The following is a 144,179-nucleotide window of genomic DNA, read 5'->3' as shown; positions in this document are numbered from 1 at the left end:
TCAAAGGGCAACTGGCTTCAGTACTCAATCAGCGCATCCTCCAAAGGTGGGAAGCAAGTAAACTGGCCCGTTTTGAATTTGGAGAAGGTGCGGGCAAACTACTAGCTTGGAAGTCTAGAACCGACCGGACGCGTAATAACATAGGGTCCATAACAACAAGTTCTGGTTCTGTTTCTTCGGATCTAGAAATAAGATCAGCCTTTAAAGACTTTTTTCAAACCATCTACCAAGAGGACAACAACATCTCTCTCAAAAATATAAGGGAGTGGCTGAATTGTATCTCCTTGCCTTCACTTTCCTTAGAACAAAGTGCTTTATTAGATCAGGCTGTTACGGAAGAAGAGGTGGTGACTGCTATACGTAACAGCAAAGGGGGTAAGGCGGCGGGGCCTGATGGTCGGCCTGCCGAGATATACAAACACCTTGCGGGCGTTATTGCCCCTTTCCTTGTTGTTTTATTTAATGAAATATTGCAGGAGGGAGTCTTACCACCCATATCTTGGAATAACGCATCTATCACCCTCATCCTGAAACCAGGCAAGGCCTCCACTGACTGCGGATCTTACCGCCCCATTTCAATTCTCAACGCCGATTATAAGATCTTCGCGTCCCTCTTAGCCAAGAGGTTGGGTCAGGTCGTTCCCTCAGTCCTACATTCCAACCAAAAGGGTTTTGTGAAGGGTCGCCAGCTCTTTGAGCTGACGTACGACCTGATAGGAGCAATCGACATGGCAACCAGTTCCTCTATGCCACTTGCAATTCTCACGCTTGACGCCACCAAGGCCTTCGACAGGGTCAATTGGTTGTACCTGTCGGGGGCCTTGGAAAAATTTGGCATGGGCCGGGCTTTCCGCAGAGCGGTGGAACTCCTTTATCATAACCCATCAGCTTTGGTCTTGGTTAATGGCGGCCTGTCAGACCCATTTACTATTACAAGGGGCACTCGGCAGGGTTGCCCTCTATCCCTCCTGCTTTTCGATCTCTATATCGAGCCGTTTGCTCAAAAAATTCGGGAGGACAATAACATCATACCTTTCATATATAGAGACTGGGGAAAAAAAGTGGCCCTGTATCCAGACGACATTATGATCATGACGTCAGATATTAGTACCGCATTCCCGGCAGCCATAAACTTGGAATTCGGTAAAATATCAGGGTACGAGGTCAATGCCTCCAATACCGAAGTTATGGCATGGAACAGCGAAGCAACAGGGTTTTCTGAGCAATTAGGCGATAACATGAGATATCTAGGCTTAATAATTGTTAAATAACAAAGAGAAATGCCAATACTGATAACATTTATTCAATGATTGAACTCATCATCCACATCAAGAAAGATAATTCGAGATAGGGTATTGCTACTTAGTCGCAATTTTATTTTATACAAATTAAACAATCTTTACAAAATGTATCTTTTCATAAAAAAGAGAGAAGCTTTGAAAGAATTTAGAAAACTACAGGACACATCAAGCTACATTCAATAGAAACTTCAAACATCCCAAGACCTCAATCATATCACAATCAAAAAGCATTCACCACATTCATACCTCAATCAAACATACCACAAACTACTGTTACAGTAAAAAGAAAATACAAACTGGATCTGCACAAATTATACGATAATTTAGTACAATTCTTAGAAAACAGTACATTCCAAAAGATTGTTGGATTTTGTCTCATTCATTAAAGATTAATACATCAATGGGTAATGTACAAAAGATGGTAAAGGGTCTGGGAGTAGTAATAACTCCTAGATGCTCAAGCAGACCAGTGGAGGAATGGCCTACGCGTTTCAAATCCCCTTTTATTCGTGAGGGATTCTCATCAGGGCCTCAAACACTGCAAAAGTGGAGAGAAAAAACATAGAAGACAATCTTTAAAACAAAGAAAATTGAGTGGTAATAACGTGTGGAGAGAAATACAATTAAAATTAGCACGACACATCAGGAATCTAGCAACTTAGCGAAACACCTGTCATGGGTTGGCACTGGACTGGGATGGTCACTACGTTTAGAATCTAAAGAGGGAAAACAGCCTAGGGATCAAGAAAAGTTCTGACCCACTTATCTCGGTTTGGGGTTCCTCAGAGTGATAGTGATACCTATTTAACTCAGAAAATTATTGAATACTTACCGCTCGAAGCGCAACACGTCTATCCTAACGGGGTGGGAACAGGGAGGGCTTCTCTCAGATGAAAAATGCCTGAAAATCAGAAATAACAAAGTATGACTCGGGTGGAGAAAAGGGCGATTTGCATGGCAAGGATGGAGATGGGTAAAGTTATTACCACTACGCGGTAAACTGTAAACCAAGGTGGCTCAAGGTTGTAAGCTGGTCACGTACAGTGGAAGAATCAAGGAACTGCACGGGGGAATGAAATAGAAACAGGCCCTTAGAGGGCGTGGCTTGGACGCCGCGCAGGATGGACGGCTAGGTGAGGAGCTCCTCCGCGCCGGAACATCTCCTTCTGCTTTTCCTGCTATAAGGGAGACCGTACTTCCTCCAAAACACCGGAATTCGAGACCGGAGCATGCCGTCTGCATGAGGTGTGTCTTTCCGACGTTTAATCACCAGCTTTAATGACTTTTTTACATCCTTGAGTATCGAGCTGCCGGACCCGCCATTTTGAAACTCGCCTCAGTGCTGACGGTTTCCTTGCGGACTTGTTCTCCTTCTACTTCTTGCAGCTACCGGCCTCACACCATCAGTTATCCTTGGCACCTGGACTTTGGAGGTGAGCTTTTGGGCGCATTCTGATTATTTATGCCCCTCTTCCACCTCAGGTCGTTCTGACAATCTGCCATGCGTCCGCCATTTTGCGAGAATCGCGGCTGATTGCGAGCCGCGGTTTCTGTCCCGCTCTTCACAATTTATTGCCGTCTACAATGTTTTTATGCTACTTGCCATTTCCTACCCTGCTCTGATATTTATGGCCGGTACGTAGACTTGGCACATGTTATTTTTCGTGATGTGCGCTTTTCCAGTGTGACCGCGCTACTTCTGAGGCATTGCTGTTTTAATTGTCAACCCACAGCATAACATTTTTTTTCTCTTGCAAAAGCCATATTTATTACTTTTCCACCTGATGACTGTTTCCTAACCCATCGGCCCCATCATAATCCTAACAGTTTGAGGATACAGTTGTCACTGTCAAATGGGTCTCATTCCTGATGCTAGTGTATACTATTACGGCTCTCATCTCATACTAGAGTCATTTTCTGTCAGATATTTCGGGAATCTTGGTTCCCTCTTGGCAGGCACAACGGATTACACTGCTCACAGGTCTATGGATCAGGTCCTCCAGCTGTCAGCTATAATGGCGATTCTTTTCTAATCACTCCTCAACAGTAATGTGCAGAACAGTCTAAGCGGAGTACTCAGCGTCACCAGCTCACTCTTGCTCTCAGTGTCTCAGCTTTCTACTTTTCTCTACAGATTCCCTCACATATACTATCTCCGGCAGTGCTTTTTATGACTTATTCTCCCCTATGGTGAATTTGCGCAAACCCAAATTTGTATTCAAAGCCTCTGCAGTTACTCCTGTACATTCCTCCACCTTGGATACCTCCTCACGGTCAGTCGTCATGGCGACTTCCTCTTCTCAGCGTGCCTCTTCAGGCCAACCGCCAGCGAACAGATCATCACCTTCTGCATCGACCTCCAAAAGGCTTAAGCAAAACTCCCCTACACCAGATTCTCCTCCTTCGCAATCCATTGACTTAATTCTAGAAGAAATTCGTGCGTTGCGTCCATTCATTGAGGAAACAAGTAAGGATATGCAACTCTTAAAGGACAAATGGGAGGTCATGGATACTCGTATCTCCTCCATGGAACAGCAGATTCCTTTTTTTTTTTTTTATATAAAGACCTTTATTGATAGCAAAGCCATTGACACCACCAAGTTTTTGCATATTCACAGTGCACCATGTCATACATTGTAACAATCATGCTAGTAGCAAAGTAGAAAGTCCGTACACAGCCTTGTTGCCGGCATTCCGGGGGCCCGGCGGCGTGGTAATGTATCGTTAGCCTATTAGAACCATGTGCAGTGTCTCTCCACAAGCAGCATATTGGAGCAGAGTGTCAACTGGCAATCCCCTACTGCAATCGCGGCCAAAAGGTCTAGTATCGAATTAAGGTCCATAGAACTACCCCAACTAAACTCCCACCCCTCCCCCTAGAGTGTGTCTATGGGACTGCCAACCCTGTCCAGTCATGCGTATCCTAAGGTGTACCCGCTCTGTGTCCCGTGTCTCCCCTCCCCTAAGGAATGTCCCCCCCCATGCAACCCCCAGCCGCACCTCAGAGTAAGAACCTCATAGCAGCCCCCACCCAACTCGGAGCACACCCCAAACCCCTCCCCTCGGGATAGCAATGCATGTGTTCAAACCCCTACTCCCCCACCCGGTCCTGGAGTTCAGCCACTTCGGAATTATCGGAGTCGCCATCCTCCCCCTTCTGCAGGTGGTCCTTATAGAGATCCCAGAAATTCTTGGGCCTACTCTGGGTGGTAACAGGTCGCTGTATAGTTCTGTTTGGGTGCAGCAGTACTGTAGGTCCCGCATCCATCTCGTTTTGGCCGGTAGGGGCCCTCGCATCCAGCAGGTCGCCACAACCCTCCTTGCCAACAGTAACGCCATGTCTACCAGCCGGCGCAGCGAAGGGGCCAATGGCTTAGAGTAACCAAGGAGCGCAAGCGCCGGAGTGCGGGGCAACGTCCCCCCCAGAATCTGGTCAAGTTCGGCAAATACCTCCCCCCAGAATGCTTGTACCCCAGGACAAAGCCACGCCAAATGGAAGAAGTCCGCCACCAATGTTCGGCAACGCTCGCACTCCGCAGTGGGGCGAAGGCCATAGCGGTGCAGTCGTTCGGGGGTATAGTACACCCGTTGTAGGTATTTGAAATGCACCAGCCTGTGCCTGCCATTCAGGGAAATCTTGCGCGTGCTGGAGCAGCAGTAGCGCCACATATGGTCGTCTATGGGGGTTTGCAAATCGTCTTGCCAGGCCGCTCTAGCCTTAGAAGGTTGTAGGCGCTGATGCACTACTCCCAACTTGTTAACCTGTGAAATTAGCTTTGTGGATGAAGTGGATTTAATTACATAGGTCAGTTCCGGGATCTCCTCGGGTTCCTCCATGTCAGGGCCCAGTATTTCCCGGAACGCAGAGCGAAGTCTATGATATTGGAATTTCTGTAGCAAGGAAGGGCCCGACTCCATGGTAGCGAGTTGGTCCCAGGTTTTCAGTGTGCCATCAGAGAACAAGTCCTCCATCCTTACTATGCCGAGGGCCTGCAGGGCTTTAACTACTCCTTTCTCACCCAGCGGGTCCAGCCAGAGGGCCCATTCTACAGGCATCAAAGGGGAGTACAGGAGGGCGCAGCCGCGGGAACTCATCAGGGAGTTCCAGGCATGATTGGTCGCTTTAAGAGAGTCCATCCGGCCAATCGAACGATCCGTGGGCAGGCTGATAGTGGCAGGCAAAGGGAGCGGGTCCGCAAACCACCGCTCCAAAATGAGGTGCGGGGTCCGTGCGTCACCGTGAATCCACGAGTGCAGGTGCGATGCCTGCGCAACTCGGTAATAACGTTCTAGATCCGGAGCTCCCAAGCCCCCCATCTCACAGGGGAGAGTCAGGATCGTCCATCGGACTCTAGGTTGCTTGTCGCCCCAGGCCAGCCGGATCATGACTCGGGTAAGTTGTTTAAAGAATGCTTTCGACAAAACCACAGGTAAATTGAGGAAAAGGAACAGGAATCGGGGGAGCACTATCATTTTCATTATAGCGATCCTGCCCAGTAGGGAGAGCGGAAGTCTGATCCAGGCGTCGACATCATCGACCAATTTATTGTATGCCACTCCGTAATTGTCCCGAATTAGGATCTCGGGATCCGTATGCAGGCGGATGCCCAAATAGCGGACCGAGTCAGAGGACCACTGCAGCGGGTACTCCATAGCGAACGGTTGTGTCACCGGGGTGAGAGGAAAAGCAATGGACTTATCCCAGTTCACCCTCAAGCCCGATAGCGAGCCGAAGCGGACCACTTCACGAAGAACCGCTGCCAGATTAGCTTCCGGGTTCCTGACATACAGTAACGTATCATCTGCATATGTCGAAATCCCTATTTTGTAGGTGGGGAAGCTTATACCCTCCTGACTGTGGTATTCCCGTATGGCGCATGCAAGGGGCTCCGTGACCAAAGCATAGAGCAGCGGCGACAGGGGGCAGCCTTGCCGAGTGCCCCTACCAATGTAGATCGGTTCCGACACTCTGTCGCCCAGCCGTAGTCTGGCAGAGGGCCGATGGTACAGCGCCCCAATCCTCTGCAGGAATGGTTCGCCTAGGCCCAACTTTCGCAGTACCCTCACCATGAAAGGCCACTCAACCGAGTCAAACTCCTTTTCCATATCAAGGAAAATTGCCAGCGCACTGTTCTCCTGCTTGACATGTTGCATTGTGCCCAGTACCGTGCGTATGTTGTAAGTTAAATTTCTGCACGGGACAAACCCGGACTGCTCCGGGGCGACAAGCTCTGGGACCAGTAAAGCCAACCGATTGGCCAGGACCTTGGCATAAATCTTCGCATCTACGTTCAGCAGGCTGAGCGGCCTGTACGAGCCGCAATGGTCCGGCGGTTTCCCTGGCTTAGGTATTGTGATGAGCAACGCTTCACGCATGGTGGGTGGCATTTCGCCATCCTCACAGATAGCGTCGAAGAGGACAACCAAGTGCGGGAGTAGTAAGTCTTTGAAGGCTTTATAAAAGCCGACCGTGAGTCCGTCCGAACCCTGCGCGCTACCCGATCTCATGCTCGCGAGAGCCTCCAATATTTCTTCCTGGTGAAAGGGGGCCATCAAGAATTCCCTATCCGAGTTCTTGAGGAACGGCATTGCAATGTGGTCTAATTATTCTTCCATTTCGCTCTCTACTCCCTGCGTCTTGGACTGATATAGCTCTGCGTAATATCTTCTAAAGGTCCCTAGTATCTGTTCCTCGTCCGAGACCGTGTCACCCTCCGGGGTCCTCAGCTCCTCAACAACCAGAGTCCGTCGAGAGCTTCGAACCATGCGCGCTAGCAATGCGCCTGGCCTATCCCCCTCACCATACACTCGGGCAGTGGCGTACTTGCCCATATAAAGAATCTCTCTGTCCGCCAAAGCCTGAAACTCGGACAGGAGTTGGGTGAGCGCCGGGCCATCTGTATTGCTACGTGCCGACAGTTGCCTAGCCTCCAGCTCCGCTATTCTAGTCTCCAGCGCCGTGAGATCCCGCCTGATGGAGCGTATCACACTGGAGTGCTTTGACATAGCTACTCCCCTGATGTACACCTTAAAAGCCTCCCAAATTGTGGAGAAGTCGTCGACCGAGCCTATGTTAGTTGCGAAGTATTGTTCTATATCATCCGCAAGCTCCCCCCGGAAGGCGTCATCCAGCAGCGCGAAAGGGGGGAACCTCCAAGTGAAGGCCGGGATCCCCTTCCTGGCGGTTGAAAGGTGTAGGAGAATGGGGGAGTGGTCCGAGAGTGTGCGCGGGAGAACCTCGCATGCGCTGATACTACCAAGGACCGGGGGAGATGCCAGCCAGTAATCTATCCTAGTGTGCACATTGTGGTAGGCCGAATAATGCGTGAAGCTGCCCTTCGTGGGGTGCTTGTCCCTCCAAACATCCACCAGGTCTAATTTAGTCATCTCAGCCTTTATATGGGAGGCCGAAGCCACCGGGCGCCGAACGGGGCCCGCGGAACGGTCCATGGATGGGTCGAATACGAAGTTAAAATCCCCCCCCCACAACATCCAAGACTGAGCATGTGACCTGCAAAGGGCAGACAGAGTCGCATAGAATTCAGGGTGATCATAATTGGGGCCATAAACGTTTACTACAAGTAGATCAAGACCCTTACCCACACACCTAGCCAGGACGTATCTGCCCTCCGAGTCTGCGAGCACCGGGATCAACTTCAGTTGTGATGAGGGATTGGCCCAGATTAACACCCCCCGGGCATGTGTCGTGAAACCTGCAGCAACTATGTTCCCCGCCAAGCCCCTAGATTGCAACATCCTGCTGGAGCATGGCAAGTGCGTTTCCTGCAACAAGGCCAGATCAACATGATGTCTTTGGAGATAGCCAAGGACCTTCCTCAGTTTACGAAAATCGTTCAAACCCCGCACATTCCAGGCCATCAGTTTCAGCTTATTCGGGGCATTTGTAGGTAGATTTGGTGCAGCACTGGACATTGCAAGGGCTCATGTGTGTATAAGCAGCAAGGATGAGCAAGACAGGACACAGCAGTACATTTGATCTCATAATCGCCAGCCGGCGTTTCCAAACAGGTACAGTACCACATAACAGCCCACACTCAGTACGATCAAACCCCCCAAACAACCCAAGGCAACAACCCCCCCAACTGTCAAGTCCCTCGACCCCACCCCTCGAACTCCCGCCCACCCACAGCCGACCACCCCCAACCAGGTCAGACAGGTCCCAGAGATCCCCCCCATCAACCCTCAGGTAGTAGAGTATTCGTCAGTTCAATACCAACCCCTTGGAGAGTCGCACAACCAAAGGCACCGGGGCAGAGCGTGCCAAAATAGTACAACACCGCAAACTGTCCCAATGAAACGGTCTGATCAGCGCCTCCTTCTCGCCCCACTTGTAGGTCAATGCCCTTCGAGTAGCAAGTATAACAGCCCTCCCACACCCCTACCAGCCCCCCCAACGATGCAACAGTGATCCGGTCCCCCTCCCCTCAGCGACAACGACCTCCTCACCAGTAGTATGTGAGGCATATGTCCAAGCAGCTTATCCCCGCTTCACCAATCAGTACCGGCAGCACTCATGTAGACCATACACTTCTCTTCTCTCATGGTGTCTCAGCGGTACCAGGTTAAAGTGCCCCCCACTCGTTGAAGAGTTCCAAAACCTCACTGCAAGACCCTCTAGTCCTGTCCTTCCAGATTCGATGTCGAGCCGGCGTCGTCCTCCTGGCCATGCCTAGCCTCCTTCCGCTCCCGCGTCCAGGTCTTCAGGGATTTCTGAAGTTCTTTAGGGTCCGTAAGGAAATACGACCGCCCTCCTGTGTTGATGCGAAGCTTGGCAGGGTATAGCATCGCGTAGTCCAGGCCCAGAGTACGGAGTTGTTTTTTATATGGCGCGAACTGCCGCCTCTCTTCCTGCACTCTGGCCGTAAAGTCTGGGTAGAGGGAGATGTCCATACCCTCGTGCTGCAGCTTGCCCTTCTCCCTCGCCAAGCGCAAAGCTGTGTCTCTGTCGCAGTAATTAAGGAGCTTCGCGATAATGGGGCGAGGAGGCGCGCCAGGCTGCGGTTGTGGGCCCAACGTGCGATGCGCCCGTTCCACTATGAACATGGGGGAAAAAACCTCCTCTCCGAGTAGCAGCTTCAGCAGTTTCTCTACGAAGAGCTCCATCTTCCCCGTCTGCGTAGTTTCCGCCACGCCTGTGATACGTATGTTGGACCTGCGTGAGCGCGCCTCCAAGTCCTCTGTTTTATCACGGATCACATGTAAAAGTCTATCAAACTGCTTTCTGTCTTTGTCCCACTCTGTCTGGGCTTCTTCGGCTTCGGTGAGTCGTTGTTCCGCCATGTCCAGGCGCTCCGCGTGTTTGTCCACTCGCTCCGCCATGCGGTCCATTCGGTATGACAGAGCGTCTATCTTAGTGCCAACAGACGCAATGCTATCCTGGATGCCCTTTTCCATTGCGGCTAACATGTCTCGGAGCTCCGTGGATGCTGGGGCTGTCGCCGTGGCTCCCTTCGTAGATGACTCCGGTGCCGCCACTTCAGGCCCTTTCGGTCGGCGCCGTTCAAAGGAGAGCTTCCCCTGGGCAGCGTCGTTCTTCCCCATCGTTTGTCCCTGTTGCGGAGGAGCCCAGAACAAGGGGGCGTCTCGCCGGCGGCAGGCCGCGAGTGCAATACAGGGGTCTCTTAAGCAAGCGATTTACTGCCTCCAGTTATCAAGCCCGGTCCGGGGGTCCGATGCAGCCAAGATGGCGCCCGTTATGGCGGACGAATCACTTCCTATCACTTCGGCAAGACCCGCACCCGTAAGGCCCAGGGTGCAGTCAGGTCCACAACGCCAGCACCAGTCAACTTCTCATCACCGTGGCGGGAGGGCGCTGGGATAGCAGTTCACCGCAGTGGGGATCCAGACCGGCAGTCGTACCGTTGTGACGATCTCTCCACCTCATGGTACGGGAGCTCAGTGTACTCTCTGCCGTTGGCCCTCCAAGCCATTCAGTCGTGGGGCAATCGCAGACGAAGGGGGTGAGGTCGCCCCAGCCAGGGATAAATCCAAACGTAAGTCCGGTCGGAGCTCAGCCCGACCACTCCCAGCGCTGAGGCCGCACGTCCGGCGACGTAACCCGGCCTCCTCTCCAGGATAGTGTGCGGCTTCAGGCCCCGTCCTCCTCGGCCGTGTTGCGAGGGGCCGCACTCCAGATAACTCGGAGAGTCTCGCCAGCAAACGTCCCAAAAGGTCCCCAAATGAATCTAGGGGTGCCAACGGGTGTTCGAGAGCCCGCTATGGCATATAGGGCACGATTAAGGATAGATTATCAGGATTATTCCGGGGCTATGCGAGGAGCCGAAAGCTCACGCGTCCGCCATCGACGCCGGCTAGCTCCGCCCCCTGGAACAGCAGATTCCTGAGGTTCAGTCCAACTCACGACGCATTGACTCGTTAGAAAAGACTGTCCTCTCTTTACAGCGCCACACGGAGGATTTGGAAAATCGTAATGGACGGAACAACCTCGGTATTTATGGTTTGCCGGAAACTCTTGAGGGGGATGACCCTGTCACTTTCTTCTCATCCTTCCTTCCGAAATTATTGGACATGCCACCTTCCACATCCCTCAGCATTCAAAGAGCACATAGACTTGGGGCGCGCTCGTCAACCTCTACCAAACCTCGTGGTGTCATCATCCTTTTTCTGAGATTCACAGACCTGTTGTCCATTCTTTCTGCAGCCAGAACCAAAAAACATCTATCTTGGCAAGGTCAACGTGTTTATATCTCCCAGGATGTCTCTACTGCCACTGCTGCTCGACGAAAGGAATTCCTGGCTCTTCGTCCCTCTCTACGCTCTCTTGGAGCCCGATATGGCTTGTTCCACCCATGTACCTTCAGAGTCACCCATCAGAACAAGTCTTGGTCTTTTCAGGATCCTGACGAACTCCGTAATTTTCTTCTTCTGCATAACAATGACGGAATGGAATCTTTGCCTTCAAATAGTGGCTGATGCATGTTGTTATATCTCTTGATAACTGTTTCCTGTTTTTCTCTATGAATGGTCTTTCGCTGTTTTTTCCTATCTCTGTTTTCCTCCCATTATACCTGGTCCTAATTTGTTCTTAATCTTTCTAATTCCTTGTTACTCCTCTCCATTGTTTCTCCGGATTTTCTCTCTCTCTCTGTATTACTTCTGTCTTATCTCATATTGCTTAGAATATATATATTATGTTCCTGAGTTAACTGTTGTTCTTTCTTTCCTTCCCCATGCAGATATGTCTCGGTTTCCCCTTCACCATGTGTCTTCCTTTGTACTCCTGTGAGATTTCGGTACGGTTGTGCTTCTGATCCTAGTTTACCCGTCTTGCTCCGCGTCACCACTTCCCCATCTCCATTGTGTACCCCCCCCCCCTTCAGGTATGTTTCTCGCAGTCATCCTTCTGGATTTGTACTGTCTTCTATGCATTCTGTCTTTTCCTTCCTCTTGTCCTTTCTCAGATCCTTTTCCTTTTTCTCCGCTCTCCTTATTCCCTCCTTTCCTATCCCTTCTCTTTTCTTCCCTTTTGCTTATACTCTTTCTTATTCTTTCTTTTGCTACTTTAAAAGTTGTCTTCTTCCCTACTAGGCTATTGATTGCCTCATTGCTTGTACAGTATGTTTTTGCACTTTTCAATTCTGAACAGTTTAATGTGTTTTGACTTTCAAAGTTATTTCATGGAATGTGAAAGGATTTAATCATCCTATTAAGCGGCAGAGAGTACTCTCCCACCTTTCCGCTTACAATCCTGATATTGTTCTCGTTCAAGAAACCCATCTTTCAGATGTTGAATCTTTGAAACTTAAAAGATTGTGGGTTGGCAATGTTTTGTTTTCTCCAGCTCCTCATAAAAAGAATGGTGTTGCTATTTTAATCCACAAACGTCATAAATGTAAAATAATTCTTGAAGAAAAAGATGATGAGGGTCGCTGGATTTTGGTCAAATTGCTTATTAATAACATCCCACTTACTTTATTCAATGTTTATGGTCCTACGGGTTTTGATTCTTCTTTTTGGCCCGTGATTACTGCAAAATGTATTCAACATAAAGATGATTCCTTTCTATTGGGCGGGGATTGTAATCAGATCATTGACCCCTTTTTGGACCGCAAATCCTCTGTACGCTTCACCCCCCACAGACCCCATAAACAATTCCTTGATACTATCACACAAGCCCACCTTGTAGACTCCTGGAGGCGCACACATCCTGACACTATAGATTTCTCTTTTTTCTCCCCACCACATGCCTCTTTTTCTCGTTTAGATTATATTTTTCTTTCTTCCTCTTTGTCTCAAAATCTTATATCCTCGTCCATTGAACCTATTGTCATTTCTGATCATTCCCCTATTGTTACTGACTTTTATCTTCTTCCTCCAACCCCTAAATCCTCCCGTTGGCGTTTTAATTCCTCTCTACTTACAGATCCTCTTTTTTCTTCCTCTTTTCGCTCTTTCACGACTGAATTCTTCCAACTTAACTCTGACCCTGATATCTCTCCCCATGTTATTTGGGACTCTTTCAAGGCCACAGCCCGTGGATTTATTATTGACTTTGTATCCAAAAAAAAAGAAAAAGTTTCTCCAAAAACGTAAAGGTGCTCTTGCTCATATCAAATCACTTGAACACCAATTTTATACCTCTTCTCCGAACCATATCCCTTCTGAACTTCTTCAAGCTAAAATTGCATTTAACAAACTTACTACGGATTCAGCCTCCTCCTTCCTCCTTCGCGGTAGTGCTCGGTATTATGGAGGTCGTAACAAATCGGGCAAATTGCTTGCTAACTATCTAAAATCACGTAAAGAACGAACTCTCATAGACTCTATCTATTCCCCTTCCAATGTCCTTCTGCACACAGATAAAGATATTTTGGAACAGTTTCAATCCTTCTATGAATCTTTATATTCCCCTGAGAACCCCCCCACCCCAGATCTTCTCCACTCATATTTTGAAGACTTGCCTAAACCAGATACCTCCCAACTTAATTTCTCGGACATCGATACGGATTTTACCCTTTCTGAGTTATCCACTGCATTGTCTTCTCTAGCCAAGGGCAAAACCCCAGGACCTGACGGCTTTCCAGTTGAATTTTATTTACACTTCTCTGATCTTCTCTTGACCAAACTTCTTTTTCTTTTTCACTCCTTTTGCTCCGCTGGTCTGGCTCAAGGCTCTTTTCAGGATGCTACCATATGCCTCATACCTAAGGAGGGGCGGGATCCAAAATTCTGCAAGAACTATCGACCAATATCCCTAGTTAATGTGGATTATAAAATCTTTGCAAAATTATTAGCTCTTCGTCTTGATCCATTTATGCCTCACCTTATTGGAAAAGAACAATGTGGTTTTGTTAAGGTCCGCCTTACCTCGGACAACTCCAGACTCCTCCTTAATGTACTCAACAAGGCTTCCTCTCTTTCTATCCCTCTCGCGGCTATCTCGGTTGACGCGGAAAAAGCCTTTGATCGTGTTGATTGGTCCTTTCTGATGGCCTCACTGAAATGGCATGGCTTTGGCCCGAAATGTATTTCCTACATTTCATTAATATATTCTATGCCCAAAGCATCAGTCCTTGTCAATGGTCAACTTACCTCCCCTTTTACCCTTAAACGTGGTGTACGTCAGGGTTGTCCTCGCTCCCCTCTTCTCTTCATTTTAGCACTTGAACCCTTCATCTCTTCTATTCGCAATAATTCATCCATTTCTGGTTTCCCATATGATGGGCATCAACTTAAATTGTCGGCATATGCGGACGACATACTTTTATTCATTTCAGATCCAAATACTTCTGTCCCTGCATTACTCAATGAATTTGAGAGATTTTCCCAGGCTTCGGGATATAAAATAAACTCAGATAAAACGGAGATTCTTCCTATAACTAAACTCTACCTGCCACATTTCTTTGCTTCCACCGGCTTTGCTTGGAACAGTAAAAAAATAAAATATCTCGGTGTCCTTTTCTCTAATTCTATCTCCACTTCTATCCAGCTTAACATGAATACTGTCATCTCTAGAATTGACTCTCTCCTCTCTTCCTGGAATCCCTTATACCTTTCCTGGTGGGGTCGTCTCGACTCGATTAAAATGATGATTACTCCAATTTTGATCTACTTGCTCTCCATGCTTCCTATACATATTCCGAATCTCTACTTCCGTCGCATTGACTCCATTTTGTCTAAATTCCTTTGGAGACAGAAGAAAGCTCGTATATCTCTTTCAGCTCTTCGTCAGTCTAAGTCAAATGGTGGGGTTAATTTTCCAAACTTCCAGCTTTATCATAAGTCCTTCTCTCTTCGTCAAGCCTCCTGTTGGTTGGGGGCGCTAGAGGGCGCCGAGCAAGATGGCCGCACCTGCGTGAGGCTCCGCCGAGACCAGCTAATATTTGCCTATTTATCCTGTAAACCCTACCTCTTAAGCCCCGTACTTGAGTGGTGCAACCCCCGCTGACATTGGGGAATCACTGGTGCATTTTCCAGCTGGGCAGCTGCTGCGGTGGGCGTCCCCTGGTCCGGTCGATCCTTCACCGGGATCCCGCCTGCGGAACCTCGGCCCGCGCGGAGGAACCATCCCACTGTGGTCCGGGCTGCGGATCTCCCTGCTGCCGGCGAGGAGAGCCTGAAGGACCCTGTGCTCGGTGCCTGAGGTGGCGCTGCCGGGCGTGGAAGCCTCTGAGCGGAACCAGAACGACGGCCGGCCTGATCTCGGCCCTGCTGGTTGCGGTGAGTGGGGCGGGGCGCTACGCAAGCCCGGGGCTGCGGAGGTGGTGCCGGGCCGCGCTGGGCCGTGCCGCGCGAGCCGTAGCTGGTGGGGGGCGCGGGGAGACAACCTGCTGAGAGGTGGAAAGGCCCGGGCGGCTTAACGGATTGCACTGTATAGAGGCTGACTATTTGCTGCACAGTGAGGACGAGCTGGACGCTGCTGTGAAGTGGAGGGAACATTCTACGCCCGCCATTTTGTGGCCTCCTTGCAGAACCGGTGGTGGGGAAGGGGGTGCCACCTGGGGATCACTGTCTATGGTGCGAGTGTCGCCGGGAGGAACGAGCGCAGTCTAAGGCTCTAGCGCTATAGAGGCTACTTTGACTGTGGGCGCTGTTGTGCTGCCATAAGTCGCGAGAGCTGGGAGGTTGACAGCAGGACACTTTGGCGCGCTTTCGCTTGCCGGGGATAGTGGTGGAGGCGAGGGCCTTCTCCTTGGTGTGGACCGGCTGACTTCTACTCTGTCTTGGATTGGGGCCACGCGCCGGCTACACCCCGGGCCTGGGCTGCATAGATCACCACCATGGGCAGGCCGGAGAGGAATCATCCGAAGATCACGTTTGAGGCCAAAAAGACGGCGCTCATGTCTTCCCAGGTGCCGCCTGACAACGAGCAGGGGGCGGCGGCTGGGGGTACCCCGAATTTGGAATCTATGCTGATAGCTATGCAAAAGACCCTCCAATCGATCGAAGGCACCATGGAGTCTGTTAATCACCGCCTGGATCAAATGGCGATGCAATTCGACCGCCAGAATGAGCGAATGGGGGAGGTGGAGCAGAGGGTGTCCGCCACCGAAGATGGCCTTGCGACGGTCTCAACTAAGGTCTTCAACATGGAGAGGGTTCTGGCGGTCATACAGGCAAAGAATGAGGAGTTGGAAGGGAGGTCCAGAAGGAATAATGTCCGCGTCACGGGCCTGCCAGAATCCACGAATGTTGGTCGCATGGAGGATTATATGGAACGCATGCTTATAGACATCTTTGGGGCGGACCAGTTGTCTCGTGTCTTCATAGTGGAACGTGCTCATCGCTCCCTGGCAAAACGCCTGCCACCCGGGGCACCACCGCGTCCGATAGTGGCCAGGATCTTGAACTATAGGGACTGGGACACCATTCTACGCCTCGCAAGGGAGAAAGGTTCCATTGAATATCAGGGAAACAAGCTTGAGTTCTATCCTGACTTTACCATGGCGGTGCAGACAGCGCGCAAAGAATTTGCCACAGTGAAACAGCTTTTGCGTGTTGAAGAAGTTCCTTATTCTATGCTATATCCTGCTCGCCTTCGGATAGGGCCTCCGTCGGATAACAAGATCTTCTCATCTCCTAAGGCGGCTATGGACTACGCCAAACAACAGAAAAAATGCAAAAGGGCACCTGGTGGGCTTCAGGATGGCGAGGACGGACAGCAGGATGAAGTAGCCTAAATCGTTGCAAGCATTACACTGCGGGGGGTGCACAGTTGAGCAGTGCTGCATTGTGCCTATTTTGGAATTGTACGGATGGCGGCTGTGCCCGCTCCTGCAGACCTCTGGTGTTGGGCTTGTCTCGTACGGACCCAGCGACTAATGCTGAGGGACGAGAGGACTGATCTGTGATCATTTTGCCTAGTCACACCATCTAAACTGCTGTATTGAACATGCGTAATGTTGGGGCTGTGGGGGGCCTGGCTCGATGCTGTGGTTGTGGGAGGGCATGTGAGCCTACTGCGGGGATAGCCTTGGCGCTGTGCACCTCTGTTGTCACCTCTGCTGATTCATGACAGTCTCAATGGGTGTCATATAACTCTGCGCTGCTACTTGGCTGATGTTTTGCCTTTCTCTGAATTCACGAAGTTGGGGTGACGAGGGATGGGTTTTTGATCATTGAGAATGGTCTTGCTCTCGTCAGTTTACTGGCGGGAGTTGTGCGCCGCTGCGCCCCTGGATATGGGAGATCCCCACACACAGTTGATTGCATGGTTGGGGGTTGCAATGGGGGGGGGTATAGGATGGCTTTGGCAAATTGGGGCTGCTGAAGTGGGTGGGGGGTTGGGGGAAGGGTTCTTGGAGTCTGTTGGGGAAATGTTACTTATCCTGGTCGGTGGTTGGGGTTCTGAATTACCTGTGGAATGTATTGACCCTTGTTGGCATTTGCTTGAGGTACCTTGCAAGAGCGCTCGTGACCATTCTGGGTCACTGGGCGGCGACTGTTGGGTTGGCGGGTGGGTGCTGGAGGGGGCCTATTGGTTGCTGGGCTGCTTGAATGTTTGGCGATATGGATAGGGGGGTAAACTCACATGTGTCACATGGAATGTGCGGGGACTCAATCGGCCGCAAAAGACACGGCAGATGCTTGCTTTTCTGAATAGGCACGGTGCTCAAGTTGTTTTTCTTCAGGAGACTCATCTCCGGGGGAAGGCGGCTGAAATAGTGGGTAAGCACTGGGCGGGGGTCCCACTGGCCACGTCCTTTTCCTCCTATGCCCGGGGGGTGATGATTCTGGTGAAGAAAAATGTCCAGTTTGAAATACACCATGAGGAAGTTGACCGGGAGGGTAGATATATTCTTGTGCAGGGTAAATTGTGTGGTACGCTGATCACCCTTCTTAATGTATATGGTCCTAATGTCGATGATCCTGAATTTTATGTGACCCTTTGGAACAAACTTTATATGCTTCCCCCATCGGCTATCCTCTGTGGTGGTGATTTGAATGTCACGCTGGATACTGAATTGGACAAAAAGCAGGACAGGCCGTGTGTGCGTAAGAAGGCGGCTGATGCGGTGTGCGAGGGTATGCGTGGGCTACAACTATTGGATGTCTGGAGAATGAAGTACCCGAGCAGGCGAGAGGGAACATGTTACACATCTGCGCACGATACGTGGTCGAGATTAGACTACTGGCTGGTAACACGTGATGTGAGTGGATGGGTGACGGGTGTTGAACATCTGCCTCGCACTATCTCTGACCACGCGCCTGTTAAGCTGGTGCTGCAGCTGCCTACGCTTGCGCCTGCTCCTTTCACGTGGCGTTTCTCCCCTGGTGTGTTGTCTGATCAGGTACTGCGTGAGCGACTACGTCAGATCATTGAGGAGTTTTTTGTGCACAATGTGGGGTCTGTTGATAATATGAGTACTGTATGGGAGGCCTTCAAGGTGACGGTGAGGGGGGCGTGTATTGGCCTGAGATCTGGTGTGCTGACGTCTCTACGAGATTCCATGGCCAGGCTGGAAAAAGAGTTGATGGCTCTGGAGCGTCGCCTGGAGCTCAGTGCGGAGGCCGCATTATTAGCTGAGGTCAGGTCAAAAGTCACTGAATACAATGAACTGGCGGAGCAGGAGGTGACATTTTTATCCAAGCACTCCACGGCTAGATATTATGGGGAGGGGGGCAGGCCGGGGAAAGGCCTAGCGGACCGGATCAGGGAACCCTGGGCGCGTCACTGTTCGGTGCAGGAGATTGACGATCAGGGGGAGGTGGTGACTAGCTCGGACGGTGTTCTAAATTGCTTCGCAAAACACTATGCACAACTTTATGAGCACAGGGACACGGCAGACGAGGAGGAAGTGAATAGGTATTTCGAGGACATAGCTTTGGTGTGGTTGTCCAGAGGACAGCAGGAGTTTCTGATGCATCATGTCACTGAGGCTGAGTTTAGGGAGGCGATTGCTGCTTTGCCGAACGGGAAGGCGCCGGGCACGGACGGTTTGTCCTCCGAATTCTATAAAGAGAATGCAGATTTGCTGATCCCGCAGCTAGCGATGGTCTTGGAGGAGGCGATTGAATGTGGCCGGCTCCCGGCGACTATGCGAGAGGCGCTGCTGGTGGCGTTGCCTAAACCAGGGAAGCCCCTGAATAAATGCGACTCGTATCGCCCCCTATCACTCATGAACACTGACGTTAAAATCATTGCCAAAGTTTTAGCCACAAGATTGCGATTGATCCTCCCCGTCATGGTACTGCCGGATCAATCGGGGTTTGTCCCTCTCAGGTCGACTACGCATAATCTGAGGGCGCTGTTTGCTGTGCTCCATCTGCTTAAACCGGAGTTGGCTGCGGTGGCGGTCATGCTTGACACTGCCAAGGCCTTCGATTCGGTGGCATGGAAATATATGTTGGCTGTTCTGCACCAAATGGGGGTACCATTTTTCTTTACTTCGCTGATTGCGCTCCTATATACTGAGCCCACGGCGAGAGTGAGGGTTAATGGTCGTGTTTCCTCCTCGTTTCCGATACAGCGGGGGACAAGGCAGGGCTGCCCGCTCTCGCCCTTGCTTTTTGCTATCATGATGGAACCACTGGCCTGTATTTTGCGGCAGAGATATGCGGAGGCGGCGTTGAAATTCCCACTTAGATCTTTGGCAGTGTCAATGTATGCTGACGATATGGTCCTCTATGTTCGCGAACCTGCGCTCCACCTCGAGAACATACTCCGGGACTTCATTAAGTTTGGTCGCCATTCTGGACTGACCATTAATTGGGACAAATCTGTTGTGCTGGCCCTTACGGACGTTACGCACCAGATCCCGTTGGAATTCCCCCTGGAATGGGCGACTGAGTCGGTTCGATATCTCGGCGTCTGGGTGCACAGGGACTCCCAAGAAATTGTAAGGGCTAATTATGGAGTGGCCGTCTCTAAGCTGGAGGATCAGGTAGCACGCTGGACCCGTCTCCCTCTGACACTGGCAGACCGAGTGTCCTTAATAAAAATGGTGGTTCTGCCGAAATTTCTTTATCTCTTTGTCAATATACCAGTCCCACTGAAGTCGAACTTCTTTGCCAGGCTGCGGTCACTGCTGATAACTCTCACCTGGGAAGGTAAAAAGCCACGTGTGACGTGGGAGGTACTGACCAAACCGTACGAACTGGGGGGGTTTGCTGTGCCGGACATGAAGCTTTATTATCTCTGTGCGCAGGCGCATTTTGCGATTTACTGGCTGTGTGCTCCACCGTACACGCCGCACGTGGCACTTGAAGCCAGTGCTGTTTTACCGCATCCCCTGAGGGCCATGATTGTCAATGAACATTCGGTGTTCGAGAAGGGGGAGATTGACACTGTAGGGATCACGGCGACGGCCTGGGAGGAACTGGGCAGGCGGGCAGACAGGTTGCCATTGTACGCGCCGGCTATGCCGCTGCTGTATCACTCGGGCATTTCGGTGTCTAGTGAGATAGGGGGGCTACAGGTTCTGAGGGAAGCTGGACTTCAAACTATGGGGGACCTTTTCCCTGGTGCATCGTTTCTTCCCCTGCAGGCTATGACGGACCGCTCCACTAACGCCACTATGTCTACCTTTATATATGTTAGGCTTCGGGCTGCGGTGCATACTCTATATCCAACATACCCGGAGGAGCCGCTGACCCTTGGGGCTTTACAATTGCTTTACACTGCCACGGATAGGTCTAAGTTGCTATCTAGACTGTATCGAGCTGCACAGGAAGATGAGGGAGGGGGCGCGGTCCTGGCTAGAGCCAGATGGGATAGGAGTCTCCCAGAACCTTTGAGTGATGATGACTGGACTGAATGTTGTGCTTTGACAGGGGGGTACATGATAAATGGTAATTTTAGACTTCTGCATTTTAAATACATACATCAGTGGTACTACACGCCGGTTCAGCTGGTTAGGTTTGGCCTTCGTGAATCTGCCCGCTGTGTTAGATGCGGAGAGGATGACGCTGACTTTGTGCACCTGGCCTGGGGCTGTTCGCGCGTGTATGACTTCTGGAAGGCGGTGTCTGAGACGCTTACTGCCATGACATCGATTGAAGTTGCGTTGGATGTGCGCCTTTGCCTCCTGGGAATTGCTTCTGGTGTATCGGCCAAGTCTAGAAGATTTGTAGCGTTGGCGCTCCAGCTGGCCAAGAGAAGAGTGGCTATGAGTTGGGGAGGGAGGAGAGCGCCTGACGTACGACTGTGGCTGAATGACATAGCTTACTGTAGAGATCAGCTGAATTGTTACTATGAGGGGCTCCCAGAGACGGCACGACCACGGGATATATGGACTCCATTCACGCTCTATATGCTCTCCCTAGATGATTCTGATAGCGAGAGGAGTGTGAGGGCTGCCTTATCTGAAGGAGGTGCTGAACCCGAATGAGTTATGACTGAGGAAGCGTGCGCCGACTGTCCTGCACAGTATCTTTGAGCTATGGAAGTCCTTGGGGGTCCCACAAGCACCGTCATTGGACAGTGAGATCTACTGCTTGTATCGCTGCTTACAGTTGTTTTGACCCGCTGTATATAGGCCTTTCAATGATTGCCTGCCTGGGTTAATACTCACCTATCATCACGGGGGTTGATTACATTATGGACACTGTATCTTACAGGTTTGGACTACTCACGAGGACCAGGATTGGGGGGGTTGGGGGTGGATTGGGTTCTATGTTTGTTTAAGTTTGGTTCTTCAAAATGTAAAATGAGACCGAGATTCCATCAGGGCGCTACGGCCACAGTCTAATGGTGTACTTTGTACATTTTTACTATGAACACCTGTTGTGCCTTCACGAGTTGTGTATTCCTAATTTGCACCCTATTGCTAGTAACGTATCTTACTGGACTCGTCTGTTTCGGCTGGTACACTGATTGCGGCCGGCCCTATAAGTGGGTTATAGGCACACCGCTGTGTATATATATAATGTGCAATAAAGGTCTTTCAAAAAAAAAAAAAAAGCCTCCTGTTGGTTATCTCAAGATGTGACCCCTTTTGCTCCTCTGTGGTTATCAGTTGAACGGGAATTATTGCTTCCCTACTCCTTTCAAGATGTGATACGCTTTACTGCCAAGGCTCCTTGTCTTAACCCTCCATTATTTAAACACACCTCCTCTCTCTTGCGACCCTTAGTCTCCAAGGCAGATGTTTCTCGTGAATCCTTTTTATTATCTCCCATCTGGTATAACTCATCTATTCTAATACGAAATAGACCTGTTGCCTGGGCTTCGTGGAGGTTAAAGGGAATCATCTGGGTTTATCATCTTTTTGACGGTTCATCTCCTCGTTCCTTCCCCCAATTTCGAGCCCAATTCCGTTGTCCTCCATCGTTTGCAAAGAAATACTGCATTCTCATGGACACCGTTCTGGATCGATACTACTCCTTGCCATCGGATACACTACCCACCTCACTCTCCTCTTTACTCACCATCCTCTCTACTATTCCTAAAGCGTCTCTTATTTATCGATACTTCTCAACCCCTGACCCTGATCGCCCCAAATCAAAATTGGAACTCTCTTGGGAAAAGGACTTAAGTTGCACCTGGCCGACCTCCCTTTGGGACAAACTCTGGGCTAAATCCTTGAAGATCTCCCGCACTGCGTCTCTCACTCAATCCCTATTCTTCTTCTATCACAGACTCTACCTTTCTCCTCTTTCTCTTTCTCGTTTTCTCTCCTCTTCTACAGCCAACTGCTGGACCTGCAATGCTCCCAATGCTGATCTTTATCATCTCTTTTTTCTCTGTCCCTCTGTCCGTTGTTTTTGGGCACAAGTGTGGTCTCTTATCTCCCGTATTTTTAATTTATCTATTTCTTTTTCTACCTCTTTGGTTTTTTTGGGTAGCCTTTCGGATTCTTTGGACCTTCCCCCGCACTCATGTGGTCTTTTTGACCTTATGCTAGCCCTTGCACTCCAACATATTGCCTCCAATTGGAAATCTTTGAACAAACTCTCTATTATCTCCTGGTGGAATTTACTATGTCACTCTCATAGATTGGATGTTGCGTTTGCATCCTCCTGCAAACCCCCCCGCAATGTTGAACTTTACTGGTTACCTCTCACCTTACATTTAGATCAATCCGCCAAAAAGAAATATACTCCACTTTCCTCTGACAATTTTAAACCCCCTTGAGCGTTTTTGTACTCCTGCTTGTAAGCTCATGATTCAGTTTTCACTAATGAAAAGTTTTTCTTTTTCTCTTGTTATTCATATTTTGATAATGTTCTTAATTCGTGCAGTTACTAGTTACTCGTGCATTTACTGTTTATCTTTGCCATCAATTAATTTGCTTGTTTTCATATTGTAGCCTTAACTGTAGTTTACACTGTTCTAATCTCCCTTCCCCTCCCCTCCTTCCCCTCCCTAAAAAACTTAAAATGCTTTGCTTTCTTTTATTGTGCCATCAGCTGATTTCATTTTGTTTCTCCTATGAAGGCCTCTCTCATTTTATTCAGCTGTTGTCACCTTATTGTATTGCTAAATCTTTATTTCAATAAAGCTTTCAAACATAAAAAAGAAACAGGCCCTTAGAGTGAGATAAACTGGTGGATGACATCAATACTATTACGAACTAGCTGGGTGAAAAACCTATAACGGGCGGACCTATTGCAGTGGAAACAAGATATGAAGTACCTTTTAAAGGGCCAGCAGAGTGCAAACAGAGAATCGACGTCGGTGTGATAGACGGGAAAGAGCTCCGTCGCCAATGGGGGAGACAACAAAAACACGTGTCCACTGAATTACGGGACGCGGGTAATGCGGAGTATCTGCAAAATGGAGGTACATGATAAGAACCTGCTGGCGTGGGTGCTCAGAATGTGGGGGGGGGGGTTTAATCAAATAGAGAGTTAAAATGTGGAAAGTGTGTTATAAATATCACCTTTAAGAGAGATTGAGCATCGGAGTCTTCTCCGTAGCGATATGAAGAGGGGCAGCGTCAGCACAAGTCCGCTTGTTCGCGTGTGCTGGAGAAAGAAGAAAAAAACAAGTGTTGGCGCCGATAGTCGCTCATAGGGTTAGGACGCGCCTAAATCAGGGCATCATAAGGATATAAGAGGATCAAGAACCAGAGACGCCTGGCAGCGGTTCTTACCGGTAAACTTGGATCAAACAGCGTCTCACTTTGCACTGGAATCGGTCAGCGTCTAACTTCACACTAACTCCTCGCGCAGGCGCGTTGCCCTGCCGAATCGGAATCTCTTTTATAACGAGGAGGCTGCGCTGAAGCCTTGACGTGGAGGGCGGTCCTAGAAGTCCTGACTGACTTGGTGGGTAACGAAGGGTGGAGGTGGGGGGCGGGCTTTCGTCACCGGCGATATATAGCGGGAAAACCCGGAGAGAATAGTAGAAGTGAATAAAGTGATGAGCCCTAAAATAAGGGATTCCACAGAAGTGGTATTCAGAGCCCCAATGAATAGCTCGGTTGGCATCATAAACTGACGCTTAAGTCAAAAAATGTGTAGGGACGATCAGAAAGCAGGTAACTGGAGCTTTTCACGTGGATGGGATCACATGATCCCAAACAGAGATCAAAAGAGGCGCTTCCGTTATCAGTGGTCATAATTTGAATATTTCAGATAATTCGTTCAGGCCTGACACAGCCGTGTCAAACTTGACAATCAACAATGCCTCCCTTTTGGATAGTTTGAGGCTCAAGTCGCCCCCACGTGGGTCTTTTTCAATCCTGGAGATCACTGTCCATTTGAATTGATTGAGCCCATGTTGCATCCTGGTCCAGTGGTTGACCAACGGAGCATTCTCAACGTTTCTTTTCAATCTGGACTTATGTTGCGATATACGTTGGCGTACTTCTTGCTCAGTTTTGCCAATGTACAAGCGGTCGCAAGGGCATTTAATACCATAGACTACAAATTTGGATTTGCAGTTGCTAAATACCTTGTGTTTCCACGAAATACCCTTGTGTTGGAATACATTGCCCTGTATAGTGGTTTCACAACAGAGGCATGTGCCACATTTGTGATGGCCTAATATGGGGGCCAGTCCCATCATCTGGCGAAGGGATGGTTGGGTTTGCGTAGGCATCGAGGCTCTCACCAAATGGTTTGCAACACTGTTTTCTCTTTTAAAAGCAAACAATGGTGGATCTTTAAGACTTACGTCTAAATTCTTCACCAAGTGCCAATTGTGCCCAATAATGCGTTTCAACTGATTGGCATTAGGGCAAAAAGTGGTCACACAAACTTGGCGTTTTTGTTCTGGTTTCTTTTTTCGCTCTAGTAGTGTTTCATTTGTGCAGATCCAGTTTGTATTTTCTTTTTGCTGTAACAGTAGTTTGTGGTATGTTTGATTGAGGTATGAATGTGGTGAATGCTTTTTGATTGTGATATGATTGAGGTCTTGGGATGTTTGAAGTTTCTCTTGAATGTAGCTTGATGTGTCCTGTAGTTTTCTAAATTCTTTCAAAGCTTCTCTCTTTTTTATGAAAAGATAAATTTTGTAAAGATTGTTTAATTTGTATAAAATAAAATTGCGACTAAGTAGCAATACCCTATCTCGAATTATCTTTCTTGATGTGGATGATGAGTTCAATCATTGAATAAATGTTATCAGTATTGGCATTTCTCTTTGTTATTTGGTATACAGGCTCAGCCTTACTGATTAGAGCCAACCCTATCTTTGTTTTCACATAAGAATTGTTAAAGACATTAACTTGATTGCCTCTACTAACTTTGCTTTAGTTGCAAAAGAATTTAGGAAGCTAATGGGAGCTTGGGGGCATCTCCCACTGACAGTCTTGGGTCGTGCAAATCTTGTAAAAATTTCTATTTTACCAAAGTTGACTTTCATTTTCAACAGTATACCACTATATTTTGACACAACTTTAATAGCAAAGATGCAGAGTGACATCTCTTCATTTATTTGGAAGAACAAGAGTGTAAGAATAGCCTGGAAGAAGTTAAGGCGTCGCAGGGAGAAGGGTGGTCTGGCTGGTCCTGACCTTCAGATATATGCGTGGGCCTTTCAGATGACACATGCCCGAATGTTGCTTAAGACTCCATCAGACCAGGGCATAGGGATGATGTTTACAGCATTGTTACAGTGTGAAGGATTGGGGCAGGCTGGTTTTCTTTTTAAGTTTGGAGACCCAAATTTTTCAAGAAGGTCAAGCTGAAGGTGCTACAGGGCCTAGCAAGAACTTGGTTCAATCTTAGAGTTGCTACTAAACTAGGTTACTACTCGAACAGATCTCCTATATGGGATCTCCCTGCCCCCCCAGTGGAGAACCTGACCTTATGGGCCAGGCGGCGCAGGGCACGCCTAAGATCTCCGAGTTCACCTGCCTTGACCGACAGAGACACAAGACACTCTGTTAGGCGTAGAAAAGTAGATTTATTAGCTGCAGCTAAGCACAGTTATCTAAGAAGTACCACACAGGTAGATTCTCAAGAAACTGCCACTTCAATCCGTGGCGCACAGTCTATTATACAGAACAAGTTTACAATGACAACTTCCAATACACACAAAACTGACAAATAGGAATAGTTTGAAAACAAGCTATCGGATGTCTAAAACACACCTTCCTTTCAGACCCTGTGTGCTCTCCCCCCCTCAGGTTAATCAACACTAGTGCCGTAATTCAATTTGCAGGTGATAAAACATGTGTAGAATGCTTCAAAAGGAAGGGCTATGTAACAAGAGAACACACAAAGAGAATGGTGAAGGCCAGTTAAACAAGATAGAGATGAGAAGAATGGTGGGACCCAAACAGTGGAGTAAGACATGGATTAATCAGTCTAGACATGGCTTTACGTACTCGGCCAGACCCTGACCTCAGTTTCGTAAGCAAGGACAAGGTTTGTTCTTTAACAGGAAAGACACGGAGCAGCTGAAAAGGCAAAAAGACCATTTTTACCGCGTTAGCAGTGCTGCCTGAGTGAGGCAACACAAAATGGCGGCTAAGCACAAAATGGCGGCTGTATGCGAAGCGGAGCTGAAAACTACGTAACCTCAGACCCTCCTTTTGCCATACTCAGGCAACACACAAAGGGACCCATGTTAGTCTGAGTCAATATCAATGGTCATAAGGTCGTTGAGGTGTTGTTGCAGCATCATCCTAATATTATCTGTCTGCTGTGCTACTGGTTTGGAGACACAGACAGTGGCACAAAGTCAACAAATGGCTGGGCCACACTGCAAACAGAGACAACAAGAAAAGATAATTGCTAGAATCATTCCAAGGAAAGTTAGCACTTTCCATCCCCAAGTGGACAGTAGTCCCCACAACCATCCCATCACAGTCCAATCTCCAGTGTCCTGATGTATGGACTCAGAGCTGACATGTAGCTTAGAGATGGCTTGGTATACTGTAGGGGCATTGTCAGGAATATAAACGCAGCAACTAGATCCAATCAGTTTACAGACTCCTCCTCTATCTGCAAGAACTATGTCTAAAACCATTCTATTCTGTAAAGTCATAAGACTATCCGCCTGAAGTTCGGCGGTCAAATTCTTTAGTGCTCCGGCAGTTACATTGATTGTGGCATCAACCACGCGAACTAAATGTCGGATGTTTCTGCTATTGACCATCGGACCCCAAAAGGGAAGTAACCCTTTCAGAAAATCCCCTCCCTCTTGTCCTGCTGTGTCTTCGGAATCTACAACTCCTCTAACAAATCTCTTTCTATGATAATCAGCAGGAGCAGTATATGTAGGGGGGAGGAGAAAAGCTATATAACACGTTCCCGAGAAATATGTGGGAAGCCATGTATAAGCTCTGTCATGACAGATAAAATATGTACCCTGAAATGGCACTAACGGTGCGGGAGTAGAGGGAGTATAAATATACGTATGGGAGCAATTACTCTTCCCTTGTTTAGTCTTGGTATTCTGGCCATTTATTTGTAAGCACAAATGACCTCTTTGGGGTAAGACCCAAACTGGTGTAAAACTCTTTTGCTTAACCTTGTCAATGAGGCTGAGAGTATAACGAGTTATATTCCATCCATCGTATGCTCTCTTCTCATCTTTTGGAATCTTGCTAATGTCAGCAATCTTTGCCATAGTTACAATACCCTTTATCAAAGGACCGTGACTGAAATCCACTCCACCATTATAGGACCCATCAGGAGGATATCGAAGTTGATTCTGGTATGCATTAGAGAACATGGCCAGATAGGCCCAAGCAGAACCTTCATACGAAAATGGGAGGACTAGATACGGCATTCCTCTCTGTGTATTATGTGGTATGAGACCACAAACCCAACAATCAGTAACATTTACTATCAATTGATGCTGGTGTAATAATTGAATAAAAAAATTGTTAAGATATTCCATTCTTCTCATTTGCTCGTGGTCTGGGAGCGAGTAAAATTTATGCGGAGAAACAGTAGTAGAGGGAGTTAAAGGAACAGAAGTAGGAACAGGTGTTAACTGTAGGATATGTATGAGCCATCCTAGGCATGCTAATAAACTACATAAACACACTAAAACACACAATGCTACGCCACAACGACTGAATAATAATTTCTTATAATGAGCTCTTTTCATCATTTTAATATCACTCCCTTTTCCTGTACTATCCATTACTCTAAAGGCGTTGCTCACGATAATCTTCCTTAATCACTTGGCTGTGATTGTTAGCCGTCCTATGGCACTGCAAGTCCTGTTGACCTAGTCACTATTCAGGTCACAGCTCAAGACTCCTACCGTGACCCTGCAACTTGATGGATAGAAGAAAAAGGACGTTATCCTTTCAAGCAAATAAAAAAAAGCCAAAGTTAATTGTCTTTGACCAGACAAGTCAACGCTGTTTCATCATCTTGCTTCAACATTCTTCGCATGCTCAAAAAAACATTTCACTGGATCCCCACCGAAACTCGAAAAACGGTCACCCACGCACTGGTCACGAGCGGCCTGGACTACGGAAACACCCTATACGCCGGTACCACCGTAAAACTCCAGAAAAAACTCCAACGCATCCAGAACGCTTCAGCCAGGCTCATACTAGACATCCCGCGTAAAGAACACATCTCTGGTCACCTGAAAAACCTCCACTGGCTCCCCGTAAATAAGAGGATTACTTTCCGCCTCCTAACCCACGCACACAAAGCACTTTACGAACTTGGACCCGAATGCCTCAACACATGACTGTCCTTCTACACCCCCTCCCGTCAGCTACGATCCTCCAACCAAGCCCTTGCCACTGTACCTCGCATCAACAAAACCACCATGGGAGGTAGATCCTTCTCCTACCTGGCGGCTAAAACTTGGAACTCTCTTCCCACCCACCTTCGCCTTACTCATAACCACCTAGCATTCAGAAAGCAACTTAAAACTTGGATATTCGACAAGTAATTCCCCCACCCTTCCTCGAGCGCCTTGAGACCCTATGGGTATGTAGCGCGCTATACAAATCTCTTGACTTGACTTGACTTGACTTGTCTTTAGGCAACCTCCTTCTCAAATTATATTGTCTCTTTCCAGGTGTCGTTTGGTCCTTAAATAAAAGTTCAGGATCTGTTGTGTTAAGTCTTAGATTTACAGGTACAGCTTCCTGTAAGACGTCATTGTCCTCCTTCTCTGAGTTAGTCCAATCCAGGCGTGCACTGCTGAACGGTACGAATCTGGGTACCTTCTCACTTTCACTATCACCAACACCTTCTCGGACCCACTGATCAAAAGGTAAAGGCAATGGTACCCGTTTGCAATGCATGCCGTGGATCCAGTTCTTCTTTCCCAGGACCTTAACAGCTGTACGAGTTGTAAGTAACACTTGTCTCGGTGGCCCCCAACGAGGTTCCAAGTTCTTTTTCCTCTGGAAGTTCTTCAGACATACCCAGTCCCCAGGCTGGATGGAGTGTCCGGGATCTGAGGAGGCCTCCGGCAAAGCGTTTTGGACCTGTTGACGAATAACATGCAATTTAGTGGTGAGATCATGCAAGTAGTCAACCAACAGTGGATACGGAATGTCTGAGTACTTTTTGGGTCTGGGGACTCCCCAAACATTGGCTGGGCGTCCAAAAACAATCTCATATGGGCTAAGCCCCAAACGAGAATGAACAGTCATTCTAGTTGAAAGAAGTGCCAAAGGTAAGGTATCAGGCCAGGAAAGGCCTGTGCTGACCTGAATCTTTGCTAACTTAAGTTTGAGAGTGCCATTATAGCACTCGACCAGACCTGCTGAGTGAGGATGGTTTGCCGCATGGAATTTCTGTCTAATTCCTAAACCCACATACACCTTCTGCATAATTTGGCCTACAAATTCACTTCCATTATCACTCCAGACAATGCGCGGCAAACCAAACATCGGGAAAAATTCCTTCAAAAGTATTTTCGCAGTGGTCAAAGCAGTGTTGTCCTTTAGGGGGTAGGCCTCTATCCATCTTGAAAAGGCATAAACCACCACTAGGACATACTTAAGATTGTTAAAGCGTTCCATATGGATATAGTCTATTTGCAGTACCTCAAACGGGTACGTAGGGGGTGCAAAGTGACCTGCTGGAGTTGGAGTTCCCTTTCCTGGATTGTGCATCAAACAAACAATGCAATGTTTCACCACTTTTTCTTCACATTTAGGAATACCTTCATTTTGCCATACTGGAGCTAAAAGCTTACATATACCCCTTGCATTGATATGGGCTGGTCCATGAGCCATAGTAACTACAGGCAGTACATACGCATCTGGTAACAACCATCGTTGATGCTCTGACAATTTCGTCCAACATCCCATCGTATCCAACATTCCCGTACTTTCTCTCCACGTACTCAATTCTTTCTCGGTGGCCTCCTTCTGAATCGCTTTCACGCTTCTACTACACATACCACCTTCTGCGACCCATCTTGCAGGGCCCGCAACATACATGCGACTTTCAACATTCCTCGCTGTTTCCCTCGTTATCTCATCCGCAAATGCATTTCCTCGACCCACGTCATCAGTAATCTTCTTGTGTGCACTGCACTTCACAATCGCTATTTGAGTAGGCAATGCAAGTGATTCAAGAAGGTCAGTTACCAACTGACCATGCTGTATTTTAGTTCCGTGGGAGGTAAAGAATCCTCTTTCCCTCCACAAGCGGCCAAAACTATGGGCAACGCCGAACGCGTATTGACTGTCAGTATAAACAGTCACTCTTTTCCCTTTCGCTAACACACATGCTCTTGTTAATGGAGAAGTGTGGCTCACTGGTTAGAGGCGGCAGACCCGTAAGCAGAGAACGGCCCGGGACCAGGGTTCGATTCCCGACGCGGCAGGGTCGTGGACCAGGGTCAGCGGACTCGATAATTCTCGCCTCGGTGCCTACTCTAGTCAGAAACCACACTCGGCAACTCTGGGCATCAGCTTGCCTCATCTTCACAACGCCCCCCCCAGACCGCCGGGGATGCTTGGTCGCACCTTAGAGATACCCATCAGGGACCATCTCTCAGGGTGAGCCAGGACGGGTTCCCCAGCGGTCGAAGCGTGGAGATACTCCTCCGGGAGTCGATTCCTAGCGCTATATAAACCCGCAATTAAATGAAATTAAATGCAATCAACTCTGCAGCTTGCGCTGAATTCTGCGGAATGCGTGCAGCTTCTAACACTGTGTACAAAGTTGTTACTGCATAAGCAGCTGTCGTGTCACCATTAAGAAGCTTGAAACAAGACCCATCTACCAATAGGATCCCATCCGGATCCACGAGTGGTGTATCCTTCAGGTCTATTCGACCCTTCGTTTCGTCTTCGGTACGAAGAAAACAATCATGCTGATCTTGTACGTTTTTCTCATCCAAAATAGGCAACAATGTTGCTGGATTTAGAACATTACATCTTTTTATGTGTATATGGCTAGCTAAGAGTGTCAACTCATATCCAGACAAACGGGCACTCGTTAAGTGCTGAGTTTTCGTCCTGTTAAGAAGATTATCTACTGCATGCGGCACCATAACATTAAGAGTATGATCTAACACTAGTCCAGCAGACTGACGAATAGAAATTGCCGCTGCTGCTGTTGCTCGGAGGCAACTAGGTAATGCCTTAGCTACTGGATCTAATGTAGCCAAAAAATAGGCACGCGGCCTTTGTTTGTCACCAAATTTTTGTGTCAGTACTGATAATGCGCAACCTTCTCTTTCATGAACAAGAGTTATGTTATGTTATGTTATGTTAATACTGCTTATATAGCGCATGGCTACCCCAGCAATGGGGCGTCCCAGCGCTGCGGACAAACCTAGAAGCAGTGCAACACAGCAGAGAGAGTGGAGCTAGATGGAAGAGAACAGCCAAGTTTTAATCTGTTTGCGGAACAGCAGGTGATTAGAAGTGGCCCGAGCCCCAAGTGGGATCGAGTTCCACAGCTTCGGCGCCAGATGCCTAAAAGAGCGACCACCAGCTCGGCTCCTACGGATCTTAGTCGTGCGTGCCAGAGACAGGTCGGCTGAACGAAGGGCGCGCGAGGGGGCATAGAAGGTACAGAGTCCCAGCAAGGTTTGGGGGGCGGTATTATACAGGATTTTATGAATTAAACAGAGGCTTTTGAACTGGATACGTTGTTTAACGGGAAGCCAATGTAACCGATGGAGGATAGGGGAGGTGTGGCATTTTTTTGGCAGAGCGAATAGAGTGCGCGCCGCGGCATTCTGAGCTCTCTGGAGCCTGTTTATCACCGTCAAGTTAGAGCCTAGCATCAGGACATTACAGTAGTCTAGATGGGATAAGACTAGGGCCTGGATTATAGTCTGGCGGATGCAAGGCTCAAAGAATCCGAGGATAGGTTTAAGAGAGCGCAGGCGACCATAACAGGTGCCTGCCACTCTCTTGGCATGAGTTTCCATGGAGAGTGAGTTATCCAACATCACACCCAGGTTTTTAACAGTCTCTTTGGGGACAGGAGAGGGTCCCAGAGTGGGAGGCCACCAATGTGCGTCCCATTTCTCGGTATCCTTACCTACAATGAGTATCTCCGTCTTAGAAGAATTTAGCTGGAGATAGTTATGTGACAGCCAGTTCGATATAGCCAGGATATCTTCCTGGAACTTAATTTGGTCAGCCCCACTGTTCTTAGAGAAGGAGAAGATGAGTTGTGTATCGTCCGCGTATGATGTTAATTTGATGTTACGATCCCTGGCCAGCATGGCCAGGGGGCGGACGTACACATTGAACAGTGTGGGGCTGAGCGCAGAGCCCTGCGGGACTCCACAGTCCAGGGGATGTATGCTGGATGAGTACGGTGGGGCGTGCACTTGGAATGAACGGTCAGATAAAAACGACGTGAACCATCCCAAGGCACTCTCCCTGACTCCGATCTCCCACAGTCTCGCAAGCAGGATCCTGTGGGAGACCGTGTCGAAGGCCGCGCTCAAATCCAGCAGAACCAGGGCAGATGTCTCACCCTGGTCCAGCCCCTCCCTCAGATGTTCCGTAACGGCTAGCAGAGCAGATTCCGTGCTATGTTTAGCACGGAAGCCGTGCTGCGATTCGTCCAATATTCCATTCGACTCCAAGTGAGTGGTTAGAATGGAATTAACATGGGCCTCCATCACCTTGGCAAGATAGGGGAGCAAGGAGATGGGTCTAAAGCTGTCAGGTCTAGTGGGATCTAATGATGGCTTTTTTAGAAGAGGGACAACTTTAGCATGTTTCCAGGATGGGGGAATGGTCGCAGACTGAAGTGAGTTGTTAATTAACATCCGCCCTTCTCGTAAGATGGAGTCCTGGAATAGTCTGAATAGTTCTGGCTTAACAGGGTCTTCCGGGGAACCAGATTTGACTCTTTTGATCAGAGAGTCCATCTCAGTTTGCTCAATAGATGGTAAACATTGTAGTAAGAATGGCGAGTCGATGGACCCCATGAGGTTGGAATTAGCATTGGGTCCATCTGAAGTTAACGAGTTATAGATCCCTTTGACTTTGTCTATAAAGAAACAGGCCAGCTCTTCACATTGGGCATCGGACGCAATTAAATTACCTGGACCTTCTGGTATCTTGGTCAGATCTTTTACTAAGGTGAAAATGGTTTTGGAGCGATTGGTGCTGGAGTTGATCAGCTCTGTATAGTATTTGGCTTTAGATAGTTTTATAAGTTTGTGGTAGGCTTTAGTAGCTACTCTAAAGTTGATTTTAGCCAAATGATCGTACGACCTCCTCCAGAGGCGCTCCAACTGCTTACATTGTTTTTTCTGTAATGTAAGGGCCTCAGAGTACCACGGATGAGTTTGACCCCTCTTGGGCCTAGAGCACTTCATAGGAATGAAATGGTCGAGAGAATCTTTTATCCACTCCCTATAGGCTGTATCAGCCTCGTCCAGGTTGCTCGGCCAAGTGGGGCAGGAGGAATGGAGTCTAGCTTCGAACGCTGCATTGTCAAGCTTGTTCCAGGGGCGTCTCTGCAGCGGAGGTGGTGGCTTTTCCCTGCATCTAGCTGGAATCTGGATAGTAGTAAAGACCGGAGAGTGATCTGTCCAGGTAAGAGGGCCGGGAATGGAGACAGACGCTTCCTGGATGTTCGTGAACACCGGATCTAATAAATGGCCTGCCTGATGCGAAGGCCCTTCGACCAGCTGGATAAGCTGGCAGGCTTCCATATCACCCAGGAATTTCAGTATAGTGGGCGAGTCACGACATTCCAGATGAAGGTTAAGGTCCCCCAGTACACTGAAATTAGCTGGCTGTAAGGCCAGTGCAGTGATGGTTGCCACCAGCGATTCTTGAAAGGCAGTGGCTAAGCCGGGGGGGCGATAGATTAGGAGCCCCGTAAGGGTGAAGGTGTCGGAAACCCGTGCCTTAAATACCGCACTTTCACAGTTAGTTATGGTTATGGGGTTAAGGGTGCAGGAATATATATCTTTAAATATCACTGCTATACCACCACCTCTACCTTTTGGTCTATTCTGGAGGCATATGAGGTACCCCGGGGGTAGCGCCAAGGTGGAAATGGCCGTGGTGTCGTCGGTTAACCATGTTTCCGTCAGAAATAGGAAGTCAGGGGAGTGGTCTTCGAGGAACTCATGGATATCCTCATGATGTTTCACTAATGACCTGCAATTGAGACTCACTAAGCTTAACTTTGTAGGGGACTTAGCTGCTAAGATTGCAGGCACTACTAGTTGGCTAGTCCCTGAGGCCTTGAAGCCACACTGGTCGCATTGAGCGCAAAGAGAGCCAGGGGACCACAAATGGGGTGCGCATCCTGCGTGTCTTCCGATAGTAATTAGCTCCTCCCGGACATAGGGGGCCATTGGCAGGCTAGACGGCCAAGGGTCGGGGCGACTGGCGACGGACTAGCGCGGACGGGCGCAGACGGGCTCGCCTTTGGCGGAAGAATGACGCCCTTGGGGGCCGGTCTCGAGGTTAGGAACGCCCTCCACTCAAGCGGCACCAGCCGTGGTGGAACGAGGCGATGACCCGATGAAGGCGAGTAGGCTTTCCACAGAAAACAGTGAGTGTAGCAACTCAATAACGTACTTTTAAAAGCTGTGCACAATTACATGTAAATAAGAATAAAACAAACACAAACGCTGCTGCAGCGCCTCGTATCTCAGGCGCGTCCGCTGCGCGTGTGTTCGAGATGCAGCCTAAATAATCACCGGTCCCGCCTATGGCGGAAGAATGACGCCCTTGGGGGCCGGTCTCGAGGTCAGGAACGCCCTCCACTCAAGCGGCACCCGCCGTGGTGGAACGAGGCGATGACCCGATGAAGGCGAGTAGGCTTTCCACAGAAAACAGTGAGTGTAGCAACTCAATAACGTACTTTTAAAAGCTGTGCACAATTACATGTAAATAAGAATAAAACAAACACAAACGCTGCTGCAGCGCCTCGTATCTCAGGCGCAGAGTGTAAAAGGTTTACTGTAATTTGGAGTACCCAACACAGGAGCAGAACACAAGGCAGCACGTAAATCAGAAAAACTCTTTTGACATTCATCGGTCCAAGGAAGAGGCTGAGGCGTATCTTTAAGTGTGAGTGCCAACAGAGGTTTAGCAAGTAGGGAGAAATTCGGAATCCACTGTCTACAATAAGAGGTTATGCCTAAGAAAGCATGCACTTCTCTTTGTGTGGATGGTACATGCATTCGTGCAATTGCATGAATACGTTCTGTGGTCAATCGCCTTCCCTCCTTCGACAAGAGATGACCTAAGTAGGTAACGTCTTGTCGGCAATATTGTAACTTAGAAGATGATACTTTATGATGTAAATCAGACAGATGTTGTAAAAGCGACACAGTTGCAGTTTTACACACTTTTTCTGAATCTGCAGCCACTAGCAAATCATCCACATATTGGATAAGAGTAGCACCCGAAGGTAAAGAAAAGGTGTCAAGCTGTGATTTCAAAGCTTGGCTATATATTGAAGGACTTTCACAATAGCCCTGAGGTGCACGCTTAAACCGGAAGCTTCGGCCTCCGAGAGAGAAGCCAAAGAGATCCCTACTTTCTTCAGCAATAGGAATACTAAAGAAAGCATTTTTAAGATCAATAACCGAGAACCAGACCGCTGAAGCAGGAATCATAGTGAGCAAAGCAGTGATATCTGGCACAACAGGAAACTGAGGGACAACAATTTTGTTGACCTCTCGAAGATCAATTACAAAACGGTACACAGGTGGCTGAGAGGGATCATTACGTTTAAGAATAGGTAAAACAGGGCTATTGCAAACATTCCCTCTAGTCTCTTCGACCACACCCTTCTGAACCAAATCATGAACAATAGCCAACAAAGCTCTCTCACCATCATTAGATATTTTATATTGAGGAACATGTGGCATCTTAACATCGGGCTTAACGGTAATCACATACGGTGGAATTCGCAATAAACCAACATCATTCGGACCCGTAGCCCAAAGCGTAGCAGGAAGTGAATGCAGTTCAAGTGGTATCTGTTCTTTAGATACATACATTGGAGAAGTCAATTTATCACCCAAAGTGAGGTGTACTCCAGAGGGTGAACAATACAGTGTAGCATGTAAACGTTTCAATAAGTCCAAACCCAATAAATTCTCTCCACAACCCGTTGTTAAAAGAAGTGGAGCTTCCAGATCGTACGGACCAATAGAAATGGGCAAAGGACAAGAAACCGGATTAGTAACTGGGGCGCCAGAGAATCCTACAGAAACATTTGTTAAGCCAGACAAAGGTGCCCCAGGGAGTTTGGAATGCATTATGGAACTTCTCATTGCACCAGTATCCAAGAGGAATGGTTCTGTAACACCTAATGCCATTACGTTAACATAAGGTCCTTCCTGATCCACTGGAACTGATACGACTCCCTTACTTTGCCTATGGCTGTCCTAGCTAGTATGAAAATCAATGTCCTCATTGTCGAGACAATAATCATCATTGTAATATTGTATGGACTGAGAATTCCGTCTATTAAAATAATTCGTAGAATCCTGAGGCGGAGAGGGACGTCGCTCCTGAGTCGACGCACCTCGTCCCCTACCTTTGGATGTGGACCGAGAATCACCACGACCCCGTGGTGCCAATGATCCACCATAACGCTGTAATAAAATCGGACAAGCATTTTTAAAATGACCTTCTTCCTTACAATAGGCACACTGATTAGGACCCAATGGAACTCGCGGAGCTGAGTATACCGGTTTCTGCAACAACTTCTGAAACTGTGGGGGCTGTTGGAATTGGGGCTGAGCAGAACAAGGAGGATAAGCCTGTTGCAGAAGAACCTTCGTTTTTAATTCCTTAGTCTTTTTCTCCACTTTTTCCTTATCTTCCTTATCCCTATTCTCATAATATTGAGCAGTAGCCAATATCTGGGCAGTGGAGGAAACGGCCCACGAACTCTCTGATTGTTTTAATTTATGTGACAATTCTGGAAGTAAATTAAAGACAAATTTATCTACGAACAATCGCTGTCCACCTTCAGTACTCATATCTTGACCACTAGGATAGATGAGAGTCTCTTTGAAACGAGTAAAGAAATCTGAGACGCTTTCATCCGTCTTTTGCTTACACGCCGCTAACTTATCCCAATTAGCGCGCACCGCAGGCATCATAGTTTTCATCAAATCTATTATTTTTCCAGGTAATTCCGTAATTAAATCATCAGGTTTGGCACCATCTATTTGTCCTGCATCTGCAGCTGTAATAGCAGCCCAATTACCACCTAAAGCTGCATCATGATCCTGTCTACGATTCTTGGTCCAAATCGCTTGTGGGACTACATTTCCCATAAGTAAATCAATATCTGCCAAATTCATAATACAAGCGTCAACAGTCTGGGACAACTCTTTGTAATACCCAGCAGGATTCTTACGAGGGTCCGGTAAGGACTGTTTAAGTGCCAATACTTCTGACCTTTTCCAAGGATCATGTACCCATATACGCTGAAAATGAGCAGGGACACCAGGAACGTTACCTGCCTGTGGGATCACATCCCTCCATATCGGGGGAACTTCTCGCATAGGATATTTTGCCATTTTACGATGAACCGAGGGATCAGGCTCGAGAGAATTCAGAGAGAAAAAGGCGGATCGGAAAGTAACAAGTTTTTGAATAGCATGCTCTACAGCAGGACCCACAATAAGTCCCTTATCAAATTGATCCTGTATTTCGAATAGATCCTGAGGAGGTGAATCCAAGTCCACATCTCCCCATTCTTTAATCAGAGTATTGCACATAGTATTGAACGCGTATCTCTGTGTAGGCGCGTTCCATTGAAGAAAAGTGTCTAAAATATCCCGTACACTATACTGTACACTACTCACAATCCAATTACGAGCAAGAGAATCTAACTTAGTCCGTTCTTCCAAATCTGGAAACTGACTACGGGATTGTCTCCTAGACGACGCAGGAGAAAAGTAAAGAGGCCCAAGAAAAGGTGACAAAAGACCCGAAACGGTATCGACTAAACGTTATTGGGCTGTAGGGGAATCCGACACCAAAACAGGAGACAACGTATTCTGTAAAACAGAAGAAGAATCTGTAGCAAAAGAAACGACAGATGGAGAAGGCTGGGGCATAGGGGATTGGGGTACAGAAGTCGCTGGCAAAGGGGGCAGAGCTGGAATCACAGGAATAGGCAGTTGTGCGCGAACCAAAACCGCTGGATTAACAGCAGGTTGTAATGGTGGTGCGTTAGCACCTAACACATAAGGTGGAGGTAACGTCAGCAGATGGGACATAAAACAATCGTCATCGGGAGATTTACTCTTTGACACAGTAGGTAACACAGGATAACATCTATCTATTGCCATACGATGTTGTCTGTCCGACACCTCAACCACCTGATCGGCTTCGTCATTTTTAAACTGTTGGGCAGCCTGTAAAATCGTCATACTCTGCTCTTTCTCATCTTTCTTTATTTGCTTAATTTCTTTCTGTTTGGCTTCCTTACGCCAGAGGCGGAAAGAGTCAAACATTGCCGGCCGGGCTTTCCTCTTAAATAGAATTGCTTCCAAATTATCTAGTATATCGGGCTCAAAAGAACCATCTTGTGTCCACTGTAGAACACCATCGTTCTTTGTGTATCGGATCCATGTTTCGTTAAAAACAATAGGACCCAGACCATGTTTTGAGTAAAGCTCGTAAGTAGGAGTTCCAACTGGAGGAATCGGACAAGAATCCTCTAGCCGGGAATCCCTAGAACAACCTAAACAACAACATTTCCTAAACTTACTAAATCCAGGCATTTCGTAACAAACTGGACTTCCTGACAAACGTCAAGGGGTTTTAAAACAATATAATTACAGCACAAACGTACTTACCCCTTGGCTTCGGTTAGCGCGCTATTCGAATAACAAAAACAAAAACAAAGAGTAGGCGCTACCCACAAATACTTAACTAAGTGTTTTCTCACGCCAACAGATGTCCGTCTAACGTCTCGCGATACCAATCATCACCAAAGGGCCAAGGCAGGGCGACAGTCAGGGCAGCAGTCGTCAGCAGCCGTCGGGAAGGAGTAGCCGCGCTTCAAAAGACCTTCGGTCCACTTCGACATGCAGGGGTCGCTCACGTGGTTCGCGAAATCCTCCGGAATTTTCTTGCGAAGCTCCTCACGACTCTCGGGCAAAACTACTACCGCTGAAGTCGCCCACACGTTGGGCCGCCAATTGGAGAACCTGACCTTATGGGCCAGGCGGCGCAGGGCACACCTAAGATCTCTGAGTTCACCTGCCTCGACCGACAGAGACACGAGACACTCTGTTAGGCGTAGAAAAGTAGATTTATTAGCTGCAGCTAAGCACAGTTATCTAAGAAGTACCACACAGGTAGGTTTTCAAGAGACTGATACTTCAATCCGTGGCGCACAGTCTATTATACAGAACAAGTTTGCAATGACAACTCCCAATACACACAAAACCGACAAATAGGAATAGTTTGAAAACAAGCTATCGGATGTCTAAAACACACCTTCCTTTCAGACCCCGCGTGCTCTCCCCCCCCTCAGGTTAATCAACACTAGTGCCCGTAATTCAATTTGCAGGTGATAAAACATGTGTAGAATGCTTCAAAAGGAAGGGCTATGTAACAAGAGAACACACGAAGAGAATGTTGAAGGCCAGTTAAACAAGATAGAGATGAGAAGAATGGTGGGACCCAAACAGTGGAGTAAGACATGGATTAATCAGTATAGCCTTGGCTTTACGTACTCGGCCAGACCCTGACCTCAGTTTCGTAAGCAAGGACAAGGTTTGTTCTTTAACAGGAAAGACACGGAGCAGCTGAAAGGCAAAAAGACCATTTTTACCGCGTTAGCCATGCTGCCTGAGTGAGGCAACACAAAATGGCGGCTAAGCACAAAATGGCGGCTGTATGCGAAGCGGAGCTGAAAACTACGTAACCTCACCAGGTTGGGCAAACGATTCACTGGTAATTCCATTAATAGATGCTGGAATCTCAACATGGGGAGACCTGTTTGTGGAAGGGGCCATGCTTTCCTGGGAACATCTAATGAGCAATGTGGGCCCCAACCTCTCTAGATTTAAGTTTTTGCAAATATCAAGCTGGGCACAAGCACAGTCAGCTAGAGCTCTCCTTCGTTTCAGTCCGCCCCTAGAAGAAGGTAGCCAACTGGAGTCCTCTTTGCTTGATAAAACACCGGCATCCAAGGAGGTGATCCTCTGGTATAACCTAATCTTAGAAGAGATTGATGGGGAATTCAATCTCCCAGTATTATTATGGAGCTCTTTCTTGCCTTCTTTGAATGTAAATGAATTATGGCTAATCTCCTGTAAAGTTCTTTGGGACATAGTTAAACCAGCCTGGCTCCGTAGGAACCACCTTTTTACCCTTCACAGGGCCTACTACTCTCCCCAGAGACTGTCTAAATTTTCAACAGGGGAACCAGTGGCATGTGCCCGCGGCAGCCTCAGACGCTAACATGTTTTATGAGTGTTCACACTTGACATCATATTGGGATTCAATCGGCAACAAATTAACATCTTCAATTGGATCCACAGTGGCTACAGATCTACTGCTGGTAATCTTTGGTGTAGTGGATCAAGAGCGAAGTCCTGCTAACAATCTTTTGTTTTACTCCATCTTGGTGGCCCGTAGAGAAATCTGCAAGCGGTGGAAAGAGGCTTCTCCTCCGTCGTTACATGACTGGTGTTCCTCCATGTTACAAATATCTAAAATCGATCTCGCCAGGACCGGGAAACCAGATAAAAGAGCTTTTTGGCATATGCTCGATTGGTCCCATTAGTTTGAGCTGGGGTTTTTTCTTTTTTATTCCCCCAGGTCCGATGATTACGAAGCCATGATATACTCTCCCCGCTAAAACATCTCCGCTCTTTTTCTCGGCGAATTGGTGTTAAAAGTAATGTTGGTAACTGGCTAATGGTAAAATCTGAACAACAGGTAACAAGGCGTAATGATTGGCTGGGTGAACGACATAGGTGTAGGGTTTTGGCAGATCAGTACATCATTTATTCTTTCCTGTCCACAGTTCCAACAGATTACAACCATGGTGGAGATGAGGACAAAAAAGAAGAAGAAAAAAAAAAAAGAAGAAAATAAAAAATATATATGATGTCAGATTTAGAAATGTCAGCAAAATTTACAGAACATGATTATTTAGAAGGTTCATCAGATTATGAAGAAATGTATTGCTTTAATCATTATGGGCATCACTATTTGCATAAATCTGCTAATCCTAGAAATGTTTTTACTTATAATCAATGGGAACATTGTCCAACACCGCCAAAAGGCAGCTCGAAACATTTTATGAGAAATTCACATATTTGTCAGGGTTTAATAACACTGATCCAGAAACGTTTTATTTTAAAATCATGAATAAGACAGGAATGAAAAACATGTTGACAAATACTAAACTGATTTATTCTGCAAAATGTTATGAAAAAATGTCTACATTTGGTTTTGAATTTTGGAAAAACAACATTGAGACTAAAACAGTCAGGGGTACAAAAGACTGGCAGGAACAAGGTTTAGAATCATTATTCAGAGTCACAGTAATTACAAGATATATATCTTTATTTAATTTTCCCTTCATCCGTGTTCGACATCAACGCAACAAACACTAGTCTCCCTCCAATCACCAACCCGAGCCCCCAGCGATTATCAGACATGACAGCACTAGTCTGTGATTTAGATCTATGGTCACGTGACCGGAACTTTCAGTTCGAATATCTAAACGCGGCCAGACTCCCGGGGCACTGTCGTTCGGCAGAGAGACCACTAATCGGAGAACGCTACGAACATTGTCCTAGGGTTAGTTTTCCTTCTCTCACGTTAGTCAAACCGCTACACGCAGCCAGACGACCACTCTCACAATCTTTACCGCTCATTGTCTTACCAATACATATATTCCCTTACAGATTTGGCCCGTACCATCGAGAATAGGCATGTACGTGAAACGTCGTTTGCCCCATATATTTTTTTACATTCAGACATCTAAGCTTTACTATAACATTAGGGATCTAGAGGTTTACCCAGTGTGTTTACATTGTTATACAGAGGATGTGGAAAGTGAATACAGAACTCCATGCATGTACTGTTATATGGTTATATGTTTGTAAAGAGCAATCATAATTTATATTCTAATGGTGTACCCACATACTCTTTTCAGTGTCTGTTCCCTGACGAAGGGCATGCTATTAATGCCCGAAATGCATTGGATACTTCTACAGGACATTGCCTAAAATTTAAGTTGATAAAAATCCGTATGAGAATGATTGGAAATCAATAAAAGAATGTAACCACTTGAAAGGATTAAATGAGACTATGAATTAACCCAAAAGCATGTTTGGAAGTCTTTTTTTACGAGAAAGACAACGAAATTGTGTGCCCAAAAGGGATGGAACTAGTGGTCCGCTAGCTCCACAAACAATCAATGTTACAACATGGCCAGTTCCAATTATGTTCTATTGTACAGTTAGGCTGGACGTTACAAAATCTCCGTTCAGGCTACATGCCATGGCGTCTAATCAACACAACGTCATTATTTTCTATCTATAACCTTACAGATAAACAAATCTCTTTGGCACAAAAAGGAGCAGACTATATGGTGCTGAGCATTGAAAAACTAGAAAGATTACCGTTGACAATCTCCGAAAGACCTATCATTGAATGGATAATACATGGCACTATCACAATTCCGATAACAACTTTTCAGTTTCAATATTACCAAAAGCATATACCAGCGGGCCTGTATGAAAGGTTGGGTAAAGGGTACATCAAGTCAACCTGGAATTTACCTTACACACATAGATGTTATAGTGAGGGGAAAAAGAGGTATTTATTAGTGGTAACAATTGTAAAAATTCACTAAGCGTACACGTCTGTGTCAAGGCATTACCTTGCATGGAGCCTGCGAAGGTTCATCAAATTACCTTTCATGCCACCTGCACGGCACCCCTGCTACACAGATAGAGCCTTTTTTCTGTCAACTTTCCAACAGCAGTTACGTTATAATAAGTGACTGCAGCTGTTGTGGCATGGTGCCAGGAACGACCTATCTCGTGAGTGTTACATCCAGGGTCACTTGCTGTATGCAAGTATTGTATCGAAACAGCAAACCAGACAAGTGGGCAGCAATATGGCCTTCATTGAATATCTCTTCTATTCGAATTGATACTTTAAGCAGAATCAATCAATCAATCAATCATGGCATTTATATCGCGCACTACTCACCCGGAAGGGTCTCAAGGCGCGTGGGGAGGGGGGTCTGCTACTGCTCGAACAGCCAGGTCTTGAGCTGTTTCCTGAAGGCTTGGTGGTCCTGGGTCAGTCGCAGGTGGACGGGCAGGGAGTTCCATGTCTTAGCCGCTAGGTAGGAGAAGGATCTTCCTCCGGCGGTGGCTCTCTGGATGCGAGGCACGACGGCGAGAGCGAGGTTCGCTGATCGCAGCTGGTGGGTGGGCGTGTAGAAGGTCAGGCGGTCGTTGAGGTACCAAGGGCCCAGGTCGTGGAGGGATTTGTGTGCGTGGGTGAGGAGTCTGAACGTGATCCTCTTGTTGACAGGGAGCCAGTGTAGGTCTCTCAGGTGGCTCGAGATGTGGCTGCGTCGGGGGACATCCAGGATGAGTCGGGCGGAGGCATTCTGGATGCGTTGGAGTCTCTTCTGAAGCTTGGCTGTTGTTCCGGCGTAGAGGGTGTTTCCATAGTCCAGTCTGCTGGTGATGAGGGCCTGGGTGACCGTCTTCCTTGTCTCGGTGGGAATCCATTGGAAGATCTTGTGGAGCATGCGGAGTGTGTGGAAGCAAGATGAGGAGACGGCGTTGACTTGCCTGGTCATCGATAGGGAGGAGTCCAGGATGATGCCCAAGTTGCGTGCGTGGTCTGTTGGCTTGGGTGCGGTGCCTAGGGCTGGGGGCCAACAGGAGTCGTCCCATGCGGAGGGGGATGTTCCCAGGATGAGGACTTCTGTCTTGTCCGTGTTCAACTTTAGGCAGCTGCTATTCATCCATTCGGCGATGTCTTTCATCCCTTCGTGAAGGTTCGCTTTGGCGGTGTCGGGGTCTTTGGTGAGGGAGAGGATCAGCTGGGTGTCATCGGTATAGGAAATGATGTTCAGGTTGTGGTTGCGAGCGATGGCAGCTAGTGGTTTCATGTAGATGTTGAAGAGAGTGGGGCTGAGCGAAGATCCTTGCGGGACGCCGCAGATGACTTCGGTGGCCTCCGAGCGGACCGGCGGGAGGCGTACTCTTTGTGTTCTTCCGGAGAGGAATGAGGTGATCCAGTCCAGGGCCTTCCCCTGGATGCCGGTGTCGTTGAGTCGTTGGACTAGGGTGCGGTGGCAAACAGTATCGAATGCAGCGGAGAGGTCTAGGAGGATGAGTGCCGCTGTTTCACCGTTGTCGAGCAGGGCTCGGATGTCGTCAGTGGCTGCGATGAGGGCGGTCTCGGTGCTGTGATTGGCTCTGAATCCGGACTGCAATGGGTCGAGGGATCCGTTCGTCTCGAGGAAGGCGGCCAGTTGCTTGTTGACGACCTTTTCGATGACTTTGGCCGGGAAGGGAAGGAGCGAGATGGGGCGGAAGTTCTTGAGGTCGGTCGGGTCCGCTGTTGGTTTCTTCAGTAGTGCGCTGAGCTCGGCGTGCTTCCAGCTCTCAGGGAAGGTGGCTGTGTTGAAGGAGGTGTTGATGATGTCTCGGAGATGGGGTGCGATGGTGGGGGCCGCTTTGTTGAAGATGTGGTGGGGGCACGGGTCGGTCGGTGATCCGGAGTGGATGGTGTTCATCATGCTTGTCGTGTCTTCGGGGTTCACCTCGGTCCATGTCTGGAGGATGGTGGCTGGGTGCGTAGGTTCGACCGGTGGGTGCGGGGGTTGAGCGCTGAAACTGTTGTGGATGTCGGAGATCTTGCGGTGGAAGTACGAGGCGAGGGAGTCGCAGAGGTCCTGTGAGGGGGTGATGTCGTTGTTGCCGGAGCTGGGGTTGGAGAATTCCTTGACGATGTTGAAGAGCTCCTTGCTGTAATGGGCGTTCTTGTCCAGTCGTTCCTTCAGAGATTTCTTCTTTGTGGTGCGGATGAGCTGGTGATGTCTGCGGGTGGCGAGTTTGAGGGCGGTCATGTTGTCGGTGGTCTTGTTGAGGAGCCAGGTCTTCTCGAGGGTGCGGCAGGCCTTCTTGGAGTCCTTGAGTTCGTCTGTGAACCAGGGAGCCTTCTTGCTTCTGGGTCTGGTTAGTGGGTCCTTCAGTGGGGCGAGGTCGTCAGCACTTGTGGTCAGCCACTGCGTGAGGTTGCAGGCTGCTGTGTTAGGGTCCGTTGTTCTGACGGGTGGGTTCTGGCTGAGGGAGGTGGCGAGCTGGTCGGTGGTGATCTTGCTCCAGTTCCTGTGGGGAACCTGCTTAGGGTGGTGGTGGACCGTGTTCTTTGCGAAGCTGAAATGGACGCAGCTGTGGTCTGTCCAGTTGAGTACGGTGGAGTGACTGAAGGAGACATGCTTGCTGGAGGAGAAGATAGGATCGAGCGTGTGGCCGGTGTAGTGGGTGGGGGTGTTGACCAGCTGCTTGAGTCCGAGGTTGGCGAGGTTGTCCAGCAGGGTGGTGGTGTTGCGGTCGTTGTTGTTCTCCAGGTGGAAGTTGAGGTCCCCGAGGAGGATGTAATCGGTGGAGGGGAGGGCGTGTGGGCTGATGAAGTCCATGATGTCATCGCAGAACTGTGAGCGCGGTCCCGGGGGTCTGTAGATGAGGGTGCCTCTGAGGGTCGTCTTGGGGTCGGTGTGGATCTGGAAGTGGAGGTATTCCACGGCGCTGAATGTGATGCTGGAGTCAGTCGAGATGCGAATGGCACTCTTGTGTACGATGGCAATGCCTCCTCCGGTCTGGTTGATGCGGTCCCTCCTGATGATCTTGTAGCCGTCCGGGGTGGCTATGGCGATGTCGGGGGCTGAGGAGGCGTTCATCCAGGTTTCCGTGAGAAAGGCGACGTCTGGGGATGCGGTGTCGAGGAGGTTCCAGAGTTCCACGGCGTGGCGGTGGATGGAGCGGGTGTTGAGCATGATGCACTTGAGGTGGTTGTTGCTTCCAGTCTTGGCAGGTGCGGTGCAGGTTCGGTGGCAGGAGGAGTTGCAGGATCGGCAGACGAAGGGTCCATGGGTGTGTCGCGGGGATGCTTGGTAGCATCCGGGGGCTCGGGCGGTGTTGAGCGCGATGAGTGTGGCGAAGTTGTAGGTCCTGCGGGGGGGCTGGAGGGCGCGGGGGCCAGGGGGTCTGGCGCTGGGCGCGGTCCAGGCGCGGACGGGCGCAGCGGGGTTACCTTTGGCGCACCTTCGGCGCTCAAACGGCGCTCCCGCTGCGCGTGTCCGCTGCGCGGTCGCTGAGGGGGCGTCATAAATAAGGAGCCGGGAGGGAGGGTCAGGCGGGGTGGCCAATGGGCAGGGAGGGGAGGCGGGACTGGAGGCGGAGGCGGGAGCAGGAGGAGGAGACTGGAGCGGCGGTGGGAGAACGGGGGTCAAGTGACCGGGTCAGCGGTGGCGGTCAGCGGGTGAGGACGGGGCAGCAGCGGCAAGCAGAGAGCGGCAGGCTGTGGAAAAGTAAATTTTGCAATGTTATATGTGCCTACGTGTTCCCCATCTTATGCTATATGTGCATGATCGATATGCATGTATTCCCCTATGATCGATTAAAGACGCAATTACAGTCGTGTCCATCTCTAGTATGCCAGTTTCCAGTCTTCGTGAATACAACGAATATCAGTCCTATGTAAAGCTACGTTGCCACGTTTTACAGTGTGCACGTTAATTCATTGAAAAGTCCCCGTTTCTAGGCCTCAAAAGGGCCCGGACTCAGATTCAGCTCCTGTTTCCTGAACCCTCTCCGAGGAGCGATACAGCCCCCACCTGTATCCCTGACCCTTCACTTACTTCCTGCCTCGCAGTGCCCGGCTCGGCCTGGCTCTGCCTCCTAGTCTGCCAAGAGTATGTTATGATTCTAGCTATCAGTCCAGCCCTCCTTCTCTGCATTCCTAAGCTACTGAATCGCATCAATAGTTTCCGTCATGGTCTAGCCTTTATGTCTCCATGTAAGAGAAATACTGTATTAATATTCATAGAATATTCCTCACACACGCACTACATATAGAATTATGCATGCACCAGTCTTAATGTCTGTTAGCCTTTGCCCTGATAACTTTTGGATTCTATCAACATGTTCTCTAAACACTAGATACTAGATATGCTTAGGTACATGTCGCTCTGACACTCCAGACTTTTCGTCTCCTCTTCTAGCGCAGAAGTCATAGCCCCCAGCTCCTCCTGGTGACACGTCATTGCCAGTTTACGCGCACCACTAGGTTAGAGGTCCCGGCTCCTTAGGTAGCCCCCTCCATGTTTCCGCCCCATTTATGACATATTCTGTTACGTTTACATCACATGTCTATGTATACGCCCTGTACACACCTCTTGTTACACCTACTTTATGCCTTATCTTTCGCGACTGCTACAAACTCTGCCTACTGCTACGCCTACTACACTGAATGTAATGCAATTGTTTTAGTATATATATGTTCTGCACTGTTATTAAAGCGAGCTTTTTGTCCCGATCCTGCCCCCGGCAGCTGCCATCCTATTCCCGTGTAGGTTGTCCTGTTCCTGTCCTTTATGCTTTATTAAAACCTGCAAAACTCCAGCTACCTCGAATCTTGACTCTTATTTTATTGAGCTATCTGTTTATTAATGATTCCGAAAAATAGAACAGGTATTTAATTATTTATTTACCACATAATGGCGCCCGAACAGGAACTTGCCCTTTCCCCACGCGCCGGAGAAGCCACGCAGGCCCCCTGATCCTCTGCAGCCGTGACGGAACCATACCGTGCACGTGCAGATATTTCTGCTTCAAGTATCCCTCAGGCCCACGGAGGAGACGGAGGTTGCGGTCCAGCGTCCAGACGAGGCGGTGGAGGAACGCGGCGAGTCCCGACCAGAGCCCAAGCCGAGAGTCCAAGGTCCGAGGTATCCGGAGGCCCACCTGTAACTGAAGTCCGAAGTTCGTCCGTCCGTCGTCGTAGCAGTCCAGTCCAGTCCGAGGCCTTCCGTTCTTGCTGCCCGGTGAGTACCGTTGCTGGGGTAGTATCTAGACAGGGTCAATTAATTTGTCTCTGGTCCGTGGGTTTGGGTACACAGATCCAACACGAAGTGTCCACCTAGGTGGATGCGGGTCCTGACGTGTCTCTTTATGGGACCGGTAAGTTTCGTACTGTTTTAGCAGTACATCTAGTCATTCTAGTAAGTTTCTGTTCCAGTCAGTTCTGTTCTCGAGAAAATCATGTGTTCTGTTTTCAGTATTCCAGGTAGTATTTTTGTCCGAACTGTTATTTTAAATGTTATTCCATGTGTTTTCAATGTCGTGGTATGAATGAATTGTTCTTTCGAGTTATCATTGTGTTCATTGTGTATTGTATTGTGTCTAGACTCCAGCCTAGTTATGCCTTTATTTTCCAAGTTACGTCAGTTAAAAACCAGAAAATGTCTGCTCGAGGAAGCAGTTCCTGTCCCGCCTAGGGACAGTCCAGGTCATTTTATGTATCAAAAGCATGGCATAAGTGCCATATTATATCTAGATTTATGGGTGGAGTACACCAAGGAATTAGAAGAAAAGTATAGATGGCCCGTATCAGGTACGTGGGATGCCGAGTGCATCATGCGAGTAGAAGAAGTATTATGGAAAAAGAAAGCCAGACAGTCCCAGAAAGATGCCATCGAGTTATGGCGCAAAGAATCTCATAAAAGAACCGAAAAAGAAATCAGAAAGTCAGAATTAGGTAGAGAATCCTCAGAAAAAGCCCAAGAAAGGGAATTAATCGAAGTAGGTGAACGAGTTAAAGCCGAACAGTCAGACAGACAGAGAAATGCCCTCATTAAGGGTATGTATCCTCTTCTTGCCGAGGGCTTGCCGAAAGCAAACCCGGAAGCACCATGTAATTTTCCGCCGCCATTAGTTCCGATTAAGCTACGTCATAAACCGACCGCAGCTGATATTTTCCTCTCGTCCTATTTGGACGACACAGTCCCAGAATATGCGAATCCTGCTCCGCCAGCTCCAGTAAATAATGTAATTCCTGTTCCTCCAGACACCGGGGCACCTGTTACAGTACCTGTTACGGTACCCCCGGTCCAGCCTACAGTACCTGCACCCGCTACATCAGTCACTCTGCCAGCACGAAGAGTATCAGTCGACGATTCCAGTTTAGGGGCCGCGGGAGGAGGTCCCCCTGGTACCCCGCCGCCACACAAACGTATAACGGTAGTCGAGTTACATGAACGTGCGTTACAGCGTACGCCCAAACATCAGTCCGTTGCAGATATCAGACGAGCTCTCACCGAATGCCGTTATGATCCAGTCCCAGGCGATGATAATATGGTTATATATTCATTGCGCGTAAGACGGGTGACCGAGTATTTGGACACCCTACCGAATATGAAAGAAGATCTAGACAGAATATATCGTTTCATCCGTACAGGAGAAGATTCAGAAAGTATTGGTGAAATCATGTCTCTAAGGAAAGCTGAGACCCAGCTCATGCTATTAAAGTTTCTAATCAATTGTTTAATAAGGGAACAAGATTATCCGACTAAAGATCCGACCGAAATGAAAGTTCTGACAAGGTGGAGTGATAATATAGCCGAGGGAAGACACAGGACACTAAGTTGTATAGAGAGTATGTACAAGAAAATTCGTAAGGAAATAATAAGGTTACACGAGAAACGCAAAGCAGCACAAGTAAGCGAGAAGGAAAACGACTCTTCTACTGAAGAGGTAGACGACGAGAATCCCACCAGAATAGCGTATGTAGGTAAAACTAGACTTCCAGACCGACATTTACGCCTAGAACACAAGAAAGTTTTTCATCTTCCAGCACCAGAACAAGGTTCTCTAGAACAAGTATTTCAAGCTACCAATCACATCCTGAAATCACGAATCGGTTATAGTGAGCTTAGTACCATGCATGAACAAGAACAAGCCCGATCAGCAGTCCGATGGATTACTGACTCTACCACTTTTCCAGACGAAATAGTGGCACAAATGTTTCTGAAACTGCCCCCAGCCGAGCAGCGACTGGTGGGTATGTATATGATCCAGCACCTCATCACACTGTATGAGGGACAACATTCCGATCCAGGTCCGTTACATGATGTATTAAACGAGTTACTACAGTATAGATGGAAAGGTTTAGGTACAGATTTAATTAGTGTCATTCTAGAACAGCGCCACAAATATAGAACGTTTCTGAATCCGCATTTTGTTCATGTCTCACCTCCAGAAAGTAAACCATTTTACATAGATAGACAGCATCCGTTACGAGAAGTACACCCAGTTAGGACAGAGGGTGGTGAAATACAACGAGTATTTGTTTACACCCCTATCACAAAGATGGAACTCTTAGAGATGAAGAAATTAATTCCCTCTCACGACAAAGATCCAGCAGGGTTCCATCGCGAATTAAAAGACATGCTCCGTATGGGAGAATATACGTATCCAGATATCATTAAAATGCTAAAGGTCCTGTTGCCCGCAGGGGTATACGAAAAACTCAAGGAAAAAGAATGGGAGGTGGGAGAGAAAAAGATCGATTGGACAGCTCTAGAAGCTGAAGATAAAATACGAGTACCAGGTTCCGGTCTGGGGGACAAATGTAAAGAATTGCCCGAGTTATTAATTCAAGTTTTGCCAAGATTACTAGCCACGAAAAAGGAAGACTGGGATGCAATCTCAGCATGTAAACAGAAACAGGATGAAGATACTAGTGATTTTTATTCTAGATTCGAGAAATGTTTCATTATCAACAGTGGTTTGAAGACAGGTAGCGAGTCATACCCTCATCTTTTTGTTACTAAACTAGTCGAGAATTCAAGTCCACAAGTTAAAAATCGAGTTTTGAAAGTCGAAAGTACTTGGCAAGCTAGTACCCCGTCACAGATGCTTCAGATGCTCCAGTATCACCAGAATAGAATCAGGGAAGAGCAAGAACACGAGAGAAGACGTATGAAAGACACGAAAATGAAAGTATTAGTTGCACAATCTGTTCCACAAGACGGTCAGAAGAGGGGTCCGAATCAAGCCAGTCATCCTGCAGCTCCCGTTAAAGGGACATGCAATTACTGTAAACAGCCAGGTCATTTTATAAACGAGTGTGCAGTTCTGAAACACAACATAGCTACTGGTAAGACTAAAGAAAGACCACGTCCGCCTAGACAAGAACAAGTTTCACAGACTTCTCAGTCACCACAGAATGCACAACAGACAGTTCCAGCACCGCAGCCTATCGCTGCAACACAGCATGTTACACAGCAGATGTATCAGTATGCACAGTCCGAGTATCCAGATTACCAGCAGTATTCATGAAACAGCCTAGAGAGGGAGGTAGGCTTGCCTCTCATCGAGATAACTGTAGATCAAGAGGGTCCCTATGTTCACAGTCAAGTATTAGGGAAAGACAGAAAGTTTCTGATTGATACAGGGGCAAGTAGGACTACTATCAGTCATGACGAGGTTCCAGGGGCTCCGCTCTCAGGCTCAAGAAATGTTTCCCTTGGATTTTCAGGAAAGCCTATTGTTAACGAGATATCAAAGCCAGTTACTCTAGAAGTTGGTCCATTGTCCCGAACTACTGATTTGTTACTTACGAAATCATGTCCAGAAAATTTGTTAGGCATTAAAACATTGAAAGAATTAGGTGCAGTTATTTGCTGTTCCCCAGAGGGAATACGTATGTTTTTAAGGGACTTTAAAGGTCACTATGTATTACGAGATTTTGATCCAAGATTGTCCAATGTACCGCAGCATTTATGGGCGCAAGGTCCAACTGATGTAGGTTTCATGCAAATCACACCCCATCGTGTGACTCTCAAGCAAGGTATAGTCCTGCCACGAATCAGACAGTACAGATTGCCACCTGAGGCTGTAGCAGCCTTATCCAAAATTATTGACGAGCTCATTGCTCAAGGAGTGGTTGTAGAAACTGACTCCAATGTATGTAATTCTCCTATCATTCCAGTCATGAAACGTACTGATCCAAATGCACCTCCAGTATATCGATTAGTGATTGACCTTCGAGAGCTTAATAAATGTATCATACCCCAGTATCCAGTAGTCCCAGATATTTCATCCCTATTGACAGCTATTGATTCTGAAGCTACATTTTTTACTGTAATAGACCTCAAGAACGCATTTTTCAGTGTCCCCATTCATCCAGACAGCCAGTACCTTTTCGGTTTTTGTTTAAATGGAAGGAGCTATAAATTTACACGAGCTCCTCAAGGTTTCACAGAAAGTCCTAGTATTTACAGTCAAGCACTCAAGAGACAACTAGACAATATTCACATGCCAACTGACACTGCCCTGCTCCAGTATGTCGATGATCTACTGATCACAGCCCGTTCTGAACGTGATTGCGAGCGAGCGTCACTTACAGTCCTGTATTTCCTAGCCGAGATGGGGCACAAGGTGTCCCCTTCGAAGCTTCAATTCTGTGTCCAGCAAGTGATCTACTTAGGCCACTTACTGTCCAAGTGGGGTAGGCAGTTGACACCAGACCGTATCCAGTTAATAGCGAGTCTTCCACAGCCCAAGACACAGAAGGAGGTACGTGCTTTTATTGGCCTCACTTCTTATTGCAGACAATGGATTCCTCAGTATGCATTTCTAGCTAAGCCACTGATACAGTTAACGACACAGGAGGCAGCCGTATCGACTGTTCTCCCTTGGACATCTGAACATACACTTAGTTTTAATGAGTTAAAGAAAGCTTTATGCCAAGCACCTGTTCTAGCTACACCGAACTACAGTAAGCCTTTTACACTTTTTGTCACAGAACGTGATGGTACTGCATTATCTGTTCTAACACAAGATCAAGCCGGACAGTACAAGCCTTGTGCTTATTTTTCTAGCACCTTAGATCCAGTAGCCCAGGCTCTGCCTGCGTGCCTCAAGTCAGTTGCAGCCACAGCTCTAGCGATCAGACAAAGTGATTCCATAGTATTAGGACACTCCCTGACAGTACAAGTTCCACACTCCGTGGAAGTTCTTTTAAACCGAACACAGACTCAGCACTTGACAATTGCACGTTTAACAGGTTATGAACTGACACTGTTCCAGCCACATATAGAAATCAGACGCTGCAACGTTCTAAATCCTGCTACACTGTTACCGTCAGTTACTTCAAATCCTGCCACACATGACTGTGTGGAAGTCATTAACACTATGACTAAGCCAAGACAAGACCTGACAGACATTGCATTACCTGATCCCGACCTGACACTTTATGTGGACGGTTCATGTATGAGAACAAGTACAGGAGAACTAGTAGCCGCGTATGCAGTGACTACTGACACTGAAGTTATTGAAACACACCGTATTGACACCCTGTCTGCTCAAGCAGCAGAGCTAGTTGCTCTGACCCAAGCCTGCATACGTGCCAAGAACCTGAAAGTAAACATATATACAGATTCGCGTTACGCATTCGGAGTTGTACACGACTTCGGAGTGCTCTGGCAGGAGAGAGGTTTCATGACTTCTCATGGAACCAAGATTCAGCATGGTCTCCTCATTCAAGCTCTGTTAGATGCAATACATTTACCGACAGCTATCGCTATCATGAAGTGCAAGGCACATACGAAAGTTACTGACATCATTTCCCAAGGTAATGATCTAGCAGATCGAACAGCCAAGCTTACAGCTCAGATACCAGACATTCCAGTTAACAAGACACAAACATCCACTCCAGAACAGACTACTTGTATGACAGTTAAGGACCCTACACAAGATGTCATAGACATACAGTTACATGCTACTCCCGAAGAAATCAAGAAATGGTCCGAACAAGGAGGGGTCCAGACAGATCAGGGATGGTTGACGAAGGGAAAAGCCACATGGTTCCTCCCCGACTCTATGGTTCAAGTCATTATCAATACCGCACATAGTCCAGCACATCTAGGAGAAAAAGCTATGTTAGACAGTATCCAGAACCTTTGGTTCAACAAGCATTTACGAGCTGCAGCCAAGCAGAAAGTCCGTACTTGTATGATATGTTGTCAATTCAATCCAGGTAAAAGTGTCCCGGTGGAACAAGGTGGATTCCAACCTCCTGACCACCCTTTCGAAGTCCTCCAGATGGATTATATTCAGATGGAGCGATGTCGAGGTTTCAAATATGTTCTTGTAGTTGTATGCGCTTTGTCCAGGTGGACAGAAGCATATCCAGTTCCAGACTACACAGCAGCAACCACTGCCAGGCAGTTGGTTCGTGAATTTTTCCCCCGTTATGGACTCCCTAGGGTCGTGTATTCAGATAACGGCCAGCCATTCTCATCTGAACTCATGAAGCATGTTTCCCTTCTGTTAGGGTACCAGTGGAAGTTCCATTGTGTGCGCCATCCTGAAGCAGCCGGTCTCGTAGAGAGACATAATCAGACTCTGAAAATCCGTATTGCTAAGACATGTAAAGAGAAAGGTGTAGACTGGCTAGTAGCCCTGCCAGTTGCTTTATTCTATATGCGCATGGTCGCACACTCCAGATCAGGTCTGTCCCCTTATGAGGTCGTATTCGGCCGCCCCCCAAACATGTGGGGTACACCTAGACCCCGCAGTATTACAGATGTTTCCAGTAATATGTTGACAGATTACCTAGCTTCCTTGATGTCTGTCCTACACTCTTGTCGTTCACAGGTTGCCGCCGCATTTCCAGACAACACTGAAGTGAAACCGCATGAGGTCATCCCCGGGATCTCGTATTAATCCGGAATTTTGATCGTTCAAGTCCGCTGGAGCCCCGCTGGAAGCAACCTCAACTAGTCCTCCTGACCACCCGTACGGCCGTGAAGTTGGAAGGCCGCAAGGGTTGGGTCCACCTGTCGCATATCAAGAAATTTCACGGAATCCGAAAAAAGACTTTTAATGACAATTCCAAAGACTGTTCCATTTCTAAAGACTGCCTAAAACCAGACATTGATCTAAATCCTGAATTCAAGCCTCCCCTGTTAGAGGCAACTCCGCAGCAGGAGTATAAGTTAAAACTCCGGTCTAGTAAAATAAGTCAGCCAGTTTAATTGTCTAAGTCCCCCTCGGGTGAAACGGTTAGACAGGTATCTGACATGTATGAGATAGACCCCCATAGTGAGAGAGTTAGTCAAAACTCTATCCGATGTATCGTTTTTCTAAGTTTTCTATTGTTTCTAAGTTTGATGGTTACCTGCACAAGTTATGCATTGCATTTATGTTTTCCAATTTCTCATGTAAATAAGTTTCCTAATGCTACAGTAGAGCACACATTTAGTGATCTGCCTCCTCACGAGTTATCCTATCGTCTTGCTATGCGCAACAATACATTCATTAGTATGTTACACTATTCACACCAGACCAGCAATGCTACTAATTGTTGGGTGTGTGGTCGACTCCCCCCTTTCCAGACACCGAAGGGAGTTCTGCCACTCTTTCCTTATCCGTTTTCACATAATGGTTCGTGTGGAGCATGGTCCATGTTAACGTCATCCTCCAATGATATATCTCTTTTGAATAGTACATGTTTTCCAGACAAGCAAGGTCTCACCCATAGAACAGGGTTAGATCTAGAAAATGAAGTTTATAATTTAGGTAATTACTCTTCGAATTTTATGATCCTGAATGTTCAGTCTGATACTACTCCAGACTTACCTACTATTTCAGTACTACCAGTCAAAGGCGAATTATGTGTCAGAAATAATGGTTCCGCACATGTAGGACATAGTGATTGTACTACTACTGTCGAGTATAGTGACAGTGGGAAATCTATTTTTAAAGCCTCACGTCATTCTTATTTTGTTTGTGGTCAGACCGCATATGTTCGTCTGCCCCTCGATTGGGATGGAACCTGTTACATTGCCTTCCTACTGCCACCAGTTTTTCTAGCCCCATCAGATTATCACAGAAACACACATCTAGTACACGTCAGACATAGAAGGGAGATCGAGTCCCCAATTGTCGATCAAACTGAAACTGCTCTAGAACAATATCAAGATTTTAATAAAGGATTCTTCTTCTTTATAGGACCTATCCAGAATAGTAAGTTAATACGTAGATTAACCAGAACCCTTGAAGCAGTAGTGAATGAGACTACTTCCGCTCTAGGTAACTTAACTGAAGAGCAATCTGCTATGAGATTTGTCGTGCTCCAAAATCGTCTCGTTCTTGACGTCATACTGGCCGATAGAGGAGGAGCATGTAGAGTCATCGGATCTAGTTGCTGCATTTTCATTCCTAATAACGCGCCGTCTGTTTATTCAGCTATAACCAGACTTCATAAAATTGCCCATCAGTTACACCAGAATCCAGGCACCTGGACATGGTCCGGTTGGCTCTGGAGTATCATATCTGCCTGGGGATGGAAAGTATTGTCATTCCTAGGTATAGCAGTAATGGTCATATTCAGTTGCTGCCTCTGTATACAATGTGGCCCTGCGATTTGCGGCATTTGTGCTACCTCTTGTATTCCTAGTCCTAAGTCCCGTTCCAAGACAATTCGAGACGCGCAAATGATGCTGTATGAAATGATAGATGGTATCATGAATATAGATGTTTCCTGATGGAAACGTAGGGCACAAGGAGGGAATGTGGAAAAGTAAATTTTGCCATGTTATATGTGCCTACGTGTTCCCCATCTTATGCTATATGTGCATGATCGATATGCATGTATTCCCCTATGATCGATTAAAGACGCAATTACAGTCGTGTCCATCTCAAGTATGCCAGTTTCCAGTCTTCGTGAATACAACGAATATCAGTCCTATGTAAAGCTACGTTGCCACGTTTTACAGTGTGCACGTTAATCCGTTTCTAGGCCTCAAAAGGGCCCGGACTCAGATTCAGCTCCTGTTTCCTGAACCCTCTCCGAGGAGCGATACAGCCCCCACCTGTATCCCTGACCCTTCACTTACTTCCTGCCTCGCAGTGCCCGGCTCGGCCTGGCTCTGCCTCCTAGTCTGCCAAGAGTATGTTATGATTCTAGCTATCAGTCCAGCCCTCCTTCTCTGCATTCCTAAGCTACTGAATCGCATCAATAGTTTCCGTCATGGTCTAGCCTTTATGTCTCCATGTAAGAGAAATACTGTATTAATATTCATAGAATATTCCTCACACACGCACTACATATAGAATTATGCATGCACCAGTCTTAATGTCTGTTAGCCTTTGCCCTGATAACTTTTGGATTCTATCAACATGTTCTCTAAACACTAGATACTAGATATGCTTAGGTACATGTCGCTCTGACACTCCAGACTTTTCGTCTCCTCTTCTAGCGCAGAAGTCATAGCCCCCAGCTCCTCCTGGTGACACGTCATTGCCAGTTTACGCGCACCACTAGGTTAGAGGTCCCGGCTCCTTAGGTAGCCCCCTCCATGTTTCCGCCCCATTTATGACATATTCTGTTATGTTTACATCACATGTCTATGTATACGCCCTGTACACACCTCTTGTTACACCTACTTTATGCCTTATCTTTCGCGACTGCTACAAACTCCGCCTACTGCTACGCCTAATACACTGAATGTAATGCAATTGTTTTAGTATATATATGTTCTGCACTGTTATTAAAGCGAACTTTTTGTCCCGATCCTGCCCCCGGCAGCTGCCATCCTATTCCCGTGCAGGTTGTCCTGTTCCTGTCCTTTATGCTTTATTAAAACCTGCAAAACTCCAGCTACCTCGAATCCTGACTCTTATTTTATTGAGCTATCTGTTTATTAATGATTCCGAAAAATAGAACAGGTATTTAATTATTTATTTACCACAAGGCGGTACCTACGAGGTAGGCAGGCTGCAGGCAGAAGGCAGCGACGTCACTCACAGCGGTAGGCAGGCGCCAGGCAGCGGCAAGCAGGCAGACGGCAGAGCAGTGGGGAGGAGCGACCGGCTGTGGGGGCACAGGGAAGTCCATTCTTTTATAAACAACTGTGCCTTTAACCTTGTCTAGAGAAACGTATGATCTGCAAGTTGCAAGGACAGAAGCAGAGATGCATACATTATTATCGACAAATTAACCCGTGCATTTCGTAGAAATGTTAAGTAAAATCTTAAACATGTCAGATACCAGTGGCATCGCACATGTATTTAAGACAATTCTTTCGAGACTGTTACCACCCTTTGAAGCAGTCCTGAGCATCTTCTCGAATTTCGTGCACTCTGTGTTCGGCGGCCTGCCTCTCATCTTGGGACTCGTAGCAGGAATCTTATTTTTGTTCCTTCTGCTCCGATATGGCAAGTCAAGTCACAGACAAAACTCAGGCTACCATGGTAGAAACGATCCTAGCAATGCGATACCGGGACCGGATTACTAATGTCCTCGGCTTGGCTCGTCTAAGAGATCTGAATATTACCTGGTTTCTTTCATTCAGACCAATCTGGCAAGATTGCATCCTACCTGTTCTACGATGCCTGCTCTGCGGAGAAGAATGCATGTAAGACGTCTGTCTCACACTCCTATCAGCAGTACCTATTGATATCGATACTTTGCTTGGTTCGGTAACGGCTCATGCAACGTGTTGTCTCCAGCGGCTACCTATTCTGATGACTGCATTCGTTGAGACCTCACCATTACGATTAGGTGGCGGTGAGGTACTAGATGAAAGCGACGCACAGGTACAACCTTCTGTGACCATTGCTGATCTAGACACCGATGACGGCAATGCTTCTCACATATGCACTATTTCTACTTTTTCGGACATGGTCCAACTTTCACCTACTGTTTGTAGTGACCGGATAATTTCCGAGTAATGGTGACTTTGGTCTACTACCATCCTAGTATAGGGGTTAGATCCCTATTCTTAGCTTATTTGCAGGGTTTACCTATTGGCTTTGGCATGATTCTGTGCCTTCCTTGCCTCCTTTCGGGCCTAGAGGCCTAAACTAGAGGGTAGCCATCTTTCCTTTGCAGTATCTACATATTTGCAGTGTTTGCCTATTGGCTTTGGCATGATTCTGTGCCTTCTTTGCCTCTTTTCGGGCCTAGAGGCCTAAACTAGAGGGTAGCAATCTTTGTCTTGCATCTGCTGACTGAGGCGCTTGCAGGGTAAAGGTGATGTTTATAGTTCAGCCTGTTATGTGCTAGAGAGGAGCCAGTGGAAACTGGTTCTTATCGAAGGAATGTGTTTGTCTCTTAAGGTCTAGACGTAACACGCAAGTGGCCACTGCGTTTGCGCAGAGAGCCTTGGAGCTGGCACAGGAATTCGATGGGAGGTAGTTTTCTGTTGGAAATTTCCATGGGTAGAGAGCACTCTATATTATCGAAGTGCAGAGAGGCAGAGCTGTCAGACGGTCGTCGGATGGTTCTTGGAGCGGTCAGAGAGTTGTTGGATGGTTCTTGGAGCAGTGAGATGGTCTTTGAAGCTGAAGCAGTCAGTTGGTGAGATGAACTTTGGAGAGGACAAAGGCAGATGATCTTTGGAGTTGGAGCTGTTAGCTGGAACTGATAGTTTTGGTGATGGTGCAGGAGAGAGAGAGAGTCCTGATTCCACCGGAGAGAGAGAAACAGACAGTTGGACCCTTTTTAACAGGGTGAGGTATTCTTAGCTAGGTTGCACTATATATATATATATATTAATTCATTCCCTTTTTGCTTTCTAGGGGAAGTAACTCTTTCCTTTACTTTTCAGGCTATGCTTAGCATAATGCAATGTTTTCCTTTGTCTTGTTCTATTTCTAATAAACACCCCCATGATTAGCTATAATGGATCCCTTTTCTTTCAGCTATTTGCAGCGGTATGCAGTCATGTTATAATTCATCATCTTCCCTTTCAGCTATCTGCAGTTATCTGCTTCTACATCATCATTAATCACTGTTCTTTCAGCTATATGTGAATGTGTTGGTAATTGCTATTCTAGTAGTAAAGCTTCCTTCTTATTCTTATTGTGTAATAAAGGGACCCCAGTTCTTAAGAGAACGCATTTGAGTATTATTGCTATAATAAAGTTAACCTTTCTTCGAGCCAGATGCTGATGAATGGAAGGATGGGTACATTCCCTTCCACCAAGGTAGCTGTAGACGGGAGGGGGAGTTGACTGAATTGAGCTATAATGTCCAAATGTGGTGATTGGCCATTTGTGTGTATGTGTGGACTGGATCTCCTGTCCTGCATATAATAACAATAAATCATATAAGATAGATACTTCCAGTAGATATCAGATACTCAGAAAATTCCCCAAGAGAGAGAGAGAGAGAGCACGAGGTATTAATAGGACCAATGAGCTGCCTTCCGAGAAGCGTGGAGGTAGAGTAGTTCGGGCAGGAGCCGCGGGGCTACCAATGGAGATATAGAGAGAACTGCCTTCCGAGAAGCGTGGAGGTAGAGTAGTTCAGGCAGGGACCGTGGGGCACGAACTGAGGAGAGCTGTCTCCCGAGAAGCGTGGAGGTAGAGTAGTTCGGGCAGGAGCCGCGGGGCTACCAATGGAAATATAGAGAGAGCTGCCTTCCGAGAAGCGAGAAGGTAGAGTGGCTCAGTCTGGATTGTCGTGGGGTCACAAGTGGGGACACTTTAAATCAGCTGCCCCCAATGAGAGAGGGGGTAGGTCAACCCAAGCCAGAGTGCTGTAGGGTTGTACAGGTAAGATAATAGGATATAGGATGGAATTCCGTAGTTTCTTTAGGACTTAGTAGTATGGTAGTAGTGTCGTGCAGGCCTCAGCCAGACCCGCTAGTGCAAGGGGTTCGCCCTTCTGCGCACGAAGTCCTCAGACCCAAAGGAAAAAAGTTGGCACGGAAACTGGAAATGACAAACACATAGTTTATTACACCTCATGAGGTGGTGCTAAAGTTCGGACAGTACCCTTCAGCACTGTGAGAAGTAGCACAAAGGGCTACTGAACACATGGTTTATTTATACCCACACAGGGGCTCAAGAGAAGGCGGTACAAAGCGTAAGAGCACATTTTATGTCCATACAAGGTAATATCGAGAGGCACAATCGATCAGTGGGAGGAGTTAACAGTCTTGGGGTCTCGGCTAACACATTCCAATCTAGGGCTAACCATTAGCAGATGCATACCCTAACGGTCAGCGGCAAAACACAGAGATGCTATTATTAGCCTGTTGCCGGGCAGATTCAAAGGCCATGAGCAGAAAGATAGGACAACGCACATGGTCGACACGAGGCAGCGTGTGGCAGACAAAATGGCCGCCGTGAATCCAAAATGGATGCCGCTAAACGTCAAGATAAAGGCTAAAACTCAGATGTCTTTTGCTAACGCTCAACTCAATCGCCGTCATAATACAACAGACGAACCTTTTAGCATTAGCTAAAGACGTATGCCCTTTTTGGATAATCTGTGCATTCATCTCATATATCTATGCACATTATATTAGTCACTTCCTTATCCAATGATTGTTGCGCTTTTACGGCATTTCGTTTGGACGGTATGCAGGCAGTTATGCACATAGAACATAGCATTGGGCCACAGTGTATACACATACAACAAGTGAAAATTAGCGCAGCTGCAATACACAAAATAGTCAGTAGTTTCTAACCCCAAGCAGAAATTAAAGCCCAGAACCATCCAGCAAATGTCCAGGTACCATTTTTCTCATGAATATCAGATGCTATCTTGTGCAGTTTAAGAATTGCTTCATATACAGAAGGCGAATTATCGGGAATGAACACGAAACAACTACTTCCGATGACTTTACATGCTCCTCCTCTATCTGCTAACATAACATCCAAAACCATTCGGTTCTGAAGAGTTACAATTCTAGCAATTTGCAGTTCCTCAGTAATATTACCAAGTGCTACAGCAGTTTCATTAGTGACAGCTTCCACAACTCTAGGTAGTCGTCGTATTTTCCTGCTATTTAAGGCAGCACCTACAAACGGAAACAGGCCCAAATTGAAATCAACATACTGCTGGAGACTAGTGTCTGTCTGATCGATATCATCAATCCGAACTGTTCGCTTATAACGGTTCATGGAAATATTTTTAAACAGTTTAAAATCTCGGTGATAAGAAGCAGGTGCAAGGAAAACAGGGGGTAATAGGAAAGACACATAACAAATACCAGACCACCCTATAGGTAATCTATGATATGCATGACTTCCACATACTAGATATGTGTTATGTGAAGCCAGGAAAGTACTATCATTTATTCCATCTATATTCAACACAATAACACATTCACTAACTCCCACTGGAATTCGTCCAGTACTTTGTACACAAAGATTAGCTTTAGATCGTGTTACAGTAATTACAGATTCATTGCTTGTGGTAGAGTCTCTTGTATGGGTGAAAACATAAGGTGTAGAAGCATTGTCCGGTCGATATTCTTCCCACTTCCATATAGTTCCATTCGCTTGAGGATAACCATGTTCATCTTGATAACACTCTTTGTTCAAACGGAAGAGAAGTCCACCTACTGCAGGTTTTCTGTTCGAAAAGAGAAGAGTGTACCAGGCTCGACAAGAACCATTGTGCGAAAAGGGAAGTGAAATAAACGGCGTTCCACCTTTCTTTTGATGAGCTGGAAGCATACCACAAATCCAGCAGTTCGTAGTATTTGTGGCATCGTGGGTGTGGTGGAGCATTTGAACAAAAGTATTATTCAGATAAGATTCTCGATGCTTATGTTCATGATAGGGAAGAGTAAAATGCTGATGCTCTTCTGGAATCGGAGTAGTAGGAACCATAAGGAATTTCCGAGCAGGACTCACCATTTCGACAGACCAAGTGATCACTGCTATAACTGTTAAAACAACAAAAACACCTAATACTCCTAAAATTTTCTTCTTAGTAGTATTCATAGTCACAAAGTCTTTTTCAAACAAAAAAATAGAAAAAACAAAATAGTCAATGAGCTCTTTACTCTGGGCAGACGTTGGTTTCTTCACCACAGACCAAGACAGGTGTCAATACACTACGCAGGGCTGATCCCCCTCCCTTGTCATATCGGCTCTCCTTTTCCACTACCCAGAGCGGTTGCTCAACCAGTCTTGCAACAAAAAAAAACTTCAAAGCACTCTCTTTGATCTTAAATCGTAGTGTGCTGCTCCATGAGTCGTCTGGTCCGGGAAGAACTCCGCAGATCCGTCTGGTGATACAGCAGGGCCTTTCTCCGTAGCCAAGATATCCCGATGATCGGTCAAAACAGCAGGTTTCACCAAGGTTGGCAGTACCTTGCGACAGTGGGTACTATGAACCCAGTTCTTCTTGTTGGTAACTCTGACTGCCGTTCTTGTGGCGAGGAGTACTTGCTCTGGTCCACGCCACCTCGGTTCCAAGCTGCTTGACCTCTTGAATTGTTTTATCATGATGTGATCACCAGGACGGAGTTCATGGCCCTCACCTTGGGATTTATCCGGGAGCGCTTCTCGAACCTGTTGATGAATAGAAGCCAAGCTGTCTGTTAATTGTGCCAAATAGTCATTCTTTAAAACACAAAGTACATCATACACAGAACTTGGCTTCGGAACTCCCCAAATATTCATTGGCCGTCCAAATACCACCTCGTACGGGGTAAGACCCGTCCTAGAATGTGGTACCGATCTAATGGACAACAATGCCAATGGCAGCGCATCTGGCCATGTCAACTTTGTAGAGGCTTGAATTTTCGCAATTTTGAGCTTGAGAGTACCATTATACCTTTCCACCAATCCTGAAGATTGTGGATGGAACACAGCATGGAACTTCTGCTTAATTCCTAATCCCTTCAGGACATACTTGATAACTTCCCCGACAAAATGAGGTCCGTTATCATTCCATAAAAGTCTGCAAACACCAAACCTCGGGAAGAACTCCTTCAGTAGCACCTTAGCAGTAGTAATAGCCGTATTATCTTTCGTAGGGTATGCCTCAATCCATTTACTGAAGGCACAAACCACCACTAGGACATACTTTAAATTATTACACCGCTCAAGTTGAATGTAGTCCATTTGCAAGACTTCAAAAGGTGCAGTTGGTGTAACAAAACCTCCAGATGGAACTCGTGTCCCCTTTCCAGGATTGTATTTAAACAAATCAAGCAGGACTGTACTACTCTCTTAGCTGTGCTAGCAATCTCAGGATGTTCCCAGACTTGCGTAAGCATTTTCGTCATCGCAAGAGCTCCAACATGTGCTACCCCATGCGCCATCTGAACCATAGATTGCACGAAAGCTATAGGCAGCTTTCATCGATCCATTTGCTTGTTTCTCCAGCAACCTCATCATCTAACTCTCCTTCTTAAGACCATTGTTCACGCTCTTTGTCAGAAGCTGTCTTCTGTATCTCTCGCACTTCCTGCCTAGCATCGTGCCATCTTTCAGCTTGCGACAACACTACATACATAGAAGTGGTATTTCTCTGCATTGCAGTCTCACGTGCTATACGGTCTACAAAAGCATTTCCTTGTCCAATGCGACCCTTTGTCTGTTCTTCAGTCAGAAAAATACAATCATGCGTGTCTTGTGACTGCGGCTGAGTCACCGGATATGGCAACAAAGTAGCTGGGTTCAAAGTTGCACATCTCTTCAATGTAATGTGGGGGGCTAGCAATGTCAGTTCATATCCTGTAAGACGAGCGCTAGTCAAGTGCTGCGTCTTTGTCTGATTCAAAAGGGCATCAGCAGCATGTGGTACTAGCACTAACAATTTATGTGGGTCCAGGATGGCGGAGTGAGGACGCGGACCAGCAGCAGCTAATCTGGAGCTCCTCACCCCCTCCGAAACGATACCAGAGAAGAATGAATTGAGACAGAATGATTAAGCGGCGCTTGGATAACCTGTAAACTACAGCCAAAAGCAACTTACAAATTGAATTCTTCACGACGTTTACCGATGTTCTGGCTGCTAAATCTTTCTCGGACAGTCAGGCATTCGATCAGGGACACGATCCGTAGCCTGCTCCTTAGCTCTGAGGTCGGCTGGACAGGCCTTGCACCAGCAGTTCGTGCTTGGCGGCTAATCGCGATGTCGCCGAAAAACCCGGCTCGTACTACTAGAAATACCAAGACTACTGCTGTCGCTGCTACTGCCCCTTCTCTTCTTTCAACGGGTACGGCAGCGGCGTTAATGACAACTACTCTAGCAACCGGGGCGGTCGCGGCACCTCCTCCTCCCTTGTCCGAGACAGGAGCTACTGCATTGGAAGCTATGCCGGCGTCTGTGGCTTCCGCGGCTTCCGCGGCTTCCGCGGCTTCTGCGGCTTCTGCGACTTTGGGGAATGAGACACCGCTGGGCGGCACAAAAGAATACCCAATCGGCACAGCACAAGCTGCCGGGGTGCAGACTGTAGCGTTCTAATCTAGGATCCTGATCGATACTGTGACCTTATGCCCCTATACGGCTATAAATCCATTTATTCCCTATATTGGCATAACCGTTCAAATGCAATATTCAGAAACTCGTCTCTGGCCTCACACGAACAGAGCCACATTTCAGAATCGCTTACTCTGCCACTTCCTTTGCAGCCAATTAGTGCAATGACATAGCAGAAGTTACTATCTAAGATTCCTAGATTAACACTTCGAGTTCTTCAACAAGATAAAAACTCAGCAACCTGGGAAAGCCCCACTTGCTATGTTTTGATTAGTAATAGAACTCTAATGAGCACTGATAGACGATCACTTCCTGGTGACATCTTTATTGACGTCTTATGTCCAAAAACTTACGTCAAACAAGGCACCTTTCAGGTATAAATACTACCAACGTTGCCTTAAGCAAATGCTGTTTTTTGCTGAAGCTAGCTGTCTGCTGTATCGCTGATACCATCACTGTTAGCTGCTGAAGCTGCGAGCTGCCTCAATGCCATCGCTGCTGACACATCACTGAAGCTGATGATATTATTATCACTGCTACTATCGCTGTGAATGAGCGAACGATGGTGTGGTGAACTTAGGAGCTGAACAGCCGTCCCCTGCAAGAGCCCAGCAGATGCAAGCTGCCCGCGGACGCTGCCCCTCCTCCTCCTCCTCGACGCGCTGAGAGAGAGACGCTGTCTTTTCTCCTGCAGAGAAATCCAGCTCCGGCGTTTCCAAGCCACTCTTGCGAGTGACTGGGATATCGAGTTCCCTGAAGGAGATACCAGACCTCCATCATTCTATTCCAGAGGTATGGTGTTGACTAAACCCTTAGACGAGAATTCTTGAAGCAAACCTTGGCAAAACCAACTTAACTTAAAGCTACTTCCTTACTCCCCTCCCAAGTATTAGGCTTCAGTCAGGTACACTGGGGTAGGCGTAGTTAGAAGCATCAGTTGAGTATTTTAGCCTAATGTATATATGACTGTATATATGTTTTATTCATCTTAAACCATTGTATGGCTAAGAAACCATGTCAATGCTTTTACAGTATTATTTCGCAATACTTATCTTACTGTACGTACTTTTTATAATAACAAGTCTTGCAATTGTGGCAATTCATTTCTCTTGTACGAGAAGAAAGACTGTTCAATAAATGTTACCCTTTATTGACAACGCCCGTCTCTCTATTCTCTACATATTGTGAAAGTAATCTGCACCAACCTGACTGAGTAAAATAACTGTCTATTGTTCACACGACTCTAGAGATTGACTCTTATCTGAGGAGCAAAGTTGTCATGTTGCACGGTTGTTGGAAAACTGAATCCCTTCTTGTCTGTACCAGGGAAGCTGATCACTTCCTATTCAGAGAAGAAAGTTTCCAGTGACCTCTGAGCTAGTTGGTAACAAACCCAATTAAGTTTAGCATAGTCAGTAGAGGCCTGGAAGATCCGCACTTCTACGTCGATACTACTGTTTATGTTATTCCAATGCGCAGGGCCTATCGGGAAAATAGGAACTACACTACATGGCGCCCAACGTTTGGTAAGGCGATAAACTAACGCAAGACGTTAGAGTAACTCAGTCGTGCATATTTCACACAGACCCCTTTCTCCCGTAAATACTCTAATAGACGTCTGGAGTGGGTGAAAGGTTAAAATCCGCCCGGCCTTAGTAGGAAGAGATTCCTATGTAAAGCTCTGGTTTATTCAACGTTGAAGGATACAGTGTTCCAAAATATTGTGCACCTAATCTTTGTCTCCTTGGAGACCAACTCTGCAAAACCTGCATTTATACAATGTCAAATAACGGAACTGATGCCGCAGTAAATGCGACTCAGCAGAGTCCCGATGATACAGGGACTATTGACCCGGATGCTATCGACATCCCGGTCCACTTAAGAAAATCTATAACGTTAAAACTTATAGAGAACGGACTGACACCACAGGGTGGTACAGTCGTCTTCGTGATAGAGGCACACGAATATCGGCAGACAGAGGTATTCTATTCATGGATAAACTTTCCAGCGGCAAACGCTAGAACAATAGAGTTTCACTATTACAAAATAGAGAAACCACCGGATGAGTATGCTCCTTTCGAGGAGATAGAAATCCCATTAAAATACCAAGAACATTTACTTTGGTTTAAAGGCGCCCTAAAACACAATGATCATATTACCAGGCTCGGTCCACTAGGTAGACCAGGAGCAACGTGGCCGGTTCTAGCCAGCTACACACCACATCCGGACATTGAGAAAATGTCTAGAGAAGAGCTGTTAGCACAGCTAAAAACACTTATTAAAATACATAGACAATTAGTCCAATATGTAATGCGGACTGCAACAGTCCAACCAGAATCTTGACCATCTGCCTTCCTATGGGAATCGCACCACACGTGGAGGACTGTGACACTTGGGGCACAGTCTTTGCTTCCATTTATACAAAAACACATGGTGTTCCGTCTATGGCGGTAATACCAGAAGTGCTAAAACAGATTCAAAACGAATACGGTCCAGAGCCCGCTTTAACTCTTGGTATGAAATTACTGAAAGACTTCAAGCAGGTCTCGGCTATATTATTAGCCAACATAAAGGGAGAAGCAGCATCTGTGGCGATCCGCCAGAAGTTGAGGGAAACAGATATAACAGATCAGCCAATTGAGCTTGCCAGAATCATAGAGAAATGCTATGAAGAATTAGGTAGAGACAGTTTGGGTGGAAAACCAGTTAAGCCCCAACTGCTCGAAAATCCTGAAAAATTATTTATTAGAAATAATTCAAACACTCCTAAAAAGAGCTGGGATGGAAATAAACAATCCACTCCCAAAGAAAAAGTTTTCCAGTCCAGAGGAAGGTCTCCTCGACGGAGGGAAAGAACTCCGACTAGAGAACACCAGTCTCCCCAGAGGGAGCCCTCTGAAAAAAGATATAACCTTAGAAATAGGGATAATTTGAAAAAACCTGATAGATATCAAAGTATTGAAACACGTCCCTCTCGATCTTTTTCGCAGAAATCGGAAAGAAGAGGACGGTCAGACCCAGGAGAGCACACCAAGTCCAAAGACAAGGAACCTGCTCAGAGTAAAAAATCTCAATTTCCGAAAAAGAAGGTAGCCAGTATTAGAGTAATCAACCATGCCGAGAATACTGAGGACACAGTTGAAAAACGGGGAGTGGGCACAGACAATGTTAGACAGTGCAGCAGAAATCAGTACAGCCCGCAAGATCTTGATGAGTCATCTGGAGACAGTGGACACGAATGAATACATTCAGGTTGAAACTGCCGACACCAGACTTAGCGAGCCCCATAAAATATACGAAATTACATTGCGTATAGAGGGTGATAAGACTAGGAAAATAAAGGGTCTATTTTGGGATAAACTCTCAAAAGGCTATGATATTCTGTTAGCTGAAAAAGATTGGCCCCCCAGAGTTTGTCAGGGAGTGCCCTCGTGGCGAAGAAATGATTATGCCTGCCTTCTCGAATCACATTCCGATTCACAAAAAATATACATATGCAAGGAAATGGGCAGTAGCCCAGGCACCAGCATTATATAAAAATCATGTAGGATGGGATGAGGACTCACCTCCTCACAAAATCCAATTAAAAAGTGAACCAACTGCCCAAAGGCAGTATCCCATTAAGCAAGAAGCTAAAAAACAGGTCAGGGAGATCTTAGATCAACTTGAATACCAGGGGTGATTGAAACATGCACCTCTCAAATGAACAATCCTTTGTTTCCTGTCTCCAAGCCAGACAATTCATATCGTCTAGTTTTGGACTACAGACACCTTAATGCATGTTGCAAAACATTTGCAGTACAAAACTCGCATAGTGCAGCCCTAATGAATAACATAGTTAGGAAAAAATATAAAACGACTAAGCATGGGCGTAAAATCCGCTCCGCTCGCGGATTTTGCGGATTTTCGGGAAATTCGCAATCCGCGAGATTCGCGGATTTCCCGCAAAATCCGCTAAATTCGCACGCAGCGGATTTTTTTTTCTGGGTGATACAATTTTTGCGGCGCGCAGCGTTTGCCGAGTTGTTTTTCTCGATATTTTGCGAGTGCTGCGCCATTTTGGATCTTGCTGCGGGATCCCGCGAGAATTTGGCGAGCGCGATTATGTAATCGCGGCTTGCCAACTTGCACAGCGACGCGAGTACGCCGTGATCACGTATCGCGGGACTTCGCAATTGCGAGCTTGGAGATGCGGCGAGCAGCAACAATCTCGCACTCGCGAAAATATGAAATTTGCAATTCTGCACAAGAAATCTACCAGCAAGCAGCATAAACCTTCTGGAAATGATGATTTTTATCTGAATAACTCCTCAGGTTGACATTTGCCTGCACTTTTTTTGCGAGGAGTCCATTTTGGGGAGGGGGGGGTGGGAGGAAGGAAGTGCCCCACAGTCTTCAACTTCCTGTTCCTGTCCAGCAGGCTCCTCCCAGTGCTTTGTCCATCTCCTGGTCACTTTTCATTTGGATCTGGAGCTGGAAGGATTACTTTTTGTGGATGCTGCTGGATATTTGGATTTGAGGCCTTTTTGACTTTCTTTGGATCACTTTTGGATTAGAAATTTCACAAGTAAGTTTGTTTGGGGCATTACAGTTGCTGCAACTACAATTTTGGAATTTTCGATTTTTGGGCTGTTTTGGGGCCTTTTGCCCAGGGGTACTCAGTGGTGGGTGGACTGAGTCTTTCTGTGGGGTGTCTTGAATTTAAACATCATGGAGGGCATGGATGGAATGGGATTGTGCTGATTTTTCAGTGATTTTCGTTTTTTTGGGCTGTACTTGTGGCCTTTTCACCAGGGGTATTGAGTCTTGCATGGGCCTAGTCTTTCTGTGGGGTGTCTTGAACTTAAACATCATGGAGGGCATGGATGGAATGGGATTGTGCTGATTTTTCAGTGATTTTCGTTTTTGGCGGCTGTACTTGTGGCCTTTTCACCAGGGGTATTGAGTCTTGCATGGGCCTAGTCTTTCTGTGGGGTGTCTTGAACTTAAACATCATGGAGGGCATGGATGGAATGGGATTGTGCTGTTTTTTCTGTGTTTTTTCGATTGTTGGGGGTGTTCATGGGGAGGGACAGGCCATGTGGCTGGGGGCCATTTTGAGTGCTGCTACAGGCCCTGGCCATGTGCTGGGAGGCAAGTGGCCATTTTGAATGCAGGCAGTGTTGTTAGGCCTGCAACCATTTTGCCTAGTTTCCAACTTTTATGCCCAGGGGTAGTGAGTGGGCCTAGCCTTTTTGTGGGGTTTCTTGAATTTAAACATCATGGAGGGCATGGATGGAATGGGATTGTGCTGATTTTTCAGTGATTTTCGTTTTTTGGGGCTGTACTTGTGGCCTTTTCACCAGGGGTATTGAGTCTTGTATGGGCCTAGTCTTTCTGTGGGGTGTCTTGAACTTAAACATCATGGAGGGCATGGATGGCATGGGATTGTGCTGATTTTTCAGTGATTTTCGGTTTTTGGGGCTGTACTTGTGGCCTTTTCACCAGGGGTAGTGAGTCTTGCATGGGCCTAGTCTTTCTGTGGGGTGTCTTGAATGTAAACATCATGGAGGGCATGGGATTGTGCTGATGTTTCTGTTTTTTTTTCGATTTTTTTGGGGGTGTATAACTGAACTGATGTTCCTCTGTCTTCCATTGCTTTTAGGTGCACAAGACTCAAGAGAACCACCAGTGCCAGGAAGAAGTCCTGCAGCGGTGTGTGTGCAGCATAACGTCACGCGACGTCACGTCTGGCCTCAGACAACTCTGCAACTCGTGCAACTGCGGCCTGCTGTTCTGACCTGCTCTGAAGAAGATGGCCCCAAAAAAAGGTCTCCATAGCTCCTCTAGCAAGAAAGTTGCTAGTAAGGAGCAGAAGAAGCAAGTTACCAAGGAGGCTGGTGTGCCGGCTGCCGCATTTTTTGGGAGTAAAAAAAAAAGTACGCCTGCAGCAGCAGCGGGATCTGCTGGGGACCAAGCTGGGAGCAGCACCCCCGCTCCATTGGGCTCAGTGCCTCCACCACCACGCCAACTTAAGTCAAAGCCCTTGACTGCTTCAGAGGCAGTCAGTGTACTTCTTCAATCACCATCGACCAGTGATGTTGGCTCATCGCAAGAAAGTAGCAGCAATGTCCCTGAATCAACACAGGTTGTTGTAACTCATCTGACAAGTGTTGAACAACCACAGCCGCAACAACAACATGTGCAAGTACAAGCCCAAGTACATGTGGAAGGAGAGGCAGCGCAAGGAGATGCGCAAGCAGAGGTGCATGGAGGGTCACAAGTGCCCACAATAGTTGTTCCTCCCGAAGTAGGGGCACATCAGGAAATTGACAATCAAACCGAGGTATCATTTGAGGAAGCCACTCCTCCTGATGATCATTCATTGTCTTCCACATCCCTAGCAAGGAAGAGATCAAGGGGGGTGTCTACATCTTCTTCAAGCCCACCTCCTACTGATGATCTGGATGAAGATTGGGAACCATCACGGCAGTCTGAGAGTGAGGCACACCATGATCTGACAAAGATACCTAAGCGTAAAAGGAAGGTCGTCGAAAAACTCATAGTTATGGAGGGTGATGAGGCTCAACAAGAAGTGGGGGATACTGCTGTTGATGAAGGCTCTCACGACGACGAAGCAGTCATCATAAAGGTCACTGCAGCCCCAGCGGGCATGCAGCAAAGAGACATTTTGACCCTATCCCGAGAAGCTGCTGAGCGTGATGATGATGTCGACGAGGCAATGGAAAGACAACAATCATTGGATTTGGAGTTAACTAGTACACCAACACCTACCGCTTTCATATTTCTTCCTCGCAAGAAGGGACCTCCATCCACCTCGACCTCAATTAGTGGTGGTGAAAGTGCAAAACGTACTGAAGTTCGACAATCCACATCCTCCACTTCATCTGGCATTAGCAGCAGGACCACCACCACCACCAGTATCGCCGCCTCCTCCGGCCCCCAAAGACATTTCAAGTCTGCAGTTTGGGACTTCTTTAGTGTTTGCCCAAAAAAGGAAAACGTAGCCATTTGTAGCATTTGTAAGCTTCGAGTTAGTCGTGGTAAGTTAGGTACCAACTATGGTACCGGAGGCCAGAGAGGTCATCTTAGGAGAACGCACGCTGTCCAATGGTTTGCGCACCTAGAGGCGATCAAGCAAGCCCGAATTGCACGTAATGAAAACGTTGATGTTTCATCTGATGATGACGAGGAGGAAGAAGACGTGTCAAACCCTTCACTTACACCCAGTACCCCTGTCAGCAGCACACCCCATGTGAGCCACACTAAGAGTGTGGGAGAGAGTGAGACACCAATGCGCAAAAGTTCATCAGCGAGCGTAACTGGGTCGAAGATATCATCATCATCCCGTAAATGCTTGGTCCAGGGCAACATTAAAAAGATGTTGTTTACAGAAGCGCAATATGAACGCAACCACCCACTGACGCGTCTGTATAACACTAAGCTGGCTAAAATGCTATCTCTGGACCTTCTCCCTTTTTCCTTTGTAGAAGGGGTTGGTTTTCTTGAATTAGTGGCAGCGCTTTGCCCTAAATGGAAGGTTCCTAGCCGGTTCTATTTTGCCCGAGTTGCGGTTCCAGCACTACATGAAGATGTTCTGGTGGTGATTGGGGCAGCTTTGCAGAAGAGTGCTGTTCACACTATACATCTGACAACAGACATGTGGACCAGTGGCGCAGGCGCTGATTACATGTGCATCACTGCACACTGGGTCTCTTTTTCAGGGGTTAAAGCAAAGCTAAACGCAGGTTTTGACGCGGACAAAGTTTTTAAAGGTGCTCGGAAACATGCAACACTAGCCATGTTTGGTTTGGAGAAACGTCACACAGCAGAAAACATTTTGGATGTGTTTAACACAAAGGTCCTTGACTGGCTGTCCCCAAAAAAACGGCAGGTTGGTTATGTTTCCACGGATAATGGCGCCAATGTAGTTAAGAGGTACAAAAGGGGGTGGTGATGGACAGAGCATCCGAATCAATCAAACACTCACACCCAGTCAAAAGATCTGGGTTTAATCCATCACCGTTCTTTAGCCCACTCTGCCACCCCAGTTCAGACATGGCTATATGCAAATCAGTCTGACCCTGTGCCTCATGGGAACAGTCCAGCCCGAACTGCCAAGCCATGTCTTCCCTGGACCGGAAACAAGCTTCCGAGGACCGGTTTCTGGCATTCCAGCCGTCTTCAGCCCGGCTTGCTTGAATCCAGTGGCAAAGTGAGCAAGGGACTCACGTCTGAGCATACCCTGCCACACTTATGGCGGCCAAAAGCGGTACAAAAGGGGGTGGTGATGGACAGAGCATCCGAATCAATCAAACACTCACACCCAGTCAAAAGATCTGGGTTTAATCCATCACCGTTCTTTAGCCCACTCTGCCACCCCAGTTCAGACATGGCTATATGCAAATCAGTCTGACCCTGTGCCTCATGGGAACAGTCCAGCCCGAACTGCCAAGCCATGTCTTCCCTGGACCGGAAACAAGCTTCCGAGGACCGGTTTCTGGCATTCCAGCCGTCTTCAGCCCGGCTTGCTTGAATCCAGTGGCAAAGTGAGCAAGGGACTCACGTCTGAGCATACCCTGCCACACTTATGGCGGCCAAAAGCGGTACAAAAGGGGGTGGTGATGGACAGAGCATCCGAATCAATCAAACACTCACACCCAGTCAAAAGATCTGGGTTTAATCCATCACCGTTCTTTAGCCCACTCTGCCACCCCAGTTCAGACATGGCTATATGCAAATCAGTCTGACCCTGTGCCTCATGGGAACAGTCCAGCCCGAACTGCCAAGCCATGTCTTCCCTGGACCGGAAACAAGCTTCCGAGGACCGGTTTCTGGCATTCCAGCCGTCTTCAGCCCGGCTTGCTTGAATCCAGTGGCAAAGTGAGCAAGGGACTCACGTCTGAGCATACCCTGCCACACTTATGGCGGCCAAAAGCGGTACAAAAGGGGGTGGTGACGGACAGAGCATCCGAATCAATCAAACACTCACACCCAGTCAAAAGATCTGGGTTTAATCCTTCACCGTTCTTTAGCCCACTCTGCCACCCCAGTTCAGACATGGCTATATGCAAATCAGTCTGACCCTGTGCCTCATGGGAACAGTCCAGCCCGAACTGCTAAGCCATGTCTTCCCTGGACCGGAAACAAGCTTCCGAGGACCGGTTTCTGGCATTCCAGCCGTCTTCAGCCCGGCTTGCTTGAATCCAGTGGCAAAGTGAGCAAGGGACTCACGTCTGAGCATACCCTGCCACACTTATGGCGGCCAAAAGCGGTACAAAAGGGGGTGGTGATGGACAGAGCATCCGAATCAATCAAACACTCACACCCAGTCAAAAGATCTGGGTTTAATCCATCACCGTTCTTTAGCCCACTCTGCCACCCCAGTTCAGACATGGCTATATGCAAATCAGTCTGACCCTGTGCCTCATGGGAACAGTCCAGCCCTAACTGCCAAGCCATGTCTTCCCTGGACCGGAAACAAGCTTCCGAGGACCGGTTTCTGGCATTCCAGCCGTCTTCAGCCCGACTTGCTTGAATCCAGTGGCAAAGTGAGCAAGGGACTCACGTCTGAGCATACCCTGCCACACATATGGCGGCCAAAAGCGGTACAAAAGGGGGTGGTGATGGACAGAGCATCCGAATCAATCAAACACTCACACCCAGTCAAAAGATCTGGGTTTAATCCATCACCGTTCTTTAGCCCACTCTGCCACCCCAGTTCAGACATGGCTATATGCAAATCAGTCTGACCCTGTGCCTCATGGGAACAGTCCAGCCCGAACTGCCAAGCCATGTCTTCCCTGGACCGGAAACAAGCTTCCGAGGACCGGTTTCTGGCATTCCAGCCGTCTTCAGCCCGGCTTGCTTGAATCCAGTGGCAAAGTGAGCAAGGGACTCACGTCTGAGCATACCCTGCCACACAGATGCTCCGTCCATCACCACCCCCTTTTGTACCGCTTTTGGCCGCCATAAGTGTGGCAGGGTATGCTCAGACGTGAGTCCCTTGCTCACTTTGCCACTGGATTCGGGCAAGCCGGGCTGAAGACGGCTGGAATGCCAGAAACCGGTCCTCGGAAGCTTGTTTCCGGTCCAGGGAAGACATGGCTTGGCAGTTCGGGCTGGACTGTTCCCATGAGGCACAGGGTCAGACTGATTTGCATATAGCCATGTCTGAACTGGGGTGGCGGAGTGGGCTAAAGAACGGTGATGGATTAAACCCAGATCTTTTGACTGGGTGTGAGTGTTTGATTGATTCAGATGCTCCGTCCATCACCACCCCCTTTTGTACCGCTTTTGGCCGCCATAAGTGTGGCAGGGTATGCTCAGACGTGAGTCCCTTGCTCACTTTGCCACTGGATTCGGGCAAGCCGGGCTGAAGACGGCTGGAATGCCAGAAACCGGTCCTCGGAAGCTTGTTTCCGGTCCAGGGAAGACATGGCTTGGCAGTTCGGGCTGGACTGTTCCCATGAGGCACAGGGTCAGACTGATTTGCATATAGCCATGTCTGAACTGGGGTGGCGGAGTGGGCTAAAGAACGGTGATGGATTAAACCCAGATCTTTTGACTGGGTGTGAGTGTTTGATTGATTCAGATGCTCCGTCCATCACCACCCCCTTTTGTACCGCTTTTGGCCGCCATAAGTGTGGCAGGGTATGCTCAGACGTGAGTCCCTTGCTCACTTTGCCACTGGATTCGGGCAAGCCGGGCTGGAGACGGCTGGAATGCCAGAAACCGGTCCTCGGAAGCTTGTTTCCGGTCCAGGGAAGACATGGCTTGGCAGTTCGGGCTGGACTGTTCCCATGAGGCACAGGGTCAGACTGATTTGCATATAGCCATGTCTGAACTGGGGTGGCGGAGTGGGCTAAAGAACGGTGATGGATTAAACTCAGATCTTTTGACTGGGTGTGAGTGTTTGATTGATTCAGATGCTCCGTCCATCACCACCCCCTTTTGTACCGCTTTTGGCCGCCATAAGTGTGGCAGGGTATGCTCAGACGTGAGTCCCTTGCTCACTTTGCCACTGGATTCGGGCAAGCCGGGCTGAAGACGGCTGGAATGCCAGAAACCGGTCCTCGGAAGCTTGTTTCCGGTCCAGGGAAGACATGGCTTGGCAGTTCGGGCTGGACTGTTCCCATGAGGCACAGGGTCAGACTGATTTGCATATAGCCATGTCTGAACTGGGGTGGCGGAGTGGGCTAAAGAACGCTGATGGATTAAACCCAGATCTTTTGACTGGGTGTGAGTGTTTGATTGATTCAGATGCTCCGTCCATCACCACCCCCTTTTGTACCGCTTTTGGCCGCCATAAGTGTGGCAGGGTATGCTCAGACGTGAGTCCCTTGCTCACTTTGCCACTGGATTCGGGCAAGCCGGGCTGAAGACGGCTGGAATGCCAGAAACCGGTCCTCGGAAGCTTGTTTCCGGTCCAGGGAAGACATGGCTTGGCAGTTCGGGCTGGACTGTTCCCATGAGGCACAGGGTCAGACTGATTTGCATATAGCCATGTCTGAACTGGGGTGGCGGAGTGGGCTAAAGAACGGTGATGGATTAAACCCAGATCTTTTGACTGGGTGTGAGTGTTTGATTGATTCAGATGCTCCGTCCATCACCACCCCCTTTTGTACCGCTTTTGGCCGCCATAAGTGTGGCAGGGTATGCTCAGACGTGAGTCCCTTGCTCACTTTGCCACTGGATTCGGGCAAGCCGGGCTGAAGACGGCTGGAATGCCAGAAACCGGTCCTCGGAAGCTTGTTTCCGGTCCAGGGAAGACATGGCTTGGCAGTTCGGGCTGGACTGTTCCCATGAGGCACAGGGTCAGACTGATTTGCATATAGCCATGTCTGAACTGGGGTGGCGGAGTGGGCTAAAGAACGGTGATGGATTAAACCCAGATCTTTTGACTGGGTGTGAGTGTTTGATTGATTCAGATGCTCCGTCCATCACCACCCCCTTTTGTACCGCCAATGTAGTTAAGGCCATGCAGCTGAGTGCCATGTTTGGCGCACTGTATAAACCTGGTTGTCAAAAAATTCTTGAACGATAAAGGCAGTGCAGCGTACAGGGTAGTGGACACCTGCCGAAAAATGTGCAACCATTTCAGCCATTCTTTTAAGGCCCGGAAGCATCTGAGGAGCCTGCTATATGACCGTCAAATGCCAGTGAAAGCACTCATCCAGGAGGTGGCAACACGTTGGAACTCAACCTTCTACATGCTTGAGCGTCTGTATGAGCAGTATACGGTACTCGATCACTATTTCTTAACACAGGGTCCAGCTCAGAAGGAGGACCTGAGGATGGGTGCGGCGCAATGGGTCATAGTTAAAAGCCTGACACGCATGCTTCGTCCTTTTGAGTTCTTCACGCGTGCAGTCAGCAAGGAGGACTGTAATTTGGGAAAAGCTATCCCATTGTTGTACATTCTGGAGCACCAACTGAAGGAGGTGTGTTCTGAGTTTCAAAAAGATGAAGAAAACCAAGACCCTTTTGTTCTGGCGGAGAAATTATTAGAGCACCTACAAGGTGATGAACGTCTTCAAATGATCCACTCAAAGCAGCATTACATTTGTGCTACTATTCTGGATCCACGCTACAAAAAGGCGCTGGCAGGCCAAGCATTCTTTCCTTTTGCTGATGAAGATGTTACAAAGTACAAACAGTGGCTAGCCTCCTCAGCCAAGAGGTTTGAAAGAGAACGGCAGGAAATTGAAGGAAAAGGCAGTACATCAGCATCAGCAGGCCAATCCACTTCTGCACCTGTGGCTGCGGCACAAGTGACCTCTCAGCCATTAAAGAGACCGGCAACTGGATCATCTGCACCACCAGACAAAACAGTAACATTGGAGGCTGAAGAGGAATGGCTAGCTCGGCTTGGGTTTGGTTCTCAAAAGGTCACAGCAACAGCTAAGCAAAGTGGAGGAACCTTGGAGCAGAGCCTTGAGTCGATGGTGAAGGACTATCTGAATGACTCAACAGAGGTCTATGTTAATGCTGACCCATTGGCGTATTGGCATGGGAAAAAAGAATTGTGGCCACAGCTCTCCAACCTGGCTTTAAACTACTTGTCTTGCCCACTCGCAAGCGTGTCTTCTGAACATGTTTTCAGTGCTGCTGGTGGCATTGTAACTTCCAAACGGAGCCGCCTCTCGCCCAAAAATGTGGAGAGGTTAACAATGATCAAGATGAATCAGCACCTCATACCACCAGATTACAGAGTATGAGAAAGCACGCCGGATGAAGACGAGGTGGACAGCAACATAGATGAGGGAATTTCTTCTCTGTCAAGTGACCCTGAGCTCACCCTGCCTGAATTTGCAGAGTATGATGACGAAGCCTTATTCTTATTCGTGGACCGTTGACACCGAGCCCTGAAAATGAGACAATGAATCAATAACTTTCTTTTTCGTCCTTATTCACTTTTATTCCTGTGTGTGTGTCTGTCTTTCTTTGTTGTGCACAGTTAATATAATTCAAACTTTAATCACCTAATCTCAAAAACAAGCCCATCAGCAGAACTGTCTTCACTTGTTTGCTTATTGATTTGAAGGTGCCGCAGTCTGTATTCCTCAAGTTCACAAGTTCAGAAGAACATGCTCCTCTATCCTCCTCCTCCAAACTCCTATTTCCATCAAAGCAGAGGGCTGGTTTACGCCCAATGAAGAAAGACTCAGCACTTGTGGGGGTGTTGTTCTACCTCTTTGCGGGTGAGTTGACGGCTCTGGGGCCATTGCTGGGAAGCTCTAATACCGGATAAAAGTGGTTTGGACCAAATCCGAGGCGGAAATTTGTTTGTGTTTTTGCTGACTTGCTTGCCTTTGAGGTGCTCTTAGGGGGGTTCCGTCTGTTTGTGGGTGAGTTTCGGGGTCTGTGAGCACTGCTGGGACACTCTAATCTTGATTGCATTTGCTTTTCAGGAAATCCGTGGTGGCAAACCGGACTTATGGCCTAGCTACACAGCGCGTTTGGACCGAAGGCCGAGAAATATTGTAAGTATGAGATTTTGCTTTTGGCCTGTTTGGGGGTGTTATGCTTTTTGGCGGGTGGGTTTGCGGGTCTTGGGGCATTCCTGGGAAGGTCTAATACCGGATAGAAGTTGTTGGGACAAAATCCACGCTGATTTTTTTTTGCCTATTTCTGACATTTTTCTCAATGTAGCGTTTTCGGGGGCCTGTTTGGGGGGCTTCCTGGTGTTTGTGGGTGGATTTCGGGGTCTGGGCGCACTGCTGGCTATGGATACTTTACTTTGCAAGAGGTTTGAAGCAAATCCATGGTGGCAGAGGGGAGTTAGGGCCTAGCTGCAGAGCGCGCGCGGAGTGATTTGGGAGATTTTCAAAAAAAATTACTAAGTCCCCATTTTTGTACTTTTGCTCTTTGGCTGTTTGGGGGTCTTCTACTCGTTTTCTCCTGGGTTGACGGCTCTGGGGCCATTGCTGGGAAGCTCTAATACCGGATAAAAGTGGTTTGGACCAAATCCGAGGTGGAAATTTTTTTGTGTTTTTGCTGACTTGCTTGCCTTTGAGGTGCTCTTAGGGGGGGTTCCGTCTGTTTGTGGGTGAGTTTCGGGGTCTGTGAGCACTGCTAGGACACTCTAATCTTGATTGCATTTGCTTTCCAGGAAATCCGTGGTGGCAAACCGGACTTATGGCCTAGCTACACAGCGAGTTTGGACCGAAGGCCGAGAAATATTGTAAGTATGAGATTTTGCTTTTGGCCTGTTTGGGGGTGTTATGCTTTTTGGCGGGTGGGTTTGCGGGTCTTGGGGCATTCCTGGGAAGGTCTAATACCGGATAGAAGTGGTTGGGACAAAATCCACGCTGATTATTTTTTGCCTATTTCTGACATTTTGCTCAATATAGCGTTTTCGGGGGCCTGTTTGGGGGGCTTCCTGGTGTTTGTGGGTGGGTTTCGGGGTCTGGGAGCACTGCTGGCTATGGATACTTTACTTTGCAAGAGGTTTGAAGCAAATCCATGGTGGCAGAGGGGAGTTAGGGCCTAGCTGCAGAGCGCGCGCGGAGTGATTTGGGACATTTTCAAAAAAATGACTAAGTCCCCATTTTTGTACTTTTGCTCTTTGGCTGTTTGGGGGTCTTCTACTCGTTTTCTCCTGGGTTGACGGCTCTGGGGCCATTGCTGGGAAGCTCTAATACCGGATAAAAGTGGTTTGGACCAAATCCGAGGCGGAATTTTTTTGTGTTTTTGCTGACTTGCTTGCCTTTGAGGTGCTCTTAGGGTGGGTTCCGTCTGTTTGTGGGTGAGTTTCGGGGTTTGTGAGCACTGCTGGGACACTCTAATCTTGATTGCATTTGCTTTTCAGGAAATCCGTGGTGGCAAACCGGACTTATGGCCTAGCTACACAGCGCGTTTGGACCGAAGGCCGAGAAATATTGTAAGTATGAGATTTTGCTTTTGGCCTGTTTGGGGGTGTTATGCTTTTTGGCGGGTGGGTTTGCGGGTCTTGGGGCATTCCTGGGAAGGTCTAATACCGGATAGAAGTGGTTGGGACAAAATCCACGCTGATTTTTTTTTGCCTATTTCTGACATTTTGCTCAATGTAGTGTTTTCGGGGGCCTGTTTGGGGGGCTTCCCGGTGTTTGTGGGTGGGTTTCGGGGTCTGGGAGCACTGCAGGCTATGGATACTTTACTTTGCAAGAGGTTTGAAGCAAATCCATGGTGGCAGAGGGGAGTTAGGGCCTAGCTGCAGAGCGCGCGCGGAGTGATTTGGGAAATTTTCAAAAAAATGACTAAGTCCCCATTTTTGTACTTTTGCTCTTTGGCTGTTTGGGGGTCTTCTACTCGTTTTCTCTTGGGTTGACGGCTCTGGGGCCATTGCTGGGAAGCTCTAATACCGGATAAAAGTGGTTTGGACCAAATCTGAGGCGGAAATTTTGTGTGTTTTGGCTGACTTGCTTGCCTTTGAGGTGCTCTTAGGGGGGTTCCGTCTGTTTGTGGGTGAGTTTCGGGGTCTGTGAGCACTGCTGGGACACTCTAATCTTGATTGCATTTGCTTTTCAGGAAATCCATGGTGGCAAACCGGACTAATGGCCTAGCTACACAGCGCGTTTGGACCGAAGGCCGAGAAATATTGTAAGTATGAGATTTTGCTTTTGGCCTGTTTGGGGGTGTGATGCTTTTTGGCAGGTGGGTTGGCGGGTCTTGGGGCATTCCTGGGAAGGTCTAATACCGGATAGAAGTGGTTGGGACAAAATCCACGCGGAAAAGCCTTTTGGCACTTTTTGTAACTTAGGGTTCGTTAGGGTTAGCCCTAGCAGCAGGATTGCATGTGCTTCGGGGTGTTCTAGATTTTTGTAACTGAGTTCTGGGGTCTTAGAGCACTCGTGAGAATGTGTAATTTTGGTTGCAAGTCATTTGAAGAAAATCCATGGTGGGAAAGGGGGGATTTGGCATAGTTAAAGAAAGCCTTTGCCACTATTCTTAACTTAGGGTTCGTTAGGGTTAGCTCTATTTCTATTGCATGTGTTTGGGTGGGGGGGTTTTCGAGTCTTGGAGCGATGCTGGCTATGGATACTTTTGCTTGGTTGCTTGCAAGTGGTTTGAATGCAATCCACGGTGGGTAAGGGGGTATTTGGGCCTACTTTTACTTTCAAAGTACGTTTTGTCACCAGTTTTCTGCTAGGCCTCGTTTTTTGAGATTTGATTGGGGGTCTTCTACATTTTTGCGACTGGCTTTAGTAAGGGTCTGGGTGAGAGCACTGCTGGGAAGATCTAATTTTGTTCTAAAACACAGTTTACAGTACACCTAGCTTGAGGGGAAAGATCCGCTACATTAATTTGCCCATACTTATTTATCCTTCAAAAGGTGACTCAGACAGAGTACGCACTTTCAAAAAAATTGTACTGTCTACTAGGAAAATCAAAGTGTGACTTTTTGCACTCCACAGCCTACATACCTTATATTTATTTATCAGTGGTGTTGGAATATTATATCACTTCCTGTTTTTCGTTCAATAATTACAGGCCGGGTTTCAGTCTGTGCAATGGGGTAAAAAGGATGGAGTCAGGCTTCACATTAGCGAGCCACAATTCAGCATCCGCCAGGCAGGCAGTGGACAGGGTGTCTACTGGTCACCAACATTGATGGACGAAGCGTCAGCTGCAATGGAGGAGTGCCGCTAATGAGAGGAATTATTTTCTGCATGTAACTTACTTACCAAATTCAACAGGACAACTACAACAACATACAGATACAGTATCCATTGTGTTTTTCTATGGCTGCATTTCTTGGATCTCTCTCTGCTTCTAAATTGATCCCTTAACACATCACTTAGTCCACTCCACTATCACATCTGCACCACACATAGTCATTTGTAAGTGCTCCTACGTAATTTGCAAGTCGCAGCACGCCCCAGCCCGTAGAGGACTGGGATGGCCCCAATGATGAAGCATGTCACCAAGGGGCAACCCTGGTGAGTGAGGGGACACCTACAAAAAGAGCAATTTCTCCTTTTCTATCTACTATACCTTCCAGACCAACCCCATTGAGTGTTGTGAATGGATTTATAGTGACCAGCAAGGCTCTCAGGCATCTGGCAACAGAGACCTTATGTTGAATATAGTTATCAATATTTCCACACACGCCCTGTACTGTCGCATTCTTTCTTCCACAGACTACTTACTTTTCACTGACATGCATGCAGTAGTGCATGCACTTTCAAAGATTGATGGATAGGTTTGTACCCAAAGATTTGTTTATGTTCACAATTGTTTGTCCATGCTGTGCTATTTTTTCTTGTCTCCCAAAACCTTTCCCAAAAACCCCCGTACCCATCCATTTTTCAAACCCTAACCCTCTTCCCCCGGGCTGTGTGGTTTTGATTGATGTGTGACTAAATTACAGCAATAAATCCACACACTTGCTGGGGAGGATAAGGTGATAGCAACAGGCTGGTGAAGAAATCCGAGGATATATTCTTACTCTGCTTGACAAAGACCCATGGCTAATGTCAAAGAACTTCAACCGAATTAGTAGTTATACTTTACCATTTGTTAGGCTACAATGTGGCACTGTTCTAGTGTACTGTCACCTGCTATATTCTCTATTGTACCGTTGTATTGCTCAGGAGGACAAACCAGATTTCATTTTCTTTTTTTTCATAGGCATGCAACTGCCACTGTCACACCACTAGTACCACCGCTATAAGGAAAGTTCATCCGCCCAGGATTGCCAACCTTAATCACCATTTCCCGTGGAGCCAGCCCTGTGCCTAGCCCTACTTTGAAACACAAATTACAGGTAAGATAAGCGTATGGTGGGAGGGAGTATAATGGAGTATTAGGAGAGACGAGAGACTGACGGTAGTACTACTAAAGTCCTAGGACTCTTGTTTGGGCATTTACACTTAAAGGAAGAAAATGGAACTAAACTTTCAGGAAAACAAAGTTACTGTTAAACCCCCACCCACCAGGCAAGCAGTAAAAACAGGTATGGTCAGATAAAGTTTCAAAAAGTATATTTTTATAGCCCTAACAAAATAATCTCCCGCAAGACCCTCCCTAACCCCAACGGTTGTCCTTTAAAACTCCCAAACCCAACTCCCGATTCCCACCCCCCAAAAGTCTCTAAAAAAGGGGCAAGGGACACTATGGGTGGATGCTGTTTACTTTTTGGGCCAGGGCATCATGCTCCTCGCGGAGCAAGGCGTGCTCTAAGCGGAGCCCCTCCAACACGTTGGTAACGTGGTGGAGCTCCTGCTGATGGCGGCACACCCTCAGGGTACTGCGGCGCTGGCGTGCCTTGCAGTGGCTGTGAGAGGCAGCTGTTGTCCTTGCTGCTCGGCGTCGGCGTTTGGCTTTGGCAGCCCGGCTCAGTCTGGCTGGACCACTGTGCTGGGTGGCAGCCCGTGGGGGCACGGGGGACGATGCAGCCGACGTTGTTGTCGTGGTCGACTGCACACTTTCGTCGTCCTCCAGGGCCACCAGCCGCCGATATTCTGCAACAGTGGCATCGATCCTCCGTTGCCGGGCCGCTCTAGCCAGCTCCTTCCTCCTTGTTGGTTTGGAAGGAGCATCTATATGAAGAAAGAAAGACATAGTCTGTAACCAATGCTCTTTAAGATTAACTCAATCATTCAGCAGAAATTTGTGTTGCAGTACAACTAGCAACTTGCAAGCGCATTACATAACTATTGAGGCCAGTATCTATCTAACCTCCCACTTCTTCATCCTTGCTCTAACATTAGTGGGAGTTTAAGGAACAAATTCTACGAGCACTATGGACTTCCATTGGAGTCGACTATGAAAGTACACCAGTCTTATTCTTCTTCTTGTCTCTTGTTTAGGAAAATTGGTACGTTATCTTCTGCAAGCCGGCATAATGCCAGCGCAGTGAACTTGCACCCGAGAAAAAGAGACGCACGCCATGATGAGTGACCTAGACTTGCGTTACTGTACCGGTCCAGTACATGCAGGTGGTGAAGCTCTTACTTTTCTATTACGGGTGGCACTGAGAATACTCTGTTACAAGGGCTACTGCTTAATTAATTTAACTTTCACCCTACAGTGCAAATGAGTACTAGAAATGGAAAATGAAGAAGATAAATAATCTGATTATCTATCACTTCACATGGGATGTTTTTGCTTACATATGGGATGACTTTAGGTGCTTTGCTTTTTATTGAGTGACCAGTGATACATCCACACATGAATGACTGAGTACTACTAAACTTATTAAGAGAGGAAGGGAGTGGCCACCGTAATAACCGGATCTATGCTGTGCTTGCAATACAAACTACTGCTACTATTGATGGTAGTATTTGGACAAAATTACAACTTCTTTTCCTTGCCTTTCCTACACTGGAACGGACGTGCGGGTGCAGTGTTACATGCTCTTCAAAGTTACACTTAGTTCATCCACTGACCGTCTACTCTCTCTAGATCATGGGTACTCACAAACTTTCTCTCAGGGGCTAAATTTACAGTGTAGTTTGTGGCCGAGGGCCGCACTGGTGGGCGGGCGGAGTCAGAGGGGGCGGGGCTAAAGCAAAACGAAAACTTGTGACCATGAGGTTGCACACAGGTCCCTGCAGCAGATGCCTTCATCCACTGAGCCACCAGACCCAGCATTTACATACATCTCTCTCCCTCCTGCTCTCCCTCCTGCCCTCCCTCTCCATCTCTCTCTCCCTCCTGCCCTCCTTCTCCCTCCCCCTCTGTCATCTCACTGTGTGTGTGTGTCTGTCTGTGTCAGCCTTCAGCCCGGGCTGAGACAGCTTCCTCAATGCGCACACACAGACAGCCACACCAAACTTAACAGGTCTTTAAAAGACCATTAACATATTATTGAGGCTTTGTTTGTTGTAGCGCCCCTGCATCTCCACCCTGACAATCACTGCTTGCCCGGCCCCACAGAGCAGAGGCTTTGTTCTATTTCACATCTTTGTGGCCCTGCATCTCCACTCTGCTCTGTGGGGGCCGGGGGAGCAGTGATTGTCTGCAAGGTCTGCGCACCGCCAAGGAAGGCTTGCCGGGCCGCCACCGGCCCGCGGGCCGTACTATGAGTACCCCTGCTCTAGATACACATATGCTATCTAAGAGTCAGATAGTAGCATGATCCAGGTATATGGACACATACAGTTTCTGTGTCACCCACCCAGGCTGTTGTCCTTCCACCCATCATTGCTTCATCATTCACCCAGCCATGCATCTCATATTCTTTCCTTCCCAGCCACGTCTTCAATCTCAATAAGTAAGGAATATATAAGAGCTTACCTCTGCCCGCCACCACCACCGTCTCAACTCTCACAGCCGCCGCATCCTCCCCTGAAGAATTGCCCTCCGCCTCCGTGTCGAGCACCACCACCTCCACGCTGGCCCGCCACCAGATGTTCCACCTACAAAGTACATTTAAGAATGTTAGAATAAACCACTCACTAGTATTTGGTCTAGGAATGAAGACATGTGAAAACAATGTAATTTGTGACTGTCTACTCTAAAGTTTAAAAAATGTCCCTTTTTCCAGGGAAGGATGTTGTCTTGCTGCACTTTTTGGGACAACTGATGAAGGCTGGCTTTTTAACACGCACCATTTTTCTCCACACAGACAGAAGATGGACTTCTAACAACAAGATCAAGTTGAAACCAGGTGAGAGCTCGGCTCGACCACAAGAAATGTCTTCAATTAATCGTCAGCACTAACCACTTTTCCATTATCAGTTAAACGTTTAGTTTTATTATGACTTCATTTTAATAAATGTGTTTACTTTTAATAAAGATTTTAAACTTAAATAGACTCTGTGTTTTTTTGTCCAGACTAGAGTGACTGAGCGAAAGGTTTTGCAATTTTTGCAAGCATGAGTCCGTGCCTCTGACACTTCTTGACTCTGACTCCGTACTCTTGAGCTACGTTGGATAATCATCATTGGGGATCAATCATCGATGAATTCGGGAGGTAAATGACTGTGCCACACTATGTAGTCAGTCAGTAAGGACATTGGGGGTTCAAAGTCTGTTATCACAGAGGTATGTGGAAACTCTAACAGCGCCTATTATAATTGATAAGCAATGCACTATTTATTGTCCATAGTTCTGTTTCTGCAGAAGAATTGTCCCTGCAACAGTAGTGGTATGGATTGTCCTCCTATCCAAACCAAAAGGTAGTATCTTATTCTTTCTTGGTGGTCATTCACATTTTATAGTTGGGAATTTTCAAACCAGATAGAACACTTCAAAAGACATTATAGACAATCCCAGAGGACTGCACTAAGTTGATAGAGCTATTGCTGACTAGAATAGGAGTTTCGCCAACCGTGCAATCTTAGTTAGCTACACAGACAGACTAATAAGAATAATCTAGTAATGCCACAGGGAGTCATAGTAGAGGCAGGATAAGAATTTAGATACAGTCTACAAGAAGATCAAAGACGATTTTGAAAAAATCAAATGAGGAACGCTAGGAAAAATAGGTACTAGTCTAAAATGAAAACTTACTGGGGCCAGCAAAGGAGCCCTCGCCTGCCCGATCCTGGCCCTGTTCAACAGCATCCGCCGCCTGCTGCTCCTGTGTCCTCCCCTCGCCCCTGGGGGGAGCTGACGTACAACATGAAAGAAAGAACAGAAAACATGGATGATTGTTGCTTGTCAATGTCAACCAAATCAAACATTTCAAAACAACAATAACAAAATATTTCCGCGAAATTATATTGATTAGGGTTAGTTTTCATTGATTTGCGGACCTGCGACTTCGAAAGTCACGTAACTCACTAAACAAAGTACTGAAAGGTTCACCTAGGACTGGCAGGCAGCAGTCCGCAGGCAAGACGCAAAGTGACAGACAAACTCCATTGTGATTTCAGTCAGATCAGTGACAACACTAACAGTTGCCTGCTACATAACCAGTCATTTAAACAGTCAAACTATCAATCCACCGCCACTATTTTTCTTATTGTCAGGGGTACAAAGGAAGGGGCAGATTTAAGCCCCTTGCGGCTCTTTTGCTCCGTTCTTGCGTGACTTTTGTGACGCAGCAGCTAAACAAAAGAGGCGCCATGGTGCGGCGTATAATATTATAACAACGTGACGCATTTGGGAGATGCCTCCCGTTATAAAGCCCTGCGCCATCAGGGGGTGTTCCGGCGCAAGGGAGGGCATTCCTGTGCTGGAACACATCCTAAAAGTGGCTGAGGGAAATCTACAAAATTTCAATCAGTCACCTTTAGGACAATGATGCGTCACACAAACCCCTGCACCTGCTTGAAGCAGACGTACGGCTTGACCCAGCATTGGGGAGATAGGGTACCCCAGAGCATTGCTGGAGCTGCGCCATCGTTGCGACGCAACTCCAGCAGTAAAGCTTCGGTGACGTTTTGGGCCCATGGTGCGCCGCATTGCAAATACGGCGCACCATGTTTGGTGGTGGTAGCGGGCCGCACAATTAATGGCGCATCCCTGCTACTTTGCAGGGATGCGACGGTAATTGCAATTCTGCCCCTTAGGGGCATACTTACTTACGCGTTCTGGCGCATCTCCAGAGATGCTCCAGATAAAATGCGTCACGCAAAACTACCCTTGCGACACGGCAGATGCGCCTCATTTACAATGCGGCGCGCCCTGGCGCAAGGGTAGGCACTTGCGTGACGCATCTCGTCACGTAAGAGCGGCGCATCGCTGGAGTCACGTCACCAACGCAATGCAACTCCAGTAATGCTCAGGGCCACCCAATACTTAACATTCTGTGTCAGTCCTTACGCCTGCTTCAAGCAGGCATAAGGAATTGAATTGACGTAGCAGCGTCGCAGAAGTGCCTGCGTTAAATCTTGTAGATTTCACGCAGGCACTTTTGCGAGGCGCACAGCCGCCGGACCGCCCACCCTGCGTACTAGGAACGCACCCATTGTGGTGCAGGCCCATGGCTTTATAACGTGACGCATCTCCCTAGATGCGTCACTCTGTAAATGACTCGCAGGGATGCGCCACGTTTACGCCGCTGTTGCGTCACGCAAGGCAACGTAAACGTGGTGCAAGGGGCTTGTAAATGTAATCTGCCCCCTAGTGTCTAGCATTACGCAGTTCTGTAAAGTACACTCCTACATAATAGTTACTCAGGCCAATGAGACCACAAAATAGAAAACAAATAAGCATAGTAGCAACGCCACTGAGAAGGAGAGCAGTGCACCTGAAATGCACAGAAGATTTTGAAATATAATTTAACTACAATGTAATCGTCATCAGCGGCATTATTGGCTTGCTCCATGTAAAAAACAAATATTTGCAATACAACAACACAGAGCAGGAGAAAACATAGTAGTGAGTGATGAAATAGCTACTACTACTCACCAAGCCCGGGGATCTCCAAGCCGAGCTGGTCCAGCAGGTCGCGCTCCCGGTCCAGGAGGTCCGTCCAGCGGTGGGTGGCCTGGCTGTAGGTGCGCTGGACCCCGTAGAGGTGGGACATGGCCCAGCACACCTTCTCCCACCGCTTCCGGCGCTCCCGGATGTTGTAGCCGCCGGACGCGATCCTGCCGCCTCCCGCGATGGTCCTGGGCAGGCGGCGCTGGACGAAGTAGACCAGCGCGCCCACTTCCTCCAGGCTGAAGATCTCCTGTCGCGTCACCTGCTCCCCCCTCAATCGACCGCATGCTGTCCTGGCACGGGGTCCAGGACTCCTCCTCCCCGCCGCCGCTGCGGCCCTCAAGTGCCTGGGCAGCTTCACGGCGCCTGGCTTCACCATGGTCTGGGCAGGTAAGGTAGGAAGTAGAAAATTAAGAAGGAATAGGATAGGGAAGAAGAAAAGAAAAGAGTTTAAAAAAGTAGTTTAAAAGTAAAGAAAAATAGCAGAAAAGACAAAAATATACAGCTAGGAAAAGAGAGGGATAGATAAGAAGCAAAATCGTTCAAAAAAAACTGAAAACAAGCAAAGGATGGCAAAGATAGCAAGAGGATTAAACACCATGCCCAGACACAGGAAATGAATGAAAAACAAGATGGCCGCCCGTTCACGAGCGCGAAAGTAAGTTCGCACGAGATTTTCCTCGCGATCTCGTGCGAACTTGTACTCGCAATGCGCTTACTTCGCGAGATTATACATAGCGGGCGTGTGAGAAGTTGGCCTGATAGGTGATGTTTCCAATTCTGGAACCACCTATTATCAGACCAAACAATACCTTATGGTGTCTGGTTGTAAGTCAACCTTATTAGACAAGCTATCCTAGGGGTAGCATGGACTAAGCAGCCTAAAGGCTTAACTTAAGAGGTCGTGTTAAGCGAGCTGTTTTACCACATACAATCCTGTAATACCAAATGAAAGGACACCACACAAGTATATATTATAAAAATATATGTATTTATTACTAAAAACAATCCCCAGTATTCTTTATGAATAAAGGGGCACAAGCGTTAAATCAAAAGCACTGTTTAAACATACAAGTTGCACAATTATGGATGAGGGCAGGGGGCCACTCAAACCATATACTAAACAAGTGGTATAAGAGATGCCACTCGAGCAGTGGTTAGGCCTAGGGCCTAGGGAATCGCTGGGAGCAGTCAGGACAAGCAATGCTGAAGTCGGGAATGGCCCTCGGGATTCGGGAGCAGTGCGGAAAGCGCACGCATGCACCAATGTTAACCAATGGTGCGTAAAAAGTGTAAAGTTAGAGTTTAAGGACACTTCCGCTGAACCTAGAGGAACAAAACTTAAGACACAGACCCTAGGGATGTGCACCAGTGGGGTAACACCGGCGGAGCAAAGTTACCTCACCCACAGGAAGTGGGTGCACAGGGTCGAAGTGGCGTCGGGTTTTGACACGCAGGCTCTTGGTGCTTGAAGCTGAAAGGGCTGCAGGCGGGTTGAAGATGAAGTGTCCGGTGGAGTCCAAGGGTGGACTCAAGTCGAAGGGTACGTGAAAGCAGAGGGGACAGAGTCTGGGTCACTCAGCAGTGACCAGGGTGGAACCAGGACGGAACCAGGCAATGTCGGGCACAATCAGGTGGTTGTCGAGGAGCTTCTCTCCGCTGTCACGTGGGCTCTGGGGCATCTGCGATGTCCAGGAGCAGGTCACGATCTGTCCCACGCAGGCTCTCACCGTCGGCGCTGTCGGCTTCAAGTTTGGAGCAAACAACACTTGGCAAGAGCAATCCACGCGGAACCGGGAGATTGCTTCTCACTCGAACCAGGAAGGTCAGAGTGGGGGCTCCTTTTCAGGGGAGCTGTTGTGGATCTGGAGCAACCAGATTCACGAGTCTTCTTTGTAGTTTCGTCGGCACAGGGCCCACTAGCCGGCTGGCAAGTGACCCGGCCAACACGTTGAGCCAAATGGAGCAGAAGGGCCCCACGCAGCACTCGTCGAGTGTGGAGGGCTGAACTTCGGCTCGGGAGTAGCTCAGGGTGGGGGCTTCTCAAACCCTGGTGCACAGCTTCGAGGGTCACTCGTGGGCTGCACGGTCAGCGTCTCATGGTCAATTCAAGATGGCGTGCCCCACGCTTCCGGTCGCCTCCACGGGTCTCAGCTTTGCAGGGACTGTGGATCGGGCTGTTGGAAGGCAGGCAAGCTTGATCTCGTCGATCTCAGTCGCTCGAGTTCCGGCAGGAACTGCAACTAAGTAGACGTCGAGGGCTGGATGGTGCCTGCTGCTGCAGGGTGGTCACTCCTTGACCACAAGGGAGATTCTTCGGGCTTCCACGTTGAGATGGAGGTCCAAGGGTCCAGAGTTTCGTTTCTAATGTTTCTTTCAGGAAATCTGATGTGCATTGGCACTGCTCCCACTCTTATTCGAATCTGGGGGGCGTGATTACCTGCTAGGTCCCCCCCTATGGGTGGGACCCAGGAAGTGGGTGGATACACCCCCTTCCTTTGATCCAGGCCGCCCTGGCACGAGGGCTGGAGTGCCCCAGAACCGGTTTGGCCGGATTATGCAAGGGGCAGCCTTGTGCGCCCCAAGCAGTGTCTGGTTTCTTTCAAACCTCCCTGCTACAATCCACTATCTCCTGTCTGGAGGGCGGTGACACCCTCCTGTGACAGGAAACCCTTTGTCCAGGTCCCATTTGGTCGAGTTTCGGTCAACTGCAGGGGTCCAGACATTTGTCTGTGGCAGAGGCATCCATTTTGTGGATCTTAAGGTCTTTGGAGAAATTAACCGCATTTAAGTAAAGCAACATGTCCTACCCCTCTAGAGGGGTGGAATGCTATCCCCGTCGCCAGAACTGGCGAGGGGATAGTATTCCAAATCGTATGACACCTTACACGACATGTTTTGATAAAGCCAAACCAAAGTTGCTATTTAACCGCGAGGATTATAAGGCACTTAAGAGTATATGGTATGGCAATATCCTGGAACAGCTTAGGGAGTTGTTCCCGACAGCTGCAGACAGGCTCAGCTCAGGCTAGAGCTCCATCTCACATAAAACCACGCACTCTGCCTCCAGGATTGATGAGGCCTTCCATAGGAGTGGCTCACAGGTTTACATGTGTCCAGATATAGGTTTAGATATAGGTATACTATATCTAAGCAAGGGGTGATTACACCACCTTACCCCAGCTGAGTGATCAGCCAGTTGTGTCAATTTAAGAACCAGCCAGGGGTGGCAAAAGATATGCTGCAGCCCCTGGTAGGCCTTGGTGGCCCCTATGCCCTGGGCACCTATAGTGCATTATACAGGGGCTGACAAGGAGTCCATTTCCAATTGTGGTATGTACCTAGGGTACATGGAATCCATTTTACAGAGAGAGCAGATGGCCTGGGGCCCTGATTAGCAGGGAACCAGGCCAACTAAGTCAAAAAACCAGCTAAACACAGGCAAAAAATCCGGGGTAACCATAGTCAGGTAGCCACCTTCCTACAGGGCGGAAACGGAAATACGTCACGCAAACAAAATGGCCGCGCCCGTACTCGACCTTGGGGTAAATTCGCGTGTTGCGCTGCAAGCGGCTCGCGAATACTGCAAAAAAACTCGCGAAATAACAAGCCGCAAAAAAATATAAAGCTCATTCGCACGAATTGGCGGCTTCCGCGGTCGGTTTCGCACGACGCCGCGCCTCGCGAATAGCGCGAAAAAACCGAAAAACGATTTTTGCAAAAGCAATGAGCAGGTGCAAAAGGTCAACCTCATGATTTGTAACGATTCCCTGTAGTGCTTCCTGAGGGGGCCCTCCAGAATTCGGTTGCCTGCTTGCAACTATTGTGTGACCCTGCTCTGACCTTAACTGTATGCCACAAAGGTCCTGATTTACAGCTAAGGGAGCAGACAAGCAGGTGCCAGGCTGGAACTTCAAATTCAGTGACACATTAATTAGCCCCTAATTCATTATTGTCAGTTGGGGCAGGGCAGGTGTTGTTATTAATAAACTAACCCCAAATTAATTCATGTCAGTTCAAGCAGGGCAAGTGGGCTTGCTTTTCCCCCCCCTCTTCTACAGTGATGATGAACCAGAGGGTGGCATTGATGTAACAGAGGGTGGCATGGGTCAAAGAGAGGGTGGCAGTGGTGAAACAGAGGGTGCTGGGAGGCTGTGATGATGAACCAGACGTGTGTGTGTGTGTACAGGAATTTATATAGCGCAAATCACCAAGCGGTTTCTAAGCGCTTGCTTAGGGAACCCGTCCTGGTATTCCCCTGTGAGATAACCCCGGCAGGGTATCCGCAAGGTGAAAGTCAGGCATCCCGCCACGAGGGGCCGTTGTGGAGATTAAGCAAGCTATTGCCCAGAGTCGCAGAGTGTGAACCCGTGAATCAAGTAGGCACCGGAGCGAGAATTGTCGAGTCCATGGACATTTTAGGACTCAAGACCCCGCCGAGCCGGGAATTGAACCCTGGTCCCAGGCTGACCTCTGCTTCCAGGTCTGCCTCCTCTAACCAGTGAGCCACACTTCTCCAGACGTAGAAACAACATAGTCGCGACCGTTGCGAGCCGACAAGTAAGTTCGCAATTGCGAACTAGTACCAAATCCTCGCGAACTGGCAGAAACACTTGCGAACACACACAAAAAAAAAATCCGCAAATTCGCGGGAATTCGCGGATTTTGCGGATTGCGAGTTCGCAAATTCGCTAAATTCACGAACGCCAGATTCGCAAAATTCGCCCACCCTTAAAAACGACATTAGACATATCAAATGGTTTCTTTTGTCAAAACATTGCACCAGAAAGCAGGTATTTGACCGCTTTCTCCGTAATGGGGTCTCAGAAAATTTCTGTAGGCTCCCACAGGGGTTCAAGAACAGCCCAGGACTATTTTCAGCTAGGGTAACAGAGTTACTACAAATATATGATGATGAGGCATTATCTTATGTCGATGACATCTATCTCACAGACGACGACTTGGATACTCACTTGAAAAGAGTGAACACCATTATACTTGGGTTCGCAGCAGAGGGTTACAAATTCAACTTTAAAAAGTCTCGAATTGCCCATCTGACAGTATTATTTTTAGGATACGAATTATCAAGTGAAGGAAAAAGCCTAGCGGACAACTTCTTAGAGAAGTGCGCTGTACTCCAAGCTCCAAAAACGCTGAAGAACTTACAATCGATTCTAGGTTTTCTGAATTTCGGAAGAACTTACATTCTAAATTACGCAGAGAGGGTTAAACCTCTCTACGAACTAATTAAACCTGATTTTAAACAAATCAACTGGACTCAAAAACACACAGAAATTTTGAGATCACTGCAAACAGACATGTTAGCAAAAACAAAATTAGATACACGTGACAACACACGCGATCTTGTAATCCGAGTCATCCCGGAAGATGCGGATTCACGTACCTAACCTCTAATGAGGGAGAAATGGTACCAATTTCAAGCAAATCTCACTTGTACACACAAGCAGAAGAAACATTCAGTCCCACAGAAAGAACTGTGAAAGCAGTGCAAATTGCATTAGCAAATGAACGAGAATAAGCACATGGTAAAAGGATTAATATCCTCACAGCGGAATCCGCCTTCGAGGCGCTATTCAGCCCAGTAAACCTGCCTACAGTATCACTGGATCCGAAATGGATACAGTGTGTAGATTCTATAGGAGCGGAAGATGTTAAATACTATTTCACCCCGCAATTCGAAGAACTGAATGATTTAGAATATGAAGAAGAATATCCTCTGCCAATCGAACTTCCGCCTCTCCCACAATACGCCTGTATAATCTATACAGATAGATTTGTACAGCATTTTAACGTAGAGAGCAAATCCTACGATGCAGCCTGTGCGATTGTTAAAGGTCGTTGGTTGTGCGGTAAATTCAGACCGAAAATAACAAAAACTGAATCAGTAAGAAACTGTTCGGCTCAGAGAGCTGAAATCAGATCTTTAAAGATGTTGCTCGAAAATGCAGAACGTGAATTCCCGACACTAATCGTGTGCGATTCTCATTTATGCGTCAACTCTTACAATAATAAACTGCAGAGCTGGATTGAAAACGATTACAAAGATGACACAGGTGCCACAATAAAGCATAAATTGCTATGGAAACAGGTAGCTCTTTTACAGAAAGAACTACAAAAGACTCACGTGATACACGCACAGAGTCTTCAACGTGATGGCGTTCACGTTGTAGGGAATTCATTGGCTAATACAGCAATAGCGGAAGCTGTCATGTATTCCTATAGGTTCTGAATCGATCCCCCTATTCCTGACTCTATTCTGGTTAAACTAACTATCAAGTTAACTAACAGTCAGCCCATGAGGCAAGAAAAGCCCCCATGATGCAGATACCGTTTTCTGACGCAGTCACACTACGGCACAGGAACGTGTTATCTGATTAGGTCATAACGCTTGAGATCTAATTAGACAAGCGACATTCCTCCAGCCCCTGATAAGGCATACGACGTTCTCATAACAAATCAAACCTATGACAACCTGGAAAATCCGTGCGGCCATTGTTTTGATTTCACAGAGAACTTCAGTAAAAGAATGTGCTAACGAGCAAGTCGTATGACATCTTTATTGACATATCTATGTCCATCCTTACGTCAATCTCGGCACCTTTAAGGTATAAATATTGCCGATCTTGCCCTATGCAAACACACGCGTGGTGACGAGACGGAGCAGCCATACTTGCCGAAGCCCAGAGCAGAGCAGACCCCGCTGGCAGCAGCCCCGCCTTCCTGACGCGCTGAGAGACGCGCTGCTATCTCCTGCCGAGAGACCCAGCACCGGCGCTTTCGGGCAGCCCTCGCAGGCAGCCTGGAATATCGAGAGCAGAGAAAGAGATACCATTCCTCATTCATCCTAACTTCCAGGTACAGAACTGAATAACCCCTCACAGAGAATTCTTTAGTTATTCACTTGGCAAAAACAACCTTAACTTAAACTGTAACTTTCTATTCCCGCCCACGCATTAGACTTAGGTCAGGTACACGGGGTAGGCGTATTTAGAAACACCAGTTGAGTACGTTTAGTCAAATGTATATGTGTATGTAATATATTTTATTCATTTTAAAACATCATATGGCTTAGAAACCATATCAATGTTTTTACAGTATTACTTTATACTATTGCGTTTAATGTATGCACTTTACTTAACTATAAGTATTGCAATAATATCGATCCATTTCTCTTGTATGAGAAATGAGACTGATCAATAAATAACACCTTTTTATTGAACACGCCCGTCTCTTCCTTTTCTCTACAATCTGATGAGACTAAGAATGCACGTACTGACTGAGTAAAATAATTGCCTTGTGCTCACACGACTCTGGAGATACACTCTTGATTAGGGGAGAGCAAAGTTGTCATGTTCTATGGTTGTCAGAAACTAAATCCCTTCTTGTCTAATCAGGGGAGTTAATTCTTTCCTGAACATTCGAGAAAGTTTCTAGCGAACTCTGAGCTACGCTGGCAAACCCAAAACTTTAAGTCTAGTATCGACAGTAGTAGACCTAGTTAACGTATGGTCTAGGCCTTTACTATTGTAGGTATTATTCCAATGCGCAGAGCCTATTGGGAAGATAGGAACTACACTACAAAGCAACTAAACCGGCTTCCGTAGCCACAAAAAAGCGTGCAGAAAAATACATAGACGGGGAAACCATGCTGGCAATAAAAACAACCGTAAAAGGCGACTGTGCAGCACTACCCGTGAACTATCTACTCAATTATGCATACGTAATCGATGCAAACTCCGTTCCTTTTGCTCGAATCCCTGGAGTGGGGGATAGAGTGATTCCAAACACGGACCGGAAAGGTTTCCTGTTACAGGAAGCACATATGGGGTTGGGTCTGAGACACCAAACAATCATTGACTCTCTGAGAGAGTTGCAATCAGAATACTGGTGGCCGGACATGAGTGAAGGAATTCATGACTTCGCAAAGAACTGTCCGGACTGCAACAGAGATCGCAGTGGAGAACCAGCCAGTGAAGTGTCAGAAACCCTGATAGAAAGCATAAGGCAATCTATCCCCGCAATCAAAAAAGAGAAGCGCGTCCCATTGTATATCCTTAAGGCTAAACACACTTAAAAGATGTGGCCCCAGCGCTCGGCTGACGCCAGAACGGTTATGAAAGATTTGCGAGTCTTTATCGGCACATACGCAATTGCCACGTTCCATTCTGACCAGGGTCCTGCTCTCAAGCTTACAGGGAGGCCATGGCCAGCATGGGAATTGGGTTGCGGTATTCTTGTCCGTCGCACCCCGAAGGGAATAGTGTGGTAGAAAGAAAAAACCGAGACATAAAGCGATCTATAACAGCGAAGGTATTAGGTTCAGGCGCTGGGTGGGTCAAACATTTAATAAGTGTCCAAACGAGTCTTAACAATTTGCCAAGAAATTCTCTAAAAGGTTTCAGCCCATACGAACTATTGTTCGGAATTAGAATGAGAGTTCAGGACCTCGATAGTCATATATCAGTGGTAAAAGAAAAAACAACGGACTTTGATGTAAAAGATCGTTTGGCTGTTTTACAGGAACTGAACGAAACAAGAAAATCCTTAAGCAACATAAAGTTAAAGCAACAGCCAGATACCACTGATGAGGCACCACAAGCAACAGCCCCAGCAAGGCCTGTCTGGATTCCAAAGATTGGGGATCTAGCCAGAGAAAAAATAGCGGTGAAGAAGGAATTTGGGCCTTCTTACAGAAAAGCAGTACCTGTCTTGGCAGTCACCGGAACAAGATCAGTTGTACTACCGCCCCTTGCTGGTAAAAAGGAGAACAGAGTTGTATCCATCGACCTGGTAAAACCACAAACATGTGGCCTATAATCAACAGTAGGCCCAGTGGACTCCCGAGAAACAACAGAATACCCAAACTTGCAACAATCCAAGAGGTTCAAACTGAAAGACTAATCACATTCGATCAGCCTGCAGTGCACAGAGAAGGACTATGCAATAAAGCCATGGAACTCGTGCCTCTTGAGACACAGATTGAAACAGTTCGTCAAGAAACACCAGTCTACAATAATGTGGCATCAGAAAGTGCCACCGAAAGACAAATTGAAAATTCAATTCCAACAATTGACAGAACAGCCTCTGGTTATTTCATCGACTTCGACAACTTTTCCGAGGATCAAAGTAACCCCGAAGTGATGCCAGAAATAAATAAGACTTTTAAAGAAAAAGCAACAGAACTCTTTCATCAACTGAAGGAAATCTACCTTGTTTCCCCTTGGATAGAGTTCTGGTTCGGTCTAGGTGTATTTTTCCTCCTGCTTTGGCTCATCATGGTACTTTGCTTGGGAAAATTCATTGAGGGAAAATATAGTACAATGGACACAGCAAGTCAGAACATCAACTTAGTCCTCAAACCACACAGATCATCCCACGTGAAGAAAAGAGAACTGTCCACAGTAAATGTCACAGCCATTCCAATACCCGGTGGGGTAGTATGGGAGAAAACTGACTATGAGATCTATGGTCCGGTCGAGATCCTGAAGTATCCTCATCAACTGAAGGTTTCCTTAAGTGACTTTGTAAAACCTAGTACATTCTCTGATGATTGGGACTTTAACAGTATTAATGACATGATGTCTGATTTAGTAATGTCAGCTAGATTCACAGAACATGATTATTTACAAGGTTTGTCTAGTTATGAACAGTTGTTCTGTTTTACACATTATGGTGATCATTATTTGCATAAATCTGCACAGCCTAGGAATGTTTTTAAGTATAATCAATGGGAAAATTGTGCTACACCACCTAAAAGCAGTTCTAAAAATTTCTTTGAGAAATTCAAGTACTTCTCAGGGTTTAACACCAGTAATGCAGAAACGTTTTATTACAAACTGTTAGATACAACAGGAATGAAAACAATGCTGACAAACACTAAATTAATATATTCAGAAGCATTTTATGGAAAAATGATGACATTTGGTTTTGATTATTGGAAAAATAACATTGAAACAAAAACCATCTGGGGGACGAAAGAGTGGCAGGTACAAGGCCTAGAAGCACTATTCAGAACCTGCATGATACCAGAACAAATGATGTTTTTAAATGACACAATTCATCAAACATCCTGTCTTGGCCTAGCTAAGATCAAAGACCTAAACAAACCGTCTATACCAAAGCCAATACCTGAAAATGCAACAACAGATATTGAGTTAGACGTTTCACATATTTTACATTTAAACAGAACACATCCTTATTGGAAAAAGTGGTTAATCTGGCCTACTGACACAAACAACTGTCAAGATAGATTCCTGAATAAAACACAGGGGTTAAAAATGACCAGACAAGACCCTAGATACTCCCAGAGACAACATCCAGGGATAGTAACAACATACAGTGTAGGGAAACTCTGCCTTGAATGGCTAGGATCATCCACACTGGCTGAAATTAAGCAACACTTGTCTTTACTGAAAGATGGTGCTGATTTGCGCGATTTCATTCTTGGACCACGCAAACAGCGCTAAAAGCATTTCATAGCGACCAGTATCTATGCTGCATACAACGAGGCTTGGAAAGTCAAACAAATTGAAACAGCTGAAAAAATACGAGAAATTGATCGTATTAATTTGGAAAAATCACTTTCTGTAGTGGACAATGGGTTAATGACTCTGTCCTCCAGAATATATTCGTTGGACAATATTGTATCCTCTGCCTTTGATATAATAGACAGAGACTTGCTAATGTTACAGCATGGCCAGTCACAATTACGTTCTATTGTACAATTAGGCTGGACGCTGCAAAATCTTCGTTCAGGCTATGTGCCTTGGCGTTTAATCAACACAACGTCATTATTTTCCATCTTTAACCTTACTGATAAACAAATCAGCTTGGCACAAAAAGGAGCAGACTATACAATCCTGAGCATCGAAAAACTTGACAGATTACCGTTGACAATGTCAGAGAGTCCTGTCATTGAATGGATAATACACGGGATTATCACAATTCCGATAACAACTTTCCGATTTAAAAAGTGCCTTGAATACATACCTACTGGCCAGTATGAACGATTGGGTAAAGGATATGTTAAGTCAATATGGAAATTACCATATACACACAATTGCTATAGTGACAGCGACAAAAATGTATTTCTTAGTGGTGAAAACTGTAAACGTTCACTAAGCGGTATACTTTTGTGCCAGGGTATTAATTTACATGGAGCCTGTGAAGGTAATACTAACAACCTTTCATGCCACCAGCTTGTCACACCTGCAACGCAGATAGAGCCTTTCTTTATGCAACTCGCAAATGGGAGTTACATTCTAAGAACGGATCACAGATGTTGTGGCCTTGTGCCAGGGAAAAGTTATCTCGTAAGCGTAACATCCATGGTCAAATGCTGTATGCAACCATTGTTCCCTAGCGGCCCTGGAGACATAGTGACTCCCATCTGGCCTCGTCTGCATTTCTCTTCTATACAAATTGATACTTTAAGCAAAATGAAGTCTGTGCTTTTACAGACAACAGTGCCCATCACGTCATCAAAAGAGACGTATGATCTCCTAGTTGCAAGGACAGCTACGGAGGTTCATGACCTTTTATCAACAAATTGCCCCGTACATTTCGTAGAAATGTTGAGCCAATTCCTTAACATGTCTAGTGCCACAGGCATCCCAGGCATATTTAAGACGATTTTTACGGGACTGCTAACACCATTTCAAGCAATTCTGGGAATCGTTCCAAATTTTGTCCACTCTGTTTTTGGCGGCATACCCTTATTTTTGGGACTTGTAGCAGGGATTTTGTTTTTGACCCTCCTGCTTCGATATGGCAAGCCACAGCTCAGACATGACTCCTATGGGAATGGAAGAGACAATCCTAGCAATGCGCTACCGGGACAGAATAACTAAAGTCCTCGGATTGGCCAAGCTGAGAGATCTAAACATGACCTGGTTCCTTTCATTCAGACCGATATGGCAGAACTGTATCTTACCGGTACTTCGATGTATGCTATGCGGAGATGAGTGCGTGTTGGACATCTGTCTTTCACTTCCATCAGCAGTACCAATGGACGTCGATACTTTGCTCAGTCCGATAAAGGCTCACGCATTGTGTTGTCCCCAGCGGCTACCAATCCTGATGACGGCATTCGTTGAGACTCCTGTACTACGACTAGGTAGTGACAGTGGAGCGAGTGACAAAAGCAACATCATCCAGGTACGACCATCTGTGAGCATTGCTGATCCTGACTACGATGACAGCAATCACTCTCACACCTGCCAAGTTACAGCACTATCGAATTTGGTTGAACTGTCACCTGATTTTGTAGACCAATTCTTTGAGAGCCTGTCTGATATGATGTTCTCACCCGAACAGAAACAATAACTTTAGAGAAGCATTCCGACACACAGCGTTCCCATGAACTCTGAATTCCGCCTTCAGTTTTGAACAACAAAAACTGCTAAAAACGTTGGAACTCTATTTTCCCCGTTAGGCAAGAATTCTTTTGAATTGAACACCTTTTAATATTCACCTTTTTTTTTGGCACGAAAAATTCTTTGCTTAAAGTAAAACTATTCATAGAGAACAGAAGCTTCAACTTCTATTTCTGAACACATCTAGAGACATAATAACTTTACACCAGCCTCTAGCACATTTTACTGCAATGCATTTATATTATCTCGCCCTTCTTCTGTTTCAGAGATATTTCATGTGTAATTATTTTGCATAATCGTTCATTGATTTCATATGCTATAATTTGTGAATGATTTCTATGCTTCACAACGTACAGTACCTAAAATGTTCACGTATTACAAATACGCCTATTTCAAATGCATATATGTATTTTGGGGTGGGCAATGTTACACATGCATCTTATTGCTCTAGTTTTAGTAATTTGATGGACATAAATTCATGGAGTGGGTGTAGCGTTCTAATCTAGGATCCTGATCGATACTATGACCTTATGCCCCTATACGGCTATAAATCCATTTATTCCCTATATTGGCATAACCGTTCAAATGCAATATTCAGAAACTCGTCTCTGGCCTCACACGAACAGAGCCACATTTCAGAATCGCTTACTCTGCCACTTCCTTTGCAGCCAATTAGTGCAATGACATAGCAGAAGTTACTATCTAAGATTCCTAGATTAACACTCCGAGTTCTTCAACAAGATAAAAACTCAGCAACCTGGGAAAGCCCCGCTTGCTATGTTTTGATTAGTAATAGAACTCTAATGAGCACTGATAGACGATCACTTCCTGGTGACATCTTTATTGACGTCTTATGTCCAAAAACTTACGTCAAACAAGGCACCTTTCAGGTATAAATACTACCAACGTTGCCTTAAGCAAATGCTGTTTTTTGCTGAAGCTAGCTGTCTGCTGTATCGCTGATACCATCACTGTTAGCTGCTGAAGCTGCTAGCTGCCTCAATGCCATCGCTGCTGACACATCACTGAAGCTGATGATATTATTATCACTGCTACTATCGCTGTGAATGAGCGAACGATGGTGTGGTGAACTTAGGAGCTGAACAGCCATCCCCTGCAAGAGCCCAGCAGATGCAAGCTGCCCGTGGACGCTGCCCCTCCTCCTCGACGCGCTGAGAGAGAGACGCTGTCTTTTCTCCTGCAGAGAAATCCAGCTCCGGCGTTTCCAAGCCACTCTTGCGAGTGACTGGGATATCGAGTTCCCTGAAGGAGATACCAGACCTCCATCATTCTATTCCAGAGGTATGGTGTTGACTAAACCCTTAGACGAGAATTCTTGAAGCAAACCTTGGCAAAACCAACTTAACTTAAAGCTACTTCCTTACTCCCCTCCCAAGTATTAGGCTTAGGTCAGGTACACTGGGGTAGGCGTAGTTAGAAGCATCAGTTGAGTATTTTAGCCTAATGTATATATGACTGTATATATGTTTTATTCATCTTAAACCATTGTATGGCTAAGAAACCATATCAATGCTTTTACAGTATTATTTCGCAATACTTATCTTACTGTACGTACTTTTTATAATAACAAGTCTTGCAATTGTGGCAATTCATTTCTCTTGTACGAGAAGAAAGACTGTTCAATAAATGTTACCCTTTATTGACAACGCCCGTCTCTCTATTCTCTACATATTGTGAAAGTAATCTGCACCAACCTGACTGAGTAAAATAACTGTCTATTGTTCACATGACTCTAGAGATTGACTCTTATCTGAGGAGAAGTTGTCATGTTGCACGGTTGTTGGAAAACTGAATCCCTTCTTGTCTGTACCAGGGAAGCTGATCACTTCCTATTCAGAGAAGAAAGTTTCCAGTGACCTCTGAGCTAGTTGGTAACAAACCCAATTAAGTTTAGCATAGTCAGTAGAGGCCTGGAAGATCCGCACTTCTACGTCGATACTACTGTTTATGTTATTTCAATGCGCAGGGCCTATTGGGAAAATAGGAACTACACTACAAGACTGACAAGGACACGGATAAAGACATAGAAGGAACAATTACCGGTAAGCCGATAATCCGCCCCCCAGTGTTGATTGCCACTAATCCTTCACTAAAAAAGCCAACCAAAACTCACTGTTAAGCAGAAAATCAAGATGGGGGGTTCAGCGGGCTGCCAGAAGGGTGGTGAGGGAGTTGAAACAAACGAGACTGGTTCTTCATCTATCCCGGCTAGCCCAATCGCCGCAGTTAGCACAGCTGAAGTTAGAAATGACAATGGGCATACAAACAATCATGTAACAGTCAATGACTCAGAGTTGATAAAAAAAAACTGATAAATGAAGAAAATGTAACAGCAAACAACACGATTTTTAATGAGAGTAAGATGCCTGACTTTGTACAACCATTATTAACCATCTGCGACCCTGGATCAGTTATTGTTGCTCCCAATGTAGCAAATACAGCCATTGATAGAACAAACGAAGAGATTACCAATACTCTAGGGGCGGCGGATGAGGCCACTGGAGATCAGGGGTCTCATGATGAATATGAAATGGAAACAGAAGAAGAGATCATTGACTCATCTGAAGTTACCACGAAATCTCTGGCGACCAGAAGACGGAAATTCAAAACCAAAACAAAGGTTAAAAAAGGGGGGAAAGCTAACACTACCCTAAACCGCCAGATTACTAACAACATATCCACTACTAAGAAAATTCTAATTGACAAAAGTCCTTTAAGAAAATGGATAGAAGCGAAGGGGCTGGTAAAGATTATGACACTAAGGCTATCGGGGACAAGCCCTACGGATCCTGACCCCGCCCTGAGTCTTCCAGTTTGCCTTACTTCCCCAGAGAACAATGCTGTTCAAGTACCACCTAGGACATTAACAAATGTAATACCTGAACATGATATGACGTCCACATACCTGCCACAACTTAACACAGCAATTACAACATCCAGCTGCTCACCTATAATTGCTGAGCCAATCTCGATAGCTACAGATGGAGAAGGGGGAGATAGCACTAACCATGCGTCTATCAATAACAGTGCTATAACGTCATCTATAGCTTCAACTTCAGTCCTCTCGGTGACCAATAACAATATCTCACCTCAAGATTTTGAAGAGGAAGATAAACAAGTACCTAACCCCTCTCAATTGGACATTATACTTCAAATCTTAACTAACCAACGCACAGAAGCACAAGAACATTATTTGCAATTGCGTGAGGACAACAACAAACTCCAGACCACTTTATTTGAATTGACCTCCAACTTCAGCGAGGTTTCACGAGACATTGAAGAACTGCAGCATCGAGTCGCCGGTGCAGAAGAAACAGTGTCACGGACACATGTAACAGTAAACATACATGATACTCAGATAGCGACTCTTCAACTAAAAGTCGAGGATTTGGAAAACCGGCAGAGAAGATCAAACCTGAGACTATTTGGGGTGCCGGAAGGGTCGGAAGGTTCAGATCCAAAGGGCATTTCTTGTCGGTCTATTACAAAGAGCCTTCCTGGACCTAGCAGATTGGGACTGGGATTCACAAATCCAACGGGCACAACGTTTACCTCTAATTCCAAAAAACAAGGAGAGTAAATTCCCACGTCCATTTCTCATTTTTTTTGGCAACTTTTTACTGAGACAGGCCGTATGGCAGAAAGCTCGGCCCAACACACCTATAATAATAGGGAATCTATGATTGTTCGTACGGTCTGATCTCAGTAAAGCCACTCTGGACAGACGGTGGGAACTACGTAAGCTAATAGATCCAATCAAATCTGTTGGGGGCAATTTTTTTTTTAAGAGCCAGCACGTTTAAAAATCATTAAAGATGGGCACATTCATTTTTTCAATGACCCCAAAGAAGCCGTACAATATCTTTCAGGATTAAGTAAAAGCTAGTCGGTAGACACTCAGATAACTAGCTAGGGAAAATAAAACTTCTTGACTATGCTGATACAATAGTTAAGGTTATGGAAACTAAGTCTCAAGAGATTTAGAATTTATCGGAGGGGGTGGTGGTGGGGTTCTCAAGGTAGTCTGATGCAGAAACTGCCTGTTCAACGGCAGCAGAAACTGAAGGGTAGTCCCTTCCCGCTGTGGGTAGGTGACAGGGGGGTGGAGGGAGGGAGCCTTAGGCTCTCCGCAGGGGGGTGGGGTTGGAGGGATGAAAAAATTGAAAAAGCTGTTGGCAACCTGAGGGGAAGACATATTACAAAAGATAAAAATATAAGTAATCTTTCATTCTTTTGTGCAGTTCAAGAACAAAAAAGAACATCCACTTGGTTTTTTATTATGTTGGCTGTTTCGCTTTTAAATGCATAAAATAAAGTGCCTTGCCTGGAATGTTGCGGGGCTAAACAGTAAAAATAAACGACGTCTGGTCACAGAAGAGCTGAGATTATATAACCCCCATCTTATGCTGCTTTCTGAAACCCATATAGCCGGCAAGGATAGAAAATTACTTTGTCAATTAGGCTACGATATTGTTAGCTGTTCTACTTTTGGGGCTTCAATTAGAGGGGTAGCAATCCTTAAAGATAAACGATTTAAAGTAGAAATCTTGCAAACCAGTCATGATAAAGACGGTAGATGGGCTATAGCCCAATTAAGCATTGAAAATCACAATTATGTTGTCTGTGTGGTGTATGGCTCAAATCTGGACGAACCCAAGGTTTTTGACGATCTGAACACAAAACTTTTAGATTGGGAAGGCGAGCTTATTATAATGGGGGACTTCAACTGCATTATGGATTATCAATTAGATACCACTAGACCTAGGAGCTATCAACGGATGTGGAAAACCAGAGCCTCAATTTTAGAACTTAGCCGCACTCATAATATCAAAGATGCGTGGAGATATATATATTCAAACTCTCCCGGCAACACATATTACTCGGCACCTCATAAATTATGCTCTCGGTTAGACATGGCTTTTGCCAGTCCCAACCTTCTTAATAACAGCACAATGGAGGTAGGTCCCCGAATAACATCTGACCATAATCCTATTATGCTAACATTTGATACACCACACACACACACTTGTCCTAGACCATTCTCTTTTCCCAGATATTTAACATCAGATCCAGTTTTTATTTCACAGCTAAAAACACATCTTATTGACTTTATAGAAATCAATCAGAACTCCACATGTAACATGGTCTGGGACGCCTGCAAGGCAAGCATTCGGGGCTTTACCCAAGAATACCTGTTCAGACAAAATTCGGAACAACGCAAACTCAATAAATCTTTGATTTCTAGTATCGTTGCTCAGGAAATACAGTTGTCCACAGCATTACGGCTACATTTGCCGATGGTAACAGAAATAGGTCTTAAGCTAAGTCAGTTAAAATTGGAAACTAAAGCAAAGTTTATTACAAAAAACAGTACCAATCTACATAAATATAAGATAGAACAATATGAGGGCGGAGATAAAATAGGAAAAATCCTGGCGTATAAAGTGGCTGAAGACAGAGCTTGTACTTTGATTACCAACATTCGGGGCTCCGACAATAAATTATACGATCAGCCTCATGATATTTTGGAACAATTTGCGGACTTTTATAGGACTCTATATACCCCAGAATCTTTCCCGAACGAAACTACAATAAAGAAATATCTAGATGATCTTCCTCTAATTACACTCGATACCTTAGAAACAGATAAATTGTCCGAAAAAATTACAGAGCAAGAATTACGTCAAGCCATTGTTGCTTTACCAGCCGGAAAAGCTGCAGGGGAAGATACCATTCCCCTAGAGATTTATAAAGTCTGCTTGGAGGAACTAATGCCCATAGTATTACAGGTTATACAATCTATTGGGGCGACAGGAAAGGCTCCCAAATCATGGAATAAAGCCAAAATTATATTTTTTCTTAAAAAGGGTAAACCAAAAGAAGAGAGGGGGTCATATAGACCTATATCTTTGATCAACACAGATGCAAAAATATTTGCTAAAATCCTAGCCTCTAAGCTGGCTCCTCTCATGCCCAAAATAGTCAACCCGCAACAACATGGGTTTGTAGCCGGTAGGGACACTACCACTCGCGTGCATACAGCTATAACGGCGTTTGACGTGGCTGAGATAGAGACCACCCCACTCGGTATGATATTGTTGGATGCCGAGAAGGCTTTCGATCGAGTGTGGTGGGACTATCTCTGGCGCGTCATGACCAAAATGGGGTTTAATGGCTATTTTCTGAACGGGATACAGGCACTATACGACAACCCTTTAGCCTGTATTGGTTATTGGGGACAGACCTCTACGGACTTTGCGATATCTAGGGGTACTCGCCAAGGCTGCCCCCTATCACCTTTACTATTTGCCCTTTCACTCGAACCATTCTTACATTCCCTCCAGTCACAATCCGAAATTACTCCCTTCAAAACTAATGAACAGCTATTGAAAATTACGGCATACGCCGATGACATTGCCATCTACACATCTGACATAATTAAAGCATTACATGGTATTAACTTAGAAGCTCAAAAATTTGGTAAAGTATCTGGTTACAGACTAAACATAAACAAAACACAAATTATAGCTAATTATACACCAGTGGTCAACGTTCCTGAGATATGCAAGACCACTACATACCTAGGTGTCAAAATTACATCCAAAATACGAGAAATAAATAATCTTAATTACAATGAATTAATCAAATCCACTACTGTCCTGTTAAAAAAATGGCATAGATTACCTCTGAACCTAATCAGTAGAATTAATCTTATCAAAATGAAGATATTACCCAAATTCCTTTATCTCTTCCGCTCCATTCCATTAGTACTAAATAATTCCTTCTTTAAATGGCGAGACGGAATATTCAGCAGCTTTATATGGGGGTATGAAAAAGCCAGAAGATCACTGAAGCTCCTCAAAAACAGTACAGACAAGGGCGGTTTAAATTTTCCTGATTTTAAGTTATATTTTTGGTCTTCATTCATTAGGCGCCTTCGATCTTTGTTACATAATGAGGACGCCTTTTTTTTCACTCCTTCATGCTAAAATCTGAATCAAATTTGTTTTTATTGCGAGCCAATGACCCTAATTACTTCAAGAGGGTGAAATTTAAGACCGCCAAAGATATTGTTAGGATATGGGCTAACATTATGGCTCATTGTAAAACTTCTTTTTACCATCCGAAATTGCAGCTATGGGGCAATCCAGGTCTTCCGGGTATTTTCAACGACGGAATGGCTCTTAGATGGTCCGCTTATGGTATCAACACTCTGGGAGACTTATCCGGCGCAGAAGGGTTTTTAGATTTCCACACCCTCCAAACTCTCTATAACCTAACGGAAACAATGAGATTTAAATATATACAAATACATGATTTTTTAATAAGAAAGAAACAACTACATAATATCTTAGACGGTGACATTTGGAATTGTTTATATTCTACTAAAAATAAATCAGTGATAAGTGAAGCTTACAAATGCTTCTGCGCCGCTAAAATTGATGATTGTACAAAAATAGCGGAAAAATGGAGTAGTAAGACCGGCTTAAATTTAACCTCTAAGCAAATTACACGCTCTTTTTCTAATATTAACAACGCTGTACGGTCATCTAGCTTAAGAGTACAACAGTTTCGCACAACATGTATGTTGTACTACACACCAGAAAAGATATCCAAGTGGTCCCCCAATAACATCCAAGGGGATCGTACTAAATGCCCCAAATGCTCTGTCAACGCAGCGGATTTAGGATATATGTTGTTTTCTTGCCCAATCCTAAAAGATTTCTGGGGAGACTTACTCAAAATTTTGGAAATCAAAAAAATTGTTTTACCCACTCTTACTGTATCATCTGTATTACTTGACATATACCCTGCTTCTCATCCCCAATCAGCTTTGATAACGATTCTCATATCCTGTGCTAAACTTGTGTTGGCTAGAGCATGGAAATGTCCTAAACCTCCCAATATTTGGGAATGGTGGTCACTAATCAATGGAATCCATTCTATGGAGCAAGGATTAGCCAAACTTAGAGGTGCTCGCTCACTACAAAAATTTGAGAAAATTTGGGGAAATTTTATTGACGGTCTTGCGCCCAATCATGAATAGAAAGTTACTTTGTTGGACTAAACACTATTTTTTTTTTCTCTGCTCCCACATTCGTATATATTACTTTTTTTTTTCTTTTCTCTTGTCTGATGTATGTATGGAATGAATTATTTTTTTATTGCGCTCCAAGTGGAAAATGGAACTAGCTCCTGTTAGGGAGCGGGCTACATACATTTTGTAAATAATGATTTCTTATTATATGTACAATGATCTGTCTTCTCCATCAGTTTGTTAATAAAAAATTCTTTAAAAAAACAAAACAATTTATGTGACAAAACTATTCCTTCACTCTGTCGCATAGATACCGCTGTTGCTGCATCTGAAGGAATGCATCCAGGTAATGCTCTAGCAACAGGGTCAAGAACTGCAGAAAAGTATGCACACGGATGCTGCTTATTGCCGTGTAACTGGACCAACACTGACAATGCACATCCATCTTTCTCGTGCACGTAAAGTGTGAAAATCTTTGTGTAATCTGGTGTGCCTAACACTGGTGCTGAACAAAGGGCTTGTCGTAATTGTCGAAAAGCACTTTCACATTCTTCTGTCCATGGAAGAGGTACGGGGGTATCTTTTGTCAAAAGTGCTAACAAGGGCTGAACAATATGTGAGAATCCCAAAATCCACTGTCTACAAAATGAAGTAAGACCCAAAAATGCACGTACTCCTTTCTGTGTGGTAGTAACTGGCGTGTATAAAATAGCTTGTATGCGATCTGATGTCAATGCACGTCCCTCCTTAGACAAAAGGTGACCTAAGTAGGTTACCTTTGGTTCACAGTATTGCAATTTCTTTCGAGAGACTTTGTGATGATGTGAAGCAAGAAAAGAAAGCAAAGATAAAGTACATTTTTCACACTGCTCTGGAGTGTCGGCTGCCAACAAGATGTCATCGACATATTGTATGAGAGCCACACCTTCGATCAGTACAAAAGAATCAAGTTCCCTTTTCAACGCTTGGCTGTAAATACTCGGACTTTCAGTATAGCCTTGAGGAACTCTACAGAATCGATACGATCGATTATTCAAAGTGAAACCGAACAAATATCGGCTATCAGAATGAATAGGGATCGAAAAGAAAGCATTTTTCAAGTCCATTACAGTGAATGTAGTGGCAGTTGGAGGGACTAAAGTGAGAAGTGTTGTGATGTCAGAGACTACAGGATATTGTGGTATTATTATCTTATTTACCTCCCTCAAATAAATAATGAACCTGTAAATTCGTGTGTCTGTATCTCTCTTCAAAATCGGAAGAATCGGGCTATTGCAAACATTGTATGGAACTTCCTCAACAACCCCAACTCATATCAAATCTTGTACAATTCGTATAAGTGCCTCCTCTCCCTCTTGTGAAATACGATATTGTGGTAAACGAGGTAACACAGTTCCCTCCTTGACACTAATCTGGATCGGAGGAATGACCATCTGACCCACATCAGTGTCTGAGGTAGCCCATAAGGATTCAGGAAGTGAGACTAATGCAGTGTCTTCTTTAACCAGGCAAATTCTATCAAATTCAGTGTAATTATCGTTCAAAATGACACGCACCCCTTCAGGAAAACATCGTATTGTAGCTCTAAAGTGCTTTTACATATCAAGGCCCAAAATATTGTCTGGTTTATTCAGGGAAAGCAAAAACGGACATGGAGCATTGAATTTATCAACAGAGAATGAGAGTGGCTGGGACAATGGGCTAAGGGAAGGTGTTCCATCGAAACCTATCGAAGTAATAGTTGTGCCAGACAGGGGAGCCCTTGGAACCAATTGTTTAGACAAAGCGCTACGTGTAGCTCCTGTATCAACCAGAAACCGATCAGTAGAGCCCAAAACATGTGCTGTAACATAGGGACCCGTCTGATCTACTGGAACTTCAACTGATTCCTTACCCCATCCTAGGCAATCCTATGCATGAGCAGAGTCGTATAAGTCAGGCTGGACATAATCAGACACTTGACATTGGTTCCGCCTATCGAATGTGTTCTGTCTCTGCTCTGGGCGTGCCTTCATGTCAGATCGGGCACGATCATTCATATTCCCTCGATTCTCTGAGGAACCCGACCCAGTTCTCCCTTGGCCCCGCCCCCTAGCATCCTGCTGAGGACGTAACAATGGGCAATTTCGCATCCAATGACCTAACTGCTTACAATATGCGCATTGATTTGAAAATAGATCTGTGCGACCATAAGGAGTATTGGAAGGCGTTCGGCCACCCCTGTCATAATTTCTATCAGGGTCCCTATCAGAACCTCTAGAAGGCGGACCATATACCTGAGCCAACATAACTTTCGTTTTTAACTCTTTTGTCTTCTTGTCCTCAGTCCCCTTCACCTCCGCCTCCTGGCGCTCATGATACTGAGCCATCGTCAACACTGAGGCCGGAGAGGATGTAGTCCAAGAACTTTCGCTAGCTTTTAAGCGACTTGCTATGCCAGGTAACAAATTCGAAACATTTTTATCGACAAACAAATGTCTGCCGGTATCGTCAGTGAGGGACTGACCGCTAAAATCATGAAAAGCTTCCTCGAAACGAGTAAAGAAATCAGAAACCGATTCGTCTGTCTTTTGTTTACAGGACGCTAAAACAGTCCAATCAATCTTTTTAGGGGGAATTATCGTTTTAAGTTTAGTCAAAATAGCTGCAGGAAGATCTAATATTAGCTGATGCGTTTTTTGGGCGGGCTCTCTATCCGCATCCGTGCGCTCTATCTCCTTCCATTCGGCACCAAGAACAGCGCCATCATCAATTTTACGAACGGTCCTCCACATATCTGGGGGTAAAATAAGACCGAAAAACAAATCTATATCACATAAAGTCATGACACAAGAATTTAAAGCACTCTCAACTTCTTCATAAAAGGCAGCTGGGTTTTTACGCGGGTCAGGCAACGCATTTTTAAGTGCCATTACATCTGCTCTATTCCAGGGAGTGTACACCCAATTATAAATAAAATATCCCTTCGCATCGACAGAATTTTTATCATCATTATCACCCGTTCCTTTAGGAGGAACATATAAAGGCGCGTCTTCCCGCATAGGTTTCATGACAACTGGTATTATCTTATCTGTCACGAAGATAGGACGCTGTGCCTCTCCGGGCGGATTGGTCTGTGGAACAGCATCCGCAGCCCTTTTCTGCTCCTTCAGATGTTTCGCCTCATCTCGTATTTTAACCAGTCGTCTAATGAAATCATGCGCCTGGGAAAAAACAAAAAGACTATCACGTACTTGTTTATGATCATTTGCAATATCAGCAGGTTCTAAAACTGCGGAATATTTCCGAAACATTTCTATAACTTCATCGGCAAATGATGCAGTGAAATATAACTGCTCCTTTTCTGACCAATCCTGTATAATAGCTAAAAGATCGGAAGCAGAATTTGTGCTACGTATTGCTTTACGAGCAGCTTGTCTGATTTCGGCCGCACGATCCGCAGGCAACAAGGATCAAGTGTCCCGTGTTTTCTGTTGTCCCGAATCGGAATCCTCATCGTCCCCGGACGGAGCAGACAGAGCGATATACGGAGGTGGAGGTCGATCTAATAACAAAAAATCATCTTGTGGTTTATTAAGGACAGGATAGAGAGGCTGACGGACAGGATATTGGCCAGATATCTGTAACCTACGTTCTTTTTCCTCTCGCTCCTGTATTTCTTTCGTTTCTTTCTTTCTCAACTCCAGCGCTTTCTCATACACAGTCTTTCGCTGTTCTTTTTCAATCAACGCTTGCTCACGTTTCTCCTGCTGTCGTACTTCTTTCTCCCACATTCGCAGACTCTCAAACATATCACGCCTCGACTTTCGCTCAAACAGACATCGTTCCACATATTCAACCTTTCGCGCATCAAATGACCCATGCAGTGGCCATCGTAACTCAGGATCCTTTTTGGTATATTTATGCCACAACGCGCTCTACATTATGGCAGAAAGACCAAACTTCACATACATATCTTGATTAGGAGTCCCCTCGGGGGGAGCTGGCTGCGATTCCTCAAGTCGTAAACTGGTACCACCAAACAAGCAGCACATCTTTCGAAGTGCGCGACAAACAGGCATGCTCAAAAATAGTGCAAGATATACACTACTATAGGGAAAGAGCGCTTAAGGTACTTTCTTAGTACGTTGCGCTATACATATCAAATGCGGAGAAAAACTCCATGCAGCGCCTGCCTATATGAGTTGCAACACATATATACAAATATCAAAGAAACATATCAAACAAAATCCAAAGTAGACAAGTCTATCCCAAATTCAAATATGCCACAGTAAGCGTCCTAAGACTACCTTACCATACAAGGCATCCAAAGTCCAAAACCTACAACAGGCGCCGCAAAACGGCTCTTACCAATCATAGGCTGTCCAGATTCCAACTGCCAAGTTCTAAATTCGACCAAACGGTCACTGCACGGCAGACCAGCAGAAGAGATCTCAGTCGAGGACCGGCGCCACCTGGATGGTCGGATCGGAAAGTAGGGAAGGATCACCTCGGATGCCAAGACTCAGGTCTTTTCTGGCAGCGATCGCGTCCTCAGCGAGGTTCCGAACCTTCGTCACGACCAATCCTTCGGGCATCCGAGTCGCCGATGAGCCCCACGTTGGGCGCCAATTTCTCGTGCAGGCCTCAGCCAGACCCGCTAGTGCAAGTGGTTCGCCCTTCTGCGCACGAAGTCCTCAGACCCAAAGGAAAAAAGTTGGCACGGAAACTGGAAATGACAAACACATAGTTTTTTACACCCCATGAGGTGGTGCTAAAGTTCGGACAGTACCCTTCGGCACTGTGAGAAGTAGCACAAAGGGCTACTGAACACATGGTTTATTTATACCCACACAGGGGCTCAAGAGAAGGCGGTACAAAGCATAAGAGCACATATTATGTCCATGCAAGGTAATATCGAGAGGCACAATCGATCAGTGGGAGGAGTTAACAGTCTTGGGGTCTCGGCTAACACATTCCAATCTAGGGCTAACTATTAGCAGATGCAGACCCTAACGGTCAGGGGCAAAACACAGAGATGCTACTATTAGCCTGTTGCCGGGCAGATTCAAAGGCCATGACCAGAAAGATAGGACAACGCACATGGTCGACACAAGGTAGCGTGTGGCAGACAAAATGGCCGCCGTGAATCCAAAATGGATGCCGCTAAACGTCAAGATAATGGCTAAAACTCAGATGTCTTTTGCTAACGCTCAACTCAATCGCCGTCATAATACAACAGTAGTATAAAAGTGTATATACAGTGGGTTCCCCATTCCCAGGTAAGTACCCCAGGTATTGTTGTAAATAGGGACTGGGAAGGGATGGTGTTACGTAGTGGCTGGGTTTGTGGTATTTAGGGTAGGCTACTAACTTGGTCAGAAAATCCGGCCATTCCATTTTGGCGTCAAGGACAGTTTCGAATGAAGTGCAGGGGGAGTGTAATAAGTTGCAGGGGGGGTGCCCTAATCGCCAATTACATTTTGGCGTCAAGAACAGTTTCGAATGAAGTGCAGGGGGAGTGTACTTTGGTGTCACAAACAGTTTGGATAAAGTGCAGGAAAGTGCCCTAATCGCCATTTACATTTGGTGTCACAAACAGCTTTTGAATGAAGTGCAGTGGGAGTGTCCTAATTGTTCTCCATGTCCTTTTGATTATGTGATTTTTAATGTTGCTAAATGTTTTGCTCTTTAGCTGTTAATAATGCTAGACTGCTTGGTTTACTTTCACTTAGTATTTTATAAGGCTGTAGACAAATGTTAGTTTAAATTCGCCTGCATTAGTTAGACAAAAGTGTACATTATTTTTTAGAAAGTGTCAGCTTTTTTAGACAGTACAGCGTTCGGATTCTGAGAACAGCTAGGCTGTGACCTTCGAGAGATAAGCCTCAGAGCATTCTCTCCTCTCCACGGGTCTCTTTGTGCAGGCGGTGTTGCTTATGAAAGCAGAAACTTCTCAGTTTGCTATTGTTGGCCACAATCCATTCTTTTCCGCGGAAAGTTGTTGACATAAGGGGTGGGCTACAGTCCTCCTATTGACACAGAGCTTCCTTCACTTGAGACGAAGGATGCTTGCTCTCTCTTAGTTTTGTAAACAGAAACTTGGCAGACGCTTCGCTCTTGCAATGAGCTCAGCATTGGCAACGACTCAATTTTTGGTCCACGGAGCCTTTTGTGAAGGCGGGGTATGCTGGCACGGAGTGTAATAGGAGTGAAGCTAGCTACCAGCCCCTTTGGCTATGAAAATAAAAATTAGATTTTGCCCAAACCAATTCAGAGAATATAATGCAGGTAGTTTTCTTAAACTGTTCCCCAAACTTAGAGTAGGATTTTCCAAACCACAGGGTTCTTCGAGGGAAATAAAAATGTGCTTTTGAATGTAAGTTTTTTTTTAAGATGAGTAATGCATGTCTCTCGTTTCAGGTTGCCATATCATTACAGGGTGTGTGCGTGGGCCCTCCCCTTCCTTCCCTTTTGTTATTTTTCTTTATTATTTTCGTATGAGTGTGCCCACCCCTCCCCCACCCCAACCCCCCAAGCCTGGAGCCAGACCACACCGGAGCGGATGGCGAGAAGCGGTGTCTTGCGGCGGATGGCTGATGGGTGCTGATGTTTCTGGATGACCAGATCGGATGGGATTCTTCCTTGGCAAAGAAATACGGATGAAGATGGATTACACCTTTTCAAACAAAGTGTGCTACTGAGCAGTGTGTTTTTCACACTGGAGAACTGTTGTAAGAGATTGAGAATTGCTTTAATTTTTTTTTCTTTTCCCACAAAAGAAAGAGAACTTTCTTTTTAATAGAGACACTTTTCTTGCATTTAGAATAAAATCCTTTTTAGGCTACAGACTGAACTTTTAGAATCTACAGTTGGCTGCCTTGGCAGTTACATTTGCAGTTCTAATGATCAGAAATTCAATGATATACATATCAAGATTTCCTAACTCTTTTTGGTACTACATATATCTCTCTCCCCAGGCGCGCAAACAAGTTGCAGTCGCTCTTGTTGGCTCCAGGTTAGACTATTGTAACTCTTTGTACATGGAGTCTAACAGGAGCCACATACACCGACTGAAAATTGTGCAGAATGCTGCTGCACGCTTTGTTTTGGCCCTTTCTAAGTCATCATCTGCCACCAAGGCCAGGAAAGACCTTCATTGGCTTCCGGTGCAGCATAGAATTTCTTTTAAAATCCTATGTCTGGCTTACAGAGCACTGGCGGAGGGATCAACGAGTGCGATTAGTTCCTTACTCACTCGTTATGTTCCAACTAGAGGCCTTGGGTCCGCTGGACTTTTCCAACTTGTTGTGCCTCGTGTTAGGCTGACTAGATGGGGAGCTAGGGCCTTTTCAGTTGTTGCGCCTCAGCTTTGGAACTCCATTCCAATTGAGATAAAAACGCTGCCCTCAATTGATCTGTTTAAAAAGGAACTTAAAACCTGGTTCTTTAGGAGGGCCTACCAATGATTGAATGCTACATGGGGTGACGAGCTGTTATTTTGATGTAGGCGCCTTGACGCCCATTGGGCAAAGTTTACGCATAATAAGAATCTTTTCATTCATTCATTCATTCATTCATTCATTCACATATCTGATTTGCTTTTGTGTTTTGCATCATCTGCAATGTGGATATTCCCTTATTGATATGATTTTATGGCCTGCAATCTTGTCCCCAATTTTTACCATGATTTTGCCTTTCAGTACCATGGACTATAGACTCTATTCTCATACTGATTATTTTGTTTTGATGCCGCTCTTGCAGTCAATGGATACAGTGCCCCAATAATAGTTTTCTTCTTCCTGCCCTGTTGTTTTATTATGATTCCAATGTTACAAATTTAAAGATGGAGTGCCTTATTGATGGTTCAGCCTTTGGTTCACCAATGTTTATGTTCATGTTTAAGGGTCATGAGGTGTAACATATATTTACTGAGAAGCTTTTGCAATCTGATGCCCTATGATACACATCAATTACCATCATGATGTCCTGATTTTAATATGTTATGCTATCTTAGCATTAGTGTAGAATGGCCTTGCATTTCTTCAGTTCTTATCTTTCCTATTTTTTAGTAGGACAGTCTTGCCAGAGAATATAGATGTTGCAGTGTAGTGTCCCGGGTGGTGGTGCATACATATGCTCAATAGTGGATACTGAGGGATTAGGTACATACTGTTCTTTGGGTTAGATGAGTTATGACTTCCGCCTATTGCCTTTGGCGTGGTCTACTATCACTCTGTTTTCAAGTCTGAATCTCTTAGTTCAATTATTCCAGTTATAGAGATTCTTGATCTGATGTTAGGGTTCTTAATAGACTGACTTATCTTTTAGATGAACATGTTAACCACACTTTGACACCTTTATCCGATTTCCTTGCTTGATATGCATAGTACTAGATTTGCTGTTTTGTAGAAATGGGGTTGTTCTTTATTCTTCTTATTGAGCTTAAGGGACCCTTGATTAAGGTCAGTGGGATTAGTTCCTCGGTGGTTACTTATTTTAGGTGGTGTATCCCTTGGTTCTTTGTTTTTAGTTGCTTTTTCTTGTGGTTTTTCGTGTGTGTTTAGTCTTTTGGATATGTTTTGTCCTGAATTATTAATCATGGCTGCTCAGATTTTGAGGGCCCTTTGTTGTTTTAATTTGTCAGATCCTCCCAAATCCATTTACTTACATGTCAATGAGTTTCAGAAGTTGACCCAAGAAGTTAGGCCACACTTAGGCCCTTTGTTGTTTTAGTTTGTCAGATCTTTCCCCACATTAATATGATTCATGAGTTATCCCAAGAAGTTAGACCACAATTAGATCAAGGGTGCTTTGTTTACTTTTCAATTGGTTGCCAGATTTACACTTCCTACATTATGTGTTAGGTGGTATCTTCTTAGTTGTCATTCGTTTTAGTGATTCTTTTTGTTTTTGATTTTGTTGATAAGTTTTGTTGATGTTTGTTTTTGTTTATGTTTTGTTGTTTGCGGATGTTAGTAGACGAAAGTCAAGGGTGCAATGGAGTGACCGGATAATTTCCGAGTAATGGTGACTTTGGTCTACTACCATCCTAGTATAGGGGTTAGATCCCTATTCTTAGCTTATTTGCAGGGTTTACCTATTGGCTTTGGCATGATTCTGTGCCTTCCTTGCCTCTTTTCGGGCCTAGAGGCCTAAACTAGAGGGTAGCCATCTTTCCTTTGCAGTATCTACATATTTGCAGTGTTTGCCTATTGGCTTTGGCATTCTGTGCCTTCTTTGCCTCTTTTCGGGCCTAGAGGCCAAAACTAGAGGGTAGCCATCTTTGTCTTGCCTCTGCTGACTGAGGCGCTTGCAGGGTAAAGGTGATGTTTATAGTTCAGCCTGTTATGTGCTAGAGAGGAGCCAGTGGAAACTGGTTCTTATCGAAGGAATGTGTTTGTCTCTTAAGGTCTAGACGTAACACGCAAGTGGCCACTGCGTTTGCGCAGAGAGCCTTGGAGCTGGCACAGGAATTCGATGGGAGGCAGCTTTCTGTTGGAAATTTCCATGGGTAGAGAGCACTCTATATTATCGAAGTGCAGAGAGGCAGAGCTGTCAGACGGTCGTCGGATGGTTCTTGGAGCGGTCAGAGAGTTGTTGGATGGTTCTTGGAGCAGTGAGATGGTCTTTGAAGCTGAAGCAGTCAGTTGGTGAGATGAACTTTGGAGAGGACAAAGGCAGATGATCTTTGGAGTTGGAGCTGTTAACTGGAACTGATAGTTTTGGTGATGGTGCAGGAGAGAGAGAGAGTCCTGATTCCACCGGAGAGAGAGAAACAGACAGTTGGACCCTTCTTGGCAGGGTGAGGTATTCTTAGCTAGTTTGCACTATATATATATGTATTCATTCATTCCCTTTTTGCTTTCTAGGGGAAGTAACTCTTTCCTTTACTTTTCAGGCTATGCTTAGCATAATGCAATGTTTTCCTTTGTCTTGTTCTCTTTCTAATAAACACCCCCATGATTAGCTATAATGGATCCCTTTTCTTTCAGCTATTTGCAGCGGTATGCAGTCATGTTATAATTCATCATCTTCCCTTTCAGCTATCTGCAGTTATCTGCTTCTACATCATCATTAATCACTGTTCTTTCAGCTATATGTGATTGTGTTGGTAATTGCTATTCTAGTAGTAAAGCTTCCTTCTTATTCTTATTGTGTAATAAAGGGACCCCAGTTCTTAAGAGAACGTATTTGAGTATTATTGCTATAATAAAGTTAACCTTTCTTCGAGCCAGATGCTGATGAATGGAAGGATGGGTACATTCCCTTCCACCAAGGTAGCTGTAGACGGGAGGGGGAGTTGACTGAATTGAGCTATAATGTCAAACTGTGCTGATTGGCCATTTGTGTGTATGTGTGGACTGGATCTCCAGTCCTGCATATAATAACAATAAATCATATAAGATAGATACTTCCAGTAGATATCAGATACTCAGAAAATTCCCCAAGAGAGAGAGAGAGAGCACGAGGTATTAATAGGACCAATGAGCTGCCTTCCGAGAAGCGTGGAGGTAGAGTAGTTCGGGCAGGAGCCACGGGGCTACCAATGGAGATATAGAGAGAACTGCCTTCCGAGAAGCGTGGAGGTAGAGTAGTTCAGGCAGGGACTGTGGGGCTACGAACTGAGGAGAGCTGCCTCCCGAGAAGCGTGGAGGTAGAGTAGTTCGGGCAGGAGCCGCGGGGCTACCAATGGAAATATAGAGAAAGCTGCCTTCCGAGAAGCAAGAAGGTAGAGTGGCTCAGTCTGGATTGTCGTGGGGTCACAAGTGGGGACACTTTAAATCAGCTGCCCCCAATGAGAGAGGGGGTAGGCCAACCCGAGCCAGAGTACTGTAGGGTTGTACAGGTAAGATAATAGGATATAGGATGGAATTCCATAGTTTCTTTAGGACTTAGTAGTATGGTAGTAGTATAATAGTGTATATACAGTGGGTTCCCCATTCCCAGGTAAGTATCCCAGGTACTGTTGTAAATAGGGACTGGGAAGGGATGGTGTTACGTAGTGGCTGGGTTTGTGGTATTTAGGGTAGGCTACTAACTTGGTCAGAAAATCCGGCCATTACACTGTTGTAGACAAATTCTTTGCCAGCCTATCTGAGTTAATGTTCTCTCCTAACAACGAGAATAACCTTTAAAAACACGAGCACACAGCGTTCCCTGAACTCTGAATTCGGCCTTCAGTTTTGATAAACAGAACGTCTAAAACTCTGGAACTATTTTTTTCTTCCCTGAAAGCGAAATTATATTTTTCCACGTACCCAAAATATTTACCTTTTTGGCACATGATACTCTGCTTAAAGTAGAACTATTCTTAGAGAACAAGATTTCTATTTTTAGAAACTCTAGAGACAATATTTTGACTTAGCCTCTAGCACATGTACAGTCTTGTATAAATATGTGATGAAATGGTCACGACCTTCTCTTCTGTATTAAGAGCCATTTCATAAATGTAAATTTCGTGATTCATTCAGTCATGATTCCAATGTACAAAATATATTATCTGAATGATACCACTGCTTGAAAACGTACAGTATAATACTAATTTTTCGTGTGTATACCATTTCAAATGCATTTTATGTATTTTGGGGTGGGCTGGAAAACACATGCATAGAAATGTTTCAAATTGCTTAGTATTTAGTAATGATGGACATTATACGTGGAGTGGGTGTTGTAGACGAATCTAGGACCCTATTTAAATATTCCCGATTTATGCCCTCATGTGGTTATATCAAATCATATCCTTATAAAGGCATAAGAATCATACCCATATTAAGTCATAGCCAATGCAGTCCAAATGCGGCAAGGCTACTCCCATAGATTCCTAGAAATCACAACGCGTTCTTACACAAACCAAGCCTCAAGCAGCCTGGGAATTCCCCCTGCTTCTGTATTGATTTGTCCTAGAACTCCTGGAGTCCTGAAAGAACTGCGAGTTCTTAGTGACGTCTTATGTCCAACCTTACGTCAAACTCAGCACCTTCCAGGTATAAATATACCAGCATCTGCCCTAGCAAAACACACGGTGGTTTGGAGCAGATTGACTATCTACTTGCCCGACGCCCTGCTGTAACGAGTGCCGAAGGAAGCCGACCCTCCCATTGATGCACTGAGAGAGACGCTGTCTTTTCTCCTGCCGAGAAATCCAGATCCAGTGTTTCCCTGTCACCCATGCGGGTTGCTGGGAGATCGAGTCCTGAGAGAGAGATACAAGACCTCATTCATTCTATGACCAAGGTACGGAGCTGATTAGACCCTCAGAGAATTCTTGATTCAGATTCTTGGCAGAAACTATCTTAACTCAAACTACAACTCATTTACTCTGTCCCATGTACTAGGCTTAGGTTAGGTACACCGGGGTAAGCGTATCTTAGAAGCACCAGTTGAGTACGTTTAGTCAACTTTTATCACTGTATGTATTTTATCAGTTTTAAGTATCTTATGGCTTAGAAACCATATAAATGCTTTTACAGTATTATTTCATAATACTCCTTTTACTGTACGCACTTTACTTTATGACAAGTATTGCAATTGTAGCAATTCACTTCTCTTGCATGAGAAAGAAGACTGCTCAATAAATAACCACTTTTATTGAAAACGCCCGTCTCTCTGTTTCTCTGCACTTCTAGTGAAACTAAGCATGCACGATTGACTGAGTGAAATAGCCATCTACTGTTTCCTCGACTCTGGAGATATACTCCTTGTTCTTGGGGAGCAAAGTTGTCATGTTTATGCGTTTGTCAGAAACTAATCCCTTCTTGTGAATTCGAGAATGTTTCTTGTGACCGCTGAGCTAGCTGGCATTCATAATTAAGTCTAGTATATTCATTAGAGACCTAGTCGACCTCAGTCCTACGTCTAAACTTTCATTTATGTTATTCCAATGCGCAGAGCCTATTGGGAATATAGGAACTACACTACACGACACTACAGCAGAAGTCTTATGGCACAGGGAGCACAGGACATAGTGTTCCTCCTTTGCATGGGGTGATAGTAATCACTGGATATTATCCAGTGTAGGTACTTTAATTTACTGCAGAATTTGCACTGTCACACGACCACTGCACTTCAATTGGATAATATTATTATTCACGTCATTGGAATCCCTGTCTATCAATGTACTTACCCTTCCACTCCTAGCAGCATGAGGTTTAGGTGGCATCTCTGCATCACTCTCTCTTGTGAGTGGTGAGTGGTGGAGTCTGTGAAGATCCCAAAAGAGGTCATCAGGCAAAACTTAATCCAACCGGCACACAAAATCCCTTTCCTCAGTGAAACCCCCCCCCCCCACTAATTTCAATCCAGTTCAGCACCCCTTGATATTTTGCCGAAGCAGAAAGATGATCACAGATACTCCGGTACCATCAACACAGTTTCTGGGAAGTCACAGGGGATAGAGTATAAAAACCCTACCTGCACTATTTCCCCAGCATTGGTATCTTTCACAGATTCACATGCTTTGAGTATGCTCCATTGTCATACAAAGACCATGTACCATATGTAAAAAGGATATCCAAGTTTAATTTAGAAGCCCATCAAGGTCGCCCTAGGCAAGCAACTAGATCACTGAAGCCACAGAAGCCATTTTAGATTCTATGAAGTACAGCAAAAGAGCGAGAACTGTACAAAGCAATCAGCCTGCATTTATTTATTTATTTATGCAATTTTTATAGCGCGCAACTACCCGGGGGTGTCTCGGCGCTCAGAATACAGAACCATAGCTGTGGCAGAAAATTATAATGAAAAAAACAGGTTTTTAGTTTTTTCCTAAAACTGATGAGCGTAGGGGCCATTTTAATGTAGAGGGGTAATGTGTTCCAAAGTTTGGCTGTAGAAATCGTGAAACATCTGTCACCCCAGTTGCCCTTTTTTGTACGTGAGACTTTGAGCAGATGCCCTGAAGACGAACGTAGTGTTCTTGAATGTTCGAGCGGACAAAGGGCATTTTTAAGAAACTGTGGGCCTAAGTTGTTGATGGCTTTGTATGCAATGCATAGTGCCTTAAATTTTGTCCGGCTCCTGACTGGGAGCCAGTGCAACTGGCGAATGTACGGGGAAATGGATGTGAACTTGGGGACGCCTAGTAAAATTCTAGCCAAGGCATTCTGGACTAGCTGCAGTCTGTTAAGGACTTTTTCCTGGGCATTCAAAAGAAGGGCATTGCAGTAATCTGTTCTGGAAAAGACCAAGGTGCTGATTAGGGTTTTGCCGGCTGATGAGGGGAGGTACGGCAGCAGTTTTTTGATCTTTTTCAGGATGTAAAAGGATGAGGAGACCACGGAGTTGACATGATGATGAAAAGTCAATTTATTGTCAAACACGACTCCAAGGTTACGAACCTTAGTGACAGGTTGAGGTGGAGCTCCCATCTCGGGTGGCCACCATTGGGGGGACCAAACAGGTTCCAGTTCCCCGAATGTCATCACCTCTGTTTTGTCAGAGTTTAATATGAGACAGTTTGATGACATCCAGGAACTGATTGCCCGCATTCCCTCTTGAAAATTTGCTGCAACTGATGTACCATCGCTGTGTACAGATAGCACCAGTTGTGTATCGTCAGCGTAGGTTGTGAGGGCGATTCCGTAGGATTTTATAACCCTCGCTAAGTCCGAAACATAAATGTTAAACAGTGTCGGACTTAGCGAGGAGCCCTGTGGTACTCCACAGGGAAGGGTGAAGGTGTGGGAGGAGAAATGGCCCATTTTTACTGTCTGAGGACGGTCAGCCAGGATGGAGGCGAGAAGTTCATTGGCTTTATTCTGGATTCCTATTGCTGAGACACGGTCGATCAAGATGACATGATCGACCGTGTCAAAGGCTGCAGATAGATCTAAAAGTATTAGTACTGCCGCTCCTCCTTTGTCCAATGTCATCCTTATTTCATCTGCTGCTTTTATTAACGCAGTCTCGGTCCCATGACCCTGTCTAAACCCAAATTGGGTATCATCCAGTAGGTTGTTTTTGTCTATGAATTTCGATAGTTGTATGTTCATAGTTTTTTCAAAAATTTTGGCTGGGAAAGGAAGACATGCAATGGGTCGCTAACTGGCGGGAAGGAGGGGATCGAGAGTAGGTTTTTTTAGCAGTGGTTTAATGATAGCCTCCTTCCAAACTGAAGGGTATATGCCAGTTGTAAACATAGCATTGCAGATGGTCGTCAGAGCGGGGGAGATAGCTTCAGGGATGAGATTGAGGATGGCGGGAGGACAAGGGTCTAGAGGTGATCCTGATTTAGTGCCCAAAATGAGTCGTTGGATTTGTTCCTTCGTGGCTGCTTCGAAGACCGAGAAACTAGGTGCATTACTGGGTGGTGATAGAATAGTGGTGGTGATAGGGGGAGAGTGGATGAAGGCTGAGAAAATAGCGGTGACTTTATCTTCGAAGAAATTGGCAAGAGAGTTGCAGAGGGCTTGTGATCCGTCAAAACGAGGGACGGGAGGGTTGGAAAGATGAGTAACCACCTGAAACAGTTCTCTTGCGGAATTTTTTGCCTGATTGATTTGAGAGGTGTAGTAGAATGTCTTTTCAGAGGTAATAAGGTCTTTATATTTGGAAAGGGTGCTTTTGTAAGCAGTTTTATCCGTATGATTGTAATAACGGCGCCAGTGTCTTTCCAAATTCCTACAGTGTTGTCTCTGCAGTCTTAGGGATTCCGTGAACCACGGGGCTGAGGGGAGCTTTCTACTGCGATGGGAGGTTTTAAGGGGAGCTAAGTTATGGCAAGCCATATTTAGGCTATCAAGATAGTTAGTAGAAGCTAGTGAGGGATCATGTTCAGTAGTGGTAATGCTGTCAGACAGCATAGCAGCAAGAAGAGGGGGATTGATATTTTTCCAGTCTCTGAAGGAGATAGTAGAAGATGATGTGGAAGAGAATGGAAGGGGGTTCGGTTTTATGGAGAAACAAACGGCTGAGTGATCAGTCCAAATAAGAGGAATTACCTTAGAAATCACAATGTGTGGATTGCTGGTAAATAACCCATATAGGGTATGTCCAGCTTTATGGGTAGGCTGATTGACAATTTGCTGAAGACCGGCAGCTGATAGATCGTTAGTTAGCACCGAGGTATCAGGGTCATATATGGCTTCAAGATGGAAATTGAAGTCTCTCAGTATGGTGAAATGTGGCGTTCCTGCTGAGACCTCGATTAGATTGTTAAGATTGTTAAGAAATTTCAATCTGGACCCGGGGGGGCGGTAGAGTAAGATACCTGTAAATGATTGGTTACCAGAGAGGCTGATGGTAAAGTAGAAAGCCTCACACTCACTGTGTTTAGAATCCGTGATTTTAACTTTGAGATGATTCTTGTAAATGATGGCTATCCCTCCACCCTTTCTTTTAATTCTATCTAGTCTGCATACGCAATAATTTGCCGGAGTGGCTGCTTTGAAATCTGGGCCGGAGGAATCATCACCCCACGTTTCGGTGATGAATAGGAGATCTAGGTTATGTGACTCGATGAATTCTGAGATTTCAATTTTGTGTTTGGGAACAGAGCGCACATTAATAAGTGCTGCTAAAGCCTGTGGTGGGGAGATGGTGGAAAGGGTAGGAATAGTGCAAGTAGGACATTTGTGAGGGCCTCACGATGCATGAAATATGCATATATTTATTTGCAAGTGGCAATGTTCTCCTTTGCATGGCAGATGGATATAAATATATAGCGTCAGGTCCCAGGTCAGAGTCTTGATTAAGATGAAAGTGACGGCCCCATGTGCATAAGTTCAGTGCCAGCCTTCGGGGGCTGGGATAACTACAGCAATCCAGTTGCAAAAAGAGGACATACGTACTACCTTAGTGCCTAAGTGGGACTATCAGCATCCATGAGATAAAATTGATATTGTCTAGGTGACGGTGGTGTGTCTGGTCAGAGAGTGTTCTGGAGGTGTGCATCAGTCTTGGAGAGAGATCTGATAAAGTGTGCAGAGGGAGGAGAGCTGCCGAGGGCAGCTGCGACTGTAGCGCTGCCAGCGGGTGGGACAATTTGGAAACATTTTGTTCATTGAAGCACCTCATTACTTATCTTTAAACTGTGGCAGCAGTCCACTTCTTGAATGGTTAGCTCAATGATGTTTCATCATAGCACACCTAAGCATCCTAATTTGCGTAAGCAAAATTATGCACATTTTCACCCAAACAAATAAATTGTATATGAAATACAGGCAGGGTGGGAAAAGGAAACACTAAACTCTATGGTTAATTCCCAATCTACTGACAGCTGCTTTCACTTACCCAATTTACCTCAGTATCGTACAGTAAGAAGCTGAAAATCACCAAGCTGCTCCCCTGTGTAGTTCTGTCTCTTGATGGCCATATAGACAACTGTAAATACCCCAAAAGGGTGTGAAGCGTGGCCCAGTCCAAGAGCTGACTCCATTAACCACGCTCTCAGTCCACCATAAATATGCCCAGTCCCAACACTGGACCACACTTCCCAGGTTGCTCAGCTTACGTAGAGTGATGAATATGCTGGCTCCATTGCATCATGGGGAGTGACGGGTGAATTAGCATGTACCTGTAGCACGATTAGCAACAGTTTTCTTTAACGATTCACTCATTTTGAATAATCCCCAATGCTAGAGGAGAATCCCGCACCATCTAAAAATAACACCTTTTCCTTCGTAGCAGTCCCTTAAAGAAGTTATGTCAGTGAGGCTGCAAAATGCAGAGGATACAGAGGGAACCAAATTCCCAATTTCCAGCCATATCTGCAGTTCTGCAGCACTAAGGGGTTCAGCCATATCTGCAGTTCTACAGCACTGAGAGGTTTCACCATATCTGCAGTTCTACAGCACTAAGAGGTTCAGCCATGTCTGCAGTTCTACAGCACTGAGAGGTTTCACCATATCTGCAGTTCTACAGCACTGAGAGGTTTCACCATATCTGCAGTTCTACAGCACTGAGAGGTTCAGCCATATCTGCAGTTCTACAGCACTGAGAGGTTCAGCAATATCTGCAGTTCTACAGCACTAAGAGGTTCAGCCATATCTGCAGTTCTACAGCACTGAGAGGTTTCACCATATCTGCAGTTCTACAGCACTAAGGGGTTCCGCCATATCTGCAGATCTGCAGCACTGGGAGGTTCAGCCGTATCTGCAGTTCTGCAGCACTGGGAGGTTCCACCATGTCTGCAGTTCTGCAGCACTGAGAGGTTCCGCCATATCTGCGGTTCTGCAGCACTAAGGGGTTCCGCCATATCTGCAGATCTGCAGCACTGGGAGGTTCAGCCGTATCTGCAGTTCTGCAGCACTGGGAGGTTCCACCATATCTGCAGTTCTGCAGCACTGGGAGGTTCCACCATATCGGCAGATCTGCAGCACTGGGAGGTTCAGGCGTATCTGCAGGTCAACAGCACTGCGGTTCCCCCTTTCCCTGCACAATGTCATGTATCAGAACCCCGAGTAAAATTCCTGCTATCCCCGCGATCTCCTAGAGGTTCCTGAGTGAAGTAGTCCGCATGTCTTAGATGGAGAAACCCTCGAGGGCCGACTAACCAGTTTCTGGAGAGAGTGATTTTCTCCTGGACTGAATCTTTCACGTGACCCATGAGATCTAGGAATTCACTGAGATGGATTCGAAGGATTGATGGGTATTGCTTACTTCTTTCCAGTTTAGTTGACCCGTTTTTAGCAGCCTATTACAACACTCCAATCTACTGATGAAATTTGAGCAATTCAGATGTGGTGCTGGAGAGGTCAAGAACATTGAAAGGACCATGATGCCAAATTGCCAAATATTTCCACCATTAAGTGGGGACCAGCGTTTTATCACACATGATCAATCAGTGTCATCCTACAGATGCCCATAAGCTGCCAACAATTAGGACCATTGTGCCTGGGCTATCAAATTACCATGGTGGGCACAACACTCACACGCTCTTCATAAATCCATGCAGTCTTAGATGCACATGCATGGGCATAATGACACACAATTATGTGCGCACACAAACACACACACACACACACACAGGCATGCACTCTTACACTCAACAATAAATTACTTCCTGCTGGGTGCTGTTATCAAGACTCTTGCCTCTGCTCCAGGCTTACCTCATCCCACAGCTGCTTTTGCTGGGTGGAGGCCTGAATGGACAAAATGTTTAGGGGGGAGTGTGGGACTGCCTGAGGGATCAAGTGGGAGAGCCTGTTGGCGGGAAGGAGATAGCAAGAGAACTACCTGATGAGGAGGAAGGAACAAGCGGTGCTCCTACTGGGAGATGGCAGTCCTGTGGAAGTAAAGGAGAAAGCAGCAGTGGCTGTGGGTAGCGGAAGTATGCAGCCAAGTGGTGGAAGGCGAGTGTCGAAGGGAGCAGCTCTGACAAACTTTACTTCTCCGACAGATGGATTTTTCCCTTGCTGTACAAGCCAACTGTATAAACACTTAACCATTTGCTTTGTAGGCAGGATGTTTATTTCATCAGCATAAAATAATCCTAATGGGAAAACAAGCAAATGTAAATAAGTAGGTTTAATTTACAAGAAATAATGAGACATTCACAGACGTCTGCATACTCACACACATGCAGAAACACTACAGTAAACTAAAATGAACAAGAAAAACAACCAGAAAAAATCAAAACTCTGTGTTTTCTTTTAGCTAAAAAGCATTTTTTTGCTCCTGTTGTGGGTGTCTCTCTCCAGCAAGCTGGCACAACCACAAAGACACAGAAAGCATCATGGTCCTTTCAATGTTCTTGACCTCTCCAGCACCACATCTGAATTGCTCAAATTTCATCAGTAGATTGGAGTGTTGTAATAGGCTGCTAAAAACGGGTCAACTAAACTGTAAAGAAGTAAGCAATACCCATCAATCCTTCGAATCCATCTCAGTGAATTCCTAGATCTCATGGGTCACGAGAAAGATTCAGTCCAGGAGAAAATCACTCTCTCCAGAAACTGGTTAGTCGGCCCTTGAGTGCTTCTCCTTCTAAGACATGCGGACTACTTTACGAAGGAACCTCTAGGAGGGCGCAAGGATAGCAGTAACGGTACCCGGGGTTATGATACATGACACTGTGTAGGGAAAGGGGGAACCGCAGGGCTGTTGAACCGCAGATACGGCGGAACCTCCCAGTGCTGCAGAACTGCAGATATGGCTGAACCTCTCAGTGCTGTAGAACTGCAGATATGGCTGAACCCCTTAGTGCTGTAGAACTGCAGATATGGCTGAACCTCTCAGTGCTGCAGAACTGCAGATATGGTGGAACCTCCCAGTGCTGCAGAACTGCAGATATGGCTGAACCCCTTAGTGCTGTAGAACTGCAGGTATGGCTGAACCTCTTAGTGCTGCAGAACTGCAGATATGGCTGAACTTCTCAGTGCTGTAGAACTGCGGATATGGCTGAACCTCTCAGTTCTGCAGATATTGCTGAACCTCTTAGTGCTGTAGAACTGCAGATATGGCTGAACCTCTCAGTGCTGCAGAACTGCAGATATGGCTGAACCTCTCAGTGCTGTAGAACTGCAGATATCGCTGAACCCCTTAGTGCTGCAGAACTGCAGATATGGCTGAACCCCTTAGTGCTGTAGAACTGCAGATATGGCTGAACCTCTTAGTGCTGTAGAACTGCAGATATGGCTGAACCTCTCAGTGCTGCAGAACTGCAGATATGGATGAACCTCTCAGTGCTGTAGAACTGCAGATATCGCTGAACCCCTTAGTGCTGCAGAACTGCAGATATCGCTGAACCTCTCAGTGCTGCAGACCTGCAGATATGGCTGAACCCCTTAGTGCTGTAGAACTGCAGATATGGCTGAACCTCTCAGTGCTGTAAAACTGCAGATATGGCTGCACCTCTCAGTGCTGCAGAACTGCAGATATGGCTGAACCTCTCAGTGCTGTAGAACTGCAGATATGGATGAACCCCTTAGGGCTGCAGAACTGCAGATATCGCTGAACCTCTCAGTGCTGCAGAATTGCAGATATGGCTGAACCCCTTAGAGCTGCAGAACTGCAGATATCCCTGAACCTCTCAGTGCTGTAGAACTGCAGATATCGCTGAACCTCTTAGAGCTGCAGAACTGCAGATATGGCTGAACCCCATAGTGCTGTAGAACTGCAGATATCGCTGAACCTCTCAGTGCTGGAGAACTGCAGATATGGCTGAACCTCTCAGTGCTGTAGAACTGCAGATATGGCTGAACCCCTTAGTGCTGCAGAACTGCAGATATGGCTGAACCCCTTAGTGCTGTAGAACTGCAGATATGGCTGAACCTCTTAGTGCTGTAGAACTGCAGATATGGCTGAACCTCTCAGTGCTTCAGAACTGCAGATATGGCTGAACCTCTCAGTGCTGTAGAACTGCAGATATCGCTGAACCCCTTAGTGCTGTAGAACTGCAGATATCGCTGAACCTCTCAGTGCTGCAGAACTGCGGATATGGCTGAACCTCACAGTGCTGTAGAACTGCGGATATCGCGGAACCCCTTAGTGCTGTAGAACTGCAGATATCGCTGAACCACTTAGTGCTGCAGAACTGCAGATATGGCTGAACCCCTTAGTGCTGTAGAACTGCAGATATCGCTGAACCACTTAGTGCTGCAGAACGGCAGATATCGCTGAACCCCTTAGTGCTGTAGAACTGCAGATATCGCTGAACCCCTTAGTGCTGTAGAACTGCAGATATCGCTGAACCACTTAGTACTGCAGAACTGCAGATATCGCTGAACCCCTTAGTGCTGTAGAACTGCAGATATCGCTGAACCACTTAGTGCTGTAGAACTGCAGATATGGCTGAACCCCTTAGTGCTGTAGAACTGCAGATATCGCTGAACCTCTCAGTGCTGCAGAACTGCAGATATGGCTGAACCTCTCAGTGCTGCAGAACTGCAGATATGGCTGAACCTCTCAGTGCTGTAGAACTGCAGATATGGCTGAACCTCTCAGTGCTGCAGAACTGCAGGTATGGCTGAACCCCTTAGTGCTGTAGAACTGCAGATATCGCTGAACCCCTTAGTGCTGTAGAACTGCAGATATCGCTGAACCCCTTAGTGCTGCAGAACTGCAGATATGGCTGAACCCCTCAGTGCTGCAGAACTGCAGATATGGCTGAACCCCTTAGTGCTGTAGAACTGCAGATATCGCTGAACCTCTCAGTGCTGTAGAACTGTATATATACCTGAGCCTCTTAGTGCTGTTGAACTGCAGATGTGGCTGAACCTCTTAGTGCTGCAGAACTGCAGATATGGCTGGAAATTGGGAATTTGGTTCCCTCTGTATCCTCTGCCACTTGCAGGGTCACTTACATAACTTCTTTAAGGGACTGCTACGAAGGAAAAGGTGTTATTTTTAGATGGTGCGGGATTCTCCTCTAGCATTGGGGATTATTCAAAATGAGTGAATCGTTAAAGAAAACTGTTGCTAATCGAGCAACAGGTACATGCTAATTCACCCGTCACTCCCCATGATGCCACAGAGCCTTCATTGATTATGTGGGCATCACTCTACGTAAGATGAGCAACCTGGGAAGTGTGGTCCAGTGCTGGAACTGGGCATATTTATGGTGGACTGAGAGCGTGGTTAATGGAGTCAGCTCTTGGACTGGGCCACGCTTCACACCCTTTTGGGGTATTTACAGTTGTCTATATGGCCATCAAGAGACAGAATTACACAGGGGAGCAGCTTGGGGATTTTCAGCTTCATACTGTACGATACTGAGTGAAAGTGGCTGTCAGTAGATTGGGAATTAACCATAGAGTTTAGTGTTTCATTTTCCCACTATGCCTGTATATCATATACATTTTATTTGTGTGGGTGAAAATGTGCATAATTTTGCTTATGCAAATTAGGATGCTTAGGTGTGCTATGATGAAACATCATAATATAATAATAACATTCCACATTTTTAAAGCGCGAACAATCACCCATAAGAGTCTCCAGGCGCTGGGGGCCGTCGGGAAGATTGAGCAAGCTATTGCCCAGCGTCACATGGTGCTGGGCTAATCTGCTGCCAGTGCCGGGGATTGAAGTGCGATCCCCAGATTTCAAACTCAGTCGCCCTGGCCCCGGCACCACACCTCTCATCACGCTAACCATTCAAGAAGTGGACTGCTGCCACAGTTTAAAGATAAATAATGAGGTGATTCAATGAACAAAATGTTTCCAAATTGACCCACCCACTGGCCGCGCAGCAGCAGCAGCTGCCCTTGGCAGCTCTCCTCCCTCTGCACACTTTATCAGATCTCTCTCCAAGAGTGCGTCACACTTCCAGAACACTATCTGACCAGACACACCACCGTATCTCAACATGCTGATAGCCCCACTAAGGCAGTACGTATGTTCTCTTTTTGCAACTGGATTGCTGTAGTTATCCCCCTGAACTTATGGGGCCGTCACTTTCATCTTAATCAAGACTTCTGACTTGGGACCTGACACTATATTTTTATATCCATCTGCCATGCAAAGGAGAACACTGCCACTTGCAAATAAATATATGCATATTTTATTCAGGCTGCTTGCTTTGTACAATTCTCGCTATTTTGCTGTACTTCATAGAATCTAAAATGGCTTCTGTGGTTTCAGTGATCTAGCTGCTTGCCTAGGGCGACCTTGATGGGGTACTAAAGTAAACTTGGATATCCTTCTTACATATGGTACATGGTCTTTGTATGACAGTGGAGGATACTCAAAGCATGTGAATCTGTGAAAGATACCATGGCTGGGGAAATAGTGCAGGTAAGGTTTTTATCCTCTTTCCCCTGTGACTTCCCAGAAACTGTGTTGATGGTACGGGAGTTTCTGTGATCTTCTTTTTGCTTCAGCAAAATACCAAGGGGTGCTGAACTGGGTTGAAATTAGAGGGGGATTTTCACTGTGGAAAGGGATTTTGTGTGCCAGTAGTAGAAGTGGTTGTTGGATGAAGTTTTGCCTGAACTAGAGGAGTAACCTAGCAGTACACTTCATTTCCTCCCGGAAGTGGCAGGGTCTTCCTTGTGAACGCGGCCTGATGCGCCCTGCCGAGATGCACGGTGCCAGAAAAACTTTGTGCTACCGCTGCCGAGGAGGAGCTGCCGAGGCTTCCAGGGCTCCCAAAGGGGCAGGAGAGGTGGCATGCCACGAGGAGAGGAGAGGAGAGCTCGAGTTAAGGACTTGAATTTAATAAGAAAAGACAAGGGGGGCCGCGAACCGGGAGCTTGCTGCATGCTGTCATCAGAGCCGACCTGTGACCGACCTGTAACCCATTCCGCTTCCCTCCCGCCGCCGCACTCTTGTGACCTGTGTGGCCGCCGGGCGGAGGGGGCCAGGACTGCTAGGACTACTGGTCCCAGGCTCCAGTGCGGGCGGAAGCAGTTTGCCACTAAGGATCACCTCCGATTGTCCGCGTCGCGGGAGCACGCCAGGGCTAAACCCGGGCAAAGGGCGGGCCGTCTGGGGACAACGGAGGACGGGACGGTCTACCCCCCCTTTCGCCTCATAAGGAGCAGCAGACTGACTACCGATATACACCCCAAGGTCCTGTTATTAATAAGTGGGCCAAACAACAGCTGGGACTAGCGCCTGAGATTTGGATATTGCTATCTCGTGTTTTCAGTCAACATGAGGAAAATTATATTTTTGCCTTGTCATGTGTCCCTACGTGTTCCCCATCCTATGTTATATGTGCATGATTAATATGCATATATCCCCCTATGATCGAATAAAGACGCACTTATGGTTGTGTCCAACGTTAGTATGTCAGTTGTCCAGTCTTCCATGAAAGCAACGCGAATTGCTTCTAGGCCTATGTTGCCATCCTTACAGTGTGCACGTTAAAGTTATCGAGTTGCACCCGTTTCTAGGCCTCACAGGGCCCGGACACCAGATTCGAGTCTCAAGTCTCCTGAAGCACTGCTCCAAGAGATACAGCCCCCACCTGCATCCCTGACCCTTCACTTACTTCCTGCCAAGCAGCGCGGTGCCCGGCCTGGCTCTGCCTGCCTGTTTGCCAAGAATATGTTATGCCTACAGTTATCAGTTCAGCTCCTCGTCTTCACATTCCTAAGCTAGTGAACCGTACAAACATCTTCAGCTATAGTCTAGTCTTTCTGTCTCCATGCAAGAGAATTACTGTATTAATATCCATAGAAGATTCATAGCACACGCAATACATGAAGAATATATGCATACACCAGCCTTAGTGTCAAGTAGCCTTTGCTCTGATGACTTCTAGATTCTATCAATATGTACTCCAAACACAAGATATCAGATATGCAATAGGTACATGTCGTCCTGACATCCCAGACTTTAGTCTCCTCTTCTAGTTCAGAAGTCAGAGCCCCCAGCTCTCCCCAGGTACACGTCATAGCCCGTTTGCGCGCACCACTAGGTTAAAGGTTCCAGCTGCCCAGGTAGCCCCCCCCCCATGTATCCACCCATTTCATGACATTTCTGTGACGTTCTCATCACATGTCTTCGTGCACGCCCTGTGCACGCCTTCTTTTCACGCCCATGTGTTCTTATCTCTCGTTTGTCACTTGTTACGCCTACTGTATTCAACGCAATTGTAATGTATTACTATATATACTATGTACTGTTAATGAGACAGGTGCAGCTGCCATTCCATTCCATTGCAGGCTATCCCGATCCTGTCCCTTCCCTTATGGCTGATTAAAGCCTGTTCGACTCACATACCCCGGATCCTGCCTCTTATTTATTGAGCTATCTGTTTTATTTAATGTATTGAAAAATAGTACCGGTAATTAATTATTTATTTACCACATAATGGCGCCCGAATAGGGACGAGCCCCTTCCCCACGCGCCGGAGATACGACGCAGACCCCCTGACCCTTCTACAGCCGTGACGGACCCCTACCGTGCACGTGCAGATATTTCTGCTTCAAGTCTCCCTCAGGCCCACGGAGGAGACGGAGACTGCGGTCCGGCATCCAGACGAGGCGGTGAGGAATGCGGTTCGTCCCGACCAGAGCCCAAGCCGAGAGAGCACGGTCCGAGGTATCCGGAGGCCCACCTGAAACCGACGCCCGAAGCGCATGCGTGGTCCGTAATGCGTAGTGTGTAGCAGTAACCAGACGTCGTAGCAGTCCAGTCTAGTCCGAGGCCTTCTGTTCTTGCTTCCCGGTGAGTACCGTTGCTGGGGTAGTATCTAGACAGGGTCATTAATTTGTCCCTGGTCCGATGGGTTTGGGTACACAGATCCAGTCCGAAGTGTCCACCTAGGTGGATACGGTATGACGTGTCTCTTTATGAGACCGGTATGTTCTGTACTGTTTTAGCAGTGCATCCAGTATTTCTAGTAAGTCTGTTCTCGAGAAATTCAAGTATTATGTTTCAATGTACCAGGTAGTATTCTGTTCGAACTGTTTTTAATGTGTCTTTAATGTCGTGGTATGAGTGATTGTTTTGCTATCCATTACTGTGTTTATCGTGTATTGTATTGTGCTCAAATTCAAGTCAAAGATGCCTCTGTTCTCCAAGTTACGTCAGATAGGAACCCGGAAAGGGTTACTCGAAGAATCAGTTCCTGTCCCGCCCAGGGACAGTCCCGGACATTTTATGTATCATAAGCATGGCTTAAATGCCATATTGTATCTAGACTTATGGGTTAATTACACCAAGGATCTCGAAGAGAAATATAGATGGCCTGTATCAGGTACATGGGATGCCGAGTGCATCATGCGAGTAGAAGAAGCATTATGGAAAAAGAAAGCCAGACAATCCCAGAAAGATGCCATAGAGTTATGGCGTAAAGAATAGCACAAAAGGTCCGAAAAAGAATTCAGAAAAGCAGAATTAAGTAGGGAATCCACAGAAAAAGCCCAAGAAAGGGAACTTTTAGAAGAAGGTGAATGAGTTAGAGCAGAACAGTCCGACAGACAGAGGAATGCCCTTATTAAAGGTATGTATCCCCTTCTTGCCGAGGGCTTGCCGAAGGCAACTCCGGAAGCACCCTGTAATTTACCGCCACCATTGGTCCCGACTAAGCTACGTCACAAACCGACTGCAGCTGAAATTTTTCTTTCGTCCTATTTGGACGATACTGTCCCAGAATATGCAAATCCTATTCCGCCTGCTCAACTTCAGCACCCTGTTAATAATGTAATTCCTGTTCCTCCAGCCACTGGTCCCGGGAACCCTGTCCATGTGCCAGTACCCCAGGGCCAGCCCACATTACATACGCCTGCAGTACCAGTCACTTTACCAGCACCAGCACATTCAGTATTAATTGACGATTCCAGTTCAGGAGGTGCAGGGGGAGGTGCTCCTGTCACCCCGCCTCAAGTAAAACGACTGACGCTGAGAGATGTAGCGTTACAGCGTACGCCAAAAGTCACCACATACGCAGCCCTCAAGCAATACCTTATAGATTGTATATATGATTCAGTGCCAGCTGAAGATCACATGATACTGTATTCCGTACGTTTACGACGAGTTGCCAACTTTTTGGCTACTCTGCCAGATATGAAGGAACATCTAGACAGAATATATCATTTTATCCGAACAGGGGAGAATCCAGAAAGTATTCACGAAGCCATGACACACAGAAAGGTCGAGATTCAAAGTATGATTTTACAGTTCTTGATTAACTGTTTAATAAGAGAACAAGATCATCCTGATAAAGACAAAGACGAGATGAAAGTTCTGACAAGATGGAGTGACAATATAGCCGAGGGAAAACACAAGACACAAAATAGTATAGAAAGCATGTACAGAAAAATCCGTAAAGAAATTCTAGATATACACGAGAAGGAGAAAGCAATAAGATCAGCCGAGAAAGAGAACGACTCTTCAAGTGAAGAACTAGACAACGAGAATCCCTCCAGAATAGCGTATGTAGGTAGAACTAGACTTTCCGACAGACATTCACGTCCAGATTACAAGAAAGTTTTTCCTCCTCCAGAACAGTGTTCTTTGGAACAAGTATTCCAGGCTACTGATAAAATTCTGAAATTACGAATAGGTTACAGTGAGCTTAGTACCATGCATGAACAAGAACTAGCCCGATCAGCAGTCCGATGGACTAGTGATTCTACCACGTTTTCAGACGAAACCGTGGCCCAAATGTTTCTGAAGCTGCCCCCAGACGAGCAGCGACTGGTGGGTATGTATATGATCCAGCACCTCATTACACTGTATGAGGATCAGCATTCTGATCCAGGTCCTTTGTATGATGTACTGAACGAGTTACTCCTAAACAGATGGAAAGGTCTAGGTACCGACTTAATTAATGTCATTTTAGAACAGCGCCATAAATACAGAACGTTCCTGAATCCACATTTTGTTCCAGTTCCACCCCAGTAAGAAAACCATTCTACATAGATAGACAGAATCCTTTGCGAGAAGTACATCCAGTTAAAACAGCGGGAGGTGAACTCGAACAAGTATTTGTTTACACCCCTATCACGAAAATAGAACTACTGGAAATGAAAAAGTTAATACCCTGTCACGATAAAGATCCAGCAGGGTTCCACCGTGAATTAAAGGACATGCTCCGTATGGGAGAATACACGTATCCAGATATCATTAAAATGTTAAAGGTCCTGTTGCCTGCGGGCATATATGAAAAACTTAAAGAAAAAGAATGGGAGGTGGGAGAGAAAAAGATAGATTGGACCGCATTAGAGACTGAAGATAACACACGAGTTCCAGGTACCGGTCTTGGGGAAAAAGCTAAAGCATTGCCCGAATTGTTAATACAAGTCTTGCCAAGATTATTAACTACGAAAAAGGAAGACTGGGATGCCATCTCAGCCTGTAAACAGAAACAAGACGAAGACACTAGTGATTTTTATTCTAGATTCGAGAAATGTTTTATTATTAATAGCGGTCTGAAAACAAGTAGTGAATCGTATCCACATCTTTTTGTTACCAAACTAGTTGAGAATTCCTTACTTCAAGTTAAAAATAGAGTACTGAAAGTCGAGAGTACCTGGCAAGCTAATACTCCGTCACAGATGCTCCAGATGCTACAGTATCACCAGAACAGAATCAGGGAAGAACAAGAACACGAAAGGAGACGTATGAAAGACACGAAAATGAAAGTACTAGTTGCACAGTCTGTTCCACAAGACGGTCAGAAGAGGGGTACGAATCAAACTAGTCATTCTGCAGCTCCCGTTAAAGGGACATGCAATTATTGTAAACAGCCAGGTCACTATATAAATGAATGTGCAGTTCTGAAGCACAACATAGCTACTGGTAAGACAAAAGAGAGACCGCGTCCGCCTAGACAGGAACACGTTCCGCAGAATACCCAGACACCGCAGAACGCACAACAGACAGTTACAGTACCGCAGCCTATAGCTGCCACACAACACGTTACACAGCAAATGTATCAGTATGCACAGTCAGATTATCCGGAATATCAGCAGTATTCATGAAACAGCCTAGAGAGGGAGGTTGGCTTGCCTCTCATCGAGATTCCTGTAGATCAAGAGGGTCCCTATGTACACAGTCAAGTATTAGGGAAAGACAGAAAGTTTCTGATTGATACAGGGGCAAGTAGGACTACCATCAGTCATGACGAGGTTCCAGGGGCTCCACTCTCAGGCTCTAGAAATGTTTCCCTTGGATTTTCAGGAAAGCCTATTGTTAATGAAATATCGAAACCAGTTTCCCTAGAAGTAGGTCCATTGTCCCGAACTACAGATTTGTTACTTACGAAATCATGTCCAGAAAACTTATTAGGAATCAAAACTTTGAAAGAGTTAGGGGCAGTAATATGTTGCTCCCCAGAAGGAGTAAGACTGTTTTTACGAGACTTTAAAGGTCATTATTAATTACGTGATTTTGATCCAAGATTATTGAATGTACCACAGCATTTATGGGCGCAAGGTCCAACTGATGTAGGTTGTATGCACATTACACCATATCGTGTCACTCTGAAGCAAGGTGTTGTATTACCACGAATCCGACAGTACAAATTGCCACCTGAGGCTGTAGCAGCCTTATCAAAAATTATTGACGAACTCATTGCTCAAGGAGTAGTTGTAGAAACTGACTCCAATGTATGTAATTCTCCTATTATTCCGATTCTTAAACGTACTGATCCAAATGCACCTCCAGTTTATCGATTAGTGATTGACCTTCGAGAACTTAACAAATGTATCTTACCCCAGTACCCAGTGGTTCCAGATATCTCTTCCCTATTGACTGCCATTGATTCCGAAGCTATATTCTTTACTGTTATTGATCTCAAGAACGCATTCTTCAGTGTCCCCATTCATCCAGACAGCCAGTTTCTTTTCGGATTCTGTTTAAATGGAAGAAGCTATAAATTTACACGAGCTCCTCAAGGTTTTACAGAAAGTCCTAGTATTTACAGTCAAGCACTTAAAAGACAACTAGACAATATTTGTATGCCAACTGACACTGCCCTGCTCCAGTATGTTGATGATCTATTGATCACAGCCCGTTCTGAACGTGACTGCGAACGTGCGTCACTTACAGTCTTGTATTTTCTGGCCAAGATGGGGCACAAGGTGTCCCCTTCGAAACTGCAATTTTGTGTCCAGCAAGTGGTGTACCTTGGACACTTACTGTCCAAGAGGGGTAGACAGTTGACACCTGACCGTATCCAGTTAATAGCACATCTTCCACAGCCCAAGACTCAGAAGGAGGTACGAGCTTTTATCGGCCTCACTTCTTACTGCAGACAATGGATTCCTCAGTACGCATATCTAGCCAAACCACTGATACAGATAACGACACAGGAGGCAGCCACATCGACTGTCCTCCCTTGGACCCAAGAACATACACTTGTTTTCAATGAATTAAAGAAAGCTTTATGTAATGCACCTGTATTAGCAACACCGAACTACAGTAAGCCTTTTACACTTTTTGTTACGGAACGTGATGGTACAGCATTATCTGTTCTCACACAAGATCAAGCAGGACAACACAAGCCCTGTGCTTATTTTTCTAGCACATTAGATCCAGTGGCCCAGGCTCTGCCTGCGTGCCTCAAGTCAGTTGCAGCCACAGCTCTAGCTATCAGACAAAGTGATTCCATAGTGTTAGGACATTCCCTGACAGTACAAGTTCCACACTCCGTGGAAGTTCTTTTAAACCGAACACAGACTCAGCACTTGACAATTGCACGTTTAACAGGATATGAACTGACACTGTTTCAGCCACACATAGAAATCAGACGCTGCAACGTTTTAAATCCTGCTACACTGTTACCCTCAGTTACTTCAAATCCTGCCACACATGACTGTGTGGAAGTTGTTAACATTATGACTAAACCGAGACAAGACTTGACAGACATTGCATTACCTGATCCTGACCGTACACTTTATGTGGATGGTTCATGTATGAGAACAAGTACAGGAGAACTAGTAGCCGCGTATGCAGTGACTACTGAAACTGAAGTTATAGAAACACATCGTATTGACACCCTGTCTGCTCAAGCAGCAGAGCTCATTGCTCTGACCCAAGCCTGCATACGAGCCAAGAACCTGAAAGTAAATATATACACAGATTCACGTTATGCATTCGGAGTCGTACACGACTTTGGAGTACTCTGGCAAGAAAGAGGTTTCATGACCTCTCATGGAACCAAGATTCAGCATGGCCCCCTCATTCAAGCTCTGTTAGATGCAATACATTTACCGACAGCTATTGCCATTATGAAGTGCAAAGCACATACGAAAGTTACTGACATCATTTCCCAGGGTAACGACCTGGCAGATCGAACAGCCAAGCTTACAGCTCAGACTCCAGACATTCCAGTTAACACGACAAAGATAGAAGTTCCAGTTCAGACGACTTGTATGACAGTTAAGGACCCTACACAAGACGTACTAGATATACAGACACATGCTACCCCAGACGAAATCAAGAAATGGTCTGAACAAGGAGGGGTCCAGACAGATCAGGGATGGTTGACGAAGGGAAAAGCCACATGGTTCCTCCCCGACTCCATGGTTCAAGTCATTATTAATACCGCACATAGTCCAGCACATTTAGGAGAAAAAGCCATGTTAGACAGCATTCAGAACTTCTGGTTTAACAAGCATTTACGAGCAGCAGCCAAGCAGAAAGTGCGTACCTGCATGATCTGTTGTCAGTTCAATCCAGGTAAAGGTGTTCCGGTGGAACAAGGTGGATTCCATCCTCCTGACCACCCTTTTGAAGTCCTCCAGATGGATTATATTCAGATGGAGCGATGTCGAGGTTTCAAGTATGTCCTCGTAGTTGTATGCGCTTTGTCCAGATGGACAGAAGCATATCCAGTTCCAGACTACACTGCCGCGACCACTGCCAGGCAGTTGGTTCGTGAGTTTTTCCCCCGTTATGGATTACCGAGGGTCGTGTATTCAGACAACGGCCAGCCATTCTCATCCGAACTCATGAAACAAGTATCTCTTCTGTTAGGGTACCAGTGGAAGTTCCACTGTGTACGACACCCCGAAGCAGCTGGTCTCGTCGAGAGACATAATCAGACCCTGAAAATCCGCATTGCAAAGGTTTGCGCAGAGAAAGGCATAGATTGGTTGGTAGCACTGCCAGTCGCCCTTTTTTATATGAGAATGGTTGCACACTCCCGATCAGGTCTGTCCCCCTATGAGGTCGTATTCGGTCGTCCCCCAAACATGTGGGGTACACCTATGCCCCGAAAGATTACAGACGTAGACAGTAATATGCTGACAGATTACCTAGCCTCCTTGATGTCTGCCCTGCACTCTTGTCGTTCACAGGTCGCCGCTGCCTTTCCAGACAACACCCAGGTGAAACCGCATGAAGTCGTTCCTGGGGATTTAGTGCTTGTGAGGAACTTTGACCGTTCAAGTCTGCTGGAGCCCCGCTGGAAGGAACCCAAGTTGGTTCTCATGACAACAAGGACCGCCGTGAAGATCGAGGGCCGCAAAGGATGGTTACACTACAGCCACGTGAAAAGATTCCATGGACTCCGACCAAAAACTTTTTTCAAGGACTGCCCAGATACTGACTCTAAACTTCCCCTGTTAGAGAAAACTCCGCAGCAGGAGTATAAAGAAAAATTAAGGTCTAGTAAGTCAGACAGTTTAATTGTTTAAGTCCCTCTCGGGTGAAGCGGTTAGACAGGTTCCTGACATGTATGAGATAGACCCCCATAGTGAGAGAGATAGACGAAAGCTCAAGAAAATGTTTTATTTCAAGTCTCTCAGAAGTCGCTGCATTGTTTCACTATTAATATTGTTCTTCCTGAGTCTTATGGTTACAGGCATAAGTTATGTTTTATATATATATTTTCCTCCTATTGTTTCACATGTACATTTTTCCTCTAATGTTACAGTAGAGCACACATTTAGTGAACTACCTCCGCATGAGTCATCCTATCGTCTTGCCATGCGAAATAACACTTTTATCCGAATGTTACACTATTCACATCAGACCAGCAATGCCACTAATTGTTGGGTGTGTGGTCGACTTCCCCCTTACCAGACACCGAAAGGAGTTCTGCCACTTTTCCCTTATCCATTTTCACACAATGGTTCGTGTGGAGCATGGTCCACGTTAACGTCATCCTCAAATGATATGTCCCTTCTGAATAGAACATGTTTCCCAGACAAGGAAGGTCTTTCCCATAGAACAGGGTTAGATCTAGAAAATGAAGTATATGATCTAGGTAATTATTCCTCGAATTTCATGGTTTTGAATGTTCAGTCTGAGACTACTCCAGATTTGCCTGCTATTTCAGTTTTACCAGTGAAAGGTGAATTATGTGTCAGAAAGAATGGTTCAGTATATCTAGGACACAGTGATTGTACAACTGTGGTCGAGTATAGTGACAGTGGGAAATCTACTTTCAAAGCCTCACGTCATTCTTATTTTGTATGTGGTCAGACCGCATATGTACGTCTGCCCCTAGATTGGGATGGAACATGTTACATTGCCTTCCTACTGCCACCAGTTTTCCTAGCCCCATCCGATTATCATAGAAATACACATCTAGTACACGTCAGACATAGAAGGGAGATCGAGTCCCCAATTGTCGATCAAACTGAAACTGCATTAGAACAGTATACAGACTTCAATAAAGGTTTCTTTTTCTTCATAGGTCCTGTCCAGAATAGTAAATTAATACGTAGGCTAACCAGAACCCTTGAAGCAGTAGTGAATGAGACTACTTCTGCCCTAGGTAACCTAACCGAGGAACAATCTGCTATGAGATTTGTCGTGCTTCAAAACCGCCTTG

This window comes from Lissotriton helveticus, chromosome 6 (genome assembly GCF_964261635.1).
Source record: "Lissotriton helveticus chromosome 6, aLisHel1.1, whole genome shotgun sequence".
In the NCBI taxonomy this organism is placed as follows: Eukaryota; Metazoa; Chordata; class Amphibia; order Caudata; family Salamandridae; genus Lissotriton; species Lissotriton helveticus.
This window is presented reverse-complemented; position numbering follows the sequence as displayed.